Below are 119,679 nucleotides of genomic sequence, written 5' to 3'. Positions count from 1 at the left end.
TGCAACGATGGATGGATGGATGGATGATTGTGGCTCAACCCTTTGAATCGGGCGGCGGCGACGCGCGCCACCTAGCCTTTAATGGTTCTATATGCATGTATACCTATGTATTTACTCCTTTACTTTTGCGTTGATATTGTCCACCAATCAGATAGCCTCCGTTTAGTTATTTCTACCTGTTCAAAGTCTATCCTACTTTCACTGTCTTTAAAACCCAAGGCTTTGAATAGTTCCCCGTTAGATTCAACTGTTCTTTGCGGAATAGCGTCGTCTATACACTTGCTGCGAGCCTTCTAAAACTCGTACAGCGCAACATAGAAAGGAAGAAACAAGCCGAGCCGGCCAGATGAAAGAACAGAGCGCTGAACTGGTACAGCGCAACATAGGAAGGTTCTAAAACGGGTACAGCGCGACATACGAACTCACCCAATCCTCAACCCTAGTGAGCTTTCTGTGAGCACGTTTTCTAGGAACCTTCAGGTTCTCTTGTGAACCGTGGGGACAAAATTCCCACGTGCTGTATAGCTTTGGCTAAGCAACAATCGTATATTTCGTTTTACTTCGAAATAAAGAGTTTGAATACGCGAAAATATATGCATGACGTCCCCAACTGAAACGATTTGGGTGCGAAATTCGAAAATACATGTATAACAATTTTCTGTGCTTATCAGCACTCTTGCTCAGCTGAAAAAGAAAACGCCGAGATAGCTCTGAGGGAGTAATATCTGCCGTTCTATAGTCTGATTGGACGTTTTCCTGCACTGTACCATTAACACAGATGTCACGGCTGCACAAATAAAATACAGCCGTTGAGCTTTTGTTTTCTTCAGAGAAAGGAGTGAAAAGATCGAAACTGAGTTTGCTGTTTTGGTCTGTCCTTTTCTGTCACGCGGTCGCTGTCACATTCAAGTCGTCGTCGCCATCGTCAAGTCACATCCTGATACTCAACTTCAAGCTAGCTTTTTTATGGTATTTATCACAGTAACATGTAAACGTAGCAGTACCTCATTAGCAAACTAGTTACACCACCAACTGGACGCGGTAACACACTAAAGCAATCACCAGATGGACTTAGTTCTCAATGGATCGCACGCGTTTGTTTTACCACTATGTCCTAGTCTTTCCAATGTCCACCGAAGCAAGCCCGGAGTGTTTTCCGAGACGTGTATAAAAAAATTAAGCGAGGTAAAGAAAGCCGTACAGGCTGGATTCGAACTGTGGACCTGGAGATTACCATGCTCGGAAGTGTTACCTCTCGTTCCACTCTACAGTACAACAAAGTACTTTGAAAGTGTAGTAGCGCCTCTAGCCGCTCTGATAGGCTGACGGAGCATTCTTCAGTGCTTCGGTTTGTCTATAAAGTAGCGCCAAAGCGAAACAATCCAAGTCAAGCTAGCAGTGAGATATGAATAGCAGGAAGGAAGAGAAGAGGACGAAGCATACTTGTGTATTTCCACTTTACGACCGGGGCAAGCCACCATCACAATAACTGCTATACTCTTATCGGCAATAGCTGGCTCCGCATGCACTTGCGAATGTTTATTCTAACCGATGCAGCATGAAACAGCGTAAGACTTACTGTTACGTAATTCTGGTTTTAATGCGATTAGCATTCTTGTTATACTCCACGCACTTACCGGTAGACAGGGTGTCCCAGCTAACCTTAGGCAAACATTAAAAATATGTTAACGCCACGCAGCTGGAAAGCACAAAGTTAATGATATTTGCTGTCGCTTGGAGATACTCAAATTGCTTTTTCATTACGCCTAATTAGTTAACTAGGCTAAATATTGAATCGACTTCTGACATGTTATCATTATGAAAAGTGTAAAGGAGAATATTGTAGAGCGACATGAAAAAACTCCCGATACAGCTTTCTGTTGCTCACTGCGGGCTACATAAAGGTGTTTTTTCCGAAAGTGAAAGAAGCCCGCGAATACGCGCAAGGTGCCTCGAGCGGCCACTCGCGGGGCAATCTTTGCCATCCTTTTAAAGCGGCACGTGCATTTGAGTCAAATCATTTCCACCGGAAGCGTGAACAGTGCATGCGATGGTGCCTGATTGTGATGTCATTGCGTAAACATAGAACGTAGTGCGCATTTCGGCAAAACGCGAAATGGCGAAAAGGCTGCAATTCCAAAAAGTCACCCTTTCAAATGGGTGCGTTAGTGAGTTTAAACAACCTTAAGGGCGCCATTTTTTTTCATGAGCGTGTAGTACATTCAGTTTCTTCGATTATTTAGTTATGGCCAGATGTACTGGGTTGCTATACCAACATTGCAGTCCGGTGGTTTTGGAAATGGGGCCCATTCGTGCAGTCTATACCGGTGGCCTCAGGCGTCCTGTATGTGAGCCACCTTGGGATACCCCTCACGTTTCCTTTAATTTACGAGTTGCACAGTTCACACCCTTACCTACTGATTTTTGTATGTCGAAGGAAATAAATCTTTCTTTCTTTTTGCACACTTTCTCAACAATTTCCTTTCCTATTCGAAGCACCACAAGAGATAGTCATCGATCGATACGGCGTCAGAATTCTGTGTCTTCTCTATTCTAGCATAGTATTCGCTGATTTCGCCATTCGGGTGTCTTTAACTGTCGGTCGCGTTATGGCGCTATGCCCCAACGGCTGGTTCCGGTGTCGACATAGTGAAAAACTAATTGGTTAAAGCAAATCTGAACCACTCGAGATTTAAGATGTCTTGAGTCATTTTGGCGCCAGGTGCAGGAGCCTCCGCGACAAGCCCGCATATATGGTTGCCCGTCATCGTCGCCGACCGTATACGTAGGACTTACGCAGGCTGCACACCTGGTTGGCTGCAGGGCTGGGTCAGCGGAATTTCCCGCGATAGCACAGGAACAGCGCGTGAGCGATCGATGGCTATGATATATATATATATATATATATATATATATATATATATATATATATATATATATATATATATATATTAGTCATATAATGAGAAGCCAACAAACACTGACACCAAGTACAGCATAGGGGAAATTGCATGTGCTTAATAAATGAAAATAAAGTAATGATAAATTAATGGAAATAAGTGGATGAAAAAACAACTTGCCGCAGGTGGGAACCGAACCCACAACCTTCGCATGTCGCGTGCGATGCTCTACCAATCGGGTCCCTCGGTTAACCCCCTTTCTTCTCGTTTATATATATATATATATATATATATATATATATATATATATATATATATATATATATACACACACACACGAACGGCATGCTTCGGGCGAACACCTGCTTCTCCTAGATGACAGATTGACAGTTAGTATTGCGCTTTCGTCTCGCTATACATATGCGGGCACTAATTATCCGAGACGCTTCGCTCTTTCCTATGCTGTTGTCGAGTACGGGAGGAAGGAGTCGCGAGCTTTCTATGGAGAACTTGTGAAGCGAAATAAACATTTTTTGGGGCTTAAAGACCCAAGTCCGGGTCGGCAAGTATAGGGGCGAGAAAAGTTAATACGAAGGAAAGGAAGACGCAGACAGCACTGAAATAGGACACGGCAAAGTGCCTAGAGAACCAGCAATATACTTCAGAAGGATCGTCTGCTGAGCGAGTTGCTATACCCTTATTGAGGCAAGCTATATGCGAAAAAACTTAATACAGAGAAAAAGAAGACTGAGAGGAAAATAATTTTGCCGATTCGCTGAGTAAACGACTTTTCTCGGGCAGCAAAGGGGAGAAGGAACAGCAGATATTTAGATGATATATAGAATAGGCGATGAATGCGGGCCTGAAGTGCCTGCATGGCGTCCGGGGGTGTGGGAGTCTGCACAACCTCTCCCCTAGGATCGCGGGTCTCTGACAGGTATATAGTAAGCTGAGCATGGCTTGCACTGCACGGTCCCGTAGGTACCTTCTCTGACAGTCCCACAAGGAGTTAGAATTGTCAGGACAGCCGGCGCAGTCAGAGCGCAAGTGGTATACCCTGTCCTGCAAGCTATATAGGTGGAGCACGTGAGGTGACGCCAGGGAGTGGGTTTGGGCCTGTCTGACGAGGGACTTCCTCTCGACGAGTGAACAGAACTAGGAACCTTGACGCGATGCTTACGGGCTATGCAGAAGCGCAGAAGGCGTTGATTCGAACGTAACTCCGACAGAAATATTAGAACAGTTAGCTGCGGCTGGCGCGATTGCTGCGTATCGCTATAATCGAGTCGTGAAAAGTAAGAGTACCTACGGAATCAGTGATAGCCACTTTTGCTGGCACTTCCTGCTGATCAGAGATCAAGGTGTGGGCCCTTGTATTCAATGTAGAGCCTCTTGCGCTATGTCCGCTTCAATGTCGCATTTGGCGGCGTTTTGGCCATAGTATATCGGAGGGTGTAAATCAAGCCGACGGTGCTGCACTTGCAGAGAAAGTCATGCTCCATGTGATTGCGCTTCCAAAAACGAGCGATGCTGCCTCTGTGATGGATACCATCCGGCTGATTACTCGAACTATCTTGTGCGGGCCCAAGAAGTGCAGGTACTCGAAGTTATGGACAAAGACGCTGCTCCAGAAGAGAGGAGGAGGAGGAGGAGGAGGAGGAGGAGGAGGAGGAGGAGGAGGAGGAATAAACTTTATTTGTGCACAGCAGATTAGAGACCTAGGCCTCTACCTAAATGACGGCCTCGAGCCCTTGGGCCCTGGCGGCATCTTCGGCCTGCTGGATTGCCTTGCGTTGGTCTTCCGGTGCACAGCTGAGCAACGCGGTCTCCCACTGCTCTCTGGTTTTAATTATTTTATTCTGTATGGGTGTACGAGGACAAGCCCATACCATGTGTTGTAGGTCCGCCCTTTCTTCACAGAATCTACATCTATCCGTGTAAAGGTCCGGGTAGTAGCGGTGGTAGGCCACCGGGTTCGGATATGTATCTGTTTGTAAGAGGCGCCATGCCGTCGCTTGCCGTCTATTTAACGAGGAGTGTGCCGGGGGGAAATGGGCCCTTCCCAATTTATAGTGTTTGGTGATCTCGTTAAAGCTGGTCATCCGGTCTCTCTCCGTTCCCAGTATTTGTTGCGTGTCACCTGCTCGGCCTGTCAGTTCTCGAGCCAGGTTGTGCGCTATTTCGTTCCCGGGAAGGGAGGAGTGTGCGGGTGCCCATATAATGTGAATGTCGCGATCTTCACGAAAGTTGTTTAAAATTCTGAGTGCTTCCGGCGAGGTTCTTCCTTTTGCATAGTTCTTGACTGCTGTCTTGCAGTCGCTTACTACGATGTTGGCTTCCGTGGAGGCTATTGCCAGTGCTAAGGCAGCTTCCTCCGCCACCTCTGCCTTCCATGTTTTCACCGTCCCACTAACTCTGCAGTCACCCTCTAGACTCGTAGCAACTATCGACATACTTTGTCCATTTGCGTACTCCGCCGCGTCCACATAGACCACGTCCCTGGCATAACGGAATCTTTTGTGGAGAGCTCTCGCTCGTGCGTTTCTTCGATCTTGGTGAAACTCCGGGTGCATGTTTCTGGGGAGTGGGGGTATTGATAGATGTTCCCTTATTTTCCTTGGGATGTCTCTCCGCACTCCGTGCTGTGCTTCGTAGGTTATTCCGATGTCATCTAAGATGTGTCTCCCCGTCAAACTCTGCGTAAGCCTTTCATACTGCGCTACTCTCTGTGCCTCAATAAGTTCGTCTAATGTATTGTGCACGCCGAGCGCCAAGAATTTCTCGTTTGACGTATTTGCCGGAAGTCCCAAGGCTTGCTTATAGGCCCTTCTAATAATGCAGTCTATCTTGGCTTTCTCCGCAGCGTAGAGCTTGAGGTAAGGAACCACATATACAATACGACTGATTACGAATGTTTCTATTAATCGGATGAGATTGTGCTCTTTCATGCCATAGTGCCTGTTGGATATCCGCTTTATTAGTCTGATTGTTTGTTGAACACTATTGTCAAGTAGTCTAATGGTTTCTCCGTAGAAGGGCACCGGATTGGGCGAGTTGGTGTTGCATGGTAACAATAAAAATTCAAACAGCGCATAAACGACGGGACCAGAATGAGAAGGAGACAAACACTTCTTGTAGTTGTAAGTTCAGCGCAGGGTTTCTCCGTTATGGCCGTTTTCGGATATGCGGAGTCCCAGTATTCTCAGGCTCTCCACTATCGGTATTGTGGTGCCTTCTACTGTGACCACAATGCCCGGCCTTTCCCTAATGCTTTTTCGACCGCGGCATGTGGGCCTATAGAGCAGAAGTTCTGATTTTTGCGAGGAGCATCTCAGTCCCTTGTCTTTGATGTAGTCTTCTACCGTGTTTACTGCGGTTTGAAGGATCTCTTCCACATGCCCATCGCTTCCACCCGCCACCCAAAGGGTGATGTCGTCCGCGTAGAGGCTGTGTACGAGTCCTTCTATCTTTTCGAGTCTCGCAGGAAGACCAATCATTGCCACGTTGAATATAAAGGGAGATAGGACTGAACCCTGCGGGGTACCCCTATTACCTAGCTTGAGTGCGTCCGATTTGGATTCTCCAATTGAAATCTTTGCGGTACGATCTGTCAAGAAGTCTTTGATGTACGCGTATGTTTTACGTCCTACATCCAGTTTTTGGAGATTTTGTAGTATGGCCTTGTGCGTGACGGTGTCAAAGGCCTTAGTTAGATCGAGACCTAGTATGGCCTTAGTGTCTAGACTTTTCTCACCCGCATCTATGATCTGATGTTTTAGTTTGAGCATAATGTCCTGCGTCGATAACTTTGGTCGAAATCCAACCATGGTATGTGGGTAAAGTCCTCCATCATCCATGTATCTCGTGAGACGTGTGAGAACCACATGTTCCATGAGTTTACCGACGCAGGATGTCAGGGATATGGGCCTTAATTTCGTCAGTTGTGGTTTCTTTCCAGCCTTTGGTATAAAAATAATTTGGGCTGATTTCCATTGACTTGGAATGCTGCCTTGCTCCCAGCAGTTATTCATGTAGTCCGTGAGAGCTCGGATGGATACATCGTCGAGGTTTCTAAGTGTTTTGTTACTTATCCCATCAGGTCCTGGTGCAGATTTCGAGTTGAGCCTGGTCAGTTCATATCTGACTTCTGTCTCCGTAATAGGGGTATCAAGATCAGGATTCTCGTTACCTAGGTAATCCGGAAGTACTTCTCTATCCGCATCTCCAACGTACATCTTTTGGAGCTCTCGGAAGAGCTCTTCTTCTGTGCCGTTGTAGCTGTGTATAACCTTCTGTAGATTGTGTCTTTGTATGGTTTTTGTACTTCCGGGGTCCAAGAGGTATCGGAGAATGTTCCAGGTCTTGGACATTCCTATCTGCCTTTCCATCAAGTCGCACGTGGCTTCCCACTTCTGTTGGGTTAACCTATTTGCATATATCTCGATTTCCTTGTTTAATTCCACAATTCTCTTCCTTAATTTCCGATTATGTTTTTGCTTTTTCCATCTTTTCAGCATGCTACCTTTCGCTTCCCACATGTGCAATAATCTGCTATCCATCTCCTCTATACCTGCCTCCTCTGGAACAGTTTTGGTAGCTCGTTTAATGTTTTCTTGCAGTTTCTCTGCCCATTTCTCTATGTCCGTTATAGTGTCTTCCGCATCATCTTGTCGGATTTTGCGGAAAGAGTCCCATTCTACTAGCTTCAGTTCTCTCCCCCTCTTTTTCCTTGGTCCTGCTTGTACCGTTGTGACGACGATGTAGTGGTCACTACCTAAGCTTTCCTGCATGTTTGTCCATTGAGAAATTGCTACATTCTTCGTAAATGTGAGATCTGGTGTCGTGTCGTTGGTTACGCTGTTTCCTATTCTGGTTGGTGCCTGAGGGTCAGTTATGAGCGTTAGGCCTTCGTGCTGAGCGTCTGCCCACAGGCTTCGGCCCTTAATGTTCTCTATGCTGTATCCCCAAGCCGCGTGTGGCGCGTTAAAATCGCCGACCACGACTAGTGCCTGCTTGTGCGCTACGCTCAACACTTTGCGGAAGAGTGGGCCGAATTTGGGCTTGTGCCGGGGTGGACTATATATGTTCAGAATAAATAGACTTCCCTCTTCTTTACGGGAGGGGATTATTTCAATCAGGACGTGGTCTATGCCGTGCACACCGGTATCGTGCTCGACAGCCGAGAGGTTTCTGTGTATGAGCGTCGTGACGGTTGCCTTCTCGCCGGAAGCACTATACGATTTATACCCCGATAATTTTGCGATCCCCCCGGTTTCCTGCAGGGCGATGACATCTGGCGCCTCCTTACTTGTTATGAACTGCTGCAGGTTTCCTCGCTTGCGACGATACCCGCGGCAGTTCCATTGCCAAATCGCGTATTGGTTACGCGGCGCCATGTTGATTTATCTGTTCTTCCCCGGTGGCCTTGCTATTTTCTACCGCATTCGGCCTGCTATACGGCTTGCTTTTAACCGGTCCTGCGCCTGCTGGCCTAATATCCTTTGGTGTGCTTTCTAGTGCCGCTACTCTATTCTCTAATCCATCGAATCGTTGTTTAATCTCTACATACATGTTTGTGATTTGTTGCTGTAACCCATCGAACATTCCTTTAAACGTTCCCATAACCTCGCCGATTGCAAAGACGCTGTTTTCTTCAGCCGTTTCTTGCGCCCTCCTTTTGTGTGGTGGTGCTTCTCCGTTCGCTTGCGTGGGAATGGGCGTTGGAGCCCGACTCCGCGTCGACGTCGTACTGGCGGAGGGTGCGTTGCCATTCTTTTCTTGCTGAAGCTTCGCGTTTTCTGCCCTAAGCTGCTTGATCTCATCTTTAAGCATTGCATTCTCTCGGGTAATCTGTTCTAACATGTTTCTAATCTGTGTCATTTCCTGTTCTAGGGCGGACCCTTTAACTTTAGGCGATTGAGTAGCAGTGCCGGAGACCGCGCTTGCCCAGCTCACCTGTGCTTTGCTCCCGTCTCCCCCTCGATGAGTTCTCGAACCGGACCTCGACCTTGATCTCGTCCACGATCTGGTCCTGGAGCTGGACCTGGAGCGTTGGCGACCGGCTTCCCCTGGCAGTCTCGGGAAGGAACCGGAGCGGTGTCTTCCATAGTTTTTCCTGCTTGTGTCTTCTCTGTCGGTTGAGGGCTGCTTGCTCGCTACAGTCTTATGATTATTGTTGTTCCTCCCTCTGTTTTCATTGTAGTTGTGGTAGTAGTACTTTTCTTCTTCGGCCTCTTCTTCCCTCCTCCGTCGCTCCCAGCGGCGTCTCCTGACCAGGTACGGTATCTTGTATCTTGCTTGGCACTTCTTGTCTCCCGTGAGGTGGTCTTTGCCGCACAGTTGGCACTCCGCGTTGCAGTTGTGATCCTGCTGTGGATTCTTGCACCCACACCCCCGGCAAATCTTGTCTTCAGGGTTGGGGCACACGTCAGCCCTGTGCCCTGTTCTTCTGCATCCATAGCATATGTCGATGTGTTTTTTATACAAGGAGCATTGGATAAGCATCGCTCCATACCTGACATATCTTGGGACGTGAAAACCTTCAAATAAAACGATCACGTTGTCAGTGTTACCCATTCTCTTGGCGTGCAAGACTCCAGGATTGCGTGGCGTGACCAGACTGGTCACTATGTCCTCCGGACTTTCTTCCTGAGATATTCCTCTGATGAGACCCTTGGATGTATTATCAGGAGCTGCTCTGTAAGCACTTGCTTCAAATTCTTGTTCTCCAGGGCGTAGCTTATTGATAGCCCCATATTTCCTGGCTTGGTCCTCGGAAGGCGTGCTGAGCACCACTATATTTTGTTTGCTGTTTATGCATATGCTGTCTTCCTCCGCTGTCTCTCGGCCGACCCCGGCAGCGTTGCGCAGACAGTAGTAAATGCGATCCAGCTTGTAGTCTGATACCTTAAGTCCGCCACGTGGACGCACGATAACCCTGTAGTCCTCTTTTGGCAGGTTAGGCAGCCTACTTGCTTTGATGATTTGTAAATGTAATTTGTAAATTTCCAGAAGAGAAGCTAAAAAATCTCGTAAAAGAAAGAACATTTGGCTGGGCTGCAGTGGCAGCTAAGAAGACTACAGTACTCGACTTATCTCTTACTGCAGCCATGAATACTGCTGTTCTAAAGGCCGTGGCTAAGGCAATGGGTCATCTGTTGGTGAACCTTGGTGAAAGCACCGCACTGGGTATTTATTCGCGATGAATACTCGTATGCAAGCTATACTGGTATATGCTCTGTTGCAAATGAGGTCATAGGTTCAGGACAACGGTCTAGCAATGGAAAGAAGGAGACAACTATCTTTGAAGATGGTTCGATCAGCGTCTACCTGTTCCCCATCCCGCTCACTCTGCTTCTGACAACCAGACGCTGCAAGATTGAGAGATGAAAGACGCAGAACATAACGCTCGGGCTCAAAAAAAAAGAACTATGCCAACTATCAGTGAAACTTATTCGTCATTTCACCATTCTCAATCTAAGAGATGCCAGTCTAAGTTTACGTTGAAGGGAAGTGCATTAAAGACGTCTCTTACCACTGCGGCATCTTCAACGTATGGTCTTTGAAGGTACTTCAGTGGAACTACCGCTCAATATTATCAGCTTCTGTAGATCTCTTTTACCTTACTAACCAACTTAATAGAGATATATAATACAGGAAACTTGGTTGACAATGGCGAAAATTTTCCATTGAACATTTTACAGATCTTTTCGGCTAGACCACCCTACAAGTGGGGGTGGACTAATTATATTTATTCTTGCTAAAATATCTCATGAAGCTAAATGATATTTTAACTTATGGATCCTGAGCGCGAAATTCTGCCTATAAAACTCATTCTTCCTGGATGTTGCCCGCTTTATATCGTAAACAGTTATTTTCCTTTCGGTTTGCAGGACACTAGCTCCCTTGGCAGTGTTCTAGGTATGGGCGTGATCTTTTACTTACTGGGCATTTCAGTTCACATCATGTTACACGGGGTTTAAAGACAGATTCGTGGGGTAACCGCTGGTGGAATTGGTCATTAGACAACAAACTTTAGAATAGCTGTCAGTTGGGCGTGTTGGTAAACGTTCATGATGGAAAAGCGCTGCTAAAACGGAGACACACGTGTTCTTCCTCAGTTTCCCTTTTAGCAGCGCTTTTTTTATTACGAAGACAATAAAGCCTTTCTTGTCAAAATTCTGGATCAACTACATTTGTGGGTGGCCTAAATTAGTCTGCAAGCTATCTCACATTCTCTAGCCGTAGTCTCTCTGTGTGTTCGTGTCTTCGTGGTCGACTGTTGATTGTGCTTCTAACAGTGATCATCTACCACTATTCTTTGAACTAGTCCACGCTATTATAACTGCAGATAACTAAGTTAGAACGTCTGTAAACTACCATACCTTCAAGAAGTCTTTGCGGTGTGTGCTTTCGTCCCTGTCAGATGCTTCCGATGAACAAAAAAAACGAAAATTATTTGTTTTGCCCTTGAAAAGTCTAGCAAGCAATCGGAATTTGCAATTCGATCTAGTAACGGTTACTCTGCTGCCCTTGGTGGAGTATGGACTTTTCTCGCGATTACAAGAGAAGGAAAGCGGCCCGGAAAAAGTTGTTGTATAACCAGTGTCCAAAAAAAATGGAGTGATTACAAATTCTAAAGAACTCTTTTTAGACATACAGTTTCTAAAGTAAAATATGACTATGATTGCAAACGTTTTGATTATCTATAAAAAAAAGAAGAAAATCCTGTCTCTCCCGTAACCGAGAGTGGATGTAAGCATGAAATGGCTACCGGCAAAGCAGATTGGTTGGAGTAATTACGACGATCACTCACAGACATCACAACAATCTCACAAACACCCGCGGCACGCCGAACACTGTCGGTCGTCACGCAGCGTGGCGCCATCTCTCGGAGGAGGTGATGCCAAACTCGCGCCGTGGAACTCACGGACCGCTGGCGTTGAAAAGAGCACAAGCAACCCTGTCTTAGCGCCAGAAGATGACGATCACGTGTACGGTGCATTGTATCAGCCTCTTGAAGGTTCGCCTATCAGAAATAACAAATAAAACTTCAGCGTAGTAGAAGTTACAGCTTGTGTGATATTGTGAACAAACGTTAGGAAGAACTAGAGCAATATTTTTTTGTAACTTGTTTGGGCAGGGACTAGCGTATGTACGGTGGTCCCGTACAAAGGGTTGGGGGCCAGAGAACGCATTTTCTTAAGTTTTGTCTGGTTGCACGGGTGATCTCGTTTTGTTCTCGCAACGATGATAAGTGCATATATTGCGAACAAACAGGAACCAACGCGCATGTAGTAAAGGATTGCGTTGTAGCATGCACCTTCTGGAAGCTAGTTGCAGGAATGTTTGGAATATCCATCGTGCGGCCACCGCAGTACCGAGATCGGTTTGCGAGTCTCGTCTACTACAGCGCTCGCAACGTTTTGTGGTGCTTCCGCAACATAGCAGAACGATCTCGGCACTCAAATAGAGCAATGTACCCCAGAATTCGAAATCTAAGGGTGATAGTATGGGGTCATCTTGAAGAACAGTTGTTCAAACTCGTTCGCCGCTGGTCTACGCGGTACATAACCGTCTCCCGAGGCAAAGTCTTTCTACAGCCAAAATAATGCTCAATTCTGTTGCCTGAGTTGAGTCTGCATCTGTATGTGCCCCGGGTACCTTTCATAAATTCGAGGCTGACAATAATGCTTTTGCGTGGACGCTGTAATGAGTTTTGTTGTTGTGTGTAGCAAAGCCAGTGTCAAGCAGGCACCATTTATTATTTCATTTGCTAATCTGTTCTGTTTACATCAAGTATGATGTATTACATGTGCTGTACCTTATATTGTACTTTTCGTTCATACCACAGTTGTAAGCGTGCCTACGGGTGAATAAATTTCCTTGTCAGCAACGATGCCCGAATGATGGCTCTGGCTTTCGGCTCAAAGTCACATGAAGGTCGCCGACAACGGAAGCTATAAGCTTTTTATGGTTAAAACAAGAGTGCACTTTTCAATTTTCATCGTAGCAAAAAAAAAGAGTTTCGCAAATGAGTAACATTGACTCGATAGTTTTCACTGGAGAAGAAATTACATAAATGATATAAGAAATCGCAAAAGGTTTAGAAAGTGGATTCACTTCCTTATTATCTTCATGTCGGAAGTTACGAATGCGGTCAGATGATTTTACAAAGACTGATATGCTGGAACTGGCTATAGCCAGTTCCAGCATAGTCCAGTTCTAGTTTCCCCTGCCGTATACGGCAGGAGAAAGTATGCCACATTCCGGCCCTGGTGCGTATGGAGTAACCACAACAATGTTAAAAATTTTGTTCAAGGAGTCTTCAGATGACTTTTTAGACGTAATAAAACTATTCCATTCAATTTTCGTCGATGGCTTCCGGTTGAAAACTCGCTAAAATGATTCCAGTTCTTAAAAGTAATGGTGACGAATTCACGCTGGACATTATTCGACCAGTTGCTCTAACTTCTAATTTGGTTAAATTAATAGCAAGGATCCGTAATGTTCGTATTATGAAATTAGTAGAGGACCAAGATGCACTCAGCCCTTGTCAAACTGATTTTAGAGCTGACTATTCCATTTGGCATGGTTATGTGGACCAGGAAACCCGCATAAAACGAGCACGATTCCAGAGACAAATTGCAGCTCTCGTAATTTTAAATATATCAAAAGCCTGTGATAGTGCAGAACATGAATATTGGATCGCTTAACAAACGCTGATTTTCAAAAATATATAGTGAAGTGGTTCAGTGAATTCATAACTGACAGCGAATTTTATTGCTCTGCAAAAGGATTTTCTTCAAATAGACATCGACAGTCGCATGCGGGGTCCTACAAGGAGCTGTCACTTCATCTTTATTGGTTACCATACTGCTAAGCATTATATATATATATATATATATATATATATATATATATATATATATATATATATATATATATATATATATATATATATATATACAGTAAAAGCTTGTTAATTCGAACCGCATGTGGAAGCCGCTTCAGTTCGAATTAACGAAAGTGAAGGAGAGCAACAGTACACTGCGATTTGGAAGCAGTAGGGAATGTCAGAAATTTGGCGTCTCAGGAAGTGATGGCGTGTGCCGCGGGCACACGCCATCACTATATATATATATATATATATATATATATATATATATATATATATATATATATATATATATATATATATATATATATATATATATATATATATATATATATATATATATATATATATATATATATATATATATATATATATATATATATATATATATATATATATATATATATATATATATATATATATATATATTATATATATATATATATATATATATATATATATATATATATATATATATATATATATATATATATATATATACTGTGTCATAAAGGCATATGCACATAGGTATGTATATGCACATGGCATTGCGTTTTTCGCATAATACAATGACATCCACTCTTTACATGATCGATTGTAAACATACATGTGCGCCATAGAAACCTGGTTACAGAACATTCGCATCTCTGTCGTGTGATGATTTATAAAATGTACGCATGGCAAATTTTGGAATTTGGATGCGTTCTATATTCAGGAGCGCCGGCATATAATTACACCCCCTTGTTCTTCTGGAACTAGAAGCTTTACTCCTCTGCCTCGATTTACCGAAGTTCGTTGCCAACAATGTACTATACCCAGAAGCACGCTTCCCTTCCCTTTTGAGTAGGTTTCGACTATTAACTGCCCAAACGTTCTTAAATATGTATGCGTCCCTTTTAAAATTATAAATCATTTTTATATATCAGCCTGTAATATTTTTTTTTCAATCTTCCTGGCCTCGGTTCAACACTCCTGAGGTCGTCTTCGCACAGGCAATTGTTGGTCCCTCAGATGTACGCTTATGTGAGGTCCTTCCTATTGGCAGTGTGAGAGAGAATGTCCAGATTATGGGCCGTATAATGTAAAACTATTCCAATATGTTTTTATTCCAATCTCCTGACGTCAAATTTGCGTAACCGCCGACGCAAGCATCGGGCGGTCACCCGCAGGGTTGTCTGAACAGTCCAAGCGTTCTCTTAGTTTGGAGGCTATGTTCTTTGCTTTGAAAAGGAATAATATTGCCTACATTGAGCGGTTTTTATTTTGTAATTGGCTGCTAGGAGGCGAGGAGCACGCTCATGTGGAGAGAGTATCGATGGGGCCGAGCCAGCGCGCTATAACATAGATAACCGGATGAAGAGGGCGGCGCCCGCGTCTGCGATTGGTCCGCTTTCCCTTACTCAGCTTGCGGTGGCTGGTCGAAAATCGCGGCGGCATGCAACGGAATCTTCAGAATAATGCTAAAACGGATCCTCAGCAAAGAAGAGTTGGCTGAAGGAGATCGTAAACGTGCCGAATGTGCTCGAAAACATTACACGGCCACGCAACAAGTTTTATTATATGCAAATAAACCCATGCTCTCCGGCAGGTGCGAGTAGCCAGTGCCTGAGCAATCGGCGACAGCCATCTTTTATTCCTTTCGGAACGGGGCATCCTGCGCCTATTCAGAAGAAAATTCAGTTTTGTTCGGCGTATTATTGCATGTTTAACGCGCACACGTCACTTTTGACGCGGTGGGTTTTTGTGGTTTTGTGACGTCGCGTGACAGGCAGGTGAAGGGGGTGCAGCCCGAAAACTTTTGACCAATAGCCGAGGGCTAATGGTGAAAAGGTGTCGAATAAGAAATAACTATTTTTTATTTCGTTCGGTCAAATCATGCATAATCACTGTGTACGGATCATATCAGATGGGCCGGTTTTTGTGGCGTCGCATGATAGACAAGTGAAATGGAGGTGGTCCAAAAAAGTTTTTGGCCAATCACGGAGGGCTGATTGCAGAATTGGAATAGTTTTAGTTATAGCACCCTATATTTGGCAACACATATCCAAACAACGCGAAACACCTTTCTTACAGTATATTAAATGGGCTGTTACAAAATCACTTATTGGAGCTAAAAATAAACGCCGTCATAGCGACAGATTAATCGCAATCAGAAGAAAATCGGGAATTGGAATTTTCCCGTACGTTATAGACTGGTCTTTCTCCTTAAGCCTTCCTGACTACATAACAGTATTCTTAGCTGAGTTTCTGGCGGTTACGTTTCATTTACGAAAAGTGGACTCATCGATCTCGAAAGGTGTAATAATAACGAATTATTTATCATTGTGTTCATCTGATTGTCTAATACACTCTCACTTAACACTAATTAGATTGGTACGGGTGCCTAGTCTCAAAGGATTCGTTATTGATTAATTAACAGACAGCTTGGCGAGTGCGGCCTTTAGCGGTCCAATTATTCCGATCCTTCCTTTATCAGCTTTCATACTGCTGCTCGGTTCACGAGACGTGCAGTCATGCAAGACTCTTTGAACCTATGCTTAACAAACTTAACTGATTACCCACACCTCCTCTTACCTTGGAGAAGAAACTTCTGCCGTTATGACAAAAAAATTGAAGTCCTCTTTACAGAATATAGATGTTGAACACCTAAATTAAATCATGATCTGCATCGATCTGGTCTGGCACCCTCCTCCTTTTGCTCTTACTGTGGTTAGCATGAGACAATGGAACACTTCTTCCTCTCATGTCGCTCTCTTTCATCATTAAGAAAACATATACTTCAGAAAAGCAATGTCATGGTGCTGGATTGAATATAACGATTCCCAACATTCTATCTTTCGGACCCTATTCTCTGGGGCACTATCATAGGCATGTTGGTTCATCTGTTGTGGGATACACAAATGAATCAGGACGGTTCCGTTGCTAAATTCTTACATTTTATCAGACTTAATTACTTCAGCTATTCAAAATTTCCAATAGTGCTTCTTTTTATATTCGTTTAATCTTTTTAAGTCACTCGACTCCTGGCCAATCCTCCATTAGTGGTATCAGCCACTTGTACAAACAAACAAACAAACAAACAAACAAACAAACAAACAAACAAACAAACAAACAAACAAACAAAAGGGAGTTAATCACGCAACACGGTTATCTACATACGTGCAAAAACAACACATAAACTTAAGTATGTCACTACAGGCAAAATACTTATTACATGTTTTTTTGGAGTCTAGCAGGAAAGTCTCTTATGCCACAAGGCCGCGCAGGAAACTCGGAATACTGCCTCCCCGGCACTTCTTAATTGGGGCTCTGTCCACGGCGTCTTCCCTTTCCTAATGCGGTCGGCCAGCTCTTGCCGCATAATCGAGAAGTCTGCGTTAGTGATAACAAGGGCGGTGACGTGATGTCCATCCACCATAATGCTGAGATCGGCACGGGCAACGTCGTCGGCGTGTATTCGTCGTCGCCATATCGTCTTCGTGGGGAGCTTGGGGAGTATTTTTGGCGTCTCGACACAGGGCAACTTTCCTCCTGGAGGTCGTGCCGATAGCTTCCTCGGAACGGACTAGGGGAACGACCATCCCTGCCGACGTCAGTGGTGAAACTCTGGTGGATTGGGGAAGTGTAACGCACAAGTGGCGGGGACTGCCAGTGATAACGTGGTGAAACTGCTTGGCTGGGTGACAGCTGATCACTGTTCGGGGCGCGACGGTCGTCGAAGTGCAGAGAAGCGGCAGGCGAAAAGGGGCCGACTCCAGCATCTGGATGGGGGCAGTAGCGGGCAATGTGGCCTGGTCCGCCGCAGTGGAAGCAGAGCGTTCGACGGTCGGTCGCATGCATATGTAATTAATCACGCTCAAAGTGACTCGAAATATGCCTTCGATGTTGAAATGCACAAGCTTCGGTCCTCTCAGGACATGCACATGAAGTTTGAACCAATGTTGATCCTGTTGAGCGAAGGTTTTTGTAGGCCTGGTGCCGCAGAGTTCGTGCACCGCTACCAGTGGACCCGAACTTAAATATGAGCCGTTAGGACGAAGAAAACTGCTTTTACAGTTAAGTTCAGGCCAGTGTTTGTAAATCCCCACGGACATTTTAATTTAGATCATTTGGATACTTCGGATCCAAATTACCCTCCCTGTTTCACTCACTTTCTTTTTGGTGATTCCGGGCAGTCTTCCTTGCACTTTTATTTGTTTTGTACATGGTTACCATTCCTAACCTCATTTCCTCCGTTTCCTAGCCATTCGTAGTTTTTCGAGCCTCCATTTCGTAGCATTGTGAGCTAGCAGAGCGCTCTCTCTCTCTCTCTCTCTCTCTGAAATGTCTCAAAGCGTTAGCTTGTGCGAGGTTTCGTTTGGTCTGGTGCTTAATGGTGTGACTCAACCCACTACGGGGGATCGGCCATGAATCGGGCGGTAGTAGCTAAAAGAAAGGAAGAAAACTTAAAGAAAATCTTGTAAATTAAGGAGGAGATAATAAATGAATAATAATCGTTAATATAAATGTCATGGCTATACTTAGAGAAGGTGCTACTAATATTTTTGTTATTCCCACTGAGGAAAAAGAAAGCACTCATAAAATTAACATGGTAGTATCTTTGTTTCCCTTACAAAAATTTGGAGGACGCTTAAGCTTCGCATTTAAGAGTGGAACGCGATAGCGTTCAAAAATCCCTGAGTGCTTCTCACGCTTCCTGGAAACTGGAGCGTATGTAACCATAATGTTTGCCGAGAAACGCTCGCTATGAGCGCTGTGCACGAAGGCGGGCTTTCTGGTAGAAACGCGGCCTCTTGCGTGAGCCATGATGCGGCGTAGGCGAGCACCATCTGGAACTGTTGCAAGGAAACCGGCGCGCCACTCCGTGGCCTCCGAGATAATTGCGCGCCGGCGCGCGCAAGTGATGGACGCCGTGGCCCTTCTATGAATGGTAGAAACGCTGGAAACGGGGTTCGTTTGAGTTTTCGCGCAACATAATTATGTTTTCTCGTATATTCAAATTACAATCCGGCTCTATTACGTCTGTAGGCTGTGTGTAAGTCGTACTTTACGATTTTTCTACGTATTTTAGCTTGAGAAATTAAATTAGTTCGGTAACTTCCTTGCGCCACATGGGGGGCGTGGGTATGGGTGGTACGAAAATCCTTTTTTTTTGCCACAACGGCGTTCGACGCCAGATGCCGAGGCCGGATTTTCTGCGACACAAGGCCCTTAACGCTGTCGCGTTAAAATAAGTATGGCATCGCATAGATTGCTGTTGCAGTATCCTAGTGATGACGCCCCAAGAGAGAGGTTATTCGTATTGTCGTCGTCTGTCGTTGTTGTTGCTGTTTTTTTTTTAGTGTTTGTGGCTCATATCCACAGCGGAGGATTGGCCATGACTAGGGTGGTTAAAAAGACAAACAGGCAATGACAAGTGAACTAGCGATTTGGAAACCACCAGAATTACAGAAAGAAATTGTAGTGCGCAGGAAATTGTGGAGGTACAAAAAGGAAGTTCATCACAAAACGCTAATTTAGAAAATCAGTCTTACGGCGAGATCGATTGGATTCGGTGATTTAGTTTGGGACTGTCAAGCAAACATTTGTTGTTGAACCCAAAAATACAAGCTCCAAGAGACAGAATTACACGCACAGATAAATCAGGAACAATGCTGTAGAGCGAGGTTTGAAATGATATATTATTTTTTTATTTCAGAGAAACTTCTATACGACAAAGAAAAATAAACAAAATTTCATCGTGTTTTTTTTTCTTGTTCCTACTTTTTTCTTATTTGAAGTGTGTATGCCAAGGTCGTTTCCCCTTTTTATTGCTTCTGAGCTCGCCTTTGTTCTTCTTGCTTATAGTTGTGATCATTGTGTATGACTTGCGACGCTGCTCCTTTATTAATTTAGAGTACCTCACAGGTCCTAGATAAGACATTGCGTAAGAGGGAGTTGCATTCGTGAAAACAATATGCGTACATGTAGTAGGACAGCTTCAGACCTGCCGGTAATTAACGTAAATATGGCGAGAACATATGGGAATGGGCAACATTATACATTTTACAGAGAAGCTGTTTATGCGGACCCTGTGTCATCGTTGTTGGAGTTCGCTAAAATTATTATCATCAGCAATGGCTCGAGCGTCGTCTTTTTCCACAGATGGCTAGTTGACGGCATAGAGTTTCTCACTATAACACCTAGAGGGAAATCTGGCACCACCATCTATGGGAGTTTCTTTAGAGGTGCCGTGCTCTCATGGGAATGACGGTATATGTGTCTGCGAGGCACGCGTTGGCTGGTGTTGTCTTCGTCTAAAACGTGGATATGGCTACGCAAATAACGCGTTCTCAAAGTAAAATCTTCATAAAATGTTTCCATTCACGCATATTACATGTTTACTCACCCACAATGCATGACCAAGCGAAGAAAAGCAAGAACAGACGACAAACTGCTTCAAAGCGAGCGCGAACCTTGTCGTCTGTCCTCCAACTTTAGCGGCCCGCTGATACATTTTACGTAACATATAGTCGTACACGCAATAACAAGTTCTCATAGTGAAACAAAACATGTTTTCGCGTAATAATAAAGCTAAAACACCTTTTCACGTGCTGTTTTAATAGAAAATGAATCGTTGTGACAGACGGAACGGTGCTTGCCAAGCGCGTCTTCAGGGCGTCCTGTCTCTACGAGAACGATGCCAATCCGAATCCACAATATACCGGCATTCCCATGCATACCACAGCGCAGCAGCGCCAGATTTCCCTCTAGGTAATGTAGTGAGAAACTCTATGGTTGACGGCCCTCGGCGCTACCACGCGAATGCGCTCGTTCCACTGCTTCCGCTTTTATCTTCGTCGTCGTCTTCTTACACAGATGATTCCGTTGCCGCTCGTCGTTCTATATAGCGTAGAATTTCACTTCTCTTCTGTCAAAATGGGGAGAACGCGTTTACGGGGTACGAGCCATTGCTTAAGGGGTATGAGCCATTCGTTGTCTTACGTGGCGGATAGATTCATTTTGAAGCAATTTAATTTTGAGTAATCGCAAGCGACAATGCCGGGCGGATGCTGCTAACCTCGCCACCATGCATACTTGAGACATCGAACGCAAGCGACAGCGGCAGACTGCGGGCATACCGTCACAGACGTCGCTCTCTCCATTGCAGCCGAACGTGTGTGTAACCTCATTAAGAAACACAGACGTAACCAATAATTGAGAAAGACTTTAATGAACCGTCGGGATTTACCCGGCGATAAACACCGGGGCCGTACGCTTCAACTTCGTTGGTTAATCATCTGTACGGAGTGCTTGGGCTGAGAGTTCTAGAATAAAAATATGTAATATGTCGAAAAAGGCTGTAAGTGATAAATAAATGATGATGAAGACGATTATTATTATTATTATTATTATTATTATTATTATTATTATTATTATTATTATTATTATTATTATTATTATTATTATTATTATTATTATTATTATTATTATTATTATTATTATTATTATTACGACGACGACGACGACGATCTGCAACGCGACAGCTCTTGGAACTTCGGAGATTGACAGTTAACTTCGTCCCATGACGCGAAATATACAAAGGAAAACTATACCACCACCTGTCTTCAACGAAAAAAAGAAGACACCGAAATTGGACCTTTAGGCGGACGACATCTAGGTGGATCGGCGATTCGGACACGCCTTGCTCTGTGTAGAGACGAAATGAGAATTTGCCAATCTTTATTATCGTGAAGCGTGAGTGCGACGGAGCGCTCTTCCTGATTCGTCTTCTTTGCAATCTGAAAAGAGCAAATGAGATTAAGCAGGTAAGCCCCAACGTCTAAATGGGGTTTCAGAGAGTTCGCTCTTTCCATAGTCGCAACATATATATGCGGCAAAATAAATGTGTCTTCGTTGGGCTGTATTTGGTGCATGTGTTCAAAAATAGTTGCACTTGCGCATAAACAAGGCAGAAGTATACAAGGCCAACTGCAATGAAGTTTTGGACCTCTTAAAAAGCGGTGCTCTAAAAAAAATTGAGATAAGATAAAAAGCAGTCTCTGTGCACAATTTCACGCTTCAAATACGAATGTGCCACAAACCCAAATAAAATAACGCAAAAACCTACTTTCTTGCTACCGGAACTGTAAAAAAATTCGACAGAAATCGTCTCACGATGACTGTCAGTGTTAATGCGATTCGAATTGAAGCAATGCAGCGACACACCGCCTTGCCACCGCTGGAAGGCGTCATGCATGAGGCGTGCGCTGCAGCCGGACTCCTGGCCGTCTCGCGCTTCCGTTCACTGAACAGCGGTATGCGCCCAGTGACCTAAGTTGGTGTCGAAGGAGGTTTATTGATGAGCGAATCACACCACGGTGACATATAATCAGTGGCACATACGCAGTGACCTAAGTCGGCGTGAAAGGGTAACAGTTAGATCTGGACATAGATATACCGGACAGTGCGTGAAGTACCCTGCGGAACGCTAATCGCATTGAAATCGCAGATTCTACGTATCGTAAATCGACGATTTTTCTGCGTATTTCACCTTGAGAAATTCAATTACTTCAATAACTTCCTTGCGCCACATAAAGGGCCTGCGTGGTTGAGTATACGTGGTTCGAAATCATTTTTGTCAAAGCGCCGTCCGACGCGCTCGACGCCAACTTCGGATTTTCTGCGACACAGAATTACCTTTAATAACCGCCAGAATAACCCTTTACGATATCCGGTTAAAGTGGCAATTCACTAAAAACACATTAACAATGGAGGGCAAGGCACCAGTCCTATAGACTTTTCGACTGTTACTAGTGAGGGGACCGTTGCTATACTGAACACCCGTTATTTGTATATAGATGGTTCATATCTCACGAAGTCTTTTTACGTATACTGCAGAGAGGGGCCTGCCACGACAAGTATACCATGCAGGAGTAACGTTTGTCGCTACTTCTTTCCCGTCTATCACTCGAGCACATTTTGTTTGCGCTACATCTATCTTTAAGAATGCTGCAGTGAACCCGACAAAAAGGCGGGTCGAATTGGCTTGACGGGTTGAAAACCGGTACTCGGGCTCACGCAAACACTAGGCCTGTTAGGCCTGGCGAGCGTCTAAGCGAATTCGGTCAACCCGCCTGCAAGGGCGCTGGACCACATCTGCCCACCCTCCGTGGTTGTTATTCGCCTGCCGAGAAAGCCTCGCGCTTTATCGAAACTCAATTGGTCGATCTCGCCGACGGCGACAGTCCGCTTGCCTTGGATGCGTGGGGGGGTCGTGTCAGTGCCAGATCTCGTAGCTTCCCGTTCGGGTGAGGCTGAAAAAGAACCAGGCCTGTTCGCTAACGGTTAGTCCGCCTGCAGAGGGCCGAGGGGCCCGGGGAGCGCAGTCGCAGATCGCACGACCAAGTCGTCGCAGTCGATACCCATCGCGAGCAGCGTGGCTTCATGTGCGCGAAACTTGTGACGTCTTCGGCTGGGTTTTCCCAAGTATACTGCGGTGTGCGGTGGCGTTATACAAAGCCACGTAAAAAAGTATTCAACGTATCTTGCGATAATAGCAAACGTTTTAGCAGCGATAATCATGGTTCACAGCCAGTAAAATAAAAATGAAAAGGTCGAGCGTCTTTATAGTAACCTCTATCGCTTCCAAGTGCAGTGGATGTACAATGTTGCACGTCCAGCGCATTACCTACTTTAACTGTGGGATAAGCTGCTCGCATCAGCGCTTATATGTGCGGGCGTATACCTTTAACGTCAAAGGCTTGCGGTATGCAGGTTCCGCGAAAAAGCCAAATTTCAGCCCAATTTTAGCTTGCAAGCAGAAGAACGTATACAACACCCTGTTGGGGGCGCCCCGCTGGCATAGAGGCAGCAAATCTGAAAACCAGGCTGCGTGCGCAGGATCATGAAATATGTCTTTTTTTTTCTGAACCCTCAGCCCGTAAACGTTTGACGGCGACTGTGCTTACTGAACGCATGCAATGAAGTGAAGTTTGATCAAGTTCAATGGAGGAAGGTTGTTGTTGTTGTTGTTGTTGTTGTTGTTGCGCCAAACGCAAGATGTCTGTTAAAATGATCAAAGTTCAGAGAACGTTTGAAAATACTGTTTGAATTATTCACAGGAAAATGGGTTGTCGGACGCCAGACGCGGGACGCCGACACCGGATTTTCTGCGACACGGCGCCCTTAACGCTATCGCGTAAATATGGGTCTTACAAATATTGGGCCCAAATCATCGGACGGCATTTGCCCTGCGCGCAAGAGTGTTCAGGTTCTGTGGATAATAAGCAGTTTCGGGCAAGCTGGAAGAATCCCTTTAGTGTGGGCAAACCTTCGCGTACCGTTGTTTCTAGAACATTATGCATATTACTATGAATGTACCTCGATTCGTATTGATTTCTTCGGGTTGCATCAGTCAATTAAACGAGTTTGAGAAGCTGCAGTTGCTACTTCACGATTCGATTTTTTTTGAAAGCCGCTGCCCATGTACTTATATTTAGGTGCACGTTAAAGAACCGAGGTGGCCTCAATTTCCGGAGTCCCTAACTATACGGCGTGCCTCATAATCAGACATTGGTTTTGGCCGTCATCATCATCATCAGCCTGGTTACGCCCACTGCAGGGCAAAGGCCTCTCCCATACTTCTCCAACAACCCCGGTCATGTACTAATTGTGGCCATGCCGTCCCTGCAAACTTCTTAATCTCATCCGCCCACTTAACTTTCTGCCGCCCCCTGCTACGCTTCCCTTCCCTTGGAATCCAGTCCGTAACCCTTAATGACCATCGGTTATCTTCCCTCCTCATTACATGTCCTGCCCATGCCCATTTCTTTTTCTTGATTTCAACTAAGATATCATTCATTAACTGGCGTTTGTTCCCTCACCCAATCTGCTTTTTTCTTATCCCTTAACGTTACACCTATCATTCTTCTTTCTATAGCTCATTGCGTCGTCCTCAATTTGAGTAGAACCCTTTTCGTAAGCCTCCAGGTTTCTGCCCCGTAGGTGAGTACTGGTAAGACACAGCTGTTATAGACTATTCTCTTGAGGGATAATGGCAACCTGCTGTTCATGATCTGAGAATGCCTGCCAAACGCACCCCAGCCCATTCTTATTCTTCTGATTATTTCCGTCTCATGATCCGTATCCGCCGTCACTACCTGCCCTAAGTAGATGTATTCCCTTACCACTTCCAGTGCCTCGCTACCAATTGTAAATTGCTGTGCTTTTCCGAGACTGTTAAACATTACGTGAAACCCCGTAATTATTTTTTTTTAACGGCCGTCATTTCGAGTGGCGAATCCTGGCCGCGTACACACGAAGGTGCGACTGCGCTCCCGCAGGGCCCCGGATGTAGAGGAGCGCGCGGGGGCACCCCCGGACAACCCGCCGCACTCACTATGCTTTGGGCTCCTGCAGGCGAAACACGACGTCGAGCATTTCACGCAGGGCGTAGTCTATCTGAAAAAGAAAAAAAAAGAAAAATGCGCGGGAGTGTCACATATATGTGGACGGGAAGCGGGGCATATATATGTATAATTGACGACGCACGGACACGCGTCTTTTAAGGGATTGCGAACGGAGTATTCAAAGATTAGCGTAACACATTGCGCCGATAACGGCAAATCACGTGACAGTGAAATGCCAAGCGGTGCCAGGCCCAGCCGCATTTCCTTTTCCCCCGCACTGTATATACGCCTTCCTCGCGAGCCCATAGATTGAAGGTCTCAAAGTTTGGTAAATAGAGAAGTGATGGCTACTCACTTTATACGTACGAAAATATAGCGAATTCCTCCTGTTATTAGCCTCTGAAGACTCTTTACGAGCAAAACAAGAAAACAGACCCGAGCTGGCATAGCACCGTGAAATTCGTGCCGTCGTATATATATATATATATATATATATATATATATAGTCGTATCATAAGACGTCAACGAACACTGACACCAAGGACAACATGGGGGAAATTACTCGTGCTTAATAAATGAAATAAATTTAAGAAAGGATCGATTAATGGAAATGAAAGTGGATGAAAGAACAACTTACCGCAGGTGGGGAACGAGATCCCACAACCTTCGCATTTCGCGTGCGATGCTCTACCAATTGAGCTACCGCGGCGCCGTTTCCCCCATTCACTTTCTTGGGTATTTATGTTTCCTAGTAGAACCCTGGGAGTGTTGTTGGCTTCATATGATATGACTAATAAGAATCGGGCCCCTCGGTTAACCCCCCCCCCCCCTTCTTCTCTTTTCCACACACACACATATATATATTTGCTACACACTTCACATCCTTCAATATTGGTACAGATGCTTTCGAAGTACATTCACCGCAAGCGGAAAGTGTGTTCCGAAGCGTCGGGCTGCTCACTATGAGTGGACGGCGCTGGCAGCGGAAGCCCCGAGCTCGATGCATACAATGTCAATTTGACGTAATAGTTCTGCGGAAACCCACAAGGTGAGGAGAAGTTATTAATAAAGGGAAAATCAGACATCCACCCGTTCGTAGCAAATGCTACAAAGGAAACCCATACGGGTTCCTCGAAAGAAAAGCCTCGCAGTTGAAGAATAATTCGTCCTGGTCCGGGACTCGAACCCGGGACCACCGCATTTCCGGGGCAGCCGCTCTACCATCTGAGCTAACCAGGCGGCTAGCAGGCGGCAGGGCGAAGTCGAATTTGTAAACAACTCGAAGCAAAGGCAACAGTTTGACGTAAGTTCGTTATGAGGGAGTTGTTTTTACACTGGTACCTAGTAAATTTTTTTTTCGTTCGATATATAAATTCGCTTAATCAATCCGGATTCATTACACCCGGTCTCGACTGCGCATATTCTCCGAACAGGGGCGCTCACCCTGGTCTTGTAGTATCCCCTAGTTGTTTCTAGGAAGGTGCAGAAACTCCGGAGCGACGACATCGCGTGGTTTAGCTTGCTGATGAGAGCCTCGGCGTGTTTGTCAGGATGCTGGAAGAAGAGAGAGAGAGAAAAAAAAACTTTAGTTGGTTCCTTCAAGGATTTAGCGTCTCGAGGTCTCCGTCGTCTTCTTGGGCGCCGGCGACTTGCAGCCTCTTCCGGCAAGGGTGGGCCCCTATTCCAGGGCTCCACTGAGCCTAGCTACCTCACTAGCGTGCTGCACTAAGGCCCTTTGGGCTGTGAGCTCGCAGCTGGTAAGCCGACTCTCTCATTGCTTCGCACTCGGGTTATTGTGTTGGTGGAATGATTGATTGTGTTTACATTCCCATGTGACATGATATAGTGTGGGTGTGGCCCTGCACCATGGGCAGGTGTCTCTGTATTGTGTTGGGTACATTTTGTTTAGGATGTATAAATTTGGGAAGGAGTTTGTCTGCAATCTGCGCCAACTCGTTGCTTCCTCCTTCGTTAGAGCTTTGTGCGGTGGGGGATATTTGGCTCTCGTCCCTCTGTATAAGTTTAAGATTTCAGTGTATCCTCCTTCACAAGCGTGTGGGTGATACTCCGGGGCGTGCGACTGCTCTGCTCGGAACGTGGCCCCTCGAGCTAGGCTGTCTGCCCTTTCGTTACCCTCTATACCTGCGTGGGCCGGAGTACAGATTAACTTGTGCGTAACGTTCCTCTCGGCGAAGTTAGAAAGAAATGGCATCGGATGCTTCATGGTGAACACGCATGGGCTGTCGTCTAGCCAATTGGCGTACGCGGGCAAATTTTGTTAGGGGTTACAATTTACACGACTCCTCAATCTGTTGCCCATTGTTTCATCCCCTGAATGCGTGCATAACAGTCGCGAGAGCTTCTACAGGCCAGCGTCGATAATTGGTGATATCGCCTTGCATTCCGTCTTGTTTGTGAGTTTGGACTGACAGGAAGCTGGACAAATCAAACCAAATGTAGCATGTTTTCAGTTTTCCTTGTGCGATGCGTCGCATTTCGACTGAGTGAATGCATCATTGCGGGGCATAACAAGCAAGGTGAGAAAAAGGAAACCGAGAATTAACGTTCATACAAATCCTAGACCCCACCCCCCCCCCCAAAAAAAAATTTTTTTTTTCGATTGTTAAGCTACGCATGTGCTTTCATCTCCGTACACTCACTATAATACTATACAGGCAAAACGGCCGATAATGTGAATGTGAATGTGAAAATGGCGACTACTTTTGGAACGAAGAAAAAGAAAGAAAAGACGGCACCCATGTGCAACCTTGCAGAATGGCAGCCCAGTTTCCAGACAAGCTGCTTACTTCGGGCAGTTGCATTAAGAATTTCAGTTGCCTGCAATTAGACCACACGCTTTAAAACGCTGCCCGCGTATGACTAACACGTTTGCGACGTGATTGCTCGCATATAATGCTTTCGACCTCATCCTTAGGGAACCTGTAGCTAAGGCCGTACACTTCATTCACACACGTTTGACTTCGCAATCCGTTCCTCTTTTTCCGATTTTATATGAAAAATTTCGCGCCGTACCATTCGTATGGTGGCGGATTAGCCACCGAAGCTGCTTCTGCCACTTGTACGCAGAGTCGAACGACCTAGCCTGACGCTTACGAGCGGCCTCCAGTGCGCGACCTTCATCGGTAGCTTGCGCTCGACGCTAACGATTAAGACTCTCGCATCGGCTCTCGCTGCCGTTCTTCGTAGGCAAAGTCACTGGCCGCATTTCCCGCTTTCGCAGGGGCACGTTGTCGTTGGCTATTGGCGGCGAGGAGTTACGGAGTCGCCCTCTGTCGGAAGCGCCTCGCTGCCGTAGTATGAGGGATCACGTGGCGCGCTCCTCATAGGTTTTGCTGTCAGCGCTCACTGAAAACACCACGCGCGAGCTCTCCCGGGCATTAATGTAAGTGGTTTCGAAACGAGAGAAGTTTCTTACTGTCTAAATAATAATCTTGGGCAAGCTGAAAGCACACAATCGTTTACAGCCGCTATCTCTTTACCGAATACGTACAGTGAACGCCACTGCGCGCGGTCGCCGCGATGGAGTCTCCCGAACCGGCTTCTTGCGTGAAAGGTAGGTAAACGCTGAGAGCAAACTATGTGAAATATGTTCTTATAGTGTTTGTATAACTAAATGGAGCGTAATAGAATGAAGCCTCAATGCAGCGATCGCGCAGATTCGCAGCGACCGAATGCGCGTCTGCAGGCTTGTCCGCGCACTGTTTCGCTTTCTCCGCGCGCGCGTTTTCGCACCGTGCCATGAGCATTAGGCCGCAGAATATGAGCATTTGACAGTATACAGGCAACCATTGTTGCGTGGGCGCTATCAGAGCTGTTCAAAAATAATTTCATTGTAGAGACTTCGACGCCTACGGGGACTGTGATGTGCCGTCGCGACGATGCAATCTTTTTTTTCTTCTAAACTCTTTGACTTTTCAATACTATTTCTCGAGTTGCGTCGCACTGTATGTTTATCGGCGTTCTCAGCGTGCAATTTCCCGCTGCTCCTTTTTTGTAATCCAGTGCATTAATTCATAACACAAACATGACCATATGCCATGCTTTCTTTAAATGTGCTTCTTACCGCTGCCTTTCCACTCCACTGAACTTGGCAGTATCTATAGTATCGACAAGTTCATAGACCAAACCGTCATGACATTAAACGGGCAGCGGACTCAGGCGAGCGCCTCAGTGCGCGTTTTCAGAACATCGCAGACCGGGCGCCGTAGCAGAAATCTTCCTCGCGTCTGTGCTTGCTGCATACCCGAGTTGTAGCCGATGACTGCCGGTTTTATGCGAAGCATATTACGAGGGCTCAACCCAGCTCCTCAGGCGCGGCGGTGACCATGAAATCACGTGACACCGTGACGTCACGACAGAGGAGAAGTGGCTTTGGCTCAACTCTTGCAAGACGGGCTGGGTGGGAATCGAACCAGGGTCTCCGGAGTGTGGGACGGAGACGCTACCACTGAGCCACGAGTACAACGCTTCAAAGCGGTACAAAAGCGCCTCTAGTGAATGCGGTGTTGCCTTAGAAACGCGCTGTTTCTAAGGCGTGCGTCTCTTGCTCAGGCGCACATTTCGTTGCCGCGCCGAACGCTGCTTTGCTCGACGCTCACCGCGTCCAATGCGGGACGCGTAGTCGCTGCCCTGTAGCCCATTGTCTTACACCCCTTGGCGGGTCGACGGGAACGCTGTCGCGTTCCACTCTTGAAGGCGAAGAAGTAATGCATGAGTTGTTTCTTCGTCTAGCCGAACCAAATATAGCCAAGCAACAGCAGTTCACCAGGCTAAACAGTGGTTCAACAACTAAAATAAAGGCTAGTATGCTTCGCATCCTGGGCTTAACCTTACCTAAGCCACAGCCATTTTTTATGTTTCGCGAGCCAAGCTTCACACAGCTTCTTGTCCTGCGGCTCCGTGTGAATAAGGCCGACACCGGCCTCCGTTACGTGCGTCCGGCCCTGCGGCACCGAGCAGTAGCCTACCATGTTGCGCGCCTTCAAAGGCAGCCACTACCTATTGTAGTGCTTTCAAGCGTTGTAAAGGAGACACTCGAAGCGGGAAAATTTCGCCACTAAATGAAAACCGCAGCGTACGAGGGAATTTAAACTCGTTTTCAGCTCGCTTCGGCGCGCCCGAAGCAGCCGACGCGGCCGCTATGTCCACGTGATCCCTCCTAGCACGTCACGTCGACGGTGGCGCCAGCTTTTCCAGTGGTGGAGCTCGAGGCCAATAGTCGCGTCTGTGCTGTCGACTCCTCTCCTCGTACTCGGCTTGTTGTTCGGCCGTGCGCACAAGTCTTCCTATTTTTCTCGTTTTTGCTGGAGTGGCAACTGCTGCACTGGTCTACCTCTACAATGCACAATCCGGTTCTTACACACCGCGGCGGCTACCGCTGAGCACATACCCGTGTTTTTCCACCACAACTGCCGCACTGTTGTGTTGAAGGCATACGACAGCAGACGCAGCCGGCAGCAACGGCGGCTAGCGCGGGTGCACTTCCCCACTGCGCAGGTGCGGCGCGCGGTGAAATCACGTGTCCTTTCTTACTTTCGCGCCGTACTATAGTTCGTTATCTATTTTATTCACTTTAAGGACGTTAGCCAGCCCAGATACCTCCCCTACGAGACCACGCAGCGCCGCCATCTTTTTTGTTCACTTTACGGACGTTAGCCAGCCCAGATACCTCCCTTACGATACCACGCAGCGCCGCCATATTTTTTGTTCACTTTACGGACGTTAGCCGGCCCAGATACGTCCCCTACGAGACCACGCAGCGCCGCCATCTTTATTGTTCCCTTTACGGACGTTAGCCAGCCCAGACACCTCCCCTGCGAGACCACGCAGCGCCGCCATATTTTTTTCACTTTACGGACGTTAGCCAGCCCAGATACCTCCCCTACGAGACCACGCAGTGCCGCCATCTTTTTTTGTTCACTTTACGGACGTTGGCCAGCCATGATACCTCACCTACGAGACCACGCAGCGCCGCCATCTTTGTTGTTCACTTTACGCACGTTAGCCAGCCCAGACACCTCCCCTACGAGACCACGCAGCGCCGTCATCTTTTTTGTTCACTTTACAGACGTTAGCCAGCCCAGATACCTCCCCTACGATACCACGCAGCGCCGCCATCTTTTTTTGTTCACTTTACGGACGTTGGCCAGCCATGATACCTCACCTACGAGACCACGCAGCGCCGCCATCTTTGTTGTTCACTTTACGGACGTTGGCCAGCCATGATACCTCACCTACGAGACCACGCAGCGCCGCCATCTTTGTTGTTCACTTTACGGACGTTAGCCAGCCCAGACACCTCCCCTACGAGACCACGCAGCGCCGTCATCTTTTTTGTTCACTTTACAGACGTTAGCCAGCCCATATACCTCCCCTACGATACCACGCAGCGCCGCCATCTTTTTTTGTTCACTTTACGGACGTTGGCCAGCCATGATACCTCACCTACGAGACCACGCAGCGCCGCCATCTTTGTTGTTCACTTTACGGACGTTAGCCGGCCCAGATACGTCCCCTACGAGACCACGCAGCGCCATCTTTATTGTTCCCTTTACGGACGTTAGCCAGCCCAGACACCTCCCCTACGAGACCACGCAGCACCGCCATATTTTTTTAACTTTACGGACGTTAGCCAGCCCAGATACCTCCCCTACGAGACCACGCAGTGCCGCCATCTTTTTTTGTTCACTTTACGGACGTTGGCCAGCCATGATACCTCACCTACGAGACCACGCAGCGCCGCCATCTTTGTTGTTCACTTTACAGACGTTAGCCAGCCCAGATACCTCCCCTACGATACCACGCAGCGCCGCCATCTTTTTTGTTCACTTTACGGACGTTAGCCAGCCCAGAAACAACCCCCCCCCCCTACGAGACCACGCATACGGCTCATTCATAGAGGTGATTCACCTTCGCTGTAAAAAGAAGCACGGTTTGCATCAGCGACACGTCAATCTACATTTGGAAGCGCGTTAGGGTTTTTCGATTCTCTTTATTTGCCGTAATGAACCTGTACGCATGCGCATTATTTTGTGCGCCTTTCCTCCTCGCCTGGGGAAACGCAATAAATCAGTCGTGAATCTAAATGGTCGTGGTGTCCGCGTCTTACAGTTCATGGTGTTTTTCTCAATTGCCGCTACAAGAGCTATCACAAATATTGACGAATGCGCCCAAGAGCAAGTTCTACATCAGAGATAACCTCTGCTCCATTTCCAAGAAATATAAACAATGTAACTCGTTTAGTTGAACGAGGACACCGCGGACGCCTCGTATGGTACACGAAAATAGGGAGAAAACGACAGCCGTGTGTTCCTAAGGCGCTAGGTGGCGCATGGGAAGTGTGGATGTTCAGGGAAAAAAAATAACAAGAACGTTCATGGATATGTGGAAATTCGAGCAATTCATACATCGAAGAGAGTAAAGCTGCGTGTGAGCGAGTTCTCACATTCTTCGGAGGTCTGATTTGCTACTGCTTGTAATGTACCCGAAGTTAAATGCTTCGCTGTATCCGAGTTTAGTGCTGCTATACTCGCCGCTATATCCGACGCATGTTACGCTACGCTGCACCGGCTCAGCTCGTAAATTGCATTGCGCCAGTGCTAATACGTGACACCAATTATGCTATGCCATAATTTGTTGCCGCACGAAAGCCGTTGGGGAACCTCACTATACCGGGCTTCGTCGTAAGGTGAATGCATACAATGTCTGTCACCAGCACATGCTCCTGTGCAACCGTACACTTACAGAGACTGCAGGATTCAGCCAGCCCACGAGCTACGCTTCCAGCGTGGACTTTTATAGGTTACGTGCAAAGTAATATATTAGTACTGCGTATGTAGCCCCAGATATATGTGTGCACCGCCTACGACAATTACGATAAAATGAAAGCAAAGTACCTTTTCTGGCATGGTATCCTTGACGGAGTCGTAACTGGCGTGATGGGCATACCATGTAGCATGTATATGTATACAGGGGTCCATTGTTAACGGGGACACGTGAGTGCAGAGCGTGTCCGAATTTCCCCTCTCTCGCAAGAGTAAAATCGCCTAGATTCGCAGCAATTAACTTGCGGGTGATAGCCCCGACTCCCTTCGACAGACCTTTGCAGTGCACTGAAATTGTAGCTATGGCGCCAGCAAAGTGAGAGACGCACATTCGAGTGTTCCCTTTAAGAGCCTACCGCACTGTATACATCTCAGCACACCTATAGCGATGCACCAACGCGAAGCTTGTGTGCACGACTGCCGCCCTCACCTCTTCGTTGAGAGGAAGGTCGCGTCGGCGGTGCCTCTCCAGGGGTGACATGCCGATGTCCTCGTCCTCACTATGCCGGTTCGAACAGTCCCTCGTCTGCGGACACAAATACGAGATACATTACTCACAGTTTATGGCGATAGATATGACGTGTAAGAAGATAGCCGACCTTCTGACTGCTTAAAGGGGCACTAAAGGTTACCACAAGGTCAAGTTAAAGTTATAAAGCAATGCTCTAGAACGTCTAAGGCGCCAATATAATCGCGAACAGAGCTTTAGCAACCGAGAAATTTAGGTAAATGCATGACACTATTTGAGACTCCGCAGTGACATTCCGGTACTAGCCTGATGACGAAGGCACTCCTCATCTTAATTTATGTCACTAGTACTCAACTATACTCGTATTGAAAAGATAATTTATTAGATTATAAGACGGAAGAAAATGCTACTTGGCTCCTTCTATTCGATTGGAAGAAAAAATGACATATTGACGTTACCCTTGAGTAGTATGGCTGATCAATAGGTTTCGTTTTCGCTCGACTCTACGCGCTCGACTTTGCGCCGCGCGCGCTTTGGAGTTTCAGTTGTTTCTTTATCGCGTCGTGCTGCGGTGGTCCTGCTGGCTCGCGAAACTTGCATTTCGAACAAGCAGCGAGAATGCCACATCCATGTGATGTCGTGGGATGCGCGAACGGTCCGCGGAACTTGGCCAAGGGCAGTTGCAGCGGCGAATCCAACGTTACTTATCATTGTGTGCCGACGAATGAACCTCTCCGTTCGAAGTGGTTAAGTGCCGTACCTCTGCCACAGCGCGCTGGCAAAGAGCCGAAAAATCACCTAGTGTGCTCGCTGCACTTTCATCCAGAGAATTACGAGTTCAACGCCGACTTCACTGAAGTGGCGTGGAGTGCCTTTCAAAGCAGGCCGCCGTCGTAGTAGTACGCAACGACGCCGGCAGCGCGAGCTCCCAGCAGCAGGCCACGTTCATCAGTGCTTAAATTGCTGAAGTCGAGCCCAGCATCGCGAGCCAATGTGTCGTTGTCAGGGTCGTCCATTGCAACGAGCGTCGAAGTTGGCGTCATAAAATAAAGAAACAGCTTGTCGTGCTCTTTCCCTTCCGCTAGCCACCATAGTTCCGCTATGGCGTTGCTGTCGGCTCTGTCTTGGCTCTGTTTCTGGCCGCGCGTTTGCGTTTTGTGCTGAAAAGCCGTAGCGCCGTCTGCGGGAGCCGTTTTACTCACCGACGGCGCAACGTCACTATGAGACCATGACGTTAACACTCCTCGATCGGGGGGCGGGTGGTTTGAACTGCGCTAGAGGTACGCGGACGCTCCAGAACTCATTTTCTCAAAACAAGTCTCTTCTTCGCACGAAACAAGCGTTTCGAGGTTTCTGGGATGGTATTTTCAACAGTGCACATTGACTTAATATTAACCTTTAGTGTCCCTTTAAAGGAGCGCTGACACATATTGCCAAAGTTTCGTGTTTCGAAGAATTCGTGAAGAAACCATCGACGATCATCTACAAGTAAGCGAATATAGCCGGGCCTGTCGGTACGTGCTGTCATGCGAGACCTTTGGGGCGTCTGAAAGGTGGTGAAACCAACGAGCGCGAAGGAGACCACAGCCCTCCTCCTCTCCCACTGCCCTCTCCCCCTGGCAGGAGAGGAGGACGGCAGTCGCCTTCGACGCCGGCGCTCGCGCCGCTGGAGATAACATACACATGACCAACCGGCTTACGTGTACAACCGTGTGCGGCTAGATATGTTGGATCATGTCGAGCATACTTCTAGGCTTATGAATAAAACTCGGAAAGTTTGCCCTCTCACATACTAAATGTCTTTCAGTACCATATATGCGCTTTATTTTCGTATACAAGGCAGACGAAATCACGAGTGTCGCGTGCTAGCCTTGTCTTTATCTGGCGTCTTCAACAAAACGCTCGTCTTGCCCTGCTTGTGCTTTATGCACGCGACTTTATCGTCACCGAAAAACAGCGTCGCCCTCTTGAACGAGAATTGTAAAACTGAGAAGGGAGGGAAGCAGCTCACGTTTATGGCCGGTGTGGCGCTGTTCTCGAGGTAGCGTCTCAGTTGCATCAAAACGTAAAGACACCTCGTCTGCAAAGAAGAAATAATTAAGCAGCAGTGAAATACTAAGCACCAGTTCATAATCATATAAATGTCAATGCACTTCTAGCAAAACACCTTGTTTTGGTGCTATGGCTGGTAAATCAGACCAACGATCGAAAGTCCGCAGCGCAACCACTTCTGCTGAAGTAAATGTTTGGACAAGTTGATTATGGTTGCTCATTATATCGTTGCATTCCACGCAAAGCTGAGAAAAAAAGAAGCACGTGAAGGAACTCACGCTTGCGTCTGCTCTTTCCCGCCCTTTGTCCAGCTTTTTGTGTAATACCACTATTACTGTCTGGTGAGTACTACGACAAGGCTAAATAAAGAGGGCTGTATATTGTAGCGGATTGTGACCTCCCCTCTGTTCTTATAACGAAGGCTGTACTTATTTTTACTTAAACATAATAAATTACTCGCTCTTTTTCGTTATACGACGACCTAGTACCTTCTGCTCTTTTAAAGCGACCCAAGCTGCAGGAGATGGTCTGCGCGATGGTCAGTCCCTCCTGTTATCTTACAGCGATTTTTTTAAGATGCATCACAAATGCCCTGATAGACCAGCGCGCTGGGTCGACCGCTTTAGTTTCAGTCGGCTGGCGCTACCGTTTTTAACCACATGGCCTCAGGCATGAAGGCCAGCTTTATGAGGCTGCATGGAAGGAGGGGGCGAGGGCAATTAGTAAATTATCTGGACGCAATTGAAGCCACTCTCGGAATCCGACGACAGTCGATTACGTTCAATACAAGTTATCCTTGCGATCAACCAAAATCGAAAGGAAACTCTCGCAGGCGTCAGAGAGAAGTTGATCAAAGAGGAAGAAAGAACTATAGAAAGATCGAACCAACTTAGCCTTCCTCGCAACCCTAGGATTCTGGCCTGCGATAAACGAGTTGCACCTCGCAAGCTATGCGTCTGGAGTGTGCATTGGACGATTTGATCAAGTTGGAGGTGCTGAGACGCAGCCTTATACAAAACACCACCTAGCACCCACCGAGAAATAGGACGCCTTATTCCGATGATACGACTACTTCCTGCTAAGGAACGATAATTGCGAACTTGACAGCAGCGCGTACAAAGGCAAAACAGATTCAGACGCTAACAGATAAAGAACTTGCCTTCTGGAGGTCGCACATGCGCTCTCGTTCACCTTAGGTTAGGCGGTTATGGTTCGTTCGAATGCGCACTCATGCTGCCTTCGTGCTTTGGAGGGGTCGTTTTTGTCTAGGTGTCTTCGTTATATATGCATGTTATTCGAAATAAAAATTAATTTTCGAAGTCGGCGCTTGTCGTCCTCGTCCTTTCGGCCCTTTTGTCTCTGAACGTGCTATGGTCAAGTTCGCCATGGAATACCAACTATAGTCCGTGCCCAAACTCTGCGCAGTGCAGCCCAGGCCGTACGGCTCCTGTCGCCCTATCAGCAACGAGAGCCGGCTGCGTGCTCCAGAGAAAGGACGAGCGCTCAGCCATCGCACGCTACTATGTAATCCCCCCGTGAAGTTTCCCATCCAATCGGCGCCGAGCGAAGGACGATCAGGAACGGGCAGTGGTATACCTTGTCTCGGTTTTCTCCCTCTCACTCTCGCTCTCTTTCTCTCTCTCTCTCTTTCTCTCTATCTTATAATTTCTTTTATTATTATCTGAAGCGCCCCCATAGGTTTCGCAGCTTTAAACTCCCTCGAGGAAGCCACTCCGCGAAAACGAACTAGGAAAAAGGTTACCCCTAGTGAACCTGCTGCGAGTATATATATATATATATATATATATATATATATATATATATATATATATATATATATATATATATATATATATATATATATATATATATATATATATATATATATATGTATATATATATATATATATATATATATATATATATATATATATATATATATATATATATATATATATATATATATACTTGCTTCCCCATATATATATATATATATATATACCAGAAAAAAAGCAGTTCTGGGTCCGGGTAAATATTCACAGTGAAGTAGACGCGCGTATGAAGCGGTTTATTGACGTTTCGGCCGGGGTCCGGCCTTCATCAGAATGATTCTGATGAAGGCCGGACCCCGGCCGAAACGTCAATAAACCGCTTCATACGCGCGTCTACTTCACTGTGAATATATATATATATATATATATATATATATATATATATATATATATATATATATATATATATATATATATATATACTTGCTTCCCCATGTGTCCCGTACCCTCACCGCTGACCTCCGTTCGGGGCCCAGCAGCCAAAGCTAGAAAATTACAGTGCAGTAATTTCCCTTCCTTCGATTATTTTCCTTTATTTGCTTTAATAGACAGAGAAGGGAAGAAGGAAAGGAAGGGAGGTTAACATAAACAACTTAATAACCACACGCGGAGTTGGTGAGACGGATGTTATATTTCGGCAAGCGGCAGCATATAATCACCTGCATTTAGAGCGAAGCTCATATACTGACTGCCTAACCTATAACAAACAGCCGGCTACGAGCCGCCGGTAGACTCCAAGCATGCAAACAAGCAAACAACCAAGCAAACAACCAAGCGATCGAGCGAGCATGTCAGCGTCATCGTCGCGCGGCGGTGCGCGAGAGCGGCGGCGAGCGAGAGAGAAGGAAATTCTTGATGATGGGAAGGAAAGGTTGGGGTAAAGTGCAGCGCAGTAACTATTTCTCAGCGGAGGACACCTCAACCGCGCTGCACAGGGGGATAGGGGATGAAAGTAGCGGCGAGCGAGTCGTACCACCATGGCGAGGAGGATGATGAGCGGAGTGCAGAGCACGACCCGGTACACGTAGTGCTTGCGCAGCACGCTCAGCAGCAGGGCCGTGGCGCACAGGGCGCGCGAGTGGTGCAGGGCCGCGTAGAGAGCGTACACCACGGCGGGGGTGCGCGCCTTCCAGGCCTCCCGAGCCAGGGAGCAGGTCGAGTTGGCGTCGAAGTCGCACTCGCACGAGTGGCATAGCGCCGTGCACACGTCGCCCTGCGGCCAGAACTGCGCTGGGCGGCGCACCGGGTAGAGCCGGTAGCCCGCCGACCGCTGCGCGTGGGAAAGAAAGAAAAAGAGTGGTCGTCTGTCTGTATAATGAAGTACATACTTTGCCGCAATATATAATGGACAGAAAGAGAGCGCAGGACAGGGTGGAATCTTGCTATTTCCGTGCGATTCCCTTCTATACCACTTGTTCTCTTCGGACTATGCAGAGGGGGGGGGGGGGGGGCGATGGAATGTGGTAGTAGCCCAATTGTAATCCTTGAACTGGATTGCTCGACAAGGCGGACATTACGCGCGCGAGAAATCGAAATCGATAAATGACTAAACAACTGAACATTAACTAATGAAATTTCTAAGCGATTACTTCTTCTTTATTCGAAAGTTTGCCTAGCGGCATAAAACGTACGGCGCACGAAAGTTACGTGTGCAGGTACTATTGGTTTTACTTTACGACACGTATGGCAACTGACGAATTTGTAGCCGGTGGGTTTGGATGACATATCCGGTTGTAACGAATTCTGAGAATGGCGCCAATTTTAGAGATATGCTCCGCCAAACTTGCGGTTCTTCATTGCTGCGTTGCTGTTCCGCATGCCTACCTTGGATCTTGTTTTTTGAGTGCTGAGAGAACCCCGCGTGGTGTCGTGTGAGGACATTACAGTGCGCACCGTAAAGGCGCGGTACACACGTGAAGAACGCATTCGGAGACCGTCGTCTTGTAAACACCGAGTTCGGATGCCGCCGACGGTCATAATTTTTCCACGCGGACAAACCTTGTGCGGTACCGCGGTACGCGGTGTTGTGGCACCGGATCCCGAGTTCTTTGCTGGCTAGAGACGATGCCGAGATTTGAGATGGCGTAGCAACAAATTGTGCTTACCTGGCGTGTTTCGCTGAGGCCGTCGCTGACTACGTGGACAAAGGAGAGGGAAACGGAGTTGTCGGAAGAAAGAAAACGGCTTTGTTTTCCAATACGTTTACTTTTAAAAGTAAGCCCATCCCTTTGGGTTGTGGCTTAACAAACTTTTAACACTCATTGGCAATTGCGTCTGTGGGACGGGCCAACGGCCCCACCGCCTTTTTTCTTTGACTGTTTGAACTATAATAATCCAGACGATAGGCTGTCCCTCAGTTCGAGCTGTAATCAGATTTGCTGATAGATCAATGAGGCACCGTGCAGTAGTCTGGGCTCTAACAATCAATGAAGCAGTCGAAGAGCGGTGCTTGCTCTATTGTTCAAGTTGCAATTCATTTGCTTTATCTGCCATGAATCAGCATCAATTGTTTACCTATAAACGTATTCTTATCGATCGGTCTGCTTCGCTTCCTGTCTGCGTTTAGTTATCGCTACCAATCATCACACGAGAGACTTCACATTCCAGCGAAGAACGGAGAAGCAAGAAGAACTGGCGTCAAAACATTATGGAAGTGCAGTGGCCAATGCCAACAGAATTGCACATTACAGCCACTAAATACATAGGTTTTTTCTTCCTGCGGCGTTGTCAGCGAGGCCATTTGTACTGCTGTGACATGACTCAACTTCCTCGGTCGCAGCATTTTGTAGTGCCTTCGTCGCGAACGAACCAGTGCCATGTTTTAACCTGACACTTATATTATAACGCGTGTATCGTTGTCTATTTGACGGTGACTCTTTTTCACCAGCTTGTCACTGTTATCGATTTGTCTCTTGGTGCGATGCCTGCCTACGGTATCCGAAAATTATCGAATGTTGTCGCGGATTCCGTATAGCAGAAGAGTCTTGTCTAATCAGATTACACGCGTGACGCGAGTGCTATGTTGTATACATTATTGAATATAAGCAAACACAAGCAATTATTCTGGAACGTACTATCAAACGTGTATAAATAATGTACAGACTACTATCTATCTATCTATCTATCTATCTATCTATCTATCTATCTATCTATCTATCTATCTATCTATCTATCTATCTATCTATCTATCTATCTATCTATCTATCTATCTATCTATCTATCTATCTATCTATCTATCTATCTATCTATCTATCTATCTATCTATCTATCTATCTATCTATCTATCTATCTATCTATCTATTTTGTCTCTTTGACCCATGAGCCCATGAGTTGAGATTTCGACCGTCCGTGCTCGTAGCCATATCGTTGTGCTTTGAGTGTTGCTCGTTTTGTTGGGCGCAATATCCCTCAATAAGGACTTAAATTTTTAACTCACGTGTTACTTCTTTTTTTTTTTGCAGTTGTATTCTTCACCGTCAATACAATGAGATATAATATTTACGCGACGTCCCCTATGCGGATGCGTGAACGGAGTGCCCACCAGGAGACAGGCGAGTCTGGCGAGTACGGCCTTGGGTTTCCTGTGTCCCGCCTCCCTCCAGGCGCGCCAGTCGGCCAGGCGACCGCCCTTCTGACTGCACGACAATGCCTTCGTGTCGCCGGCTCCTTTGTCCTCTCCTGCTGGCGGTTAAACGTGTCCAGTCGTTAGAACCAACGTTTTAACCCTTTCTGGTCCAGTAATTTCTGCAGAACTCATAACGCGCTTTACAACAAATATACGACATGGAGAAAAACAAAATGCTAAAGCTAATCTTACAAGAATTGGCGGGACATCCAACCTTTGGAGATGATTGGCGACGTTATAGCGATTATCAATCTGTCCTATAGTAGGTGTGTACACTTGGCGATGACACGTTTTATCCGTTATGACGGTTATTACGAACAGGGACACATACCCAGTGGCACGTGCCCAGTGACACGCATGATATCCAAATGTACCCGCCGTGGTTTCTCAGTGGCTATGGTGTTGGACTGCTGAGCACGAGGTCGCGGGATCGAATCTTGGCCACGGCGGCCGCATTTCGATAGGGGCGAAATGCGAAAACACCCGCGTACTTAGATTTAGGTGCACGGTAAAGAACCCCCAGGTGGTCCAAATTTCCGGAGTCCTCCACTACGGCGTGCCTCATAATCAGAAGGTGATTTTGGCACGTGAAACCCCAGAATTTAATAATATCCAATTGCACATACCTAGTGGCACGTACGCAGTGACACAAGCCCAGCGACACACACACCCGGAGACCCAAGTCGGTGTGAAAGGAAAACGGTTAGATCCCAGCATAGATGCCGTAAAGTGCGTGAAATATGCTGAGAATTCTAACTAAAAAGTCTGAGCGTCTGCAACTTTAAAGACATAACTCGTCTACTTGGGGACGCAGGTAAACGTGGCTCGACTTCCCTGATATTTCGCAAATGTCCATGGGTCGCCTGACGCTGAAGCGAGGCCGCTGTGCGGTTTCATTGGAGAATTCTGCATCATCCACGTCACTTTCCTCGGGTGCGTGCCGCTGAGTGGCGGCTGTGTTGCGATCGCCACTTGAGCCTTTGCTTTCTCCACGCGGTAAAAGTAGTTTGAGAAAGGCAAGAAGAAAGGAAGGGGGAGGGGTGACACGCCGAGCAGTCGCACCAAGTGTCGGGAAGCGGAGTGAAACCACCGCGTACGTACGCGAAGATGTAACACCTGAGGAGGGTTTGCCAGCGCCACTCATGGCATTGGCGGTGGATGTGGAACATCCTTTGGACCGATGGCGTCGCATAGTACTTGAACTTTACGTGTACGTATGCTACGTGAATGTTCTACTGTATCTTGAAATCCACCTGCGACGAGGACGCAGTGCGCCACGGGTTGTTTCCGCGGCTTATAGTTCGCGTTGATGCAAGACGCAGCACGAAGGCCAATTCGCTCGCTGCCGCTGCCGCTGCCGCTGCCGCGCTTCCTCGCTCCAGCGTTTTCACAGCGAGTTTCCGCGGTCATTGAGTGAGATGTGTTTAGGTTTGCTTGTGCGCACGTTAACACCATGCTTGTTGATTTGGTTAGTATCCCTATGTTTACAAGTTTACACAGACAATAAAACTATTATCCTAGATTCGTATAGTTGTCCACCAATTTGTTATGGCAATCAATGCTTCGGCTACTGCAACATTTACAGCGAAGTTGTTATGGCTAGCCGATTCGTCCATCCATCCGTCTGTCGCCCGTACGCCGAATACTCCTCCGGCGCAACCCCACGCGCATGCGCGAAAAATACAACAGGAGAGGCGCGTGATTGGCTGCGCCAATAGTGACGTCGTTGCTCTCCGTCGCAGCCGAGAGCGCGTGCAACGGTTTCTCTCCTGCTACGAAATGGGTAGGCCACGCGTCAAACGTACTCCTGAGGAGCATGCAGCTTTCGATCAGCAACGCCACGAGCAGAACAGAGAACGAGCTTGTCTACGCCGCGCCGATGATGCAGCCCGGGCACAAGAACAGGCTCGCGCAGCCGAGCGCAAGCAGCAACTGTATACCGAGGATCCGGCAGCCTACCAAGCCGTCGTTTAATGAACCGTCGGGATTAATTAACTCAATGATAAACACCGGAGCCGCACGTTTCAGCTTCGCTGGTTAACCGTTTGTAAGGGGTGCTTGGGTGGCGATTTTTTTTATTACTTTATTAGCGCTGACAAAGCAGCGTAGTCAACTTCCGCTAGAATTAAACAATTTTTCAGGGTGTTCTTTAAGTAACTACAGTATTCTTATTGTGTTTCGGGTGCATACTTAATGTGCCGATTCAACCGAGCACTTGGAAAGCATTCGCATTTTGCAAACCCTTTCTTCAAAAATAAGTCGGGAGGTAAAGGGTTAAAGACATGTGAACTCAAAGCATGTAAGTCTAGCTGCAACATAGAATATTAGCTGCTTCATAGACAAACTCAAGCAGTACAACAATATATTTTATGACCTCACACCTACTTACACACAAAAGTGAACAAAATGCCTGTGTCTTTGGTATAACACAGCACTCATAATGCACAACTAAACGAATTACAATTAATTGGTAACGTAAAAGCAAGGCGAACATACACTAATTCCCGAGCAGGTGGCTTCACGCTCAAGTATGAAACAGTGTGCTGTGTCAAAAATATTAGTCGAACTAGGGTGGTGACTGTCATCTGAAGCGCCTCGGGGAAACGCATGCAGCTGTGCAACAATACCTGCTCTCCTGGTTTTGCTCATGCCACATCAACCGATTAATCTCAATTATATCATTAATAACAAAAGTTGGAAAGTTAGATTTGCCCCGCACAAGGCACGAAGGTAATAAAATCAACTCCGACGCTTGTTGAATGGGTACAGCAGTGCTGCAGTTGACCATCCGAAGGCGGACCGAGCCTTTCCCTAAATAATGGAGGGGGGATGCACCCCCCCCCCGACTTTAAACACTGATGGACGCTGTGGTCACTAGGACAGCGGTCCACTGCTCTGCTCGTATGTCCACATACCCCCGACGTTCCTTACGCAGTGCAACAAACTTCATCGCCCAGCTTTGAGCAATATAGTACCGAATACCTTTGCCCGGTGCTGGGGGTGAGGTCTGTGCGTGGACCGCTCGTTGCGGAGTCGCGGGTTCCGCTGGGATGGCCGCCGGCGCCTGGCAGAAGTCGTAGGTGATTATGGAGTACATGGTGCTCAGGGCGTTCTTCACGTACGCCGACAGGCTCCCTTCGCCTTCCTCTCGTCTCGAATCCCGGCCGTCGAGAACGTCCCTGAGGTGCTGGAGGTCCTCCAAGGCGGACGGGTCCGCGGAGTCCTCCAGCAGCTGCTGCTCTTCCTCTCCGACTCCACTGCCCGAGGCGCCCCCTTCTCTGGCGTCGTCTTCCATCGACGCCGCGATCGGCTGCTGCCTGGGACGCTGGTCACCCGCCAAACCACCGTCTGTGTCGTGGCTAGCGCTTGTATCTCGTGGACTCCCTTCTGCCTCTGGACGTTTAACGAAGACAGATTAACTAAACGATGCTCTAGAATTACAAATTTGCAGCAGGGAATTCCAGCTAGAGAAGGGACCGAAAATAAGCTTGAGCGTCAGTACAGGGTTTTTTTTTCGGTGTGGACAGGGGGAACGAAATAGAGTCGTCAGCATTTCACTGTAGTGCGTGCAGACTGTACTGGCCACTATGTGTACATAACTCACGCCGCGTTGTCCGCTTTCCACAACAGCCGATAGCATACGTATGCGTCAGAAGCAGGCACTATAGGCCAGCGTACAATCGCCCAATTTTTTAACCTGAACGCGCGAGCATCGACCGGCCAGTCGATAAGCGCCGTATAACGGAGTACAGCGGCGAAGTGTGCGAGAATACGCCTGGCAGAGGGAAGCTGCATTGGACTGTGCATTGCGCGCACGCGCGTATTCTCGCACACTTCGCCGCTGTACTCCGTTATACGGCGCTTATCGACTGGCCGGTCGATGCTCGCGCGTTCAGGTTAAAAAATTGGGCGATTGTACATACTCACGTCGTGACAATAATCACACTACTACAAGCAAGCATCGCGGGATGTGATCACAAGCGGGTGGCGACGGATTTGTTTATACCGGTGGATGCGAACGACGATCATGCCGGGTGAAACACTTTCAAAAATTGTTCAAATTTGCCTGTGGCAAATATCAATTCTAGTTCATGAGGTGGTGTACTCGAAGCGGTGAAAACTACTTGCACAAAAAATTGATGTCCATGAATAATCGAAAAATAATAAAATTCACTAATTCACGTTTTAACTAATCACCTTATGAGCCGTATTGCAACTTACAAATTCTAGCAGGGTAGTTCGCAAGGCGGATCCACTTGTAACGAATTCTCACGATGACACACCAGTTTCGAAGCATTAATTCCCGAGCTTTGCGGAGAACTGCATTGGCGTTCCAGTTACTTTATTAACAAAACGTCATTTTTTGCACTCAAGCACAAAAGTAACTGGAACGCTTCTGCATTTCTCCTCAAAGCTCGGGAGTATCTCGAAACCCGCGTCATCCTGAGAATTCGTTCCAGGTGGATCAGGCCTGCGAACTCCATAGCGAGAATTTGTAAATTGCAATACAGGTGAGAAGGTAATTAGTTAAAACGTTAATTGGTGAATTTTTGTTACGAAATCGATCATGCATTTCAATCTTTTTGTGCAAGTAGTGTCCGCCGCTTCGAGTAGACCACCTCATGAACCAGAATTGTGCTGTAACGGCCAAAGAACTTTTTGAAAGTGTTCGCCGAAACACCCTGCAGTATAACTGAGTGGCGACTCATGACTATCAATCTGTTTTAGCGAGCGTGAGTTAACTCAAATATGGACAGGATCGACAGACTGGCGTTGTGCGTGCAGCTCGCACGAGTGAGAGTGTGTGTATAACCCGAATAAGAGATACTCGTGAGATATGAGCGGTCGTTTAATTTTGCACAACTATATCACCATGCATGCATCGACTTCCGAAAATGGGCACTTTCCAAAGCGCATACCTGCGTACGCCTTCTACGTGGCTTACCTTTCGGAGCTTCGGAGGGCTCTATGCGTTCTGCCTTCTTCTCGGCATCCTGCACTGCGGAGTCCTTGAACTTCACCGGAGACGTTGTTTTGGACGCCTGAACACTATCGCCCTGTTTTGTCCGTGGCACCGGGGAAGCTTCGAGCTGGCCTGAAGTCTTCGTCGCGGCCTCTTTAACCTGCTCTGTTTGCTTCTCGGCCCGCTGATCTGGATATACACAGCATTGTGAAGCGACCATTTTTTTTTCAGGATGTGGGCTCATCTGCATGCATAGTATAAGTCAGGGCAAAAACATTGCCATTAGTATCCCTAACAGCTCGGCGTCGCATGGGACGTTTCCAGTCAACGTCGCCCAGTTTCATGTTGTCGAGACACGCGATGTATTATCATCTCATCGCGGGCAGGTAGCTCTTAGTTTCGAATCTCGGTGACATGAGCCTTACTTCTTCGCAAAAGTTGACAATATTGCACAGGCTTAGGAGCCATTAAGTGTGTACTTGCGGTATACCCTCTGCCGGCAATGCATCTTCCTGAACCGATGTCATGCAGCTGCTGACAAATAATTCACTCCTTTCAGAACACTCCGACTGTTGACCTGACGACCACACTCAAAACCCAACTCGGTCAACTCTCATATGCCGAGCTGCTATGGCTGCGTGCACCGAAGATGGGCGGTACGATAACATTGAATGGGGAACGATGCGAGCCGATAGCAAGATTCCGGACGATGAGTCTTGATCACTTATTAATCTACAGCCAGTGACAAGTCCCGAATGCAGGAGATACTCCTTCCCCCCCCCCCCCCAAAAAAAAAGAAGCGTGATGCTCCTGTCATTTATCATGTGCCACAGGCATTTATTATACGCGCCACAGGCACGAAGCGCAGGATCACAAGCTGTGCAGCAATGAACTGCACAAATGGGGCGAGTTTGCACTTATCCATGATAGCAGCGCACGGCAAAACGAAGACACAGAAAAAGACTGGGTAAACGCTTGTCCCGTCTTTTTCTCGGCAACAATGAGCACGTCGTTGACGTGCTCATTTACGTAAATGACGTAAAACAGGTGTCGCAAGGCACACTTTCGATCGCGATCAAGCCCGATCCAGATCAAATTTCTCGGTCGCAATTGGTTCCTTTGCGCAAGCTGCGCGAGGGAGCCAATCACGGTCGAGAATTCCGATCCGGATCGGGCTTCATCGAGATCAAAAGTGGTCGTGTGACACCGGTATAATTTGGTGGCGCATGCATACACGTTCCCTCTGGTATACACTTGGTGCTGCGTTCTTGGTCTGCCACTGATTACGTAATCAGCATTTCCCTCTCTCTTTCTTCTCTGTTATTCGAGGATAATGGGAGCGACGCACGTACCACCTGTTCCCGGCGGACCAACTTTCGGGGTTTGTCGCTGGGCCTCCTCGGCGCGAGCGACGGGCGTCAAGACGAGGAAAGCCGCGAGGAGGACGCAGCCAACGCGCAGACGCCAAGGCGCCATTGCACCCCAGCTGTGCGAGCAGCGCCCTCGTCCTCCTCGTCTTCGCCGGTGTTGCTGCTGTCGTAGCCGCCTCGAGATACTGGCGCGAACCCACTGTGGAGGATGCAGAACTAGAGAGAGAAAGAGAGAGAGAGAAACTGGATGGGAAAGGCAGTGAGGTTAACCGGAAAAGATTCTGGTTTGCTATCGTGCACTGGGAGAAGGGTAAGGCGGGAATGAAAGGCGGAAAGGGGAGGATGTAGGCCAAGAATCGAACGACATAGGAAGGATCGAGGGTATAGAAACTATTTTTTGCGATTTAATGTGAATCGAAGTAAATAGCGGGAAAAGTTTATGTTACGAGTTAGTGGGCCAATACAAATATACAGCGAGTAATAACTGAATAAATATTACTGTAAATAAAAATGAGAGTAGCACAAGGGCTCTGCAAAAGTGTGCTTTGAGTAGAAGGAATGAAAGCGGGGAGGGGGGGGGGTGCAGGGGCCGGGTCTTACTTTTCCCTCGTACACACATTTTTGTTATTGTGAAACCCATAGAGGCTTTATTTTACCAGAGTAGAGGGTGGTCGGCACCACTTGGTTCCATTGCAAAGAGAGGGTAGGGGGGGGGGGGGCACTGCAGCACTTCTCTTGCAATGGGACCTGTGGGGTTGCGCCCTATTGACGATTATCTTCGGTGGCTTCTGCGACAATGTTTTAGTACACTGTGTATTTTCCTCTTATACTGATAAAAATGGTGCCAAAGTTGTATTTTGCGCGCATTTTACTTTATTCAGTGTTTTCCTCATGCCTTGTGCCTCGTCAAGCTGTTTACAACAGCTTTTAGCGGACTGTTCTCCCAAAAACGACTTCGTCATCTTTAGAAATAATGTTCAGTTCAATCCTGTGAACCGAAGTGCTCAACTGTGCCGTTCTTTATTTAATTATTATACAGGCATGGCATGTCGGCGAGCCGCACAGAACAAAGAGAACTAGGTATTTTTGAAAATTGGAGGAATCTCTCTCATAATCCCTGTTCCAACTTTTACGTTTGTGCTGTGATCTCTCTTCGTCAAGAGTGCTGCTCTTAGGCGAGGTGAAATTGCATACTTTGGCGAGGTGCGCTTTCAGTATACTGTAGGGGGTACTGCCTACTGGATACTGCATTGCATACTGTAAGGAGCGGGCTACTCGCTACCATGACCATGGTTTAGCCACGCCTTGGATGTGGTCTCGCCACCCTAACGTTTTTTCAATCAGGACAAATTTTTACAGTGATAAAAAAAAAATCCGTTTCTTCCCTAGACGTATTATGCCTGTAAATGCAAAAGTCGCGGAAAGCGGCGTGATAGTATACCTATGTTAAAAAGAAAAACAATTGGGACAGGAGCGTAGTATATATATGCCCATGTCCTAATTCTGCTGTGCATATAGAAATGTACTATGTAACGACAGGATGTGTACCGATATATATACCTAAATTGGTCATTTGTTAGTATGTTTGTTTACCATACACCATTGTCGGATCACTTCGCTCGCTGGGCACTTTATGCAGCAAAGTACCGCGGCCTTTGCACAGGCAGACGCTCGGAACTCGCCCCAGAAGCAGCCCAAATGCAACGAACGACGTGTCTGCTCGCCATCTTGCATATTTACTTAAGCCCGGCCACCCCTATAGCTAAAGAGTGTACCCTGTAGCCACCCATTTTGACTTTATGCAAAGCCGATAATGGACAAAAGTGTGCATTTTCCTTCCTAATGAAAGCGCGCATGCGACTGGTGGCGTCGTCGGCGAAGCTTGGCCTCCGAGATCGGGCAGTGGGTGCATCGGAGGTCATGAGCAAAGCGACGCTTTACCTTACTTCTTTAAAGAGTAACTTAAATCTTTCTCGTTAGAATGTATAGCTTAATGTATATTTCATAGTTAAATTCGAGTACAACCTTGATGATGATGATGGCACCACCTGCGAAACGGGCCGGCGACAGTCATCTAGTTAGCCATCCTAACCTAGTTAGCCACCATAATTTAGCCTGCTTGAGCTAATCAGGAATTAGACACGCGCACACCGGTATAGCATTTCACCTGTCTCTCCTGGATTGTTCCTTTCTGCATTAAAACACATCTATCTCAAGTTGAGTAACTTGACTCGTTGTTGTTAGATCTACATATAAATTGGAATGCAAACCTTCCGGCAATTGCCCAGCGCATCATCAAAACACCTACAGGGCAACTAAGAGCGACTACGCGGAAGAAACCGGAGAAACAAGCACTAGCGAGCGGCTTGCTCAGAATTCCGCTTGGAGCAGCGCACATCATGCACACGTCGGTCAGGTATCTGTACAGGCAAAACATTGATTCACAGTGGAGGAAAAGAACTAGGAAGCTTACCAGCAAGTATGCGGCCTGTGGGGTGGGCAACACAGCAACAAAGAAGGTCAAGCGGAAAGTCAGAGAGGCTGAATTAATCTCATGGGTGGCGGCAATGGAAAAGAAACCTGCCATGAGTAACTACTTAAGGGGAAAAAACGAAATTAGGAAAGAAACCATTTATGATAACTCAAAGGGAAGCTCATTACTTTTCGAAGCGAGATCGGGATGCCTTAGAACACGCACGTATAAAGCGAGATATAAGAAGGAAGAAGAAGCATGTGCTTGCTGCGGTAAAGCTAGGGAAACGACGGAGCATATTTTATTAGAATGTGAAGACATCTATCCAGCGGTCGATTTAGGCACCACTGGCCTCCTTGAAGCCCTTGGGTTCAGTGGGAGCAGTGGTAAAGCAAACAGGTCCGCAATAGACATCAGTAAGAGGCGATTGGAGGATTGGTGGAAGAAAAGTAGGGAAACGACAAAGGACGGAGACGTACAAAAGCACAGTTCGCAATAGGGTATCAGAAAATTTGGACGTGGTAGTTCATAGTGTGTTTTTTTTTTTTCTCATGGGTTAACCTAGGTAGGATATTAGGCAGCATAGTAGCAAGAGCTTGGTGGCGCAAGCCACCGCCCCGTTCCAAAGGGGACGCTCATAACATCCCATCCCATCCCCCACGTGTTTCTTCTGAGGACGCTTGTGTGAAAGCGTAGTGTTGGTACGAAGTGCTCCAAGGTACGAATACCAAGGTGCTGTTTTTGTGATAGTTTTTGCCATTCAAACTTTACGTGATATGGTTACGTGCACGTGGCCAAGCAGCAGGTCGCAGAAGTGGCTAGCGTTAGGCAGGTTTGTTCTGCCATCTCGCGTGGTGCGGTGTAAGTACAAATTTCAACGAATATTTTTTGCTTTTTTTGTGTGTGCAAACTATCTAACTTCTTCCCATTTCCAGCTACTTCCTACAAATTATTTACTTTCCTTGCCTAGTTATCTGCTCGTATATCCTCTAAGTCGTTGTTTGCAACTGTATGGCCCGGTTTTCCCATAGAGTAAAGAACCGTTTACCTTCCTCCATGGTGTAGCCAATACATCTGTCTATAAGTAGCTTTTTGATGGCGGGATCAGTATGTTGACGTGACTGACGTTACTTACGAAACAACTGTTTTACAATTTTACAACTATCGAAGCATCCAACGGCCGAAACCCACCTGTGCTCCGCATTTGCTACTGCCTGACCACTTACTGTGTTGCGAATTCTAGGGCGACGACGGAGATGACTGCAAGGGAAGTTTCAATCGCGCGCTGCCTTCCTTCGTCTACTTTCTTCAGCATAAGCAGTTTTCTGTTTTGAAGTTTAAGGTTTGACGCAGGCCCGTCGGGTCGGGATGGTATATAGTCTGAGTAGTGCTGCGGGTTTTGTTTACTTTTCACCATTTTTCAGTTTTTGTTGTCATTCGTGTTGGTTGTTCCAGCAAAGAGAGATCGCGCCAAAGAAAACGCAGGGCGTTGGACTAGTTGGCTTTGCACGTTCTGAATGTCATGCTGCCCTTATAGCGCTCACTTCGGAGGATCACACTGCTTGATATCTTTCTAAGCCCTCCAATATTTTGATGATATCGCAGGAACGTCGGCCGGCACGACGACCAGTGCCTTGTCACAGAGCGCACCTGGGAAAGTTACGAAGGTAGGCGTATGCGCACAGAGCGTCTCCTAGCATCGTCCGCTACGATGTTCCAATGAGCCCTGCGCAGCCCCAAAGGTTTATCGGGGCATCTGTCGTCTGCTACCGCTTATTGTAACCATTATAACCGTGTTTCGCATCTGTTTATTCGTTTGTAGCAAAGAGCAGCTGGGGCTATGTGAAGCTTAACAGAATAGCCCAGCATACGATGCTTAAGAAAGCAAATGTTCTGTGCGCATGCGCCTATTGTAGCTACTTTCGAAGCTGTGCTCCGCGACATGGCGTTGACCGTCGTATCGGCCGCCGCCCCTGTGAGCTTAACTCCTTGCACAGCTGAACACGTGCATGTCCCGAGAAGTGCCAAGTTTTCTGAACAAGCTAATATGTCTTAATTGCATGAAGACCGTTGCATGGATAGCTGGCTGTATAGTCACACAAAGGAACAAGTGGGGGAGCCAACACAGACTGCTATAAGGAATAGAGCATTTCCTGCTGTTTCTAAATATTTATTCTGTTCGCTGTTGACTTAACGTAGATGATGATAACTTGTTTTAGGTATTTCACTCTGATGTGCACATATAAAGCAAATCAGTGTTTCTCGTGGTTACTGTGCTGCTGTTGCAGTTGGAGCAGTTCAGTGTATTTAGCTTGTGCTTCTAGGTTCTCAAGCCAAACACAACCCATATTACGATGGCTGTCGACACTAATGCAATTAACATTGAGTATATGTAGCGGCATACCGCATTGGCAGTGCGAAAACATTTATGCAGCCACACTCCTCTTTTGCGTTTCCTTCTGAGCATGCTGCACGACATGTAGGCATCGCCGTAAGAACCATGTGCGGCACGAATTCATTACTGCCGAGCGTTAGAGAAATTTAAAGGACCATTTTTGTCATTGAAGAGCATGTGGCTCTTACCCAGTGCTCCAAGTTGGCGTCAAAGGGGTTCATTGAGGAGTGGTACATATCCAGTGCCGCATCCCCAGTGACCCACGTAGACTCCAAAGTTGCATTGAAGTGTGGCACATAGGTACAGAGTGCCACATACTCAGTGATCCAGGTTGGTCTGATGGTTGGTTTCGAACCGCGTTTCCTCATCGCAGTAGCCTGATGCGCTACCCATGACCCAGGTTGGCAGGAAAATGGTTAGAGACATAGACGGTAGACAGTCAGCCCCTGAGAAGTGCGTAAGCCATCAAAAAATTGCTAATCGCAATAATATGTTCATTTACTGACTTCTAATGTCTCGCGTGCAGTCCAACACATAGTAGTTGTGAAGCTCTTTTATGCAAGAAGACAACAGGGACTTCCTGTAGTCAGTGACAAGTAAAGGATGCATGAGAGGCACCTCCACCCAGAAATGTGATGTGCATTCCATTTGGTCGCCTGTGCTTCTAGAAATAGTTCCCCTACAGATGCCACCAACATAAACAGTTGATTATTAAGTGTGTCGCAGTCATGCACCACACACAAGCAGCGAAAATCACCGGCTATGGGGAGAAGGAAAAGAGCTCGAGGCACTAAGAGGTAATTTCAGAAAAGATAAGTAGAGGCATTTCTTTGACCCCTTTAGCAAACTCTCATCCCACTGCATGTGGGGGTGCACACCACTGCAACAAAGATGCACCAGAAAAGGCCAAGTGGCTTGTCTGATTTCTTCGTAGATGTGGGTACTGCTCGCACATGAAAAACAAAAGGCTGCCCCAGGAGCTTGAAGAGCCTCATGACAAGGAAACACCTTAAGATAGCGGAGATGCTTGCATGTCATGGATACAAAGGATTAGAAATTAGAAGGTGACTAAGATTAGGTAATTGACCGGCACATGTCTACTTGTTCCCTCTGCTGCATTCTTAATCTGTCGCTGACTTTGGGCAGTACCGATGAACTTGCTATGATCCTAAATGTCACATTCTTGACTAAACAGAGTTTCGGAAGCAAGGAGGTTAGCCTGAGGTGTCAGGCTTATTCTGCATGAAGGTACAGAAACAAAGCGAGAGAAGGGTGTTTCTTATAGAGGCAGAAAAGATAGGCAAGGTATGCATGCTGGAAGTAAAGGTGGTCAGTCTCGCATTTGGATAATTATGTAAAAAGCACATAGTGGCCTCCAAAGTATGACAAGCATGTTGCAGTGTCAGGCATTATCCCATAACAGCAGCTGGTGACTTTGGCCAGTGGTCATAGTGCACAAAATAATCTGTCAACTACCATTATAGGTGTTTCAAGAGCAGGCTAGCAACATGTGCTCTACTCTTCTTGGTAGGATGTGCTTATTGCTGTGTATTGCCGAAGCAGCAAATGTAATGTCATGTAAAGGCCAGCCCAAATCTCTGTGATATGGTGGGTCTGCATGATATCCGATGGCTCAAGTGCAAATCTGGCGGAAGTTCAAATAAATCTTGATCGGTGTTAGACCAGCAGGTTGGAGTAGTCATGCATGCATCACATGCATGCTTGCTGCATGATATTATATTGACAATGAACACTGGCTCTTTCATGTTGGCCATGGAATCAGAGTTTTGGCATCCAGTCTTGAGAACAAAACACAGATGTCAGTAGTGTCCCTGAGAACCATCTTAGCCTCTGTATCATATAATGTTATGCACATCTTTAAATCGTGGATCAATCGCTTGGCCAGAGCGTTACCCTCAGGATGGTATGGTGTAGTGAGTCGCAGGGTGGTCCCCTTTTCCTCTGCCCAAGAGCTTAGCCTTTCGCTTCTGAATGCTGGACTGTTGTCGCAGTGGCGTAGCCAGAAATTTCATTCGGGGGGGGGGGGTCTCGGCTCATGTTGCAGCTCAGCCTCCTCCTTATAAAATTTCTCAAGGGATCAAATACATGAATTATTTGCCATTGCTAAAGATGCTCCAAATGAATTCTTAGGTGCTATACACTGTCAAGGCAAGTAAACTGTGTATTTTTTCATAAAGGAATGTACATAATGTAATGTCCCAAAAATTATGCCCGACATAATGGATGTCAATGCTTGCGTGTTTCTTGCCTATTTAACAAGTAAGGAAAATATTAAACAAACTTTAGAACTATATCAGTTTGAAATCAGCAAGGAAGTGCATGCCACTGACATGAAAAATGTAAAGGCCATGAAATTAACAATTTGGGGATAAATAGTTTAATGAAACATTGTCATTCAAGAACCTTGTTTACATTCTTGTACATATGCAACTGCCAGGGGAAAATCTCAATGACGCTGTCCTTTGTTCCAATGTATTGCGCAGGAGCAGCTGTCACCGGTCGTGTATTGTGAGTAATTGCACGAAAATTATAGTTGCAACGAGGAGCACATATAAATATATGAGGGCGAGTCAAATGACAGTGAGGAAATACGAATATATGACAAACGAGGTACTTTGTTTAAAAGTAGTCTCCATGAGCATTTAGACATTTTTCCCTATGACTCACGAGTTGCGGGATTCCCATATCGTAAAACTTCTTGGGTTGCTGCTTCAGAAAGTCTGTAACGGACTTTTTCACGTCACCGTCTGACACGAATCTGGTTCCCTTGAGCTGTTTTTTCAATTGCCCCAAAATGTGAAAGTCGCAAGGCAACAGGGTAGGGCTATAAGGCAGATGTTGCAGCATTTCCCACTTGAACTTTGCCACTTTTGTGTTAACCACATCAGCGACTTGGGGACTGGCATTGTCTTGGAGCATGATGGCCCCATTCATCAATTTTCCATGTCGTTTGTTCTTGATTGCAACATGCAACCCGGCGTTTCATAATATTGGAAGCGATTGATAGTCTCTCTAGATTTAGCAAATTCTATCAGTAATTGCTCCTGATGATCGAAAAAAAGTTGACACCTTTCCGGTGGAAATGACGGCCTTTGCTTTCTTTGGGGCTGTTGGTGGGGTGAATTTGAATGTTTCAACTGTAAGCTTTGCCATCGTGTTTCTGGCTCCTAGTAGTGGCACCATGATTTGTCCCCAGTCACAATTGGAGACAAGAAGTCGTCATCCTCATTGTGATACTGGATCAGATGAGTCAAGGCAGCGCCGAACCTCTCCGTCTTCTGAAAGTGGTTCAAAATGTTGGGCATTCATTGCACACACAAGAGCCAACAACCGAGATGTTCATGAATTATGTTGTGAACTAAACTGTGACGGATGTTTACACGCTCTGCCAGTTCATCTATGCTTATCCGGCGTTCTTGTCTAATCAGCTCATCAACCTTAGCAGTTGTGTCGGAGATGATTGCATGGTGGCTTTGGCCCGGTCTTGGATCGTCTTTGCAACTTTCATGTCCTTCTTTGAACCATTTCCTCCGACGCTTCACAGTGGCCAATGAAATGCAACGTTCAACGTACACGGCAGTCACATGGCGACTAATGTTTTTTTTTGGAAACACCTTCAGCTGTCAAAAACCTGATGACACCACGCTGTTCAACTTTTGGAGCATCCATTACGTCACACAACCATGTTCAACGCACTGTATGAGAGCATTAAAGAACATTTATGCTCACACCTGCATGTCACTATTGTAAATGAGAGATTCCTATGTGCTATGCGCTTGCCTCACAGATAATGAACTGAACCATTATTGGGCGGGGTGGGTTGGCTCAGTTTCGTTTGGCTTGCCTCGTGCATTAGAAATGCGAAGATACAATGGAATATATAAATGCGAAAATACAGATTGATAAAGGGCAAAGGGATTGATAAAGTTTCACTGGAAACAAAGCTCACTTCACGTGTGCACGAAACATCGCAACAAGGTATTTAAATATACGTATAAGTCTCCACTATATCTACGTATCTAAGAAAAAGTCACTGTATATAATGTGTCAAACAAGGCAAATAAACATGTTGCAAAATCACAGATCAATGAATTCCCCCCCCCCCTCTCTCCACTCCCCCTGATGTATTGCGCGCAACGGAAGGTGGCGCACTTCCTCCCCGTTTTTCTCCCTTGCGCACACAAGACTGACCCACCATCGTCGGCTCACCCGTGCCACCATCACCCCCCTACGTTTTACAGCATGCACATACAGCATGCGGCGCGCGGTCTTGATGTTATTGCATAGGTCATTATATGGAACATGAGGGTGCCAGCGAAGGCAGGAATGCGCCTGGATTGTCTGTATAATTGCTCTCACAATAATATAATACGAGTATCCAGCAACTGAAGCATCTCGTGGGCCAATACTGTCCGAAAAAGAAGTAACAAAATCGAACTTTCACCATGCGATAATTCGTTGCGTCGCAACAATATCTTTCTTTTGTGGGACGGGGGCACCAAAATGAAATAAAAAAAAAATGTAAAGTATGTTGGCCACAATTGAGCGCCTACTTTGGGTACCTGTGATGTGGCTACCGAAGGAAGATTGATGAAAACGTAAGGCGCTTGGCCCACAGAGAAGCATACGCATACTGCTCGGTATCCTACACTGGCAAGACAAGACTTTCCGGAGAGGTTGCGCTCAAGCGAATGTGTTGCAATACATTGAGTCCCACAGTGATGCCGGCAAGCGACCATTGTTTCTTTTTCTTGTCTACTAGCCAGAAAGTGTCCAAAACACTGCCAAGCGAAAATCCACTCGGCTAGAGAAAAACGAACGCGCACCGAAGTGCGCCGCGCGGTGGTTGGGGCAACACGAGAAAAACGCATGCACTTTGGCTGGCTCCAGCAGCCCGGGGGCAGCGGGAACAAGAAAATTGAAGAGGCTCAATGTGTCCTCATGAATAAAAGTCAAAGTAGAAAAATAAGAACGTGGTTACCCTTGCTGGCTTTAGAGTCTTAACATGGATGCTTTGGCGCAGGTAAAAAAAAAAATTGATGTTCTTTTCTGTGACATGATGGCACAAAGAAGCCACCACAATGCTTTGTCTCATCGGAACTCGCTGCGTGCTTCGTCAAGTTGTCTGATAGTCTGTTAATTTGGCTTGTCTCGTAGCATGGTCCAATGTACGACTTTAGAAAAGTCAATGCACCTTTGGATTCAAGTGTTTATAACAACATTACACCCACAATGTTTCGGAATTGAAAATCTAAAGCACGAGTTTGGGAATGTCACTGCACTTTTCGCATCAAAAGTTTATCAGAAATTTATATCCATAAAATTTCGGAATTGAAATCCATGCCCTCCATAGATTTCGCGGAATCCGAGAGATGCTGCGAAGAGCCCCCTTGCAATCAAGTCATTGAAAATTTGCGCTTGGATGGGGCTCCTTGCTCTATGTATCCATGATGTTTGCGCTGAAATAGACAGTCCAGACAAAATGCAGAATGATTTACGGCACCGGGGGTTCCTTTGGTCGACAGTGCATGACAGCACGAAAAAAATTCGATGTGCTGAGAGGGGGGGCGACTGAAGCCCCATAAGCACCCCTCTCCCCGCTTTCGACTATGCCCTTGCGTTCTCGGTCACAATGACTCTACTATTCTTAAACATTTCCTGTTGCATAAGCGAAATAGCAGTATTGGAGTCTTCGTTTCCTGGTATCACAGCTGCCATTCGTGTACATTGGTCAATAGCAGCCAGAAAAGCTTGCGTCTTATGCACTCTTTTCCCTTTCTTAAGCTCAGCAAAGTCTGGGTGCACAGGTTCAAATGGCACATTGGAGTACACAGGTATGGTCATTTCTTTTCTTTTCGTGACCCAGGTATAAGGAACTCCGTTGAGCTAGCTCCATGTTTCAAGCTGACTTGCTCTTCACCGTCGATCCGGTAACTTTGGACGTATCCGCATCCATTATGGTGTCAGCCAGTTCCAATCTGGACCCACATCAGCTTCACTTTGTAACAGCTGCGCCAAAAATGTAAGGAAATAAGAGTGAGACGGGTCTGCTTAGTCCACCATTTTAATGAACTTTCTCTTCTCTTCTCGCACCCAAAGTCTCGGTCGTCGTCTTTCTTACCTTCATGGAGGTTCCGCTTCACGCACTTCACATTAAGTTTTTTTGCTTTTCTTTACTGTGCTGTAAGGCAGGTAGCCCACCTAAAAAAGGAAGAAAGAAAGAGGGAGAAAATTGGGGTGACAAGGTTTCAGGAAGTATTGCTTAATGAAAAGGGTTGCATGAAAAGGGTTGCAAAAAAAATCTGGAAAAGTGAACAGTTGTATGCCAAACATTAGAATGCCGAAGGTGCCATTGATGTGACGGGTGTAATGTATAGAAATAAATTATCTCACAAAATACTGTTCAGTCGCATCATGTCAAGCTTACTGCAAATTGTACCAATTACCTCCGATTATTTCGGAAAAATTCATGAATCTTTACTTGCATGAACATTGTAAACTTAGAACATTTTGGTACTAAAAAAGACATACAAACTTATGAAGCCATGTGCACTGTTTTAAGCTTAAACATTACGCTTAAAGTAGGTGGTGCACAAACATGTCTTTATGTTTTTGTACATTTATGTTCTGTAACTTGAAAACCATGGCATTTTCTAATCGGAAAAGTTCATTCAGTTTCCAGAGTTGTTGCATTCTACCATAAAACGAAATTACAAAAATCAACATATCTGAAAATTTTTGGAAAGAAAAAAAAATATTGTAGTGGTAAACACTTTGTTGCAGTGCATACTAACTGTGAAAGGTGATTTTATAATAGAGAAATGACATTCCTCTAAACGAACGAAAAGCATGACATATTTGCATTTCGGCTCACTTTCAGGCCTAAGTACATAATGAGGCAGTCAAAGAAAAAAAATAAAGGTACGTCATTTCATAGCATGCTTCAAGGACAATTTGTTCTGAAAAACATTTACTGCATAACATTTTGCAAGGCGCCAGTGGAATGTATTCATGTAAAGAGTTTTACTGTTCCCTCTGCTAACCAAACCGACTGCCGTTGATGCAAACAAAGCTTTCACCACTCTATGCCCATTAACTGTTTCCACCGGTATTAAATTCTTTTTCAGCCACAGAAAAAAATTATATTGTAAAAGTAAATTTTGACCTCATCTGTAGACCACTACAACACAAACATGATGTTATTTATTTATTTATTGTTTGTTTGTTTCATACCTGCATCGTCAATGCGGACATTACAGCAGGGGGTTACATCGTAAAGGAAGAAACAAGTGATCACATACATAAAGCATGATAAAACGCATCATTGTTTTCAATATCACACTCTGTCAGGTGAAAGGGCATTTCATTCTGTTATAGATCGAGCAAAAAAAAAAAAAAAATACCGGAAGACGTCACTCCTGAAAGAGAACTCGCAGACTTTCAGTGCATGGTCGCGTTTCATCAAAATTAAGTAGGCAGCTTAAAAATCTTTCTCTCTAAATTCCTGTTTTAGAATAAAAAATTGCGTGAAGAAATTTCAATGTGAGATTTTTTCACCGGTCTTTTAATGCTTGCCACGATAATTTAATTTTACTTTTTGTCATTTAATTTTCTACTATAATAAGAAAAAAACCTAGCCGCCCTATTATGAACTCTTTCAAACTGTTCTGTGAGATCAGCCATATGCAGCTCCCAACAGAAACAGCCTTATTGATGACTTAACAAGAGCCATAATAAGCAAACAATTAATGAAATCAGGGAAAGTATAGGGAAAGATGAATGTTTTGATTCAAGTGTCTTAATGAATTAAAATTGATTGTTAAATTTGCTGTTAATTTGGCATGTCTAACAAAAGAAAAGGGCAGTGAAAGCGTAAGAAAGCTTTGCTCCAGTGAAAGCCAGACCTGCAACCTCCACATGATGTGTGCAGTGTGGAGGTTGCAATTTAGCAACAGCTGTCCCTCAATCAACTTTCTTGGATACTGACTAGGGGTTTTCAAACAGCGAAGTTCCTTTATTAAATACACATGTTAGAGAAAAACGACCTCGAAATATTGAAACGAATATCTTATGTTTTTTTTTTATTTCTAAACAAACTGAACTATGAAGTTTGCATGGATACTGTCTGGTAAAAGGAGACTTATTTATGTTACTTGACACATGCATCTAATGCTGTTCACAACTAGATGTCTGGTCGGCTGAAGTGCTTGTGAATGAGAAATAAGTGCTTTCAGTGGTCTAGTGAGCCACTAAATCACGTAGTGCGCTGATTTTGCTGAAGGAGTGCGATACCAGAGCACCACACAATGTTTTGTAGGGATGCAAACATGGTGAGACTGGGCAAACAAATTGATTTGCCCAACTTCGAGACAAATTCGTATACTATAGGCCTGCTTAACAGTAAAGCATTCTTATTGTATGACTAGAAATTATTGGGCAGAAATTATCTGCCCTGTGCGCTCACCCAGAAAATGGTGCCTCTGCACAACAGTACTGCGGCTCTCCTGCAGCAGAATAATTCGGAGCAGTCCCCACTTTCATCGGTCTCACTTTGTCGAAATTCCAACAAGTTTTGTTATCACTTATATATTAACCGAAACAAATGTTTGACAATATCAAACAGTGAATTCTTCTATTGACTACAAATGTAATAGCAAGGATTATTCAATTTGTATTTGAAATTTTCAGATGTTTGTGCACCTCTAGCATTTGCCTTCCTTGACATCCACTAGTGTAGCTGAATCAGGGGGGTGGTATTCTGTAAGAGTCCACCTAGTGCACTGTCCATTTCAGCCGCTGCTGATTGGATGCAGCTGTACAAGAGACGAGGAGACGAGAGGCCCTAGCCAATACCACCAGTGGCAGAGGTTTCTTTTCTTCCACTTTCATTCCCATAATACTTTTCTTCAAAAACATGAAGTGTTTAGTAGATTTACTCTTCATATTTGATTATACAGTTTAGCAACAGTTTATTCCCTTTCCTTGGCATCATTTCTATTGGCTTCTTATGGCCATTAGTAAAATTTTAGCCCCTCATAGTAAGAGGTGAGTTAATGAGCAGTTCGCACAGTTAGAATGTTTATAAAATGCGACATGAAACTTAAAAGCAACAAATGGCAGGCGCTCCTTTTCACTAAATTTTCTTTGTTCTTAATACAGTGCCTCAGCTTGTATGCAAGACATTTGGGAAAAAGTCATTTAAGTAGCCGTTTTATCACTGGTGTTTGTGTGACAAATCAATTTGTAGATTCATTCTGCAATTTGTCAGAGTGCACTCACAGGCATTCTGTGAATGGAAACTGAAAGAAAGAGTATGGGGATGTCCCAAGCCTATTTTGTGATTGCTTAGTTCGAAATTATTTACTCGCTAAAGACAAAGTTTACGTAGTAAAAGTCAAGACAAACAATAATGTCAAAATAAAACCTTAATAAGCTTTAATGTAATCACTAACCTCCATATTTTTAGTGTAAAAGCCTCATTGTTTAATTTGTGCATGAATATGAAAAAAATACGGAATGGAAAACCATAGAACGTCAGCAGAAGTGAAGAAAAAGAATGCAAATCTTGTCAGCTGGAGCTTTAACTCGGCACTGTTTTTTTTTTGTATTTTAAGTAAAGAAAAATGTGATGACAGTCCATTGCCGTACTTTTTTTATATGTTTTTGTTGCTGTTTAAAGTCAACCAGCTGTATAAGCTTGGTACCCTGAAAATGCCATGATGTAACTGATGTAACAGGATGTATACCCAATCGCACTTAACCTCGTTTGCCCATTTCAGTTAAAGTAATGTTAGTTTTGTCACGCATTTATTATTGTCACATTGTAAGAGCAACTAATTATTAGAAGCCACTTCATTCATTGATGAAGAGATATGTGCTGATAGTAGTTCCCTTTAAATTTCATATCAATGAGCTAGAATTTTGGAGGCTTCATGTCTGGCACATGGAGTCTAACAAATGTGTTTCCATCATGGTACTTTGTATAGGACTGTATATAAAAGGGTTGGAAATGTAGAACAAAGTAAGAAAAAAAAATCCCAGCAGTGATGTCTTAGTAAGCGATAGCTTGCTCATTATGACAAGAGACGTGCTGTAGATTGCAGCAACGAACTTGCTACTCAGCGACCATGGTGGACATTGCAGAGAATGCAGTACTTTTAGTCAGCAATAAAACGTCTTCAATCGCAAGTTACAGTCTGCTTGACCGCGCAGAAACGTGCCACAGCACAACAGTATGATGAGAAACTCAACAAATATTTTGTTGTCGCCAAAGAATGGCTCATGCCCGCTACAGAAGATTAGCCATGAAGCAGGTCGCTTTACAAATGTTCGTAGTATTGTAAACGAAATAAAGCTTCTCGCATATTTGAGCATAATTTCTAGGATGCATGCGTCCTGTAACTTCCTTCTCCATCGCTCTCAGGAAGATGTGTGTGCTCACTTTTTATAAGGAAATTGCTGCAGCATCTCAAGCGCTAGCTTGCACAAATTTATTTAACCTTCTTAAAGACGGAGGAGAGGGTGGCATGCATCTTTGTCTAATAGAGCATAGGGCTTTTGTGCAAGGAGCCAGGGTTTGAAACCAACCATTGCACATGTTTATTCAAAAATGCTTGCAGAAAGGAAATTGGAACGGTACCCAGGCCACCACCTTGTGGCAGCATGAGATGCCTTATGTACTAGAGGGGTACTTACGTTGAGTGAGTTAATTTAGACAAGTTTCTCAAGTGAGTGAAGTTGGCAAAAGCAGAATCATTGAAAAGGTTGTCCAAGAACAATGTGTTGATTCTGAGTATCTACTGTTCAAGTTTGCTGCTGCTCCTTCAATCTACCTCTTCTACCAAGTATAAAGTCAAAATTATTGTTTCACTCGTTATGCGAAGCAGTGATGTGATAGCTGATGAAGTGTGCTGTGCAGCAAGCCTTAGGCTGTTTCGTGTGGTGTTAAAGTAAACACACGCAGGTGCAAGTTTGCAATCTCCTTTCGAGAAGTGAGGGTCATGTTTGTTTGTGAAATTCTGCCTCTCTATGGTGAATCGTAGAGACTCGACTTTTACTCCTCCTCTTACCCATCCAAGCTTAGCCACTGTAGTCTTTTTTGAAACAACCCTTTAGTTTCTTTCTGGATTTGCTTGACTTTCTTCAAATTTATATTTCGGCTTCCCATCAGTAAGCGCCACACTATCCTTGAAGAAAACAAGACGATGTTTATATCACTTAGTAAACATAAGAAGCAGAGCACTAAAAGATTATTGAAGACGAAGCAGACATGCTCAGTCATTGTCATTACATGTAGAACAATAAAACTGAATTTAGGACCACTTCCACAACTGTAAATGTGACACGAAGAAGGCACAGATGCCAGCTCTATCCAGTGTGCTGATTTTGAGTGGATGTTAGCCAATCATGGCAGCTGTTGGCGAGATCGCCCCTTCTCCCTTTCCCACGAAACAGAAAGATTCAGGAAGTGGGCTCCAAAAGAGCAATGTGGATGAAAGGGTAAGCTTGAATGTGAAAGAAAAGTGAGGGCTAGTGGCGGTCTGAGTGGGGGTGGGGGGAGTTGTCATGGAGGCAATCCTTTCTCCCATGCACATAATATTGCAGCCCCACTCGTGGTGCATCTCTACCTCATTCCGGATCGTGTTAACCATAACTGCTGAGGGGAGATTGGCGCTAAAAATTCCACACACAGGTAAAAATGCAACGAGCACATCCATAAAACTTGGGGGCATTGTAGCTCCCCACACGCCTTCGTGACATCGAATTTTCTGGTACTTGATGGTACATGATTGCATTCGCATGATGCCTGCGGAAGAAAGGATGTTCCACATCTGCCGCCAAGGTCTGTGAGTCGTGGCGCTGGCTAACACTCCCAGGGTTTTACTAGGAAACACAAATACCCAAGAAAGTGTATGGCACTGCGGTAGCTGAATTGGTAGAGCATCGCACTCAATATGCGAAGGTTGTGGCATTGTTCCCCACCTGTGGCAAGTTTTTTCGTCCACTTTAATTTCCATTAATTCATCATTTCTTTATTTCATTTATTAAGCACAAGTAATTTCACCTGTGTTGTCCTTGGTGTCAGTGTTTGTTGGCTTCTAATGATATATCCATCTAAAACATGTTTATGATGAATGTAACATTATACCAGACTGGTTACCACATCTTGTTTAGGTGCTTATCCTTAACAACCTTCTAATGAAAAGCAAACATCCTCTTGAAGAACACCCTGGATATGTGAACAGCATCTGTTATGGTGGCCCTTGCCGTATGTGCTTAGTGCCTGTTACAATGAATGTCACTGGTTTGCATATGTGGTGATTGCATCATTGTGTCAAAGTGTCTGTATTTATGAGTGTCAAGAGCTTCTTTATAAGAGGACGGTGCTTGTTCATGAGACTGTGCACACTGATAAATACCATGAAAGAGAAGAAATAAAGCAAAGTGGCTGAGAGGTAGACTCCTAGACTGCGTATCTGTTGGCCGTAAGTTCGAATCTTTGCAGCACGGTAATTTTTCTTGCTTTGTAATTTTCTCGCAGAGCATTTTGGGATTCTAGCAACGGGTGGAGGCGGACACTGGCAGACATCAAAACTACCAAGGGAGTGAATACCATTACAGTTATCACTAAAGTTATCGTAAATAAAATATGTTTGCTATTCACCCCCACCCCCCCTTTCCCTTATGTTGTTGCCATAAAGATTTTATAAATTTTAGAGTTCGCAGGTTGGCAGTTATGACATTATATTTATCGTTGTTAACAAATTGCTTGTCCTATTATGAATACATACAGGGTGTTCTTTACTTTTCTAGCTGCACTAAATTAAAGAAAATTAAATTTATGCTGATTATTGTTTTAATTATTTACGGCGCATACTTCAATCTATGAATTGTAGCTAGTGAGTATGCAAGGCATATCAACTGAGAACAAATTCTGGCTTCTTAGAACGAATTCTCTGACAAGCACTGGTTTCAAGACATGTGCTATCAAACTTACGGTAAAAATGCACTGTTGTTCCACTTACTTTTTTATGAAAATGCTGTTTTATGCATTGAGTCACAAAAGTTACTGGAATGGTGATGCATTTCATCGGACACTTTTTTCCTAATATCCTGAAAGTGGCTTAGTCCTGAGAATTTGTTCCAAGTAGATACACCTTGTAAATTCACAGGCTACAATTCGTAAATTGTAATATGTGCTGTAAAATAAGTAATTAAAAAGATAATTATTGTAATTGTGTTAATTATTCGTTCAAGCATTTTGATTTCTCTTAGAAGTAGTGGCCGCCTCATGGAGCGATTCAGTTCAAGGGTTAGAATTGTGCTGTCTGCCATGGGCAATTTTTTATAAAATGGTGCAGGTAAAAGAAAACACCCTGTATTATGAGTATAACATATGTCTTCAACATTCTGAGCTTTTCTTTCGTGCCTGCATAAACTGTTCTCAGGATGTGTATATGCCAGTCATAATCACATTTTTAATATCTCCTCAGGGTGCCTTGTTATTTTACTCTCCTAAGATGATACCCTAAGTTCTGTGGCTAGAGAGATTATACCAATTTTCTGGTCATTTACCTCCCTGAGCTCTATTAGGGGTTCAATCCTTTCGTTCGTGTGTTCTCATGTTCATTGCAGTGTGGGTGTGATATGATGCCCTGCAGATGTGCTATCATTTCATGATATCAATATCAAGAGGCTGTCAAGCTGCAATCATAGCTCCAGTTTTGCTTAGCATCCTTTGATTCCTTCAAGAGAGCAAGGATGTCAGTGTAAAAGCTAGTCTGATTGAAGTAGCTGCTACAGAAATATATCTTCTTCAGTAAAGAACTTTGATAGACTTTCGATAAACGTGTCAGTTAAGTAATTTTATTCCAAGGCATTGCAGTCTCTACTGAAAGAAAGTTAAGGTTTGTAGGAGGATGTTTTGTGTGTAATAGAGTAATTAAATGTAGGTAGGTTTATTGCAGTCATGCATGTTGCAATATTTTTCTAAGAGTTCAATTGCTGGCACAAAGCACATGCATGGGTTCATTATTGGCTACAGGCATTACCAGAAAGGAAAATTATTCCTTCACCATTGCTGATGGAGTGCACTATGCTGGACATTCCTTGAAACATGGTAGTGCTTTTAGTGAAGTGCTGCTGTGTAGCGATGCTGAGCACACTGAAGTGAAATAGTGCCATATTCAATATACAGAGGGTTCAATTTACCTGAAGCTTAATGTCCGTGTTTTCTTTTTGTTTTTGTTTTTCTTCCCTTTGCCACCATTGGGCAAAAATGGCATAACCAAGGGGCGTGCGCAAGTTTGTATATTCGGACGCAAGGGGATATTCTTCAATTGTGAAAGGTGTATACATGTGCGGCACCCATTAAATTCTCTTTTTCTTTCTGTCAGTTCCGTAGTTTTGCTTTGTCATCACCTGCATCTACAATCTTACTAAATACTGCGGCATGTTTCCTCACTTGTCAACTTGACTCTTTGGTATAGAAGTATGTTTTCATAATTTACCAAAAATTTACGTATTTCCCAACATTAATTTTAAGGTAGTATTCAAACATGTTCTTTTGGTGACAAATGCCAGGTGTCCCAGCTGATATGATGGAGGAGAAAGAATAAATTTTATTGAAAATGAGCAGAATAAAGTTTGGTTGTCCCCAGGTGGTTGGCCTCCACAATCCAGGATTCCACAGCCCCTCGCTGCCAGTTTGGCCCTGTCCACCGTCGAGACTGATCCTCGGGGCATGAGCTGGTCAGCTGGTCCTCCCGTTGATCCGTGGTTGCTTGGGAAATGGGGTGTGTCTGTGTTTTGCCCACGTTACCATATGATCGAGAGTGTTTGGCAGCTGACAGGTCTTACTCTTTTAGTCATGGTTGGTTGGTTGGTTGGCGTGACGTAATGTTTCATACAGGAAAGTGTTTGTAGTTGTCTAAGGGGGACTGCATCTTCTGTAGATAGCTTGTGGTTTAGGGGAGGGTAGATCTTCCTTCCTAGTCTGTAATGCGCCAAAATGTCTGCGTAATTCTTTGCAACACCTTCATCTGTATCCCCTGGAGCACAGTCGCCTAGACAGGTAGCCTGGTGCAAAACCTTTGTGTGGATGAAACCGACTGTGTGTTGTTAGCAAGCTTTTGAAGAAGCCGGCAATATTTCTTGTGTTCTTATTAACACATGTGGTCTGAAGTGGGCAACGGGTTGGTCACAGCAGTTATTCCCACTTTGCAGCTGTGCAGGGATTTCCCGCAGTGCGCAAGCAACATCTTTTCTAGAAGTAATAAATCAGTAAATCAACTAATAAATCAATGGAGAGGGAAAATTCTTGTTGCTTCTGATTTGACATGTCATGGTGCCACCAATCTGCACCAAAAGAAGTTTAAAGGAGCACAGGCCGCTAGTGGGAGCTGACCCTGTCGACCTTTAATTGCCGAACTCTGTCGAGTGAGACTAGCTTAGCAGGACTCATTGAGGAACTATCAGACATTGTTTGGGGTATCATTGGCCTTAGTGAGATTAGAAGAACTGGTGAGGCTTGTGCATAGCTGAACAACGGCCATGTCCTCTGCTATAGAAGTCTGCAGTGGCGTAGCAACAGGGGGGGCCGGGGGGCCGCGGGCCCCGGGTGCACGGGGCCAGCAAAGGGGGGGGGGAGGGTGTCATATACGTCTGAAGACACCCGAAAATTGTCGATATCCTCGCCTTCCTCGACTACACCCGGGGGGAAGGGGGTGACAGAAGAGCTAAGGGCCCCAGGTGCCAGGTGACCCAGCTACGCCACTGGAAGTCTGCCAGAGAAGAAACAATACGGGGTAGGATTCCTAATCCATAAGGATATAGCAGGCAACATTGATGAATTCTACAGCGTTAATGAGAGAATGAGAGGGTAGCTGTAGTCGTAGTGAAACTTAATAAGAGGTATAGGTTAACGGTAATACAAGCCTACGCTCCAACATGCAGTCACGAGGATGAGGAAGTAGATCAGTTTTATGAATATGTTGAATTAGCGATGAGAAAAGTTCATACTCAGTATATTGTAGTAATGGCGACTTCAGTGCAGAAGTGGGGAAAAAGCAGGCTGGTGAACAAGCAATTGGCAACTACGGTGTTGATTATAGGAACGCTAGAGGAGAGATGGTGGTAAAATTCGCAGAAAGGAATAAGCTTCGAATAATGAACACCTTTTTCAGGAAGCGTAGCAACAGAAAGTGCACCTGAAAAGGCCCTAATGGTGAAACAAGAAATAAAATTGACTTACTTTCTGCTGATCCTAGCATAGTGCAGGATGTAGAAATTATAGGTAGGGTAAAATGCAGTGATCATAGGTTACTGAGCGCTAGGATTCACCTCAATTTGAAGAGAGAAAGAGCAAAATTGGTCAAGAAGAAACAGGTCAACCTAGAGGCAATAAGGGCAAAAGAAGCAGATAAATTCAGGTTTGTACTTGCAAATAAATATGCAGCTTTAGAACAGTGAGATGATGATGACATGGAGCTAATGAATGAAATTATAACTAGACTGGCTTCAGAGGCAGCAATTGAAGTGGGAAGCAAGGCACCAAGGCAACCAGTAGGCAAGCTCTCCCAAGTAACAAAGAACCTAATAAAGAAACGACAAAAGAATAAAAGTGTCCTACTCAAGAGATAAGATAGAATTCGTGGAACTGTCATACCTGATCAACAAGGCGAAAATAAGTGATATTTGAAAGTATAGTGTGAGAGAGTGAAGGAGCCGTAAAATATGGATGCATCCTGAAATCGGTGGGGAAAAAAAAAACGGTGTAGGACAAACCAAGATGTATGCACTGAAAGATAAGCAGAGTAATATCATCAGCAATCTCGAAAATATAGTAGTAAAAGAAGTGGAAGTATTCTATACTCGCCTGACAGTACCCAGACGAGTCAGGATACCTCCGTTAGAAACAGTAATGAACAGGATACAGAAACTCTTCTTATAACTAGCGATGAGGTCAGAAGGGCTTTGAAAGGCATGAAATGAGGAAGAGCAACAGGAGAAGATGGAATAACAGTCGATTTAGTCAATGATGGAGGAGACTTAATGCTTGGAAAATTGGCGGCTCTTTATGCGAAGTGTCTATCGACTGCAAGGGTCCTAGAAAACTGGAAGGATGCAAACATTATACTAATCCATAAAAAGGGAGTCGTTAAAGAATTGAAAAATTGTAGGCCCATTAGCTTACTCCCAATAATATATAAAATATTTGCCTGAATAGCCCCAATAGAAAAAGGGTAACACTTTACTTTAGTCAACCAAGAAAACAGGAAGGCTTCAGGAACGGATACTCTACTATGGACCACATCCATGTCATTAATCAGGTTGAGAAATCCGCAGAGTACAAAAAGCCTCTCTACATGGCTTTCATAGATTACGAAAGGCAGTTGATTCAGTAGAGATACCAGCAGTCATAGAGACGTTACGTAATCAAGGAGTACAAACCACTTACGTAAATAGCTTGGAAAATATCTACAGAGTTTCTACAGCTGCCTTAATTCTACACAAGAAAAGCAGAAAGATACCTATAAAAAAAGGGGTCAGACAGGGAGAGACAATTTCTCCAATGCTATTCACTGCATGCTTGGAAGAAGTGTTCAAGCTATTAAACTGGGAAGGCTCAGGAGTAAGGATCGACGGCAAATATCTCAACAACCTTCGGTTCGCCGATGACATTGTTCTATTGAGCAACAATGCAGACGAGTTACACCAAATGATTGAGTACCTAAAGAGAGGGAGTGTAAGAGTGGGGTTGAAGATTAACTTGCAGAAGACAAAGATAATGATGAATAGCCGGGCAAGAGAACAAGAGTTCAAGATTGCCAGTCAGCCTCTAGAGTCTGTGAAGGAGTAAGTTTACCTAGGTCAATTAATCACAGGGAACGCTGATCATGAGAAGCAAATTCATAGAAGAATAAAAATGGGTTGAATCGCATACTGCAGACATTGTCAGCTCCTGACTGGAAGCTTACCATTATCATTGAAAAGGAAAGTGTACAGTCAGTGCATTTTACCAATGCTGACATATGGGGCAGGGACTTGGAGACTGACAAAGAAGCTTGAGAACAAGTTAAGAACTGCGCTAGGAATGATGGAACGAAGATTGCAAGGCATAACATTAAGAGACAGAAAGAGAGCGGTTTAGATCAGAGTGCAAACGGGTATAGACAATATTCTAATTGACATCAAGAAAAAAAAAAATGGAGCTGGGCAGATCATGTAATGCACCGGTTAGATAACCGTTGGACCATTAGGGTTACAGAATGGGTACCAAGGGAAGGGAAACGCAGTCAAGGACGGCAGAAGACTAGGTGGAGTGATGAAATTGGGAAATTTGCAGGTGCTAGTTGGAATCGGTTGGCGCAGGACAGAGGTAATTGGAGATCGCAGGGAGAGACCTTCGTCCTACAATGGACATAAAACAAGCTGATAATTATGGTGATGAATCCTAATGATCCATCAGTGGTCTGGACGCACAGGAATTGAGATTTCAAAAAGTTCTGCCACAGTGAACATGTTAAGTAATCAGTAGTAATATACTGTCTCACATTTTATTATTAACTTTATGGCCACAATGTCAGTACAAGTTTTGTAGAGCACTTTTGAGTACATCAGTTTTGATTGTTTACAACATGCTACCTTTACACAGCCCCTCTTTCCCATGTTTAAAGAAAGCCTTTGTAACAAGCGAACCGTAAGCAGTGACGGCTTCTAAAATATATTGTAACCACTATAGCATGGTAAAAGGAGTTATGCAAATGTGCTGCAAACAACTAAAAATGGTGTTATCAAGTCTGCTATATAAACCTTGTATTCATTTGACATTGTGGCTATTCAGTTAAGAATTTGTTTGTTAATTAATCAGTACTAATTGCTTAATTAAGAAGCGCACTAAAATATCGGAGGCTTGTTTAGGTTGCTAACAACAGTGAGTTAATTTCATCTGCTCAGAAGGATTAATTCTTTTTCTTTTCTTAACTTGCTCCATGTTAGATTGGACACCCAGTATACTCACAATGTTGACTCTGGAAAGGATATGACAGGCCTTTCAGTGGCTTGTGTAAACTTTTTTTTTTTATTCTGTGCTCGTTTTAACTAAGGGACCTTTTATAAAGCCTGGTTCTAGCATAATTGTCTTGAGGTTTATCTTATGCAGTGAAATAGCCTCTAAAGGATAGTTTGTGTCAAGGTTACTAGCATTCCAATTCGTTACCAAATCTGCACTAACTAAAGGGATCCTATGAAGATGGAGACCTTAATTGATCGGCAGTAAGAAAACAAGCGAAGCCTCCTCGAGCCACCATTTAAAGTCTTTAAATCCACTGTTGAACAATTTGTCTATAACACGTGTTAGTGCTTAACAACTGACATTTATTCTAACACACGGCACAAAAACCATGTCAATGTTTAGGGTTGTTGGCGAAAAGCCATAGAAGACTTGACAAGTGGCCTTCAAGCCGTTATTAACACAGAGGCTGCAGGATGCAGAAAGTTGTAGCTACCATTACAGCTTACTAGCTTTAAAAAGGTGCTTTAGCAAATATTGCAAATACAGCTACCAGTACAAAGAGAGACAAAAAAACAAATAAAAAGAGAAAAATCATGCTAAAGTAAACAATCACTTGAAGTCGTTCCTTTACACCTGTGTTTATCTTGTGAAATTTTTCTGGTACTGTACAACCTTTTTTTAAAAAAAAAAAATTTCCAGTAACCATCACCATCAGCTACCGATTCATCTGAATGAAGCAGACTGAGTATGGAGAGCAGTCAGTTTTTAAGTGTGAAGAATTGCTCGGAGGGCTTCCTACCTTTCTTTCTTCCATTCTTTTTTCATTCCTCTTTATAGCATGCTGCAGTCTTAGTATTGCAGTCTTTTGACATCCTTGCGTCAACTAAGGACGGCAGGAAAGCACTCTTTAGTCTTTTCTGTGAGATGGTCTGACAGCTATTGACTCTATGCTGTCATGATTATTGACAGCTATTGACTGTATGCTGTCATAGCCTAAACACTTCAGCACAGACCCTTGCAAATATGTTACTTCTACGTATAATATGCTATTTCTTTTTTGTGTGTGTGTGTATGTGCATGTATTCTCCTAACAGTTCTGTTTTATTACTAGTGATTGATATGCACTGTTTTCTTTTTTAATGGCTTTAATTGTATGTATCCACCTAACTGTATTAGGTTGTATCATTAAAAACTAGATAAGCGCATGACATTGTAGCTGCTAGTACATATATGACTGTGGGCCTACACTAGCCTTTGGCTACTGGCCCAGTAGTTCCTTTGTACAAATTATTATCAATGAAAAATAAATTGAATTGAATGATTCGAGAAGTAAATTTTTCTTTAATTTTCCTGGATTTCCATGCGGCTTATAGTCTGTATAAAGTTATGCATAAGCATGGAGGCCAATTTCATGCAGATACTGCAACAGCAACATGAAATGTATTGTCAATGAGCCATTGTTCGTAGACTTCAGGTTGGTTGCTTCTAAACTTCACACCCCTAAGTACGCTTTCGTGGACTTTGTCCCTAGGCATGTCCAAAATAGATGGCGAACATCCGCTGCAAATACAGGAGCTGAGCACTTCAGATAGTGGACATTGTCTTCATATTGCTGACCCCAGATACAAGTGATGACTGGTGTAACGGGCCTTCCTGAAGTCTCCAAAAGGTGGACCGGTTATTTATGTCCTTTGTTTCGTGTTGGGCTGCTAAGCACGAGGTCGCGGGATCGAATCCCGGCCACGGCAGCCGCATTTCGATGGGGGCGAAATGCGAAAACACCCGTGTACTTAGATTTAGGTGCACGTTAAAGAACCCCAGGTGGTCCAAATTTCCGGAGTCCCCCACTACGGCGTGCCTCATAATCAGAAAGTGGTTTTGGCACGTAAAACCCCATAATCTATCTATCATGTCCTTTGTTTCTTAACTGCACCTTTGTTTCTTAACTCTGTTGAAACAATCCCAATCTTGGAGCCAAGTGCATTGAGAGAGAGAGAGAGTAAATTTTAATGAGCACCAGCAGTTCAGTCGGCTGGGCCTAGGCCTCCCACGATGGGACGTCGAGGTCTTGCCTCTTCGCCGCTTCGTAGACCTGCTGGGTCGCCCAGAGTTGGTCGTCGAGATGGGAGCTGCGCAGGGCGGCGTGCCATCTCAACGAGAGGGTCACAGGATTAAGGTCTTGGTATTGATGTTTGCACTTGAGTAAATAATCATTTCTTGTCAGGCTCATGCTCAAATTGAGTGCACAAGGGTTGGTTACATGTTACATGAGCACCTTCAATTCTTTTGTTGAGCTGGGCATTGTGCTGTCTGCCAGCTACACTTCATTTATTCATTATTGGGTAAAGCAAAACGGGCTTTTGCTTTAAATAGATGAGGATAGGATTGGTCAGTGATAGAACCTTTAGTCAGATTACCAATGTGTCTCAGCATCCTGAGTTGTTAGTGCCTACTGCCTGGAAGAGTGCAATACAAAATGTTTGGGTTGTTTTTCAATTATAGGAAGATATAACCTTCTAAGTGCCTTTGTTTGTAGTGTAAGGAAATTCTGAAAAGGAACATACACATTTATGACTGTGCAACAATGAACACCTTGAGCATTTTCTTGTACAAAAGGAGGAAGCTGTTAATATTGTTTATTTGCACCTGTCTGTATCACAGTGCCTGGTGCATTGTTGCAGGTCGTTTAAAGTAAGCTGTGGACAATACACATTGCACAACAGGCTAACACACTATAATTTAGAAGTGTGATGAGCAATTGAATAAATAGTAAAAGCATTTTATAGGGATTTTCATTTTCATGTCCATGAAGTGTTTTGGAATGGTTAGCTCATGAAAGAAGAAGCGGGCAAGGGTGCTGGGAGTGCTCGAAATAGTTTGGCCTAGGCTCGCCAGGAAAACAAGTCTAGCTTAGCCCCCCTAATGAAAGTTCCTCCTCATGTCTATGTACAGTTGCATGCAATATGAGCTGCAGCACAGAGCTTGTGGTCGAAAGGGCCCTAAGATTGCATGGAGGCAACCACATACGAAAAATTGGAGAAGTAAACACCATGCCAAACAGGTATTTGTTAAAATAATTTTCCGTATGCCTGCACTGCCATGCAATCATGAGGCCCCTTTGACCATAGGGACTGTTGCAGCTTACGTTGCACGTGCCTGTACATAGAATGTTCAGTAAAACAGTAGTGCCCTTCCATGAGAACATATAAAATCATTCAAGGCCTCAGTTTCGTAATGCTGCTTTTTCCAATGCTATTCCTTTTCACGCATCGTTAGTGGTCAGAGCAATCCTGTGCCTGCATTATCAACAGGATCAGCTGGCCATCGATGGTGGATGGTAAGAGTAGTGTAGAATTGAGTGGTAGGTATCTCTTCAAGATTGCAGTCTAGGCTTCACAAAAGAAAATTGGTAAAATGGAAAATATATTCACTGTACTTTTCTTATTTCTTTTTTTGTCCTCGTGTAGTTTCTGTATGGCCACAAAAAAATAATTCAAAAATATAACAGTATGCTGAAAAATACACCGCACGGCATGTGTAGTATTCTGACGGCCCTTTTTCTCACAGTCCCTCTCGACAGGCACTATCCCCGATGATTGGCGAATAGCCAAGGTAGCACCCTTTTTTAAGTCAGGTGACCGTTCTTCATGCAACTACAGACCTATTTCGCTAACAAGTACCATATGCAAGGTCATGGAACACGTCATTCACTCCCAAATTGCCACATACTTAGAAAGCCACAACATAATATACCAGTATCAGCACGGTTTCCGCAAGGGCTACTCTTGTGAAAGACAACTTGCGGAGTTTGTTCATGACCTACACTCGTCCATTGACATTGGCTTACAAGTAGATGCAGTTTTCCTTGATTTCTCTAAAGCTTTTGATCGCGTTCCGCACCACAGACTACTTCTCAAACTTGCATGCCTAAACAATCACCCTAACGTCCTCGCATGGTTTAAAGCTTTTCTTTCTTCCAGGCTCCAGTTTACTTCTGCTAACAACTACAATTCTTCTTTTTTTGCCCACTGTACTTCCGGTGTCCCCCAGGGCAGCGTGCTAGGTCCTTTACTTTCTTAATCTATATTAACGATCTTCCTTCTTGAGTAACATCCCGGGTTCTTCTCTTTGCCGATGATATCATTTACCGCAGAATTTCCTCTGATATTGATTGTCAATGCCTGCAATCTGACCTTGATGCAATTACCTTATGGTGCTCCAAATGGCTAATGTCGCTTAATATCTCTAAAACCAAGGTAATGACATTTAACGGCCGAAAGTCTCAAATTGAAAACACTTACTTCATTAATAGCAGCACGATTGAGTCTTCCACTTCCTACAAATGTCTTGGCCTTCATTTCCAGTCTCAGCTAACGTGGCAGCACCATAATAGTTTAACCCTGGCAGCTGCTAACCGCACTGTTGGAATACTTAAACGAACCCTCAAGCAAGCGCCACCACTCATACGAAAACAGGCATATATCACAATCATTTGCCCGAAAATTGAATATGCTGTGGCAATTTGCAATCCCCATCAGGTATACTTAGCCTATAACCTTGAAGCCCTGCAGAGCCATGCTGCTCGATTTATTTTTTAAGATTATTCAACATTCACCAGTGTTGCATCATTAAAGAAATGTGCCGATTTGCAATCCCTGGGCCTTCGTCGCAAACACTCTCGCTTATCACTATTTCATAAAATTTTCCACCATTGCTCACTTAGTGATGATTTTTTTCAGTCATCGTCGATAGCTTTCCTCGCCATGATCAGCCTAAACAAAGTGGAATACATTTTGTGTCGGTCATCAACTTTTGCTCAATCCTTCATACCATGCACTATCATCGATTGGAACGATTTACCCTCATACATAGCCATGGAAACTGACATAGCCAAATTTAAGGAAACAATCTTCACCACTGTGACGTGCTATTAAAAAAGTTGTGTTTTCTTATTAAGTATGTTTTCTTGATATTTTTGATGCTTTGCGAATTGTTGCTTGCTCCACATTTTTATGTACGTTGTTTTTTGGTTCAATTTCACATATAATTACTACACTGCTTTGTTGAGCGATAAAAATTGCTTGTAAATGTTTTTTCCTTTTATGTATGCTGTACCTGAATGTACACTTGTTTGTTTCTAGTAGCCCCCCCCCCATCCTGTGTAATACCCTCCTTCGAGGGTCTTTAGGGGTATGGCAAATAAATAAATTCCTTCCAGGGTTGTGGAAACTGGTTGTGCCGTTTTCCTCTCTGCACTTCTCATGAACAGTCAGTAATAGTTTATTCAGCTGTTAAAATGCACTGCGGCCACATGTAATGTCCCTCTGTCTGTGGGCACCACGCTTCTTGTGTGAATGCTAGATGGGTATAGAGAATCCAGTGAAGTGTGTAGAGCCCTTCAAACTCCATAACCTGCTCCTGAGCATCTTGAATAAAATTGCATTTGCCTAACAACTCTGTGTCCTCAGTTTGCTTGAAGTCGACCTTATTCCGTGTGCGAGTGTGCATACATCAATGAAATGGTTAACCAGCCGTGTACATTTAGTCCCCTGGACATATAGAGTTGCTGTATGCCTATTGTGTTTGTTTTTCTCCCATTTAGATTTGACAGTGCCACAAAGATTGATGCATAAGTTCTGCAAATTTGTCACTGCTGATTCTATGCAGGTAAGATTAGCATGCATAATTTAATTGGCATGTCCTGTGTCCATGTCACAGCACATAAACATAGTTGGTTGTAATTTGTGAAGCACTTAAAAATTCACGACCGCTAAAGAGAGATGGGAGAAGTCACAGGTGAGTCTCGAGCAGTTCTGAGGGCGCCACAGTAGATGCAAGGGCCGCCATCTTTATTTGAACTCTGTATACGCCAGGCTAAAAAATAAAATTAAGGAATACTTGATGCACTCGTGAATGTGAATGCACGAAGGAGCCCACTATCGTATGAGATGCCTAATGCAAGTACTACTAGTAAGTGTACTTTTCTAACTTTCATCGCAGCCGTATGCTGTGCGTGCTGTGCTGAGGTGGGAATTACTGCTAGACAAATGTCGCCAGTGCGGCGACTACTCGTCTTCGTACGTCATGCGGTGACGTCAGTGACATGCACTGAACTGGTGCCCGCGTTAACGACTGTTTAACGTTCGCAAACGTGTGATTTGCCGCTGGAAGGAAAACGCGCCTTTCGGTATCTCGGTCGATGACACTTTTTCACGGCATTGCCGACACAAACCTGCCGCCAGGAATGTTGGTGTGTTTAACATCGAATTGTACGTGTGATTACATCCGGCGCTGGTATCAGCGGAACTACCGTTATCGCAACTACTTTCGGTCGCTTGCCCAGCGAGTGCTCGAGTTTCGAGCAGGTGAGGGCGTTCCGTTCATGCGGCGGCTAGGCGGCTACTCGACGGCGGTTGCGCGCACACGTGAAGACAGCCGTCCGTCCGTTCACAGCGGCAAGGCTCGAATGCGGTGTGCGAGCAGGCGCTCGGTTTCTACGTGCAGCGTGGCACTGGCACTGTCGAATTCTGCATTTCTCGGTGCTCGCCATGAATGGGCAGCGAACGAATGACTCCAGGAGTCGGCATTTCTGGACTCGTCTGCACTGATTCGCTCCGCCAGCCTCTGTCGCAGCGGACTGAGAACGCCTGTACCTTGGCCCGGCGACACTGCCAGGAAGAATCACCCGTAATTAAGCGACCTGAATCAGGTGAAGAGGGGCCAAATGACGGCTACAGATGCGGACTCGCATGCCGTGTGCTACAGGATGCTCGAAGAATTGATGCAGGACACGGAGGTCGTCGTCACGGACCTCAAAAGGCACGGCATCAAGCAGAGCTGCGGTGGCGGCAGCGTCTTGAGTGTTGTCCCTTCAGCTGCGCCGCTGGACGGATGTCTCAGTCCGCAGGAAGACGAGCAGGTGGTCACCAACGGCGGCAAATGTGGGAGCAGCGGGAGCGTCGATGACGGAGGCAGCAGCTCGACGGACGAAGCCTCGGATGTCATCGCGGTAGCGCGTCGCGGGTCGCCGGTCAGCTGCTGTTGCGGTGACAACCGCGGTTTCAACGTGCGGGACAACCAGAGAGACGACATGACTGGAATCATGGTGGCCAATGGCGGCAGGTGAGAGCTCTTCGCGCACTCGTATATATGCGGCTTATTGGTTTAGTTCGGTGGAGGAAAATTAAACGCATGGGTCGATGTCAGAAGCTTTCTCGCTAGTTTAAATTCTCTGTTACGACGTATGTGCGTTCCCTTACGTCTGGAACACGGATTGCGCGAATGAACAAACGTTGCTGGCTTGCTGCATAGTACGTAAGTGTTGCTCCTTTTGCCGTAGCTAAATCCTCGCGGGTTTGCTTTCGTGCGTATGCGCGCGTGCGTTTAATGTTTGGCGTTTACTGGTTGCCAACTACGATGCCATGGTGTTGAACTTCTCGCCCTCCGCGGTGACGCATTGGCTATGACGCGTTGCTCAGGGCGAGGGTTCGATTCCCGACCGTGTTGCCCACGTATGTCTACGGGGGAGGATTGCAAGAACGCCCTTGTACCGTGGTTCGGGCAACTTTGGGCTTAAAATGGTCCCTTGCTTTGCTCGCCTATGAGGGAAGCGCGTGGTGCCACGTGTCAACTGGCCGCGGCATTGTGGCGAATGGTAGCCTGTGCGAAACCTCGGCAAGCAATTTTGATGCGCCGCTGTTGTAAATGTGTTTTGCGTGTGTAGTCAAGCCGAATTTTGCGAACTGACGCGACGTACTAGTCAAATCCATGACGTCGCAAACGTCAACCATCCGCAGACAAAAAACAATTTCGCAGCAAGTACGAACAACGTTGTGTGATAGTCTTCCTTGCCTTTGTATCAAGCACTTCGTCGCGCTTCTCGCCGCAAGAATGGAACGCCAGCTCGACCAGCTAACTATCCTTATCGAGGATGGGGAGAGCGTCTTTTGATAAGTGCAAGAACTCTAGTGTAACACGGCGGCTGCGTTGTGAACTGCTCGGCGGGGTTATCAAAATAGTACCGCAGTTTCATTCAAAGGACTCGACAGCGATAGTTGGCGATAGTAATACTTGCAGCATGTTTCGAGTGGTGCCCGGTATGCACTGCTCTACCCAGTGTCAATTCAGCGTGCAGTAATTTTACTTAGAATTTGTTTCCTTTGCCTTGACGGTCGACTCCGATTCCCTGCCTGACTATAACCATGTGACGTTGTCGAAGTCATAAAGCGCGTATAAGGAATGTAAGGAACTCGACAAACCAATAAGATCGCACCGAAAGTGACCTCGCCGAAAGTGACCGTCCCTAGACAGATTCCCCGTGAAAAAAAAAAAAAAAACATGCTGGCTTCCTCGTAATCGAGAGTGGATGTAAGCATGAAATGGCAGCCGGCGAAGCGATTGGTTGACGATGATACTAGCCACAACATTAAAATGGGTGTCGTGCATGTTCGCAACGGCACACGCTACACCATGCTATACTGTGCACTGGTCCATATGGACGCTGCCCAGCTAGAAGAAAACCGGCTGAAATTGGCACGACTGACAGCGAAAGACGCCAGGGAGACGGGCGCACTGCCGAGCTAGAAGAAAAGCTCTTGAAGGAGGCGCCACATCTCGCTAGGCGACGCAAAACCCGCGCTGCAGAACTCACGGACCGCCGGCAATGAAGTGTATGGTGCCCTGTATCTGCCTTTTGAACGTCACTATCGGACATGACAAATAAAACTTCAGCGTACTAGACAACTTGAGTGATGCTGTGAACAAACATTAGGAAGAACTCTGAAGCAATCTTTTTGTAAATTGTTTAGGCAGTAACTAGCCTTTATAATGCGGTCCTGTAGAAAGGGTTGGGGGCCAGAGACTGCATTTTCTTAAAGGGCCCCTCACCAGGTCTGGCCATTTTGAGCTGACAAGCGCAGAGCATACATTGCGCGATAACAATCGTCTCTGCAAAGTATTACATAGCTACGCTCCGCGGGAAGATCTGAAATTTCAATCCGAACGCCGTTTCCCTCTTCACTCGCGGCCGCCGCGCTCCAAGCCGGACGATGACGTAATCGTGTCCGCAGTGTGACGTCACTTCGCTCGTGGTGACACGTGACCTCGAGAATTCAAGACGTCTGTTATCTGTGCGATCTGTTGCTTGAATTGACGAATTGAAGTTTAGAGAAATAATGAAACACACAAACGGAATGTCTGCATTTTTCTTTTTTTTACTTCGCACCGAAGCAAGAGAGAGGTACTTCCGCTTCGTCTGCTCGTTCCCACGGTCGTGCGATCATGTGCGCAGGTACCGAAACTATGCCTGTTTCTACCATGTTCCAGCGCGTGATCACGCTCTGCGATCTGCTTGTTCTGCCTCAGTATTCGTGTAGCACTGAATTATACCGCGAGTCATGTTTCCTTGTGCACAGCGCGCAAAATCGTGCGCTGCGCGAACGAGACAACAGCTCGCGCGCGACGCCGTCGGCGAAAGTGCGTAGCGCCAATAAAAAAAGCAAGGAGCAAAAAAAAAAATGAAGACGGGACCTGTGACGTATGCGTCACACGATCCTGGAGTGTCCGGTATGGGAGAACGCGGGGAAGGAATTTCGCTTGCGTAAGCTAGACGGGGCGAGTGGAGAGAGCGTCTTGTTGGCAGTGGAGCCCGCCTGCTGATATCATGGGTGCGCGGCACTGAAATATTTCTATCTCGAGTTAATGAGCCGATTTGAAAAATATTTGTGGCAGAACGCTCCCTAGAGGACGTGTAACAACTTCCAGCGTATAACTACAGTGTTCTAGAAGGAGGTAGTGCGCTCACATGATGGCGGCGCTTGATGCACTTCGTGTCGCCGCCGACAGGTGGCGCGGTTCGCAGCGTCACCTGAAACTCGCTGCCATATGTCGGAGTAGAACGGGTACCGCGCATTGCAGCAGTTCCCGAAAGAAATGCAACACTCACGATGTGCAATGCGCGATACTTGTTCTGGTGCGTCTTATCAGTGTACAAAGAAAAGAATTACCGCCGCTGTGGCTGATCTACGGAGCGTAGGCGATGTCTTGTACCGGAAGCGCGGATGAACGCGCCTGGCTATTAACGCGAAGCAACGGACGATCCTCTTTTATTTCCTGCTATTAAAATGTGCAATGTGGTTTCGCTAATGCAGCAGTCATATTGGACAGAATTTTAGTATTGCCTTTTTTTTTTCGTAATCACTGGCCTGCAGCGGGAATGCGCGCTACAAAGCAAAATTTTTTCCACGACACTTAACATTAGATTATCTCTTTTTCGAGTGTTAAGCTCATGATTTATATGCACGACATCGTTCGCACTGTTAACACGACACAGCATATAGAAAGGAAATATAAAATCCAGGTACCTTTATGCAATGTTTATTTACAAAGAAACGAGGAAGGAATGTGGACCAGGAAAATCAGGCTCAAGAAGGCTGAACGTTTATAAGTGGAGATGTTTACAAATTATTATAAACATGCACCTGCAGACTCGCCTCAGGAAGTTTTCGCGATCTTCCTGTGCATGACTGTTTTCCTTCTCTCGTGTTTTTCCGAGTTAATGCCCTTTGTAAAAAAAATGGAGCCGCGTTGTAAAAATTGGAGGACGCTTAAGCTTCGCCTTCAAGAGTGGGACGCGACAGCGTTCCCGTCGACCCGCCAAGGGGTATAAGACAATGCGCTACGGCACAGCAATCACTTACGATGCGCCCCGCATCGGACTTAGCGCCCACCTATCACGCGGTGAGCGTCGAGCAACGCAGCGTTGGGCGCGGCAACGAAACGTGCGCCTGAGCGAACGAAACGAACCAAAGAACTCGGTGTCTCGGAGGGGAAACGATCTACGCCAGCCAAACGTCGTGATCGGCACGGGCAGAGAGATAGATAGTAATCTAAACCGGAAGCACGGCGAAGCGTCGTCAGGGGAGAGGGAGTCCCGCGACGCGCCTGGCAGCGGTCCCAATGCGCGCGCGGCGCGCCTCCTGTCGGGGCAGCGCCGTACATTGAGAGGAGGGGGTCTTCTGTGTTTGCCGCAAGATGGCTCTGCGTGTGCGGAAAGCGCAGAAGAAATGCAGCGGAAACGCACTTCGCAACTCGTGTAATTGTGACTTCTGTACGTTACATGTTCATAATTACCGATATACACCGCAGTATAACTTTCCACGGCTCGTTTCGAAGGCAACACCGCATTCACTAGAGGCGCGTTTGCACCGCTTGGAAGCATCGAACTCGTGGCTGAGTGGTAGCGTCTCCGTCTCACACTCCGGAGACCTGGGTTCGATTCCCACCGGGCCAATCTTGGAAGTTGCTTTTTATTTATGAAGCGCCTGCCGTGATTTATCGCTCACGGTCAACGCCGCCGACGCCGACACCCGACGCCGACGACACCGGCTTTTCTGCGACACGAGCTCCTTAACGCTATCGCGTTAATATAAAAGCTTATTACATTCTTGGTGAGTTCGGCTGAATGCTCACTGCAACCAATTTTGTGCGAGCACTTTGCTTTCACCAGACTAAGCACATCCAAGATGCTATCAGCAAGTAGTTGTTTTTTGCTGAAGGATTCAGTAAACATGTCTTCAAGCATTTTTACAAACGAAAAAAAGTGTTAATCCACGTGGGTAGAGAAGCCCGCCTCTATTCCTGTGCAGTGCCAACGCAGCAAGCCCAGGATTCTCATCTTCGGACGACACGGTTAGCGCATTCATGAAATCCTGGCAGTTGGTTTTCATTACGCACTTTCGTGCGACATATCCAGACACATGGTAAGTTATCCAAGAGTCGCTCCTCTCTATGCGCTGGTCGCGATCGACCAGCGCCGTGATCGACCCTGAAGCGCCGAGAGCAGCCGGTGGAAATTCGGAACGGTCACTGTCGTGCGCGCTTCGGCACTTTCTCTTCGTGGCTGCATTGCCATTTTCGCACCTCTTCCTTTTGTTCCTGAGCTTCGGTGTCTTCTTCGTAAGGTACTGCGGCAAATTCGGAACAATCGTGGGGACAGCATTCTTCGACAGCAGCGGCTTATCACGAGGAATGCGCAGCTCTTTGCCGTCTATTATGTGCACGAAGTCCCTGATTACAAAACGCGGTTCAAAATGGAGCTCACAGACTGCACGAGACTCATCTAGCTTCTCATCTGCACGGTGGAGATTCCTCTCCCACTCCTTTCGGCGTTCATCATGTGGGAAACAGGTAGGGTAGCAAACCGGACGCTCGTCTGGTTGACCACCCTGCCTTTCCTCTCTTTGCTATCTCTCTCTCTCTCATCATGTGGGACGCTGAACAAAGACGCCTTTGGTGCATCCTTCGCACGACTGTATCCAGTCCGGCACCCGGGCTCGAAACAGTAATTTCGACGGCGGCCAGGCATTCTCACGCACACATATTGCACATTGAGCCAAGCACGAAGCACAGCACAGGCACAGAGAGATATTGCCACGCATACAACGCCGGCGGTATTTGCAGTCGAGCGCCGAGAACGCCGAACCAACCGAGCTGTACCGAACGCACCACCGCAACCGCAACTCGAGGCAAGAAAAGTTTTTCAAGTAAAACATGCGTCAGCGCCCCTGGCGGGCATGCGGGAAGTCGACGCTGAGTGTGCCGCGGCGGAGCGGCGCAGGGATACGACAGTGAGCCCACTGCCCCCTTCTAGAACACTGTAGTATAACTAAAATTTGCTGTGGGACCTGGTGAGGGTCCCTTTACGTTTTGACTGGTTGCCCGGATGCTCTCGATTGAGTGCCCGGATAACGGCTGTTGAGACTCGGGGTAGCGTTTAGGCAAGGAATCCTTCGTTCCACATGAATGAGTACGTCCGCGAATGAGAACGATAGATAAGGGGGTTATTTTACATTGTTTACATATTTTACGCCTCAGCACACTTCTCGCTGCACCAAAGGTCCGCTTTTTCAAAACGTTCTTTCCTTATTCCATACACAATGGATTTTGATGAACTTGTTGTGGCCAATCAGATGGGTCGTAAAATTCACAGAATTCCGCTTCTGATGTACCGAACGATTCTGGGTTGATGAGTACATGAAAGCTCTGGGACCCGGTACCTCCGGGTGCCAAGTCCTCTTCCCATCTGACAATAGCGTTTACAACGGAAGCTAAAGCCAATCCATGCTTAAAAGTTGCAATAAAAATTTCATTTGGCAGTAATTAAATTACACGTATTTTAAAACGTTGCCCGCATGCATGACTCGCCGGTCTAAACCTTCCACCAATATATAGCTCTTTCGAGCACTTGTTAAAGGGGCCCCTGAACCACCGTTCGGGCTTGATGAAAAAAAATATAGTCCGCTGATAGCATGCGCTGCTGTGAACGTCTTTGTTATCGTCGATTGCACAATTTTGTTTTTCCTTTCTTCTGTGAGAACCATGACGCATCATCACAAAAGCGTTTCTACTCGTGGATGAAGAAAGCGTCACAAGATGGCGGTACGAGCGCCATATGCTTAGAAACATTTGACATTAAAATAACATAAACACTTAAACAGCAGACCAGTGTGGTGGCACATACCACCGCCCCGTTTCAAAGGGGTTTACGCTCCTAACCATCATCATCACTGTTGCGGTGTACGTCTTGTGTTTCGATATTCCGTAACTGCAAAACGTTGACGAGGCGAAAGCTCCCTAACCGGCGTCCTATAGCCGGAGTTGTCAAATCATCGAAACGTTGCGCTGAATTCCATGTGCGATTGTAAGGTGTGCGAATAGCCATTTTTGTGACCGAATCGAATACGAATCGAACAGTGCTGGAAGCGAATCGAATACTTCTCAAATAATGAATAGCTGTTATCACAATTAATATAAAACGATGTTCACGTGCCAGTATTCTTAAGTTTAGCAAGTTTGTCCCTAAGTAGCACGTTACGGAGCGCTGTTTATTGAAGGGCGCCTCACCAGGCCCCATAGCAAATTTTCATTATTCGCTGGAATTGTTACCTGTCCTCTAGGGGGCACTCTGCCGCAAATTTTTTTCAGATAGGCTCATTACTAACTGAGATAGAAATATTCCAGTGCCGCGAACCCGTGATTTCAGGAGGCGAACTCCACTGCCAAGCGAGACACTCCCTCTTGCCCCGTCTAGCCTCCGCAAGCGAAATTCCTTCCCCTGCATTCTCCCATACCAAACCTCTAGGATCACGCGACGCATACGTCACGGGCCCCGCCTTCATTTTTTTTTCTCCGAGCTGTTGTCTCGTTTCGCGCAGCACATGATTTTGCGCGCTATGCACTAGGACACCTGACTAGCGTTATAGGTCAGTGCTACACGAATGCTGAAGCAGACGCAAGCGGATCACAGAGCATGGTCCCGCCGCTGGAACACAGTAGAAACTGGCATAGTTTCAATGTCGGCGAGCGTGACGGCACGACGTGGGAACAAGCAGACGAAACGGAAGTACATTTTTCTTGCAGTGGTGCGAAGTAAAATAAAAGCATGCAGACGTTCGGTTTGTGTGTTTTATTATTTCTCTAAGCTTCAGTTCGTCTATCCAAGTAACACATTACACGAATAATATATGTTGCCTAGAATAATTCTCGAAGTCACGTGTCACTACGAGCGACGTCACAGCAAACACGTGTACGTAGGCGCACTAGCACGTGAACGTCTAAAGCCCTGAACGTCATCATCCGGCTGGGAGCGCGGCGGCCGCGAGGAGAAGGGAAAGCGGCGTTATATTTGCAATTTCAGATCTTTCCGCGGCGCGTAGCGGTGTAATAGTTTGCAGACACGATCGTTGTCGCGCATTGTATGATCTGCGCTTGTCAGCTCAAATCAGCAAGACCTTTAAAAGCGCAAGTAGAGCATTAAGAACCACAGTTTATTCGAATGCCCAGGGATCTTCAGAGAGTGGGAATGATAGCTGTAAAGCATGGCTACCGGGATGATGACGCCTGCGTCACTGCAGGTTCTGATGTTTTACGTCTACACCATGACCGCGGGGGTGCAAATTCACCGTACTTTTGCTCCTAGTTTGTTTATTTGGCCGCAATTGACGTTGTGAAATATTCGATATTCGAAAAATATTCGAACTTACGAATAGTGACTATTCGATTTGAAGAATGAATTGAACAGGACACTATTCCTTTCGTTATTCGAAAGTTTGGAATATTCGCATACCCCTATGTACTTGTTTCTCGGTTAATACGAATGAAGAAAAAAAGATAATAGGAAGCCTCGCGCAGCGTCTGTATACTTTCTGCAAATTAATTTGAACGGTTGAAGCAGTGTGACCTTCCCTGTTAGCATTTAGCATTTCACCGGTTCTTGTGTCCTTCCTCTAAAGCTGTTCTCTCATGAGATTCTGGCTACTTCCGACACAGCATGCACTTCGTATCAAGGGCGACTCAAGGCCTTTCTTTAATCTCGTGCAGTGATTCCCTATTTCCTATCAAAACTTTTAATGCATTTAACAAAAATAAAAACTGAGACACATACATACTGCCACCCAGCTGATATCGCGAATGCCTTCAGCGAGTATTTTAGCAGTACTTGCGATTCTCTAACAGATCCCCCATTACCGACCTTGCCTCGTCATCTTCATTCTTTCTACTTGCGACCTACGAATGCAAAGGAAGTTCTTCATGTTATATCTTCGCTTAGGTCTACTTGACCTGGCCTAGACTCTGTTCACCCATCACGTATCAAGTTAGTTTCTAATGAACTGTCTCCTATCATAGCCGATATTGTTAACAAAATGTTTAAAGCAGGCATATTTCCCAGTTCTCTGAAAGTTGGTAAAATAACACCTGTTTACAAAAAAGGCAATCGTGAACTTCTGAATAACTACAGGCCTATTTGTATTCTTTCATTTTTCAGTAAAATCATTGAACGACTAGTTCATACACGTTTATCATCCTACCTAGCAAAATTTAATCTAGTATCACCTAAACAGTATGGCTTTCGGCAGGGTTGCTCAACTGAGCTTGCGCTTCTAACCTTTGCCGACAAAGTCAAGAAGGCAATCGACCAAGGCTAGCTGGTTGGAAGTGTATTCATAGATTTAACAAAAGCCTTTGACACCATTAATCACAAAATTCTAATACATAAACTTGAATCTTACGGCATAACTGGCCCAGCACTTCAGCTTATTTCTAGCTACCTAACTAATCGTACTCAAGTTGTTCAGATTGACGGCAAACTCTCATCTGCTAAGAACATATGTCAAGGCGTTCCTCAGGGCTCGATCCTTGGCCCGCTGCTGTTTCTGCTATTTATCAACGACCTACCTAATGTTCTAACCACTACGGACTGTATATTATATGCAGACGACACCACTATTTTTACTTGTGCTAATGATGTCGACGAGCTACAGCAAAATGTTAACGTTGATCTGCATAACATAACTTCCTGGTGTCAAAAGAACATGTTGTGCATCAATCCTCTAGAAACGGTTTTTATGGTTTTTCATTCCTTCATTTTTCATTCCGCCATCATCTGTACCATGGTGGCAAAATAAAATTTGAATTTGAATTTGAATTCCCGACACTAATTTCGAACTCTATATCGGTGCGTCTTGAAAACAACTTAATACCAATATCTGTTAGCACTAAGTTTCTTGGCGTAGTTTTAGACAGGCATCTGAAATTCAGTCTTCATGCGCAGTCACTTGTCCGTAAGATATCGTTTGGAATACGCGCCATAATCAAAACCCGCTCGTACTTTCAGCCACACATTATCCATTCCCTTTATCATGCACACATTCACTGCCATTTATCTTACTGCATATCAGCCTGGGGAAACACATACCTCGCTCACCTCAGCCAACTTCAACGCATGCAGGATCAGGCGATTCGCCTCATGACTTTCAGCCATTTCCTATCGAGTGCAACGCCACTTTATTGCAGTTTAAACATTCATCCTCTTCATCAGCTCTTTCAGTTTAAGTTAACAATCGTGATCTATAAGTTATTTCGTAATATTGCACACATAGATGGCTTTGTTATTGAAACTTTTGTAAATACTAACACTACTAGGTTCTCTGAACTCGATAATCGTCTTTTGCCTAAAGTGCGCACAAACTATGGTAAGTTCGCTACCACATTTGCGGGAATAAAACTATGGAATTCTATTCCACATACCATTAAATCATCCCCCACAGGGCATATATTCAAGAATCAGGTTAAGAAATACTTTATGCAGCAACTCTCTTCATCCTAACCACTGCCTTTGTGATTGTAATCATAATTGACTTAGCTATTATACTACACGTTTATTACTCATATTTTTATTGTATTTGCATTGCTTGTTCACTACAAAAGTCTTCTTCGCATTTTTTTGTCTTACTAAACAGTTTTGAGTTCTTCTTTTTTCGCGCTGTTTCTTATTTAGTCTGTAATGCCACCGTAACCAATGCTTGATCTGTATTGTCTTTTTTTTTCATTTTTTCATGTATGGGAGTCCCCCTGACAGTTTGTAACTTTGGGACTCCGTTTGTAGTGCTCATTTTGCATACAATTCTTGTAAATCTGACATCGTTGATGAATAAACTTGAACTTGAAGACATTATATGTCCCATGAGGGAGAAAACCCGGCGTTGTTCGCAACGAGTGGTAACAAATATCACCATCATCATCAATGACGTCATCAGCGTCTTGTAAGCCGTCAGTAGTAATAAAGAATTAAGGTTAGGACAAGTTAGAGTAAGGTGACTTTAGGTGGAGTAAAGTTGATGAAGGTGAAGTAAAGTGAATTAAAGTTGATAAAGGTGGATCAAATTGGATTAAGGTTGGTACAATAAGAGCAAGCTAGATTAAAGTGGATTAAGGTTGGTACAAATTAGAACAAGGTGGATTAAGGTAGACTTGCGAAGGACACGTGACAATGTATGACGTCGCGTATCATGGACGTAACCAATTAATTAGAGAAATCATCCTTTCGCATTCAAATCAAATAAGAATACATAATTGACTTTCACTTTTTTTTTACGAGTTGGTGCTTGAACGCCATTGTATATCGGGCGCGGAGGGACACGCAGCAGACACCCAAACACAGGAAGAAGTGCCTATGCCAAATGAATTTCATTCTTAGCAGAAAGAGAACTTGTACAATCATGCACTGACACTTGGAAGGGTATACGCTGGAGTGGACGTGAAGTGGCACCACAAATTACTCCCAAAATGCAAATTAAGCGTCATACGGAGAAAGTAGCGTATCGTTGACGTTGTTCACTGTCACCCATTTTTACAACTTACATCGCTCAAGTGGCAGCCCTGTGCCGAACAAGTGAACACATTCTGCTGATATTTGCACAATGTGAATCGCCCGCCGTGCTGTTTAGTGGCTTTGGCGTTGCGTTGCTAAGCCCGCGGGCGCGGGATCAAATCAAGCCGCCGCCGCGACGGCGTTTCGATGAGGGCAAAATGAAAAAAAAATACCCTGTACCGTGCATTGGGTGCGCGTTAAAGAACCCCAAGAGGTCTAAATTATTCCCTAGTCCTCCACTACGGCGTGCCTCATATTCATATTGTCTTCGGCACGTAAAATCCGATAATTCAATTCGAATAGGATGTGAATCGTTCAATTATTCGTGGACGTGTAACCAAATAGTTGATCGGTAAAGCAATTTATCACCCTTTCATTTATTCGAACAGTACCTAATTATTCCGTTAGTTGCGTCATTCAAACCTCCTTCAATGAGGCTCGCTATTGCTCTTTCCCAGGTTCCCCTGCCTGCACATCGGCTTGACTGGGCTCCGCCACAACCGGCGTTACTTCCTGGCCCTGGATTTCGTCGAAGTGGGCGGCGGGGGCGGCGACGGTGTCCCTCTCTACTGCTACACCGGTACGAGCTCGCGGGAGACAAGTGTATATGCCGCGTGTTCTAGTTAACGCTGGCTAAGCTGTTCAACAAGAAAATTAACTAACGATTAGATGCTTCCTAAAGCTCAATTTGAACGCAGCTTTATACGTGTTTTCATTTCGCGATATACAGGCTGGTGCGGATAATCTGTCTCGTGCGGCGCTTCCCAAACAGAGCGAAGTGTGGCGCTACTGCCTCGCTAATCGGGAGATCGCGAGAGGCAGCGTGTGGCTGACGCGCGGGTACGATTCACAGCGGCCGCCGCAGACAGACCTCCGCTCATGCAGCGCTTTGGTGAATAGACGACGCGTAGAGTGCCTCGATGCGTGCGCACTCGCGAACGGAGCGGAGGCGAGCGCGTAGAGTCATATTAACGACGCGCGCGACTCTGGCGCCGCCTCGTAGCCATCGTCGCCATAGTCCGTCTTGCGCGCCACCTCGCTTTTCTCGCGTTCCTCACGGCCGCCTCTAAAGACCGCTAATGAGGTCCTCTTTATGTGCGGTCCAGCGCCTTTACTCTAACGTAGATGTCAAAGGACTTGTCGAAACACTATTTAGAAATGTTTGTGACAGGACAGTGTACTCGACCTAGTAACGTTGGTGGACTCTGTGACCGGAGGGTGCGCGTGCACGTCTATACACTTGACAAAACGTTCGTGTGCTGTACCTGACATCGCATCCAGCTGTGTAACGGCTCTGTGCTGGCTCGAGCGGCTGAGGAATGGTGGCATCACCGAAAAAATTCAAGGCCATTGCACCGTGCGAAGGTGGATGACCAGCGGAGCTGTAAATGTCGTGATAAGAAAACTTGTGGTGAATACTTCATTGCATTGTCACTTTGTAACGACGGGCACAAGGCTTTTGTGGTCACTATAATATACACTTATACTCGCAACTCGGCGTACTCGAAACTGCAGACACGTTTGACGTAGTAGTTCTGCGGAAACCCGCAAGGTGGAGAGAAGCAATGAATAAAGGGAAAATCAGACATCCTTTATGATTTTCCCTTTATTCATTGCAGACACGTTCGTAGCGAACACACACAATAGGGCTTTTTTTTTTACCTGCACTGGCTACACAGTTGTAGCAAGTGTAGGAAGTCACCATTGTATTTTTTTACTTGGTGTAGAAAAGGATAGCTCCGTCCACTTACACGAAGCCATTTTTTGATAGCTGTAGTGCAGCATGAAAACTTTCTACACTGCGCCTTCGATGATTGTAGGCAGCAAACGACAAACAAGCAGGCTGGCGTTGCAAACGCGTGACGCTATTTTGTCTGACTGTCAGCGCTGATATAACGATGATAGTGAGTATATTGGCTGCAAGGACGGTAGTGAAGTGCTGGCGTGACCATGTGTCACATATGAAGGTGAGCTTATCTTCTAAGAAGATATTATCTTACTCACAGGTGGTGAGGGCTGTTTCAGACTCCGCACTGTATTATACGAATTGAGAAATTGTCTTTGTGCACTGCGCATTCGCGATGTATATGTCAGGCGCTTTTTGTCCGCTGGTGCAGAAGACGACGCGCTGTCTGCATTTATTGGCTACACCCCAGCGAGCCAAGTGCAGCACACCAACTACACTCGTGTACACGAGCCTGCACGAAGTGTAGGTGAAAAGAAGGGGGAAAAGCCGGCAGATCCCGCGCTCTGTGGGAATCGACCACTCTAAAAAAAGTTTGCACTCTTTAGGTTGTATTTCGTCCCCAAAGAATTATTCTCATCTTCTTGCCCGCATTTCATTTCTTTAACGCTGCGAGCCTGGTAGTCACGAATGGCTTGCGCGTTATCAGCTTGACACAGCATTCTCGACAGGAAAGGAGCGATCGCCGGGTTTTTGAGAGAGGAAACGCAAGCAAGGCAGATAACGATTGTTTGGGGATAAGATAAGCCCCAAAGGTTGTAAACTTTTTTCAGAGTGATGTTAGGGGAAACAATGTGCGGGGTGCCTACCAAGTTAACGAAACGACCATGAAAGCACCAAGACGTAGACGACTGTTTTGAGACCTACATGACACGCATGTCATGATATTCATGTCATGACCGATCATTTATGTTCGTCACACACTCTTGTCATACTATGCCAATTTTGGTGCATACCAAGTTAACGAAACGACAATGAGAGCACCAAGACCTAGGCGACTGGATAGATACTGTCGAAGTTACAAATGTTCGCCAAGGAATGCTTCGCATTTCATAGCCTTTAGTTGTTGCAGTTCAGCTTGTCAAGGTGGCCAAACCGAAATGCGCCAAGCCTCTTAACGCGCTGATTTGCCCGCAAGGAATTCAAATGGCGTTCTATGCCACTTGTCGATGCATGCGTTCGTGGAATAATGGTTTCAATGCTAGATGTCTTGTGTTGGAATCCTGCAGTCAGTTTTAATAATGTTTATTTAATTATTTATTACACAGTATTTCGATGAAAGTGAGTTTACAAAGTAACGAAGCCGTTTGAAGCATCGAGGAAATACTATAGGAAAGTGGATGAAGGTAAATATTCATGAAGTGCCTGCTAGGATTTATTGCTCACGGCCAACGCCGCTGACACCGACGACACCGGCTTTTCAGCGACACAAGCTCCTTAACGCTGTCGCGTTCAAATAAAGGAGGAAGCACTACGCCACGCAGGCAGCCTTAGCAAGCTAACGCTTCCGTCAAGCCACAGTGGTGGCCCAACACGTGTCCTCTTGCGTCGAGATCACGGAGCAAGAATCGCGATTTGCCGAGACGTTTGGTTTCCGGTAGCTATGCCAGTAGTTTATTCTACTGGCACCACCCACTACTGGCCCACCACCTCCATCATCATCAGCAGCAGCAGCAGCATCATCATCATCATCATCATCATCCTGTTTTATGTCCACTGCAGGACGAAGGCCTCTCCCTGCGATCTCCATTTACCCCTGACCTGCGCCAACCGATTCCAACTAGCGCCCGCGAATTTCCTAATTTCATCGCTCCACTTAGTGTTTTGTCGTCCTGGATTGTGTTTTCCTTCTCTTGGTACCCATTCTGTAACCCTAATGGTCCAACGGTTATCTAACCGGCGCATTACATGACCTGCCCAGCTACATTTTTTCCTCTTGATGTCAATTAGAATATCGTCTATATGCACTCTTACACTCTCTCTGTTAAGGTCTCCAATCATTTGTTGTAACTCGTCTGCATTGTTGTTGAATAGAACAATGTCATCGGCAAACCGAAGGTTGCTGAGATATTTGCCGTCGATCTTTACTCCTAAGCCTTCCCAGTTTAATAGCTTGAATTCTTCTAAGCACGCAGTGAATAGCTTTGGAGAAATTGTGTCTCCCTGTTTGACCCATTTCTCTATAGGTATCTCCCTGCTTTTCTTGTGTAGAATTAAGGTAGCTGCAGAACCTCTGTATATATTCTAACGCGAAGGACGAGTCAGTAAGACGAGAAACTATTTACAGATTATATTTACAACAACGGTTGCAGCGCTGACCCGTTAGGTTCACAGCGCGAGCCCAGTTCGTTCTTCCTCCTCTTTTCTGGAGTGATGGCGCCCACGCACCTCGTTCAAACAAACAAATACCACACGCATGTAGCAATATTTTTCAAGCTTTTTACGTAAGCGTTCTGTAGTCCTTGATTACGTAGTGCCTCTAGACTGCTGGTATCTCTACTGAATCAAATGCATTTTCGTAATCTATATAAGCCACATAGAGAGGCTTATTGTACTCTGCAGATTTCGCGATAACCTGATACCTGATTGATGACATGGATGTGATCCATTGTAAGCTATCTCTTCCTGAAGCCAGCCTGTTGCCTTGGTTGACAAAATCCAGCGTTGCCCTTATTCTATTGGCGATTATTTTGGCAAATATCTTATATAATACTGGGAGCAAGCTAATGGTCCTATAATTTTTCAATTCTTTAACGTCTCCTTTTTTGTGGATTAGTATAATGTCTGCATTCTTCCAGTTTTCTGTGACCCTTGCAGTCGATATACACTTCGTATAAAGAGCCGCCAGTTTTCCAAGCATTATGTCTCCTCCATCTTCGATTAAATGGAATGTTATTCCACCTTCTCCTCCCGCTCTTCATCGTTTCATGTTTTGCAGGGCCCTTCTGACCTCATCGCTAGTTATAGGAGAGTTTCTGTATCCTGTTCATTACTGTTTCTAAGAGAGGTATCGTGACTCCTCTGGGTACTGTATACAGGTCAGCTTAAAATTTTTCCGCTGCTTTTACTGTATCTTCGAGATTGCTTATGATATTATCCTTCTTATATTTTAGTGCATACATCATGGTTTGTTCTATGCCAGGTTTCTTTTTTACTGATTTCAGGCTGCGTTCATTTTTTTACGGCTTCTTCAGTCTTTCTCATGTTATAGTTTCGAATATCAGTTATTTTCGTCTTGTTGATCAGTTTTGACAGTTCCGCGAATTGCGTAACGCTGTGCGGCCGCCAGTCCCATACAACCGCGTAGAGCGCAGGACTCTGCGATTCTAGACGTACTGCGCTCACCGAGAAAGGTTAGAAAAACACCCACATAAGCACAGCAGAGAAGTGGCTACGTGAGGCGGTTCGACCGATAACTGTAGAAGCGTCATTCAAAGCAAGTAATTATTCTCCACTTCCGGCGGCGTTTCCTCTACTTCATTTTTAAATAAAAAGATGTTGATCCATAAATATTCTCATAAATAACGGTCAACATTTTTGGTTGTTGCGTTGGCTCTCTCCCTTAGTAGATCGCTTAATTTCTCAACTCCTTGCGATTTTTGTTTCCAGTTGCCAATTTTGCACGACAAGTGCTATACAATTAGGGAAAAACAGACGAGGTAACGGGCGACAGTCATCTTGCTTATGGGTTTAAGGGTTATTGCAGGGTTTCATGATGGACGCTCTTTCACATGATTTTATTTCCCACCTTATCTAACCCATATCACGTGTATATGGTTCCGGGCATCTGCCAGCGTCGCGGCGAGCCGTAACTCAAGGAAATAATGAAGCAAAGGGAAAAGTTAAACGCAATTGGCGTTTTCTCCGGCCGCAACTCGTTCCATGAGAGTATACAGACCAGCTAAATAACAGCCGCATCCCTCTCCTGGTCCCAGGGTCAGCCTAAACAGAGAAGGTTGAACTAACAAAAGCCACAGCTATGCGCGTGATGGTTGAATAGATGGTGACAACTGAACGCATCTCGAGTTAATCGCGCGGGTGCAGAATTTATGAGAAAACTGTCCTTCACATTACAAGAGATGCCGATAACTACCGCCATCTAAAAGGAGTGAAAAAGGCAGCATAAGGTTGACCGATGAACAGCGGCGCTTTAGGAATGTGTGAGGAGTGGCGGCGTGGGTGGGGAGGGGGGGGGGGTATGCCACTTGATTTCGGGGGGGGGGGGTGGGCCCCCCCGCCCCCCCCCCCTGGGTACGTGCCTGATCTCGTCATTCTTCGAGTACCGGAGGTTACGTATAACTCGTCGGATCGCTGCGGTAAGAGCGGTCATGTCATTGAAGTCTTTGTCCGATCAGCGAGTAGCTTTATCCGGAGTACTCCTTCGCTGCGGCGTGCCTCGTAATCGTACTGTGCTTTTGGAACGCAAAAACCCAAATTATAACTTTCGCTGCCAATATAAAGGTGGCGATGCTCGCGCGACCGAGTTGCGGATGGCTTTCGTTGGCGAACAGTAAGTGTGCCCAGAGTTTTTGTTTTGTTTTAAATTCTACAGAAATATTTTTAATTTACTGTGGCAGATAGCATAACTCTAGTCGTTCAGCTGGATTACGCGTAGAGGCAGACGTTACTTGCCCGACATATCAAGAGGCGTAATCGATTGATTAACAGAAAATAATCACTAACTAAATTTTTAACATTTTCACTGCCGTATTTTTTTCTCAGATAGTATATAAAAGAACACAACAGTTTATTTTAGATCGTTCAGAAGGGGAAGAAATGACACGGATAATGGCAAATGCACTCTTAGTATACTAGTCCTCACGTCCCTATCTTCGTTCTCTGTGTTATACCTAGTTTCGTTCTGACACGCACGCTTCCGCGATAGAAAGAGTTTTAAAGAAAAGTCGCAGTTTCGCCCGCAACTCGAAGCATTGATTGCGATAGCAAATTATTAGACAGCTATATACGCGGTAAGGTTAGTAGTTTTATCAGCTGTGTGAACTGATGTAAACATTAGCTCACAACCTAAATTGACAAGCGTGGCGTCGCGCGCACAGGCGAACACGAACACATCTCGCACAGTGACCGCGGACACTCGCTGCAAGAACGCTGGCGTGAGGAAGCGCGGCAGCAGCGGCGAGCGAATTCCCTTTTGTGCTGCCTCTCGCTTCAACGCGAACTATGGGTGCGCGAGAACACAACATACACGAAGCCATCAGCTATCTCGGGTTGGCTATCCTTCGAACCCACCACAGATTACCTATAGGATAGGACGCGCGTGGCCGCAGTAGAACAGAAAACGCGCTACCCTGCATCCTTCCTCACCTCCCTCCCCCCCCCCCCTTCCTATAGCGCTCGCACATCTGCCCGCCTTCCTCAGTAGCTTGCGCGAGAAGACGCCGCCGCACCAAGCCACCATCGTTCTCGGCTCACCCTCTCATGTTTTCCTTCACAGCTACAGCGTACGGCGCGCGGCAGTCATCTTATCGCGCTTGGACTATACATCTACCCTCACGATGACCGCAACGCTAACGACGACGGCGGGAATTCGCGCGGAGTGTCCATGTAATTGCTATCACAATAAGAAAACTGCTATAGACTGCTATGGTACAGCTATATGCCACAGGTGATCTTTAAAGTTGCTGTATGGTCAAAAAAAGCACCACCCCGTAAAGTTCTAAGCCTTCGTTTGCGAACGTAGTCCTCACAAACATTTAAATATGACAGTTTTAGATATGACATTTGCAACGCTAAAATACACATTTTTGCAAATTTCATTTGCAAAAATGGCTGTGGCTTAGCTAAGGTTAAGCCCAGGATGCGGAGCATACTAGCCTTTATTTTAATGCGACAGCGTTAAGGAGCTCGTGTCGCAGAAAAGCCGGTGTCATCGGCGTCGGCTCAGGCGTGCGGCGCTTGCTCAGGCGCACATTTCGTTGTCGCGCCGAACGCTGCGTTGCTCGACGCTCACCGCGTCCGATGCGGGGCGCGTAGTCGCTGCGCCGTAGCAAAGCCACCTAGAAACAGTCTCTGTAGCACGCCGCAACCTTCGCTTCTCATTCCAACGAGCAGCTCTGTCTCCAGGAGGCATCTCACCTCGTGAGTGTCTAGCAGAGGCAAGCGCAGCGGCGACGCCGCGATCGACGGCGCAAGTTGGAGCCCCGTTTTTCCTCTGTCGTGACGTCACGGTGTCACGTGGTATTGAAGGCGACACCGCCGCGCCTGAGAAGCTGGGTTGAGCTCTAGTAATATGCTTCGCATAAAATTGCAAGGGCTATCTCGAAGGTTGTGAAAATGGGCAGTATAGGCAACAACGCGAAGGTAAAACTCTGCTCCATTGCAGACACCCGCCTCCAGTGCTTAGTCGGAGGGGGGGGGGGGGGGGTACGAGGGGCCTGGCCCTCAATGTGGCATGCTAATGTTCCATGTTCGTGTGGCATGAGCATAAATAGGAAGCCAGTTATTAACCTACTGCTTCATGCATTTCCCCAAGGCATTGCACACAACGGTCACCACCCTGGCTCGACTAACCATGGCACGGCATACTGTTTCGTGAGACAACTGAGCTTGAAGCCACCTGCTCATGAACTGGGGAAGGTTCACCTTGGTTTCCTTTAGGTTACCACTTCATTTTCATTCGTTTAGTTGTGCATTACGAGTACCTTGTTATACCAAAGACGCATGTATTTTGTGCACGTTTGTAGGTAAGTTGGTGTGAAATTTTAATATATGTTGTTGTAGTGCCTGAGTGTCAGTGAAGCGAGACACTTAATGTTCTCTGTTGCAGCTAGACTTATTTGTTTTGAGTTCGCATATCCTAAACCCTTTACCTCGCGAGAGACTTTTGAAGGAGACGTTTCCAAAATTTTTAAAGCACCTAATTTAAAATGTTCAATTTTAAAGCGCCTAATTGAATCGTTACATAAAGTGGCCAAAATTCACCCAGAATAATATATTATTCAAAGAACATTGATAAAGAAGTTTTCTGGAAGCGTTTGGCAATTCGCTTACCTTGACAATCATCGGCAATGGTTCGCGTTTTTTTTTTGCTTTATCTTCTTGCTTGCTCAGAACATGCGGCATAGTTAGCGGACGCTTGGGCACGCATTACGTGAGGCTTGTTTACATTTTATCATTCGATATCGCCCGTCGCAGCGAGTGGCTGCTGCTGGCGACAGCGAAGGCTTGGCGTCGTGCCAAGCCTTGTGTGTATAAAGGGCATAAAAAAATGGAAAAAAATTTAATAAGCGGTGTACGCGGTGCGGTACCTGGGCCATTTCCGCCCATTAATTCGACAGTTGTGTTTCAGTAACTTGTTAAATTGAATGCGAACGTGTCCCAACTGTGTGTCAGAGCCCTACTTCACGCCGAGGCCCAACAACCTGTCTGGCATGCAGTGGATGGGCAGCGTGCTCTACTTCAATCTGAATTCCATCGCTAATGGCGGACTGCAAGAGAGCGGCGTGAGTATTTGATTGATTGATTGATTGATTGATTGATTGATTGATTGATTGATTGATTGATTGATTGATTGATTGATTGATTATTGGTTTATCACAACACATGCGATAGGAGGCGAAGAGAAAAGCCATTCAAGAAGGGCTTGAGGGAGTCCTTCGACCCCATACTGGCAAATACGGCACCAGGGGCACAATCATTTTGTTCGCATTGTCGTACGATTTGGAGAAACCATCAAATTAACCGCATCACTATAGTTACTGCCGTATACACAGGGCGTCGTGGATTAGCACATATCACTTCACGTCTGCATCATACATCAGCACAACTCGTTACAACGTACGCATTGTAATGGTGGTATTTAAGAATATAATTAAATACATGTCAGAGACCACTCTAGAGGTCAATCTTAGGCTAGAAAGAACACGTACAAGTCAGATAGTTTTACTTCACGAACATCGATTTGTTTTTTATTACAGTCATGTAGCAAACGCCGAAGCTTCTTGTGAAGCATTTGCTGACCATAAACCAGTGCGACAATACGGAACGATCGATATTTCTGTTGTTCTTGTGTTATGTGATACTTCTTCCCGATGGAGATTTACTAGCCCTATGAAGAGAGAATTATGACGGTCATAATTCAGGCGATATTCGCACAACAATTTGTACTCGTATGTGTCTTGTGTAATTATTCTAAGCTGCTTAAAGAGCTGGCTAGTAGGATGCAGAATTGGCACATTCTCAATCATTCTCAAAAACGTTTTTTTCACTAATAGCTGCGAGAGGTCCGATTCGGTAGTAGCACGTCCCCCAGGCCAAATGACAGTAGTTTAGATTCGAAGCAAACAGGGCATTATAGATCAATAGAATAGTAGTACACGGTAAAAATAGTAGTAGTAGTATAGTACTGTAGTGTCTCTGACCTCTCCAGTGTACTGCACACCACTTCACAAATGTGGTGCCTTATCTTGAACGGCAGTGTACTTGAGGAATGAACCAACGTAAAGCAATTTCTATTCAAGAAATTGTTAGAAGCTTCAGAGAAGTGCGGCGCCGGAGGCAGTGGGCCACAGCCTCATATGCGCGCGCATTCACATGTGTGGTTCGAACACTTCACCTGAACTCACTAGGTGTACCGCCATTCTGAAAGCCGCCCTTCTTAGCCTTGCGCTCGTCAGTGCGCACTCAAATGAGTATATTAACATTACGCAATACGACTGCGACCTTGCACAATAGATCTTCATGTATAATCAACAGAAAAAATGCCCTATACAGAATAGGTTCAACTAAAAAATATACGAATAAACATTCAATGATGCCAGGAACTGAAATGTACTCTTTCTTTCTTTTTTTTTTCGCGCTACCCCCTCCCAGCATACGTCATCCGCTCGTCCGGTAAACCGCCCAGTCCGCTTGCATTTATTGGAATGCCGGACACGCTAAAAACTCCATGTTGACGTGCGTTCTTGAAAAAAGAAAACGGTTGAATTGTATCAGTTACACGTTCCAGCTCCTTGTGGTTTCGGGAATAAACGACTGCAGTCCTCCTACGGTTGAGGAAGTATTGCTAAACGCCGTCGTTCTAATTTTTTCCGGCATTCGTTTTCACCCAATTATCACTTATCGAGTCGTCGCCCGGCGCGAGACTCACCGCTGTCCGAAATTTCCTGAACGTTGGCGCAAGAATTGCGCACGTTGAGAATACAGAGTTGTTACGCACATTCTCGCATGCACGCGAGCGCTAGTGACAACACTCTGGTACGTATAATGAGTCACGGATAAATAGCCGATGCACTTGCGAGTTGACATGCGACGACCGACGACTGTGCTCGCCGCATGCCATCGTCATGGTTTGAGTGTTACTTTATTTCTCTCTCTCTCTCTCGGCACAAGTCCGCCAAAGGAAGAGCTAGTAATTCATAACTCACACAATTTGCAGTGTTTCTTCATACGCCGTCACTGCAGCGTGACATGGAACTCTAATCATCTTTGTGATAGGGAACACGCGAGTCAGCCTCTTCGGCCACATGTTGCGCGGCGCCTCGGTGGTATGCGAAAACAAACGGAGAGAATAGAGCTTCGACTGGGGCTAGTTGGTATGTCATCGTTCTGCTTGCTGCGCTATATACAGTTATGCAAAACACACACACGCACACGCACACGTATGCAAACTTTCAAATGTTTAGTGTTCTCTATTGCACATCAAATATATACACGAAGGGCGATTGTAAAATAAATATATAACACAATATATAATATATAGTAATAATACGAAATATAATATAACACAAAACAGAGAAAACACCTTTCCTTCTTCGGCGTGCATCTCCGTCCTGAACGCTTTTCCTTTAACCACAATTTTTCTTTGCGCACGCCCGTGAACAAAAGCCTTTTTTTTTTTTTCGTTCGAAGTTTGATGTGGACGCGCACAACCTGCAGTGTGAATCCTTCACCCCCACAACTGGTGTAACCCCGATGCGCGCAAGTGCTCATAAACAAGCGCTCGTGCCGGAGCTTCCCCTCGCCAAATGAAGGATGGACATCCGAAGTAGGGGGCCGCCCGACCAAAACTATGCATCGATGACGAGATCGATATCTTACCGCCGATATGCGTGACATGCAACACAAGCGCCAGCCCCCGAATATTCGCCTACTATTGCGGGATTGCGTCGGCCTGCAACAGCTTTGCAGCCCGTTTCTCGCCCCGGATAAATGCTTCAGGGATTAGATCGCGATATACATACCGCTGTGTATCGCCACGGACCTTCGCATGCGCCACCGGCGTCTACCGCCGAATGCGATTCCGTCTTTTTTTTTTTTTTCTCCTCCATTCCTTTCAGATAGCCAGGCCGTCGAGCCATGCTTGTTCCAATTAAGGGATTCAATCCATCACAGAAATAATTAAGGAAGCGTTGAAGAAGGGACGCCGGCAGGGAAGGAACGGTACCGCTCTCTCGTTTTGTTTTCGCGGTCCACCGCCGTTTCCCTCTTTGTACAGCCTCCTCCTCCTCCTCCTCCTCTCGCCGCGGCTTCGCGCCACGCCACATTTAAACATTACGAAAGGGAATGCGCACTGGCGTGTTTCCGCTTTCATAAGGACGATAGTACGGTGGCCTTACCACGAGCGAAATGGTGCCGGAAACATAAGCAAGGAATGGTGATAAATCGGGGTTTTGGACGCACACTTAATGAGAAAGTTGCGCGGAGTGCCTGCACGAGAAAAAACAACAAACTCGTCAAATTGCTTTTTTTCACGCAGTGCGAATTTACCTGACACGTGAGCGGGTGTGTACACAACGTTTCTCTCCCCCACCTTTTTCTCCCCTCGCCGAGACAGACGACGCTGAAGGTAGGCGGCGAGTACGAGCCCACGCTGCGGCTGCTGGAGCTCCGCGACGACCAGTGGCCGTCGGGCAACTCGGCGGTGAGGTTCCCGCTGCGGGGCACCGCCTTCCTCGTCGTGTCGCTCAGCAGCGAGGTAGGTCCCTTCTTTTTCCAGGCAGACGGCGTCGTTTGTGCCGGTGTCGCTAGAGCTGTGATACCTTTTATGCGAAGCATACTAGCCGCACAACCACGCTCTTCCTTGCTGCGCCGCGCGCGGCCGCGTAGCTACCATATGACGTCACAACAGCTGCAAAAGCGGAGGCTCAACTCGTGCGCTCGCTTGCGGCCGCGTAGCTACATAGCCGGGTCTCAGCTCGTGCGCTCGCCTGCATGAGTTGTTTCTTCGTCTAGCCGAACCAAATATAGCCAAGCAACAGCAGTTGACCAGGCTAAACAGTGGTTCAACAAGTAAAATAAAGGCTAGTATGCTTCGCATCATGGGCTTAACCTTAGCTAAGCCACAGCCATTTTTTTTCTTTCCTTGTTTTTTTTTCTTTTTTTTTCGGCCGTCGCGCTGATCAACTGCAGGGCGCGGCCGCCAGGGTCAAGCAGGAGTACGTATAGCTTCGATCATGCTGTGCTGCGCGCAAGGTCGCGCGGTCGATTCCCGGTCGCACTCCGATGTAGGCGGAATTCACACACACACAAAAAAAAAAGACTCTCGTGCGAAAGAAGCCCCTAGGTGATCGAAGTTGTTCCGGAGCCCTGCCTTCCCTACGGCGTCCAGGCCTGCCTTCCCTACGGCGTCCAGGCCTGCCTTCCCTACGGCGTCCAGCCCTGCCTTCCCTACGGCGTCCAGCCCTGCCTTCCCTACGGCGTCCCTCGTACCTGCGTACAGCGTCAGGACGTTAAGCCTTATTATAATTTGAAGGAGGAGAAGCGTGCCACGTCCCTGGGCCGAGCGAACGATCGCGAAAACTAGTTGCGCGCATAAAAAAAAAATCTCACAGATCCTTAAATCTGTCAGACGTGCTCCATATCTGTGACCTGTCACGCAGCTACGCTGCGTATTTAGTGAAACTGTGGTAGCAGCATGTCGTCCGTTCAGTACGAAGCAGCCCTAAGCTCTGCGCGACGTCAGTGACCGCGGCAGTTTCGTTGAATAAGCGGAACAGTATGCGAGCGTGTTAAGCGGGAAATACGAAATCCACCCGCTACACGTCACCTTGCAGGTGGATTTCGCTTTTCCTCATACGTCACTGAGTAATCTTTGCACATCCCGTGATGTCAATGCATTGTAAATGACATTAACACGTTGCATTTATGAGACCAAACTTGCGAGTTAGCTGTCCTCGGCTGTCGCCATTGCATCTTGTTTACTCTGAAATGCGCGGTGCCTCGCATATTTTATTTTTTTTTTTTTGCTACAGCTCTTGCGTTTTCGACCGAAAGTAGCACTCGCGCGTATGCAGTTATTCTACAGTCCCGGCACCCGTTGCGTGTGTTCATTGCGCTGCAAGATATTGAAATTCATTAGTATTTATGGAAAGTCCCTTTATCGGAAAGTATTTTATTTCAATTCCTTAGTTAATACGAACGATAAGCGATATGCGTACAATATTTTTCGAGTCGACATGGTTATTTGTTATACTGCACCATTTTCGCAGCTGCGTTCCAATAGCGGAGGATATTAAAAGCTCCCGACCGGTTTTCTTGAAAAAGTTATTACATTGGTGGCCAGACTCTTCAGAGTAGCCATCTTTGTGCTAGAGAATTAAGGGAGGAAAATTTCTAAGTCAACTTTCGGTGCGTTATTGTTTGCTATAGCAGTTACAGAAGATCTGCTTTATCCACACCGCGCGTCTATCCTCTTCTCTCTTGCTCTTCTCAGGTCCGCATGAACAGAACGGCACTGGCCAGCGAGTTCTTGCTCGTCCGCAAATCTGAAATGTCCAGGTGAGCTAGCGTTAATTACTTGATCTCAGAAGGGAATTACAGCAACGACCGCTATGCCTCGTTTTGTGTGTGTGTGTGTGTGTGTGTGTGTGTGTGTCTGTCTGTCTGTCTGTCTGTCTGTCTGTCTGTCTGTCTGTCTGTCTGTCTGTCTGTCTGTCTGTCTGTCTCTGTCTGTCTCTGTCTGTCTCTGTCTGTCTCTGTCTGTCTCTGTCTGTCTCTGTCTGTCTCTGTCTGTCTGTCTGTCTGTCTGTCTCTGTCTGTCTGTCTGTCTGTCTGTCTCTGTCTGTCTGTCTGTCTGTCTCTGTCTGTCTGTCTGTCTGTCTGTCTGTCTGTCTACCCCAAGCACGCCTTTATTCGTTATCTGTGGCGGTCTTCCATTTGTTTACATTCACTCTAGTTTGTAAACGTGCTGCTTGTCTAGACAAAGTTTGCCTTGTCTGTGAACAGACTTGTTTTCAAAAAGAAAAAGTGGTGGGGGGGGAGGTTCTCGCTTGCTTGCTTCGCCGTCCGTAACCTTTAACCATAACCGTGTACTGAATATTTTTAAAAGCTTGGCATCAAGTATTAGTTTCGTCGTGTCGAGTGAACGAGTGGTAGACGAGTTCGTCGTAACTGTTTTAATCATGCTCACAGTCTCCCCCGTCTCTCCTATCGTTAGACTCGCACGACTACGGCGATGCTTCCACACGCGTCTGTCGGCCTTGCTCTTCGCGGGAACGGCTGTTCCTTTCGATTGCGCCAAAACTGAAGGCAGCGCCACCGTGCGACGTGTTTTGCCTCCTGCCTAGATTATACTTGCTATGTTTCCGCCATGAAGAAAGGGGAGAAAAAAGAAGGCTAGGAGGTAGCGTTGCGTGATAAAACTGAAGCACGTAGAAGTCGGCACATTACGTGATCATGTCATGGTAGTCTTTAGTGAGGCTGCCCCATCGCCGCGCGCAACGCACGCACTTCCTAAAAGACAACGGGTCCAACAGCAAAGCGCGGCTGCGGCATTCGCACGTAACAACGAAGACGATCAGTGCATACGTTGCAACAAACCTTAATCGTACAAGCATATCGGGAAGGAGAGGGAATGATAGCAAACGCAGAGGCCAGTAAGAGCGTCCCGTTTGTTACCTTACTCGAGCGGAAAGGGAAACGTGGTAGAAAGAGGGAGAGAGTAAACGCTACGTGCACGCAGGAGGGATTCACAGGAGGACTGTAAACTGGCACACGGGCCGGTGCACATCAAGAACTGCACGAGTGCAGCTCTTGTCTCTTGATGTTCATCCAGTGACGGATGAGGTCATGGTTCGAGTAGGCCTTCGACTCATACAGGTGGCCTTGCGTTCAGCCGGTTTAAAGTAGTCCGGAGGTACAAAGGCGTTGGACGTCGTAGCGAGCACGGACATATAACAGGTGCTCGATGGTTTCCTCGCACCTACAGTAGTCTCACTTCTGGCGATCAGCCATCGTAATACCGTATGAGAAAGCGTTCGTAAACACCACTCCCAGCCATAACCGGTACAACAACGTTGCTTCGCAGCGGGAAAGGCTACATGGCAGTCGTAGCCGTAGTGAGAGGTCCGGCTTATGCAGTCGAAAATTGGAGATAGTCGGAGAACTCGCCAAAATTTGTCTTTGTGCGGGCAAACAAGCGAGGTTTTCTTTATACAAGGAAAAAAATCCATTTGAGTGGGCAAAACCTAGGAAGGAAGGAAGGTGACAGGTGACAGTACAAAGCGCGTTCCTTTCGCCTTCTTTCCTTCCTGCGTTTTTGCGCGCTAAGGATCCTTTTTCCTTGCCCAAAGAACGTTTCACCAACCAGCACAAGCAGCCACCCTCTCGAAGTTTCCTGTGCACAGAGCGCGGTTAGCTGATCACCCGAACAAGTGCGCATTGAACCAAGCACACTTGACCGAGTCCGCCGAGCAAGGGTTCACGCTTTGGGCCGACTTTATCAAGCACGGGAGCGATGAAAACTAAGGGGACAGCTTCGCTGAGTGTTGGCTTATATGAAGGCTGGCTTGGTGACGTGACGCTCCCTCTTTCTGTCCTTCGTGCACGGAGTTTGTTTTTTCCTGCCTGCATGCATGAGACCATGACTGTTCTGTTTTCTCCTTTGTTTCGTTGTTGTGAACGTTGCCTGCTTACTGTTCCCGTTTCAGCGACCCGCTAGGGCTCCTTCCACCGGACCTGCACTGGTGCCCTTTCTGCAACGAACTCTTTGACTTTTAAAAATGTTGCATCACCCGACGAGTGCCGCCGGCAATAACTCCACACGCAGGCGGTCGCGAATTTTGGTACGGAAGGGGCGTTGAAAGAAATTACTAAGTAGGAGGAGACGATGCCGAATAGACTGATTACTATAAACAGTCGCAGCGAATCGACCCGGGTGTGCACAATAACACGTCTTTTGTCGATGCCAACCTGCACCATGCAGGCACGTTTTCAACGTCACGCTGCGCTTGCGCATTGACGTGCGCATGCGTGGGCGAAACTGGCATAGGAAAGCGGTTCCAGCGCTACGGAATGGTGATGAAAGTGCGAGACTAACACCGACCACTAATGATTTAGTAATGCTAAAGTTCCGGCTCCTACACGGATTTCCTATTCATAATCAATGTGATCAAGGCTCCCGCGTTGACGCCGAAGCGTTAGAATCACTAAATCCTTCGCGGTCGGCGTTTCTCGTCATCTTTCATCATGTTCCATGCTGACTTGACGGAATTCCGTCGTAACTCTCGACTTCCTCCGTTGCGAATTGACCGAAATACTAAAAGTATAGGAACGCTTATTTTTTCACCGACAAAGTGACACTATTGAAGAACGAAGACGCAGCACACTTTTCACTGCAGCTTTGGCAGCCACCGAGTAAAGAGACTAACCAATCTTTGCTCGAGCGGTACATTCTTCTTCGCTTTCGTTCTCTTTCGGGCACCAATAAAAAAAAAGAAAAAAAAAAGCTCTGCCGTCCAACTAGCCCTCCAGCGTGTGTTCTGAGTCATTTCCCTCCTCTCTCCCTGTTCATCCTGGGACTGCCGCCAGGGGCCGCTTCCCCGCTCAACAGCAGCCGCAACCTCCGCAACCGCAGCAGCAGGAGTGCTGTCGCACCAGCCCCCCCACGCGCAGCTACCTCGAGCCGACCCCCATGACCCCCACGACGCCGCAGTCCGACTGGCGCCGGCTCCTCGAGCTCCGTGTGGGCAGTCACCAGGCCGCAGCTGCAGCAGCCGCGGCGAGCAGACTGATGCGCACGGGACCTGCGCACCACGGCCTGCAGGTGAGCTTCCGCTAGAAGGGTGGCTGGGCCTGCCTGTAGACTACCTCGGCGCTGCGCAGACACCGTTAGCCCAAGCAGTGAAGACGCATGTCTGTAACGGCGCATAACGTTATCGAACACTGGCTGTATAAGCAGAACGCATCGGATGTTTTGGAAGACACATTAAGCTGTAAGCTAACTCGCGACACCCAAACCAGAAATCTCCGGCGCCCTCCGGGGGAGACTCAAAGGCGGCTTATCCCCGGTTTAAGAGCAGACCATATACTGCACAACCAAGTCTGTACGAACTAACGAACGCACCGTTTTCAAATGCGTAAGCCTGTCTGCCTGCCCAACGAGGAAAGTCGTCCGTCCTTCCGTCCGTCACGTAAGACGATCACTTTCAAGATAGAGCCCGCAGCAGCGAGAACAGTGCACACAGAGCTATCGCCGCTCGGCGCACTCCGGCACCTCATCGGAGATCGCTTTCAAGATGGGGCCCGCGCGGCCGCGCCACACGGAGCCGCCGCCGGATTACGGTTCACCCGCCGTGGTTGCTCAGTGGCTATGGTGTTGGGCTGCTGAGCACGAGGTCGCGGGATCGAATCCCGGCCACGGCGGCCGCATTTCGATGGGGGCGAAATGCGAAAACACCCGTGTGCTTAGATTTAGGTGCACGTTAAAGAACCCCAGGTGGTCAAAATTCCCGGAGTCCTCCACTACGGCGTGCCTCATAATCAGAAAGTGGTTTTGGCACGTAAAACCACAAATATTATTATTATTGATTACGGTTCATAATGTTTCGACGCGTATGGATAAGGCGCTAAAGAGCGATAAGGGCTTATAATGATCGGAACGTCATCGGCGCACCTTGCGCCGTCACCTGCAGTAGTTTACTTGCGTCATCAATTCACCTTTCGCCGCCGTCCACAGCAGTTCGTATCGCCGCAGCGCTCTCGTTTATACTGGTCGGATCAAGTTTCATAACATCGGTAATGACACCGGGCTGCGTGGAAATAAGCAAGCGGCACAATGCTTACGCATACTTAGACAACTCCCAGAGGAGTTTCTGCGTCTTTTACCTAAAAACTGGTGTTCGCAATAGTAACTGAGTTGTCGCCGCCATATTCGCGGCTGTAGCACGCACTCGCTACTGAAGCATAGCACCCTAGATTGGGATCAATGGTGGGGTCTGAAGGATAATACACGAGGCTTCCAAGGGGTTGCCATGGGCCGCGAACGGGTTGTCTCCAGCGCCGTGAAAACGTCGAAATGACGATTTGTCTATACACCGTTCTGCGATCGCGTTCGCGTACTTTGCGCTGAGGGGAAACATTGCAGGGAAAGAGGCGGACATTGCAGCGTTTATCACGTATGCCTCGCCTTTTTCTCATTCCCTTGCAATTTTTTTCCCGTTCAGCGCAACCTCCACATACGCTACCAGCTATAGAGTCCAATAGTCAACTGTGCTAAGCGTATACATCCGATTATTGTAGCAAACTCTCGTGCTCGTTAAAGAACCCTCAGGTGGTCAAGATTAATTCCGAGTCCCCAACTACGGCGTGTCTCATAATCAGGTCGTGGTTCCTGGCCCGTAAAATTCCATGATTTAATTTTAGTTACATTTATAGTTTTGCCAGAAGCCCACCGCGCGTGGCTATAGATGGCTCTGGCGTTCTGCTGCTCGGCAAGAGGTACCGGGTTCGATTGCCGGCCACGGCAGTCACGTTACTATGGGGACGAAAGAACAAAGCCTGTTGCAGCTTAACGTTCGCACCGACAGTAAAAACGAATTCCAAAGTGTCACAAGGTAGTTCGCGTTCGTGCGTAGCACCATAAAACATTACCAAGTCGTCTTAATAATGAAGTAATCAAAAGTGCCGCCGGTCGGCCTCGCAGTGATTGGGAGCGTCGGGTGGCGGTTGCGCGTGTCTCTGTTCAGGAGGCTTTAGGTGTTCGCGCCTGTTTGCTCTGCGTAGAGATCATATAAGCTACCAGGGATGTACCCCGAACGGTTCCCAAGCCCGGACTGCCCTCTGTGTGATGATTATGCGGACTTCGAACATGTCCTGTGGGGCTGCGCCTCTGCCGGTCCCCCTTTCACTCAAGAGGAAATGATGAAGCTAATTAGGGCCCAGGATCAGACCTCTCAAATCCTGGCAGTCCAGAGGGCTCGCGACAGGGCCGTCAGGTTCCACCTGATGGCCCATGAGTGGGCCTAGCCAGGTGGCGTGGAGTTTGCTTACGTCTGTAGTGGACAAAATAAAATTGTCTCACTCACTCACTCACTCTCTCACTCTCTTTCTCACTCTCTCACTCACCAGGGATAGCAGGTTCGCGCGTAGGTCTGCAGTCTTGCGCGCTTAAGCATCCATATACTATTCGGGGAAGGCACTCCTCCTGACTGCAGGAGAGGCGCTCGGACCAGCGGCGAGGATGTATTCGTTTCACGTCGTTGCCGATAGCTACGCTGTCGTTTCAAAATTTTAAATTAGAAATCTTGAGCAAGCGAAGATTCCCCGTGAAACCTAATTCGCAGAAAGAATGAAATCAGTGAAGACGGGGACGGACGACGGAGGCGGATCTTCCACACGAAATCGATAAGAATCTTGCCATTTTCTGGCTAGTTTGAGCAATTTGGTTTGCAGGACCTATAGGCATATCCGCGATTCAGTGGCGCGGGAAAGCACCGACTAAACTTTTAAAAGGTCGCAACAGCGAAGCAGCACCAACGGACGCAGCAGGTTAAAAAAAAAAGCACGCACGATCCCATTTCACTGCCTGCGAAACAGCGAATCGAAATGGCGAAAAAAAATGACTGCGGAAATGGCGACGCGGCCAGGCTCAGTGTCTCGCGGGCACACGTCACACACACACCACCCGACGGCGAAGTGGCGGTGCGGCCAGCTTCAAAGGCGCAGCCGTGAAGTTGGCTTTCCTGCAAGGAGCAGGTTTTCTGCGCAAGTGACTACGCCGACTACGCTTGGCGAATAGCGGCGTGACGCGCAACTCGTGCTAGCCCAACCCGCACGAACGCTGCGGACGCGCGCGTCAAGCGCCTCGCGAGGAATGGTGGTTTGCATGCGCAAAGACGCGCGACAGCGCGCACTCACTGGGCTCACTCATAGATACCCTGGAAGACGCCACTTGGTACTTCGTTATTGAGCTTTTCAAAATGTTTCTATGTCTATAAACGGAATTCTGTTTTTAGAGCACTTAGGTCAGCACAAAAAGGAAAGATTAAGCACTTGCATCGTATAAATCTGCTTCACTGAGAGTTGAATGTACCGCGCCGTATATAAGCTGCGTATCCAGGCGCGCCAACGCGAGGCAGCCCAAGCGCGCGATAAGAGGAGCTGTTCAGCGAGATCGCGCAAAGCCTTTTAGGATCGCGCCGCGTTTCGACGCGTACGAGCCATGCCGCACTGTCTGCGCATGCGTGGGTGTGCGTGTGGTCTGGGCTTAAGTCTAGTGCTGCGCTCGGTTACAGCTCGGATTTAGTGCGTAGGAGAAGCAGTGCAGGTAATCGGTGGAAGATGGTCAGCGTAACCGGCGGAGCTTCTCGGCGGCAGCTGCTAGCCACCACAGTCGCGTCGTTGCAAGGTATTCACTCGGGATAACAAAGTGAGTTGTAGTGCGGGCTCTTTTTTTATTTTTTTCTCGATTGGAGAATTGGAACTGAAATCATTGTTTTTCAGAGCCCTTAGGTGCGTATGAAGGGATGTCTTAGAGTGTTGAGTGATGCAGGTGTATCGTCGTAACGACCGTGGATGTTTAATGACTCCAAGTGCGGGCTCGAAAAAAACCTTTTTGACAAAGGCTCACTTTCCGTGACTGAAAAGTTCACTTTAGGAGGTCTCGCCATGGCTAAAAGCGGTGAGTAAAATGTCGCACATCTCGAGACGCATGTACATAACTCCTTTCTTCTGGCGCTCTTTGGCCATACACACATTACCCTTGCGCCACAAAACACCACATATCGGGCGTTCTGTTATTACCGTCCGACCTCTCTGCCGTTTCCTGAATTTTCCCTTTCTCTGTCGCTACCGTACGTATGTTTGTTTCACACCCCAGGTTCGGTGGTAGTGAAAACGTCTTTTCTCATACGAGGTGTGCGAGACATTGCCCCCATGCCCCAGGTAGGCATGGCCATCGTCCGTGCCGAATTCAAAACCAACATTATTAGCTACTCCCTTGTGCGCAGATAATTTCTCAAGTATTCAAGTTGTCGCAGCGCGACAAAGACCGGCGAACAATTTGAACCGGAAAAGTGCTCGTTAGTATTTGAATACCGCGAAGTGCTACTGTCAATACAAAGATAGCCAAAACGTAACGAAAACAACCACAAAGCTGGCGTAAGGTAAAATATCCTCTTACACATATTGTTTTAAATTTAACCTGTATAGCCCGTGCGCATGCCGTCGAATGTGTTTGAGAGCACGATGTAAAACTGCGCATGTGAAGCACTGACTGAAATGCATTTATCTCGGTGACTCATGCGTTAGATTTCATAGATTTAGCGAAGTCTATTTACATATTTAAACTCGAAATTCAGCTCGTTATGTTCCGATTACGCTGGTAACAATCACTTCGCGATTTAATTTTTTCTTTCTTTCAGGCGATTTTCACAAATTTAGCAAGCCATTACAGGTGCAGCCAGATAAGGCTCACATGACCGACGAGTGTTGAACCGGCAGCACTATCTCAATAATCGACTGGAATTCTGAGAATTTCGTTAACGGCTCCGCTATATTCCGCACAACTTCAGAGCGTCTTACGAGGTCTGTATTTAGATTCGCGTTCGCAAAAATAACTTTAATCCGAGTGATTTTGTTGAGCCACCAGGAATATATTGTCCCTTGAGCTGGCGAACAAGGAGCTTCACTTTGACATCTTCGGGCTGCTGAGCATGAGGTCGCGGGATCGAATCCCGGCCACGGCGGCCGCATTTCGATGGGGGCGAAATGCGAAAACACCCGTGTGCTTAGATTTAGGCGCACGTTAAAGAACCCCAGGTGGTCAAAATTTCCGGAGTCCTCCACTACGGCGTGCCTCATAATCGGAAAGTGGTTTTGGCACGTAAAACCCCATAAATTATTACTTTGACATCTTCTCAATATACGTCTTATCGAGCACAGCGCGACGTCAGGCGGGGCGAAATTCCTTCGAGCCCAAGCCGGTCCTCGCTTCGCCTTGAAGGTGTTTCCAAGACGCGAGTCGCGTCAGCGGCGTCGGCCAATTCGACACTCGCGTTAAGGTGTACTAGAAACCTCGTAAACCGGTCGGCACGTCGGTGGTGGGCCGGAACAGTTGTCTAAATAAATGGAGGCACGGCAGATTTCAAGCACTGCTACAACAGCCCTCCCGAGAAATACGCGTTCAGTACATAGTTACTACCCTATTCAAGACGCGTACTGCAGCGAAGATGCACTGCTGGTCAGCGGCTCCGTATAGAGTAGGAGCCGAAATAATAGTAAAAAAATTAGTGCCGATAACAAAAATTGCGGTTAAGCTTCCTTGAACAAATTGTTAGAAATGAAGCACGCAACCTTTCATATATTTTTAGATGGGCCACATAAATGCAGGATACAGGGCTCAAAACATGACACCAATGCAACTTTTGGGATTTAGTCGCAATAATTCATTTGCAAGTTGACTTTCTTTCGTCTCCTCCCCTTTTGCACGGGCGTTAGACATTGCGCCACAATACATCGGATTAATTATGCACCAACTATGCATCATTAACTATGCGCCGGCTGCATGGCAGACGCGTGGCGTCGTTTCACCTAACCTGTTCTAACACCGTGGCCTCAACTCACTCATATCCAGACCCACGCTCTCTCTCTCACTTCGACTAGCGCAGTCTAGCACTATATACTCACTCAGACATGCTGACTCGCTCGCGCCCACTGACACTCAACGGGACTCGCTTCGATTCAGGTTCATGGCTGGCCGCGAATCTGTTCGAGTGAGTTCGCCAGTTGATACCATGCAGAGATCGTAACGAAATATGGCGGTCTTCTTTAATTACCGGTGTGCGCGAATTAATGCGAGGTAGCCGGGCCACAGTATGTGACACGTGTGTGGTGTCGCGCTTCCCCGTAGGGAGAAGTCGCGTGGGGCTGAATATTTTCTGCCTATGGAGCACAGCTAAAGATGCGTATACTACGTGTTTGGATCATTCTCTGTGAGCCCCTCTTTAGCCGTAGTCTGCTCACTTTTCTTCCCAAACTCTCCCAGTCCTCTCACCTTCATTTTTCCTGTGTCCTACTACCCTGTATGGCTGTAGTTGTCCACACAGTCCATCCCTGCCTTCTTTCTTTTTCTTTCTTTTGTTCTTTCGTCTTCTCCATCCTTCTCCTCCTTTACAGTCACGTCTTGTCCCTTCTTCCCCGTTTTCCTGTTTCCTTGTACTGTTCGGTCACAATGAATTCACGCCGGCTAGCTCAACTTTCGATGCTCTCTCCTACAGTCCTCGTAGCAGTTACACAAGAAGCATCACACGTCCCCTTTTCTTCCTATACCCCATTCTGTCCAAACAGACTCGCTCTAAGGCGCAAGTTCGTGCAACTCAAAGCGTGAATTCGGTCAGTAGATCGGTTGGCAGGACTTTTTTTGTTGTTGTTGTTATTGTTCCAAGGACATGAGGGTCAAAGGGACCAGGCAAACTGTCTACCAGACGTCATTCGCCGTGTCCGTTCCCCCTGTAACTCTGTCGATGTCTCTCTAATAGTTCACTTTCGAGAGCAGGAAGCTTTATTGTTTCGTCTTCACGAGATCAGAAGAAAAGCCTCGAAGATTGAATTCGCCGACCAAATGCCGCAGGCACTGCCCGCTGCCTCGGACCCCCTGTCGGTGGCCGGAGGCAACGCGCCCTCCTCGCTGCGGCCCGTCTACGCGTCGGCCAAGACCGTGGTGCACGACCACTTCTCCGGCGGCGTGTGGAAGTCGCTGCCCCCTCAGCCGCAGCCCAGCCACCAGCCGGCACAGCCGCCGCCGCAGCAGCAGCCGGTCGGCTCCTGGCACTCGTCGGCCCGGCAGCCGCACAGCTGCCTGGCGCCGGGCGCGCACCTCGAGCTGGGGGCCCTGCTGCACCAGAACAGGGAGGTGCGTGGTGTGTACACAGCGCCCTCTGGCGCGCCTGTTTTGCGGTGGCTGAGTGCCGTCACGGCCGGTCTCGAGGGGTGCGCGCGCTTCTCTAGAGAAGGAAAGCGGAAGAAGGAAAGCGCGCGCTCCGCTAGAGACCGGCCGTGGTGCCGTCTAGTAAGTGCCGTAAATGCCCGTGTTATTAGAAGGAAGTACCCTCTTTATGTTGCTAACTGAAACACGTTGAAACTCGGCAGATCTCTCGAAGTACATTTATTTTTTGAGGTACGGCTGATGTATTGCAGTGAAGTTCACCAGATTGCCGAAATGGCAACGTTCAAGATTCCTGGGCATGAAAAGCCTGGAGACCACAGATGCCGCGATATATATTTTTTTTCTTCGCAGCCTATATTGGAGAGTGCAGAGTCTGCAGACTTGACAGCAAGTGGTGCAACTTACGTTTGACCACTGCAGTGCAATGAGTCTATTCCAGGCTTCGACGGCTGTGTTAAATGAGGGAATTTGAGCTGGTTTCGTGGGTCTTTAGACATTTGCTGGCACGACTGTACAATAACTCTCTCTCTCTCTCTCAGACCTTATCATCGCTGGTGCATCACAGCGGCGGCGGCGTCATCTCCCAGCCCAGGCCCCCGCTGTCCGACTTTGCCGGCGGCCGGGCCAACGGCGGGCTTCTCGCCGCGGAGCCCCGGCCTTCGCTGCCGCCGTTCGGGGGCGCCTCGTCGGCAGCCGCGGTCGCCGTGGCCGCGCACGCCCTCCAGGAGTGCTGGACGCGCGGCAGCGCGCCGAGCGCGGCGACCCCGCAGCAGCTGTTTCGCCTCAACTACGACCTGCTGCCCTCCAACTGCCTCCATTGGCTCGCGCTCGCCAGGAACAGCGTGGTCAGGCCGCAGGCCGTCGCCTCGTCCGGTAAACGTTTTTCCAGTGTTAAGCGCAGAGAACTACAGTCCACTAGTAGTAGTAGTAGTAGTAGTAGTAGTAGTAGTAGTAGTAGTAGTAGTAGTAGTGGTAGTAGTAGTAGTAGTAGTGGTAGTAGTAGTGGTAGTGGTAGTGGTAGTGGTAGTGGTAGTAGTAGTAGTAGTAGTAGTAGTAGTAGTAGTAGTAGTAGTAGTAGTAGTAGTAGTAGTAGTATGACTTTTATTCAGCCCAAAATTACAGGCCGAGCATATCGACCGCCTGGGCGGCCAGTCGACGCGGTTCCCCTTCAGCGCCAAGCCAGTCGAGCCAGGTGGTGATGGAAAGGGAAGGGAGAGGATGGGAATCTGATTGCTGAGCAACCGGACACTAGAATACGGCAATGGGATAGGTCTGCATAAGTAGAGGGGCAGTTGGGACAGGAGGCGTCGGAGCGATAGCGATATAGAAAAAGAGGCAGGAAGGGGTAACCAGTGCGTTCATTTGGATGTGTCGCAGAAGGCGAGCCTCCGGCACAGTGAGTGATGGATGAGGGTGAGGGTAGAGGCGCTTGTCGAGACGGAGCTGGAGGTAAACTTCCTTCAGTGTAGTACACGCTGTTGACCGTGGTTCGTACATTCTATAGCTCTCGGCGCACACAAAGACGAAACGCATTGACGGCGAGGATGCAATGCGCTATACTTCCAACTTTTTTTTTATTTCGGGAATGTATTACGCGCACGTGATACCATTTCTTGTTGGTTTGTGTCTTGCCTCAATTGCCTGTGCTCGTGACACAACTTAGAGGCAGTTCGTTGTTTCGGAAGCGGGCAGGTGGAAGTAGCACATTGCGTTATCGCTGTCTGTGTTTCGTTTCTTGCGTTTCGTCTTTGCGCAGAAAGCCAAGATTTAGCGAAAAGAAGACTACGCAAGGACAGACAGTATAAGCAAGTATGCATACAAGCTCCAACTTTCAGTGACCGTTTATTGGAAGCCTAACACGGGTTCATATGACCAAAACTATCGCACAAGGCATGCGCGTACTAAAAGGCAGCAAGAACTGAACTCATTCCTTGAAATACGTCCTATATGCCGAGCTTATCGCTTCTTTCAGCTTCAATGATAAATTTAGTCAGTTTTCATTTTTGTTCCTGTTCACAATTATGGAAAAAGCGTGGGACCACGTGTGACGTGCCGCAATCGCGTCCTGATTAGTGCTCTCAAGCCTGTCTTTGACACAGGCTTGGACAGTCAGATATAGCAATGCCGAAACTATACGTGTACAGAGTTTATTCCTCCAATACACCAGCTTCAGCTAGCCGTACTACAAACAAGTTGTATGCTTGCGTGTGTGTGAGAGAGAGAAGGAAAGACGGGTTAACCAGGCTGCATCTTGTTTGCTACCCTACACTGGGGGATGGCGAAGAAGGAAAGGAATAAGAATTGCACATCGACAGTGCAACATGTGGCTCTTTCTCGTGGCGTTCTCTGTGGACGGTGGTCGAGTCCATGGTCCCAATCCTTTCTCTGAACGTCCAGTTGGCTTAAAGGTATCATCATCGAAAGAAGGGTGGTAGATGAGGTAGCATGCTACTGTCTCTGGTCGCAGTTGCAAAAGTTCTCTCGAGGCACTGTCTGTCTTGAGAATTTCAGCTTCAGCACAGCGCTTGTATTTGTTCGTTCTGTGTTACGTTGTTGTTTCGAAGTGGCCGCTGCCATACTCCGTCTTGAAAAGTGGTAATAGCTGCATAGATAGCCCCCTATAGTGTTAGTGACACACATCCACTTCGGAGAAATGACCAAAAATTGGTTAGCACAAATTAAGCTCCAGATGATAGCGTGAAGAGGTGTTTCTTCGAACCTTCCGAAAGTCGCGGCGCCCCTTCAGACAGTGTCAGCGACACATTCCTCGTCTTTGCTTCTGCAAATCACCCGCAGCACTAGCTTATCTATGGCGTTGCCCTGTACTACACGTACACGAGGTCCGTGGTTCGATACCGTCCGCGGCGGCGTCATCATTCCGATAAGGGCTAAATGCAGAACAACGCTAGTGTACCGAGCATTGGATGCACGTTAAAGGACACCCCGCGCGGTCAGAATTATTCCGTAGTCCTCCCCCACTATACGGCATCCCTCATCAGATCGTGGTTTCGGCACGCAAAACCCCACCATTTAGTTTTACTTGTTCCGCCCGAGCGCATCTCCTTCTAAAGTGCGGCCATAAACGTACCGCAGAATTGCACGTATCTTGAGCAGGTATATACGACGCCACGAAGTGAGATCAGATTCAGTTCAGTTTCAGTTTATTATTAGAGGTGTGTATCGAGTTGATTGTAAGGACCAGAGGTGTGTATAGAGTAATTATATCATTCCTCCATGTTTATTTCGTACCCAATGAGACTATCCACTACAGATCAAGCGAGTAGTGGCGTTTGGCATTACTCACTAAATTTCATCACTCGCTGAATAGATCAGTGTATACTGCAGAATAACTTCAGGTTGAGTAGAAACAGCTCTCTTCTGAAGACCTAGCGTCCCTTCGGGAAGGTTATCCTCCACGGTCTTCTTAATCACGTTAAGTGTTGGCGTTTGCGAATAGTAATTTTTGAGGCTGAATCAAATACGAATTGAATAGTTTGCAGGATGTAATCGAAAATCGAACATTTTTCGAGTGAAAAACGGCCGCTTTCACGAAAAATACAAAGCCATGTTCAGAGCTTGTAGCATATATTCACAAAGTTGGGAAGTTTCTGTCATAACATTTCTTGTTACGAAGCGTTGTTTGTTGGAAGTCTAAATGGGAGCATTCGGAACGAATAAAAGGATTGTTAGCGCATACCGAGGATTCTTGGGAAAATGCGAATAATCGCGGTTTAGAAGGAAACTTCTGGGCTCCCTGAGCGATGTTTCTAAGATCTCCACTGATTAAATTCCCGCATTTTATGTCTACCATAGCGCCCAGAATGAAATTTATCGCACTTTTGCTGCAATTTGAGATTTGATAGCGCACACTCGACCGTTGAAGCTAGTCGTATGATATTCGTGCGTAGTATTCGCTATTCGAAATTCTCGACTATTCGCGCACCCCTAATTGTGTGTGTGTGTGTGTGTGTGTGTGTGTGTGTGTGTGTGCGCGCGTGCGCGCGCGCGTGTGTGTGTGTGTGTGTGTGTGTGTGTGTACGCGCGTGCGCGCGCGCTCGCCCGGCATTGCAAGCGGTCATACTCTGACGGCTGTCAAAATGGCAACGCCCGTATATTCTAACATAGGGCGGTGCGATTTCGTTTCTTCCGCCACCGCAGCCCTCGACCACGTCCAGCAGTTGCAGCAGCAGCATCACCAACAGCAGCAGGCCAAGCAAGACATGGGCGTGCAGACCGCGACGACGACGACCACTACCACCACCGCCAGCAGCAACTTCCCCAATGTGGCGGCGCCGTGTCAGGACGAGGCCGAGCTCGACGTCGCGGACCCGAGCGCGGCGCCCTCTGCGGCGCCGCCTGCAGCCGTCACTGCGTCGTTCTCCAACACGCCGCATGGCGGAGCCTTCTACGCGTCTGCCGCCGCAGTGTCGACGCCGTGAAGCACGTGTCCCCGCTAGTTCTGCGAACTTATCTTCGGGAGAGCATTTATATATACCTGTATAACTACACTGTTCGCGTCCAACAATCGCGCGTGTACGTTCGTTCAAGCGACTAATCCCAAAAATAACTGTTGAAAGGTCTATGTGTATAGAGAACGGCTGTTCGCTTGCACCGATCGACGAACGTTTTATTTATTTTGTTGATACTGAAAGCACATGTACATAGTATTTATCTAAAAAAAAAACACTCGTTTACACCAATAACCGGCGAACTATTTCTTTGTTACTTAAAAGATGCATTTTCTGTCTACTAGTGTTCTTGTTTCATTTCTTAATTAGTTTAAATTGAGACATTTCCTGATAACTTCCACAGGAATACTACGAAGCTGTTTTAAGATACTGCCTTTGTTAATGTCTCTCGAGCATTAGGCTCCGCGGGTGTATATAGTACACGTTTTTACAGTTTTGTGCGACGTGCAAGTTGATGTCGCACGAAAGCGTTTTTATATAAACATTCTTTTTAATTGGCACAAACCGCATGAGGGTAGTGCTTTACACTTTGTAAAGCATGAAACCGTATACTATTGCTTTTTAAAATTGGGCTTCTCTACTACTCTTTGTCATAAGCGTGTAAAAAAAAATTATTTGTATTGTCACGTTGTAGTGACGGTGAAGGAGCCGACATTGCCGGAAGTGTGAATTAGGAATACAACTCTTTATTAACCAAACTTGTGCCCCGAGATGTAGGCACCACTCGAAATCGCAATGATACCGTCGAGCACAGTCGGCCGTCAAATCTGAGCGCATCAAATCCATCCGTTATTTATACAAGCATCACCGCGCATTGCGGAGTAAACGCCATAGTGCTGGGGTACGATGCTCAGCTATGCAGATGAGGTACTCGGTGCGCGTGTATGCCG

General features: G+C 46.4%; 2 protein-coding genes across 3 annotated transcripts; one reads left to right on the top strand and one right to left on the bottom strand.

Moving 5' to 3' along the window:
• Window positions 1-21,487: 21,487 nt before the first annotated feature.
• LOC135908489 (uncharacterized) lies at window positions 21,488-49,829 on the bottom strand. The gene is made up of 12 exons (XM_065440294.2): window positions 49,816-49,829; window positions 47,325-47,558; window positions 45,955-46,161; window positions 43,992-44,402; window positions 40,926-41,065; window positions 38,358-38,654; window positions 35,512-35,580; window positions 33,462-33,557; window positions 26,631-26,741; window positions 25,178-25,239; window positions 23,034-23,093; window positions 21,488-21,578 (listed from the first exon to the last, which is right to left on the bottom strand). Exons 2-11 carry the CDS (start codon window positions 47,446-47,448, stop codon window positions 23,057-23,059), a joined length of 1,554 nt encoding a protein of 517 aa, XP_065296366.1. The 5' UTR covers window positions 47,449-47,558; window positions 49,816-49,829; the 3' UTR covers window positions 21,488-21,578; window positions 23,034-23,056.
• Window positions 49,830-77,502: 27,673 nt separating this feature from the next.
• On the top strand, window positions 77,503-119,069 carry LOC135908488 (uncharacterized). 2 transcript variants are annotated; one of them, XM_065440291.2, is made up of 9 exons: window positions 77,503-78,368; window positions 89,913-90,034; window positions 98,552-98,661; window positions 101,994-102,134; window positions 103,872-103,936; window positions 106,967-107,201; window positions 114,006-114,294; window positions 114,860-115,193; window positions 118,479-119,069. In XM_065440291.2, exons 1-9 carry the CDS (start codon window positions 77,971-77,973, stop codon window positions 118,873-118,875), a joined length of 2,091 nt encoding a protein of 696 aa, XP_065296363.1. In that variant the 5' UTR covers window positions 77,503-77,970; the 3' UTR covers window positions 118,876-119,069. The 2 variants fall into 2 exon arrangements, with proteins under 2 accessions (XP_065296363.1, XP_065296364.1); XM_065440292.2 differs by having other exon boundaries at window positions 77,507-78,368; window positions 114,006-114,287.
• The last annotated feature ends 610 nt before the right edge of the window (window positions 119,070-119,679 follow it).

Source organism: Dermacentor albipictus, chromosome 3, assembly GCF_038994185.2.
Source record: "Dermacentor albipictus isolate Rhodes 1998 colony chromosome 3, USDA_Dalb.pri_finalv2, whole genome shotgun sequence".
Lineage (NCBI taxonomy): Eukaryota > Metazoa > Arthropoda > Arachnida > Ixodida > Ixodidae > Dermacentor > Dermacentor albipictus.
This window is presented reverse-complemented; position numbering and strand designations above follow the sequence as displayed.

Coding starts and splice junctions, on each gene's coding strand:
- LOC135908489 (XM_065440294.2), bottom strand. CDS start 47,448: ATGGCGCCTTGGCGTCTGCGCGTTGGCTGCGTCCTCCTCGCGGCTTTC. Junction 25,240..26,630: donor GGGGATACTACAAGACCAGG/GTGAGCGCCCCT, acceptor TTTCTTTTTCAG/ATAGACTACGCCCTGCGTGA. Junction 23,094..25,177: donor CTGCAGGAGCCCAAAGCATA/GTGAGTGCGGCG, acceptor GTTCTTTTTCAG/CCTCACCCGAACGGGAAGCT.
- LOC135908488 (XM_065440291.2), top strand. CDS start 77,971: ATGACGGCTACAGATGCGGACTCGCATGCCGTGTGCTACAGGATGCTC. Junction 78,369..89,912: donor ATGGTGGCCAATGGCGGCAG/GTGAGAGCTCTT, acceptor GCTCTTTCCCAG/GTTCCCCTGCCTGCACATCG. Junction 114,295..114,859: donor CCAGAACAGGGAGGTGCGTG/GTGTGTACACAG, acceptor TCTCTCTCTCAG/ACCTTATCATCGCTGGTGCA.